The following is a 144,179-nucleotide window of genomic DNA, read 5'->3' on the forward strand; positions in this document are numbered from 1 at the left end:
TTTACATGAGGGCTAGATTTCTAGTCATTGATAGGCTGGTATATAATTTAGTCTGAAAACTCGTAAACTTCCTCAAGGCAGGGCCTCCGTGGCCTGGCACAACATCTTGAAATCAGTAAGTACCTGATAAAAGCTGGCTGAATAAAAAAAAAAAAAATGCGTAAACCACTCTTGTTTTCTTTCACACTCACAGAGAGGTGTGCAAGATCATTGGAGATAACTACATCTATACATCTATATGGTCACTATAATTTTAGATATAAACATAAATATAAATTCGTTCAACATTAAGAATTCAAAAAAAAAAAAACTAGCCCAGAAATATCGGCAACACGGCATTACCTTCTGGGCTCACACTTGTGGAGGAAAAAAAGACACACTAGAGCAGTTACCAACAGAAGTCATACTGGGAACTAGGATTGGATATTACGTGTTGGTATATAATGTATAGAGATAAAAGAACTGTGTTTGTATTCCTTTTTAGGGGTCTGTAATAAAATGTTTCATATATATGTTCCTGGGGCGCCTGGGTGGCTCCGTCGGTTAAGCATCCGACTTCGGCTCAGGTCATGATCTTGCGGTTCGTGAGTTCGAGCCCCGCGTCGGGCTCTGTGCTGATGGCTCGGAGCCTGGAGCCTGCTTCGGATTCTGTGTCTCCCCTTCTTTATATACCTTTCCCCCACTGGTGCTCTGTCTGTCTCTCTCTCTCAAAAATAAATAAACATTAAAAAAGTTTTTTTTTAACATATGTTCCTCATAATACTATTCGTTTGACACAGTGTGTGAAAAGAAAGGAATTGTGTTCAACCAGGCGTGAGAAACCATGCAAAGTACCCCTCCTGCTTGGAAACTTGTAATCTAAAGTGATATGGTAAGGGTTCCAGAAACCAGACTCTTTCAAAGGATCGCTCGACCTTCATTAACCTTGCTTCCCAACTATTATTATCCTTGGAACAGGCTTTTGCAGATAACAACTATTCGTAGCCCAAGGAAAGGGTCTCCCATGGAAAATATTTTAAGAAAACTACTGTTCTAGGGTATTACTTGGGAACAGAACCCAAACGATTTGCGTTCACTCTGCCCTTAGGGCAAGGTATTTGCAATGCTTTCTTTTTGGTCTGTAAGTGATCAAGTCACCCGTAAGGACGGTGGCAGGGTACGGGAGAGGGGTGGGCCTCACCTCTGTGACCGGTGGGTACCTGTCAGCCCAGAATACAGGCGACGGGAGGGTGGGGGCTGAAAACATCCCACCACACTCTCGCTGCTGGCAAACGTCGACGCGGAGTCCGAAAGCGCCTTTGTTAGGTCTCAGAGCCATTTCTTCTGCGATGTTCTTCCTTCCGCGATTGTATCTGCTTCCTACTTCAAATCTCTCTTCTAAAACTGCTCCAGCTCATGTGGACCCCACTTATTTTCATGATGATGATTTATAACTTTATTTGAAATCCTCCAACCGTACTCCTAAGTAATTGCATCATTCCATTTCCATAATGTTCTAGAACACACTCTCCTTTCCCACCCCACATCCTGTGAAACTATATTAAAACAATAAAATAATTATGGCTGAAATTCAATGGCATCCTACTGAACATTTAGTGCCAACTATCGCAGAATAACTAAGTGTATGATAAAACTTACAAGAATAAGTCTAAGTGCTTTAAATTTATTTGTCCTCATTTGGAATGGTGCCATGTAATTAGGATATAATCAAGTATGCAGTAAAAGTTTGCTGAATAAATGAATGCATAAGTCACTCTTCTTCTCATGGACACCCACGTAGAGGATCATCAGGGACAAATGTATCTATTTATCTATCTCGTTACATGTATATACAAATATATATATATATATATATATATATACACATATATATACACAAATATATCTATATATAAATATATAATCATGTCTCTCTACATAAGCTTATGAGCTGAATAATATATCATTACGAAATGCAATTGTGATAAAATTATTAACCAACATGAAAAACTGCAATGTTCTGGTGATAAATTCTGGAAATGCTTCCCTGATGAAAACCAGGCCCAGTAACGTAGTATAAAAGACAGTAAGCATAACGTAAGATTCGGAATAATGTAATGCTGGGCGTCTATATTTAGGATTCATCAATTCTTTAGCGAAGAAGGCTCAGCCTGAAACAGTATACAAAGGGCTTTATGCAGGAAAAGTCAAATGTCTAAGTAGGAAGGAGTGTGGCATGTTTGGGGGGAGGGCAGCCCAAGAGAGAGAAGGCCTGTCTTTACCACAAGCATGATGTTGGTTTCAAATCCACGGGAAAGAAGGCTCGGTCATGCTAGGAACCATTAAAGAAAAGATGAAAATGTCTCAGATTTCCATGAAAAGAAGATAAACCTTCAGACTCGTATTTGGATACTTGATCTGGTATCACCTCCAAGATGAGAAAGCTAAATGGAGACTGTATTTCTAAAGGGAATCTCTGTTGGTCAGGCCCCCTCCTTCCATCAGGGGAAGGTATTAATTAGGCAAACACATCGCTCCCTCTCAGACCAGCGGTTGGTTTAACAGCGACTCAGCCTGTTGGTTTAATGACTCAATAAAAAAAATGCAATATCCTCTTTTTATAACGTTTTTCACGTGTAAGCCTTCTTTACAACGAAGAGATCCAGGAGACTGAGATTTGGGTAAATGGGACAGACGTCACAGGGAATGACTCTTGATTTCGGCTCAGGCCATGATCTCATGGTTTACGGGCTCCAAGCTGTCAGCGTGGGATTCTCTCGCTCCCTCTCTCTCTGCCCCTCCCTCTCGCTCTCGCGCTCTCTCTCTCAACTAAATAAGTTAAAAAAACTTTTTAAAAAATTCTAGGTAGGCTTTTTGGTAATTTTTTTATATTTAAGTTTTAGTTAACGAGTGCACTATAGGTTTCAGGAGTAGAATTCACTGATTCATCACCCACATACAACACCCAGTGCTCATCACAAGTGCCCTCCTTAGTACCCATCACCCATCTAGCCCATCTCCCCCCCACCTCCCTCCATCACCCCCCAGTTTGTTCTCTATCATTAAGAGTCCCTTGTGGTTTGTTTCCCTCCACTTTCCCAGGTAGAGTTTTTAACTACTAGCATAACTCGACCTCTAACTCATCAACATGAAAATGGAAAGATCTAATGTAGAACAGGTGAAAATAGGAAAAACAGGGGGGATTATCCAGATATGCTTTCCATACCCCTCTCATTGGCAATACTGGTTTTTAGGCAGAGAGTATAAAAGAAATAACTATTAATCATTGTACTGTGATAGCAAAGTGAAAGCTGTGAGGTGATATTCCTCCAATAAATACGTCCCAGAAGGGCCAACGCTGATATTTGACGTTATTATTTTTCAAAGGTTGTCATAAATCAATCTTACCCGCAGAATCTACAGGGGATTAAATACACATTTTAGGATTAGATAGAAACAGGCTTCTTCTAAATGTTTTTCCCCCCGAATGTTCTAAGTCCTTGTGACTAAACTCTTGTTCTGTTTTACTTTCTTTTCAATTACTAGGATAAACATTAGCACCTTTTGCATTATTGACTTGCCCTCAAAACTAATGGCACTTTTCACTGTATGACCCAATGTCACTGATAGAATCAGACCATGCCTCTTCTGATTTCCCTCTAAAGAAAGAAATCTTGCTTTCCAGGTAGCATGTGGAACTCAAAGAAGATGGAACGGGGTTTGGTATGGCGTATCCCTAAAATTAAAATCAAGGTATACGTTTCAAAAATGTGAAGTCACTGAATGGACGAGGTGGAAGCCATCTTATTCCCAGGACCCCTGTCGTATCAGGACAAGAAACTGCAATTGGTTAGGTGTTTGCCTACCACGTCTCCCAACGGGATGCCGATTCGTTCACAAATACCCGGAACACCTTACCCTGCATGGTGCACACAACAGTGTTCCAAGGGGACAACGGCGACACATAAGCGAACACATATTGGAACAGAGAGTGAACCAAACTGGTGGTAAAAACATGACCTTCCTCCAGAAGGTCAAATAGTTTTATTTTGATTAAACACTACAATACAGTATATATCCATTAAAAAAAAAAAGAAAAGAAAACTCTATAGCGTATATAAATTATTCCTTCCATTCATCAATTCTTCTCTTTCCCGTTACAGCTTTGGTACTATGTGATTTCGGTATATGATCTTTCAATACTGTTAGCATCACAAACTCAACACAAAGTACAAAACTAATAATCCAAATGAGGGATATTATCATCTACACAGTGGTGTTCAGTGGTAGGAGAAAATCTTACCTTGATGAAATCATGTCACTAGCTAAGCTACAAAGGCGTACCTAGCAGACATGACAGAAATATGCACCATTGACCAGCTAATGTGTGTATCAGTCTGTGTGTGTGTGTGCGTGTGTGTGTGTGTGTTTACAGAATACCAGCAGCGATCGTTTGGGTGTTGAGTGAATACGTTAAGTCCTCAGCCAGCGTCCCAGCTTTGCTCATCTTGCCTCAGCGGCCACGAGCGATCTGGAGACACGTACCGCAGCCAGAGTGCTCAGAATTTGACCTGCCACCCGGTGTGGCTCACACTTGCACAGTTTGTCCTGCAGCTAGCCGACATCACGGGGACAGTGCTGGAGGGGCAGTGTGGACCGATCAGCCTCAGGTTGTTCTGAGGGGTCGGCGGTGTGACGTTACAGTAGACAGGCATTCCGGTGGCCTGGAGCGACCCTTGACCTGCCTGGTCAGGTAGCAAGATTGGCTGTTGGTATGACTGCTGGGGAAGTCCTTGAGAGCCCTGGGTCATTGGCACCTGGAGGAAGACACAAGAGAGAGCCCTTCGTGAAGACGTTGTGCCTGCGGGTCCGGTAAGCCACTGTGCTGTCACAAGACATACTCAAGCATCTGGGTGAGACCTAACTGGTCGCCTATCCCGAACGGACCTCTCGTCAGCTGTTTTACATCGGGCAAGTCACTTAGCGTCTCCGGTTCCCTGGACCATGGGCATCATGACACCTGCTCACAGGGCCCCTGAAAACCTTGCGGGGATGATGTACCGTGCGGGGACCCTCCAGGGACTACGGTTTGGATCTCCTGCTCTGGATTTCGCTCAGTGGGGAAAGCCGCATTCCCATTCTGGTTTTATGCAGACAAAGTGGCCTGGAATCATCTACAGCAACAGGGACCTACCTCACTCTCAGCCTGCAGCTTTAGAGAGCCATGGAGCTGGAGGGAGAAACTGATGCAACGTGAATAAGGATTGTCAGCTAGGAGGGCCGAGGACCGACTTTTTATTTTGCTTTGGCTTGCTTGTTTGTTTGTTCGTTTTAGGGCCAGACGTGGCTGGTGCGGCTAAATTTAATGATCGGAGCATTTCAATAACCCTTCAGAGTATTTCGGGACGTCAGTCCCAAAAGGGTGTGTGACATTTTTTAAATACCCGGGATGGGTTTAGTCAAGAAAATGCAGTTGGTAGGCCCTCTACGTGCCCTTTGAATAAATCTGAGCTGCCGTGTCTCCTTTAAATTAAAACTGTCGTGACATGAAATTTTGGTGGCTGTGTACTAAAAATGCATGGAAGCTTGTCATGAAGGCTTTTTCCCAACAGGCAAAATCTCAATGGACTATCCAAAGGTCTTCGTGAATATCACTTTAGACTACAGCATCTTCTTCCGCGAATAGAAGTTTATAGAGTTTAAATACCTTTTTAGCAGGACATTCAGAAGCCACAGTAGTAAGAGAAGCATGCGTGTCCCGTTTTCTGCTCTTCTGCTAATCTTAATTCAGAGTCAGCCATCGACAGGAGTTGGGCACAGCACCCCCCACCCTGCTGACCATCCATTACGGGGCGGACTCACGGCCTCTACTTTGGCAAGCACTACTTTATAAACCACGATTTTCCAAGCTGCTGATGTGCACCTGATAAGAAGACATTGTTGGGTAGGAGACCATCACGCCTTGCACCGGATTCCCCGGTTGGTTGCTCATCACGTTCTGACTCTGGGAAGGCTGCTGCACTCCTATGAGGCCTTGGAACCCCTGTTGACCAGACAGGACTGGCTGGTAACCTGCCAAGAAAAACCACCTTTTGAACAGGCTGTGCCAGCAAGAACACAAATGAGATTTCATGGGGGTAAAAGCACTTGTTCACAAAACCTTCAGACATCCCAATCTCCCCATCAGCGGGGTGTTGTCTAAATACTTATTTCCTAGGAATGCGTCTTGTTGCTCTAAGAGGAGACAAGAGTATGATGCCAAAAAAATTCACTGATATTTGCATCTTCGGGCAGAATGGTCCGGCGAACACGACGTGACAATGGTCAATTTTTTTTTACGGCACAAAGACAGGAACCTCTATTGGTATCGCTGGACCTCTGATATCTGTGGTTTGCTTTGTTTCAATGATATTTGGAGTATTCATAAATTATCAAGTGGTTTTTTTTTCCTAATTAAATTGACTCATTCTCTTACTATCTCACCTTTCAGCACAAACTCATTTCACCCAGTGATCATCAAACTGCCTGTTAAATTTTTATTTTCCATGCCCTAGTGAACAAAATGATTCACTACTCTAATTCAATGTCCACTGCCATAGACAAAAGGCAGCAACTAGAGAAAGATACGGCATGCTTTTTATTCTGTTTCAACGCCGGCTCCCCGGAGAATATTCTGGTAAAGCACTCCAATAAGTGACCGCGTACGTTAATAATACGGAATACAGCACTTAAAAAAAAAATGTCTCTGTTGTGTCCTTGTGAGCGGGTCAGTTGTTTGGGTTTCTTTTCTTTTCTTTTTGAAGTGTATCACAATTTAAACCTTGCCATCATTTAAATCCCCACCACAAGTGGTTTCAAATGCATTCCCTTTCTTTTTTCAAGCTTTTATTTATTTATTTTGAGAGAGCAAGAGCGGGGGAGAGGCAGAAGAGAGAGAGAGAGGGAGAGAGAGAGGATCCCAAGCAGGCTCCATACTCTCAGCGCAGAGCCCGACGTGGGGCTCGAAGTCACCAACCGTGAGATCGTGACCTGAGCCGAGAGCAAGAGTGGGCTGCTTAACCGACTGAGCCACCCAGGCGCCCCTAAATTGCATTCTCAAAGGAAGGGAACGGTTCTTGTATAATTCCTGGGAAGAAGGTTATGATTTAGGTCAAAATGATGTGGTGGTAGAAAAATAAAACAGATTCACTTCATGATGTAAAGTAAGGTCTTTCCAGAGCTCCTACTACAAACCATACTGACTACTCTAGAGAAAGTACATCCGCTGCCTTAACACAATTCTCTGAGAGAAAAGTCTTTAAGATCTTAGATTGTTTTAAAACGCAAACACTAAGCCATGTTTTACAACCAGATTTTAAGAATCGAAACAATCAATATGCATTGTTAATAAATAACCTGCATTTCGAGCGCCTGTGAGAGTTTTAACTTTATATGGAGGACAGGTAAAATTATATTATAGTCTTTGCAGGGGGCAACATCTTGCTCTCCTTTGGCCTACGGACAATTGCCTTTACTCATCACAGAGATATTGTGGAAACAATCAATGGCTTGCGAATAGTCCCTGAGTTGGGAGATCAGCTCCACTGGTCACACAAGGTGTCTTCAGTCTGGAACACCTGAGAACAACAAGTCTGGGGAAAAGCCAAGCTGGGAGGCCTGCCCTGTGCTGGCCGCTGAGGGGGCCAAGTGTGGACTTTCGAAAACCACCCTTCGATCTTCCTGTGTCCCATTGTTTTACCTTCACATTTGTCACCCTCCTTCAGCTTCAAAGTGGTTTGAACTTGCTATTTTAAGTTTTTGTCAGGACATCACATACTAAGAATGTAATTAAGAGTCACGACCAGCTTCCCTCCGACTACTTTGTGCCCACAGTCAAAGCCTTCCCTGGACGTGCTCTGCAGGCCTACGTAAGACTAAGAACATCGGCTCACGGGCTGCGTTCCTAGAAGGTTTAAAGGTTATACAAAAAAGGAAACCCCAGCAGACTCGGGAACAAGAAATCGGGACACAGGCCATGTGACGGCCCTCACTATCTCCCAGAACGCCTCGTCTGCAGAGGCACTTGGGAGAAATTTATTTTAACATTGCAGACATACCTTGTTTCTTGGGGCTTTGCTTTAACACGCTTCGCAGATATCGTATTTTCTACAGATCGAAGGTTTGCGGCAACCTTCAGTTGCGGCAACTCTGAAGGGGATGAAGGGGGATACGTCTTTTTTTTTTTTTTTAAGTTTATTTACTTTTTTTGAGAGAGAGCGAGAGAGCAGGGAAGGGGCGGAGAGAGAAGGAGAGAGAGAGAATCCCGTTTCCACAACAGCGTTCGCTCCCTTTCGTCTGTGTGCTACAGTTTGGGATTTCTCACAGCATTTCAAAGTTTTTCATTATTATGTTTGTCACGGTGGTCTGTGATCAGCGACCAGTGACTGCAACTCGCACAAACCTCAGATGATGGCCAGCCCACTTTAGCAGTACGTATGTTTTAATTAAGGTACGCACGTTGCGTTTTTAGACTTAAGGGTATGCTACACTTACTAGACTAGAGTACAATGTAAACATGAGTCTTACATGCACTGGGAAGGCAAAAAACTCCGTTTGACTCGCTTTATTACAATATTCACTTGGTTGCAGTGGTCTGGACCCGAACCCGTCACACCTCTGGGGAATGCCTCTCCTTGCAAACAGTCGTTGTCTATTATTTCCCTTGCCTAGATAGTCCACTCTAATGCGTATAACCCTTGGCCCTGCAACATTCTCTTGCTCTGTTACCATCTTATTATGACATTATTCCCGCCCTATCCAACTCGTGCTAGCAAGAATTGTTTTACATGTAGGAAAACAACCTGATACGAATGTAGAAAAATGATCACCCGCCGTATTCCTTCCCATTGAATTCCACAGCAAAGAGCAGACACTGTGAACACACATCATAGTCCATGTGATGGAAAATATAATAGAGCCTTATTTCTGGCTGAAGATTCAAAGCACAGGTTGAAAAGGTGAGGGATGTCTTTGAAAACTCTGACTTCTATCTGGGCATATGGTGAAAGCCCCGTTGGGTCTTTTTGGTTCTTTTTGCGGAACATACCTAGCTAAGATAGGAACAAAAGTGGGGAGGAATGGAATGGGGGGTGGGGAGGAGGGGTGCGGTGGCCTTGCTTCAAAAGATTCTTTATGTAGTTGTTTACTGAATCCTTCCATTCTCTCAGAGTCCTCTTCAAAACGTTCAAAAATAAACTGACGTAACCTATGAGAGATTCATTTATTACACCAGCTCTAAACCAAAATTGGGATGAAGGGGAATAAGTCTTTTTTCTTTTTAAGTTTATTTACTTTTTTTGAGAGAGAGCGAGAAAGCAGGGAAGGGGCGGACAGAGAAGGAGAGAGAGAGAATCCCAAGCAGGCTCCGCACTGTCAGCTTGGAGCCCGACATGGGACTCAAACTCACAAACCGTGAGCTCGTGACCTGAGCCGAAACCAAGAGTCAGATGCTTAACCGGCTGAGCCACCCAGGTGCCCCAGTTTTATAACAGAGCCGTTTAGACATACAGAAGCAGACTGTCTTGATAGGAAAAGGAAGTGCACTTCAAATAACATTCAAGGAGAGAAAAACCTGCCGGGGGCTGTGTGGCCCCATCCCCGTACAGGCCCAGACCTGGGGGGTGTGATGCATCTCTGCCCAGAGCACTGATGCAGTGCACGACGGTGACGCCCTCCCCCGGCGAGACTTGCGGATGTAAATACTCAGTCGTGCAGAGCAAGGAGCCACCAGCTCTGCACTGGGGTCCCGCGGTAAACACACTTAAGGCACATAAAGATTTATGGGGGAAGCGGCTAACGCTCTGCAGTTTCAAGATGAAAACTTAAGTGAGGTAAAGCCCAATTTATATTCATGAATCCCATCCATTTCTCAATAGGCTCCCCAGGCAACAGATCTGCATCTAGAATGGTTTAATTGCAGCTGCCCATTTCTTTCAATGACGTTACAGACGGTAGGTAGCAGGATGGTCCTTAAGACAGGAGGCTTTTTTGGAATGTGAATCCGAGCCCTGGTCCAGAAATAGACCGACAGAAATGTGAGACCACTGACCTAAGAACGAACTAAGCGTCTGCCCAGGACACAACCCACCCAAAGGCAGAGACGGCAGAGCTGGAGGCAACCTGCTTATCTCGTCTATTCAAATGAGAAATGTGTTCCAGTTTGTCAATTCTTGGCTGTGAAATGATCACTTTTTCATATTTATTGAGGATTAGCGAGCTATAATACATCTTACAAAACAGAAACAGCAACAGTGGCTGCCCTGTAGGCTTGCTATGGAAATCATAAAGACATTAGCTATTTTTATTTCTTTTTCAGCCAAGATTAATTCAATTTCCAAGTCCCATGTATCATTTGTTTTCTGAAGGTAAAAAGGTTAGGAATGGACAAGTGCCTCCTAGCAAATAAAAAAAAAAAAGCACTCTGCTGGGATTGAGGGCTTGTAAGATTTAAAATGTCTGGATCTGATCAGTCTGAAAATGTACTAGTGTTCTTAGTGAAATAAACAATTATTGAATACTCTTTGTAGGTGCAGGATGCTTCATTAATATTCTGCCAAGGCAACGTTTCTCTCGATGCACCACAATTAGGAAAAATCAGAATGTAAATTGATGAGGGGCTATGAATTGGCAAGATTGTGATGGACCTTATTTTAACTAGTATTTGAATACTCTGTTACAGATCCAACATTTTGAAACTGAAGGCAACGTCAAAGTAGCAAACTGTATTTTCAGGGTACCGTTGCCTCAGCTGTTGTTGGGTTACAGATGTGAAGACGGGCAAAGGAGTAGTTAAGAGGGCAAGTGTGTACAGAACAAAGAGAAGCTACCACCTCCCCTAACCCACTCAAGCACTGTCATTTACACGTTGTGTTTATTAAGTAAAATATTCTTGATGTGGCGGACTGTCTTCAGATATGAAAATAAGTAATTTTTAATACAATAATTACTTATCTTGGAATGATAAGATGTCAATATTTTTCTAAGTTCCTAGGGAACACATGAGCTCTCTCTGAATTCAAATCCTGCTCTTTGTAAATGGCTTTGAAATAGAATTACAGTAGGTCAGCTGCGGCAGGGCTGGTGAAGGATATGAAGAAAAATGCTGATTCAGAGCTGGCTTCTCCCTCTGCTGAATTTTTATAGTTTGTGCCTTGGGCCGTTTTCCAGTATCTTCCCAGTTCTGGTTCTTGGTTTCAATTCCTTTACACTTTCATCTTTTTCGAAGATTTTCCATTACAAATGAGCTAACTAGCTATGTATGTTGATCACTCAGTCTCATCCAAACAGTGAATTAAATGCTTTTACCTTGTGTCATGACAATCCTGGGAGGCGGTCACTGTTATTAAATTGCTTTTACAAAAGAGAAAACTGACTTACAGGGGTGTAGGGATTGTTCAAGGACACACAGCTATGAGGAGGGAAGGCTCAAATTTTAGTCGTGGTTTTCTGACATCAGCACCCTTGCTGATATTCCCTAAATTGGAGTACTATTTATTATACATTATTCTAGTTCTCATACCCTAACAATTCCTTTAGTGTGTCAGGTATTTAATGACCATTTATTGCATTAATTGTTTCTCAGTAATTAAAACAATTAAGAGGACAAGACTTATGATTCACAGTTTGGTGAAGATGATCTTGTTAGTATCAAAGAAAGGAAATCAAAGGCAAAGCATAACTTCCCGGTCCAAACAAACTCATACCACTCAGTAACAGTTTTAAAGTCTTGTTACTCAGATTAGGCGACACCAGACAGGCAGTTGGGTTGGAGTAGGATCGGGCTAAGTCAAACAGACTCTAGCCCCTTCACTTCACTAGTTTCTAATAAGCTGATACTGTAGTTTTCAATTACTAGGACCATTTTGAATGATGGCAGTCTTCACACTCTTTGAAGACTCTGGACTTCAAAGACTCTATATTTACTCTGGACTGTTTTGTCAAAATGATCTTAAAATATCAGACATAAAAGTAACTTACGTCTGTATTAAATGTAAGAATGATCGTTTGACTGTTCTAGGCAACTGGCTGCCTCTAGGAAAGTCGCTTGGCCTTTGGAAACAAAACTAGGATTAATAGTTTTAAAGGACAAAAACAGGCAAGAGAAAAGAGGTACACAGAGACCCTGCATCTGATCTAGGGTGGCAGATGAAGGCCCGGAAGAATCAAGATTCCCCAGGCCGCTTAGAGACGGCTGTACTTTCAGAGTTTATAGATTGCTATCATTACGCTTTCTAATTCTGCGAATACTGTGGCTTTCGCCCGAGTTTTACTTGTTACTAGGGTACTGTCTCTATGACGGGTGTCCTTTTCAGCCTCATCTATCTCTGTAGCATCTCGGTGCTCAAGGTAGCCTTGGATAGAGAGACTGGATATACAACATGATATCACGATATCTCTATGGTTTTCTGAAAGATTGGGGTAATGGATACCCCTTGTCTGTCACCCCACCCTCATGTAAGGTGAACAAAGGCCTCAATATCTTACTTCAGGCCTCCCAGAACCAGGGGGCCCTCAGAAACCAGGGAAGACACCCGACTCTGGCCTTTGCAGATGATGGCCTGTTCCAACACAAATCCCAGGTGTGACAAGGTAGGCCAACTGGGCTCAACCCTGACAAGGTGTTAATGTTTTGACGCACTGGCCTCTATGCCAAACTCCCAATAATCTATGTTACCTAAACCCTAAGTAGGACTTTTAAAACAGAGGAGCAGTATACTGGGGTGCCTGGGTGGTTGAGTCAGTTAAGCATCTGCCTCTTGATCTCACAGTTCATGAGATCGAGCCCTACATTGGGCTCCACGCGGACAGCCGTAGTCAGATACTGCTCTGTTCTTACAGATGAGGTACAATAGCACAAACTGGTCCTAACTTCAAAAGGAGGAGTGCACCAAATTGCTTTTTTGGTTTTTTTCCGGTTAAAGCCCATCGCGTTTACTTTCATCTCTGTGTAAACATCTGCCTCCACCTCATTTATGCGCCGTTTCCGCACCCTTCCTCGTCTTCTCCTCTCCATTCGTTACCCTGTGGCTGTAGTTTCATAGGGACACGACGCAGAATGACCTACAGGGACTCTGCGTGGGCACGGAGGTGATGCGGCCCACGTCCCCGCAAGGACCGGTCCGTCCTGATGACTTTGAGGAAGGCTGCACCAGGTTCTAAGTGGGACCGGGCTTCCTGAAGCTGTAGCTTTCCTTCACAAGTGTTCGTTTGCTCATTAGCTTTCATACTGCACAGAGTGTCCTTCTTAAAAGCCTCTTCCCTGTCCCCTGAGAACATCCACGCATGGGTCACTTTCTGATGGCAGTACACATCAGACAAACCAGCCTATTACTGCCAGCTCGGGGGTCTCTTTGCTGCAATTATACCATTCTGATCCATGTTATCGTAACTACAAAGCTGGTTTTCTCTCTCTCTCTCTCTCTCTCTCTCTCTCTCTCTTTTTAAATCAGGGCAAACATGAGAGACCTTGTTGAATGACTACAGGAACGCATCATGCATAGACTTTCAATGAACGCCTCCGAGAGAAGCTGCACTGAGTCCCGTTTTAAATGGAAGAGGCTGTCATATTATTGAAGCAATTCTCTGAGTTTTCCCGGCCCCGAGTGCCGTGCTGACAGCCGGAGAGCTTCGACGACCCAGAGGGAGACAACCCAAGCCGCATAAAAGACCCGCAAACGTTTTGCTTTCTTCACGAGGCTGCTGTAAGGCTTAGAAGATAATGGTGGCATCCCTGCATCCCTACACCCTGCCCGAGTTAACCGCGGGCATCATACAGCCAGGTTGGGTGACGGCCAACTGCTGCTGAGGCCCCGTGAGGACCCCTCTTCTCAGGCGAGGCTTGGGGCAAAGTCAAGGTCGGAAATGGCTCTAATCACGGTCCCCATAATATCACCCCCCCTGGTGGACATCTGCACTGATGATTTGCTGCTGATTGGCCGGCTCACACAGGATAATCGCGAGGTCAGATGTCACGGGGTTAACGTCACTGTGATCAAGTGACCGTCCCTGTCACAGGGCTCCAGGGTCCAAGTTGGCCCCGGCTGACCATTTTGAAAATAAGTGCTGTGGACGCAGATTCAATCTGTAGAAATCTATCCATCACTACAACTAGAAAAACCAGTTCACAGGCACCTAATGGTGAATCAAAAGCGCCCCCTTTATAGAATGAGGCATTCCAGGGGCGCTGGGTGGCTCAGTCGGTTGGGCGTCCGACTTCGGCTCAGGTCACGATCTCCCGGTTTGTGAGTTCGAGCCCCGAGTCAGGATCTGCGCTGACAGCTCGGAGCCCGGAGCCCGCTTCGGATTCTGTGTCTCCCCCTCTCTCTGCCCCTCCCCCACTCACACTCTGTCTCTTTCGGTCTCAAAAATAAATAAACATTAAAAAAAAAACCAAAAAAAGAGAAAGCATTCTACGTTATTTTTCCCAAGCGGCCAAAAAACAATGATCTTCTTTTCTTCCGCTCCAGACTGGCAAGGGTTCTTACACAAACCTTACTCCCGTGGTAGATTTAACAGTATTACTGTTCTAGTAGCACAGTCTTCTCGGAGGCAACAGCACTGATCTAGGGCAGGGTCAACGAGGACCTGAACTAAAGCAGGGGAGGCAGGAATCGAGAGAAGGGACATCTACTGAGAGAAATGTACGACGTGGCTTGTGAGAAACTGGCATCTCGTGGTTTCTGTGGTATCACACGCTCGACAGAAGGGGGCCGTACCACCATCGGGAAGACCAGTCACCCACGGGAAAACGGACTCTCTGAAAAACGAAAGCCCTGGTTTGTCGTGCTTGCCCATCTCCCTGGTGTCAACATTCCCACCAGGGCCCGTCTCACGAGACACATGTCTTAACAACGCGCTGGCAAGATTCTGATTTTTTTTTATCCTTCCTTTTCAAATCTTGTTTACTATTGTCTTCGACATTGGCATAAGAATGATTATGAGAGCCGTTCACAGGGCTCTCAGGCAGGTGGTGGAGCCCCGCCGTGAACAGAAACTTGCAGGACACCAGGATGGCCCTAGGGTGGAAGCAGGTCTCAGACTCCAGGATCAATGAGCGGGAGACGAACTCGTGGGGTGAGTGGGGGGGAAATGGGGAGCATGTGGGAGGCTCCCAGGAGATCATTTTGAACCGAGTATTAGAAGATGAGTAGGTGTTTGCTAATGGAGTGGGATGAAGGGGGAATAATCATGATAAAGGAAGTAAAACACATGGGGCACCTGGGTGGCTTAGTCGGTTGAGCATAGGACTTCGGTTTGGGTCATGATCTCACAGTTCCTGAGTCTGAGGCCCGCCTTGGGCTCTGGGCTGACAGCTGGGAGCCTGGAACCTGCTTCAGATTCCCTGTCTGCCTCTCTCTCTGCCCCTCCCCCCGTTTGCACCGTCTTTCTCTCTCAAAAATAAATAAAACGTACGGAGCAACATGGGAAAAGCCAAGAGATGCGGGACGTACGTTTAAGAACTGTACGTATTTCGAGGCAGTAGCGGGTTAGAAATGAGAAGAGGCAGCCCAGGGGAGAGAAAGGGAGCTGGGTGCAAATCCTAGGGCCTTGAACACCATTTATGAAAACCGGAACTGAAAGTTGAAAGACTGAGGATGCCGCGTAAGGTTTATAAGCTGAACAGCGAAATGACGGATGGCCATTTCATCGAGATTCTTCAGGAGTCGCTTGGGGGTCGCATACCTGGAGTTAGGGACTCGCCTCCTGGGAGGCCGTGGCCATCACCCAGGGCAGAGACAACGAAGACACGCACTAAGAAGGAATGGCAGGGATGGAGACATCGGACACATCAGAGAGATGCTTAGCACGTGAACCATCAGTCGCTGGCATCTAGGAGCTGCAGGGAGGAGCGGCAGAAAGGAAAAGCCCAAGAACCAACCTTAAGTTCTGTTTTGGTTAGGGGAGTTGACTGCAGTGCCCTCGCTGTGAATACAAGCGGGACAAGTAAGTGGAGATGGGCAGGAAACACGTGAGCAAAAGAGTTCTAGAGCTCAGGCCATCAGCCTGCCACAGGTACAGATTCAGAAGTCGTCGGGATGTTGTTGCATGTAGAGACGGCATATTCCCGAATGGGTGCAGACTGGGGAGACAAGCCACATGGGACCGGAAGGCACGACGGTATTCAAATACTGACCTGAAGAGGAGAATGAGGAGTGATGGGAAAATTAGAAGAACCAGAAGAGAATGGCGTGAAGGCAAAAAAGGGAGAGACGCGTTTCAAGGGAAACATGCCAATGACTCGCGCTGCCCAAGTGCGGAGAGAAGAAATGACCCCCGTGGTTCAAAAACATACCGGTGATCTTGACAAAAGCAAAGGCAGTGAGGAACGAAGCAGCCGAGGAGGAAGGAAAAGGAGGAAAGGGGATTCCTTTGAAAAGTCTGACAGGGCGGCCAAGGTGTGGGCAGGGGCCAGAGAGAGAGCCCGAGGGGCGCCTAGGGTTGACAGGCCTTTGTGGGTTTGTTTTGCCGCGGTGTTAACATGGGATGAGTGGAAGGGTTTTTATATTTTAGCAGATGAAGTGAAGAGAAAAAGATTTAAAAATCTGGAAAGAGAAAGAAAACGAATGCACTTGTCGTGAGACACAGTACATTGAACATCAAGGGATACGCACCATCAAGAAGTTTGGGACCTGAGCGACAGAGTCTGCATTTTTCTCTCCCGCCCAGCTGACAGCTTTCAGTGTCCCCTCCTCACTATTCGAGACCTCCTCTGACCCAGCAGTAAAATAGCTGGGGTCGCTTCTCTCTGCCAAATTGGTCGAACGCACAAGACGGCTCAGGGAGGTCACGAGGGAGCAGGGCAGAATGCCGGAACACAGTTTGAGAAGGCAACAGAAGATACGCAAGATGACTTCTGACAAGAAGCTGAAGGGAAGAGGCCCTTATTCATGTTGTGAACCCGATTAGTGTCTCACTCACAAGGAATTGCAATAATGAAGGAAGTCTCGATTAGAAGTGAACGAGAAGCTCGTGGTCCCGCCAACTGTCCATTCAATCGATCAACAGGATCCACCGATACAATGGCCCGCTCTGTATTATCTACCGAAGCAGACAATGAAGTGAAGTTCCCATAAAAACAAAAACAAAACGAGCCTCAGTAAGAGGTCTTCTGTTAACGTGTCCTACGGTGAAATTGTAGGACACATGGTATGTTCTGGCAACTCTTCTGTCACACGTCGGACACCTACTCTTTGAACAGATGTGCGAAAATGCCAAGCACTGATGTCTTCAAGATTTAATCGTTCTCATTTTTCCTTAAGGTCTGCGTAGCTATTATCAGTTAGCTGTGGACTTCAGGATGCCAAAATTTAAACCTTCAATTATCTCCATTCACTTGCAACCCAAGAATGAATGATTGATTCTAGATCATTGTAATGTGTAGAGCCTACCCACAGCTGATGTTTTCCAAGAACGCCGTGGAGAAGAACCTTTGTACCGGTCTCTTTATAGAGTTTGGGGAACATGACTTTCGACTCCCTAATAGTCTGTCTCCTCATCGATATTCAACAGATGACCCCAAAACAAAACCTCTGGTACCAGATGATGTCACAGCTCTAAGCGGCAATAAAGAGACACTTTCTGGTCATCGCCATAATTAACTGTGATAATCCTTGGCGACAGCAACAAGAAATACCTTTAATCTCACCACGTAGGGAACTGTTACATAAAAGTGTTGTTTCATCTGGATGGAGACAGTGATCAGAAATCTTCAGCCTTGTCTACACAAATACAAATGTGCTTATCTTTTCAGCCGGCTGGAATAGAAGGCTCTGGTCAACACGTAAATCTGATTTCACAATAATTAAGGTGAAAATGAAATTGTAGGACAAATGCTGGGTTCCGCAGACTCTTTCAATCACCCCTTTGGGGCAGGCTGTCTCCCCAGCACAGAGCCCTTTCATTTTTTAATGGCCTGCTCCAGGGTAGGAAGAGAAAGGATGCAGATCATTCACTTGTTAATTTTTCCCTTCAACCCAAGGCATCCAAGGGTGATATTCACATTTCACATGCTTCATTGCTTTATAAGCACCCAAGTGGAGCACAGACATTTTAAAATGGTCACAACCTTTCTTGCCGGAGGTTCCCTTCCAGGCCTCAGAGGAACCCCCTACATGGCGTAGCCAGCTGTCCAAACCTTAGGCGGAGGGAGCCCTCTTGGCCAAAGGTACCACTGCTCTTTATAAACCCACTGGATCTGAGAGAGATGGCAAAGGCCTCAGGTTGTACCCTTGGCAGGACATCAGGCTACTCCTTGAAGTACCTCTGAGAAAGTGCCATGCAAGGCCCATCCTTACCCAGCAAGGTTTGCACGCTGGCATCTCAGAGCTTTGTGTTCTCACGGTTTCACTCAGTCCTGCCTCAACGTCCTAAATCTGTTTCTGATTGCCTGCTTCCCCACCCCACTGGCGTGCTTTTCCCTGGGTCCACGGTTCTCAGTGTCACCCTGTCTCTGAATAATGCGAGGGGCCACTTAAAACACAAATCACTGCTCTTCAGAGGTATTGGTTCAGTAGGTTTGGGTTGGGGCCTGAGAATGTGCATTTCAGCAGGTTTGGGTTGGGGCCTGAGAATTTGCATTTCTGAGAAATCCTCAGGTGATGCGGATACTGCTGGTCTGGGGACCACACTTTGAGAACCACTCCTGGACCTTCGTTCTCAATAAATACTTTTGCCTTGAATTCCTATTGTTGAAGCCACTCGTGATTTGTCCCCCTAGAAAGCGGGTGACGGGATTTGGCAAATCACACTTCTGTGGGAGGCTCTCTCTCCTCTTTGATCTCATTTCCCTTAGCTGTAAAAGGGAGACAATCTTCGCAGTGGGTGTTAGGGTGGACTGACAGACCTCCTGTGGGACACCTCCCGGTATCTGGGCACCTGGCAATAACCAACGTGTGTGAGTCCCTTCTTCTGTTCTTTGCACTTTCCATCTTGTACGATATTTTATTACTTACTCAGGTCTCCCTGCTTCCCAGGGAGATTACGACCCTCGGGGAGAGAAGGTCTATCCCAGACATCTCTGCCTAGCCCAGGATTCTACGTGCCACACTTCTAGAACACTTATCGACAGCGTGGACAAAGCGACTGCCCTTATTATACTCACCCTACGAGAATCCTTGTGTTAACTATTATGTGACGTCACGTAACAGAAAAGAAGCCAAAAACAAAACTTTGAAAGAAAAGAATGCAGAGGTGATGTGCTCAGAACAGAGAGCCTGAAGGCCTGCCCGCGCGCGACGGGTAGCAGGAGGCAAAGGACTTGTCCCCGTCACAGCACAAGTTTTTAAAAAGCTGACTAGATGTCAACGACTCTCAACCCCTTTGCCTTTGGGGAAAAAAAAAAAAAAAAAGAAGAAGTTCCTTCTAACAGCAAATCAAGAGGGCACAGCACTGTTTTCTAAACTGGCCTCTTGCTGCTGAGCTGGGAGCAGAGACAGGCCCAGAAAAGGAAAGGGGGAGGAAATACAGGAAGGAGCTGACAAGGGGAAGGGGGGGGGGGCGGGGAGAGAAGGAAAAATGCATTTGAAGGGGATGATGCTTGTCATTCTCAAATCTGGTAGCATTTGGTGAGGCCTCTGGGACACCAGACCAAATGTCTCCAGCCTCCCATTTCTTGAGATGTAGCTGTGAGTTTGCTAACCAATGGTAATAATCTCATGGCACTGCCACAACTTTCCTTTGTCCTGATAGAAAAGCAACCTACTTGGACCTCACCTGCTTTCCCCGATACAGTTCAGGCCGATTTCCCTTGTTTTTCTAATTCTCTCCTTGGCTCCCACTCAGCCTGCGGGCGTTCCACTCAACTGCGGACCACGGCTCTGGAATCACCCGGGCCACCTAGCTCCAGGTGGTGAGGCTGAGGTTTACAGGGTGAAGAAGGCACTCACACAGCATCACACAAAGAATTTCTCAGCAACTGGGGGCTACCTCTCATTTTCCTGTTGGTCACTCCGCCAACAGGACGGACTGGATTGCTCAGAATGTTCTTGTTTCCTACACGTTCCCAACTGAGGAACTGAGCTGTGTCGTGCTGGTAATAACCCATTCGTGTTTCACAATGGAACAGGGATGGCATTGCCTTTCCATGCAGGTGAAAACTCTGTTGCTGTTATCATATTATCACTAAGAGTTTGGAGAAAACCTCTCGCGTACCTGACCTGGAGCTCACCTAGCTTGTCCGCCATAGCTACCAACAGATTTCTCTAAGATAACCCATAGGAGGGCCTTACGGAAAGAAAAGGAGAGGTTTGGAGATTCAGGGAACTCATGAGTTGCAAAAAAAAAAAACAGAATCAAACCATCTCTTTTGAAACTTATCAGCCCAACCATATTCCAAAGTTTAGATACAGATATCAGCAGTTACTAGCCAAGAGTTCATATCATGGATGCCTCTAGACCACCCTCGCGCTAATCCAAACCAGGAAAAGCAAGCATTTTGCTCACCACCTTAAAGCTAGGAGTGACCCTTATTAGCATACTGCTTACTGTACTCACTGAGCTAAGCGCTTATCAGTGGGTACAATTATTATTCTCATTTGACAAGAGGATGCGACGAAGCACAAGGAATTGAATAGACAGGTCAGGGCCACATAGCCCTCAAGTATGAGACTGGAGTCAACTCCTTTCTCCTCCGCCCCTTACCTCGGGGGCCTGGCAGGCAACAGAATTCCACTCAAATGATTCATCCGAAGGGATATTAATAAAGAGAGAAGTGCCAGATGAGTAGGCAATTTAAGGGACCAACTAGGGAAGGAGGCATCCAGAGCCTAATGACAGAGGGGGCACTGTTTTCACTCTTTGGCCTGAAGGTCTTAGGAGAGGAGCCGGGTTTAACAGAAGCCAGGAAGAGCTTGGCGGGGCCATCTGGAGGAGAACAGGCTGCATCCCGAGGCAGGCAGGGAGACGCCCATCTCTCAGCTCTCTGATCTCTTGCTGCTGATGCCTTCTACTACAAGAACCCACCGGAAAGCCCCAGGCCAGAGGCACCTGAGAGGGGCAGTCTTCAGAGCGAGAAGAGAAGGAAAGAACAGTATGAGATGGGGGGAGAGGTGAACAGAAAATAACCCCACACCCCTTCCCTCCGAACACGGCCAACCTGGTCAAATAAAGATTTTCAAGAGAGTGGATCATGATTTTAGCAGAGGTTTTACAGATCTCTCTCTTTTTTTCCCCCTTTCAAAAATGATCCTTTCTAACACCTGATAATATGTCAGACGAGGCACTTAGCATGACTGCTTGGGCAATTAAGTAAATGTTCACTCTCAAATTTGTGTGTCATTAGATATTAGGGCAGAATATTTGACTCTCTGCCCTACTGCCTGCCTTTCCATTTTGAGGAAATGGCAATGTTTGTAGGAAATTGATAATAACTTAGGAAGTAGTATCCAGTCACATTAGTGTTTAAATATCCTGTAGCGCAAAGGAAAAAAAGTTAAATTATGATTCAGCTCAAGCAGTACCACTCATTTTGTTGAAACCCACATTTTTCTTCACTGGCGGCAGAAACGGATGGCTGAGATCAAATGGGTAACAACGGGCAGAGAATATCTCAGGGGAAATGACAAAGGGGAAAAAAAGGATCCAGTTTATTTCTACAATGACCCTGACTGACCCTTGCATTTCCCACGTAAATTTGGTTTAGAAGGTGCCCTGTTATAAATTGGTCTCCAATTTAGTACACGTAGCCGTGTTTGTTTTCCAAATATTTAAAGCGGCTATCAGCAAGACGAAATAGTAGGAAAGGATACTTAAACGCGACTTTGAATAAGACTTCCGTCCAATCTAAGGAGTTTCTGCTTCCTAATGGACAAATCACAGACAGGGGGCCAAAGGTTACCTCTTTCCACCCACTGGTCCTGTGACCGGTGGGGAAGTTATCTAACATCGTTGAGGTTTGTTTTCCTTCCCTCTTAACTGGGAGCTGGTAACTCCCAACTTCCTAGGGCTTTTGTGAAAGTCAAGTAGATATCAGGTAAGGTGACTAACACGTTCTTCGGCACATGGCATTTATTACAGGGCGGCTGACGCCTGTTTCTACCAAACGATGCTACATAAATGAGAGTATTCTCACTTCCTCCAGAAGGTGTTTTAAACGAAGAACAAACTGGGTGTTGATAATACCAGGATGGACCCCCCCCTACCAAAACCAAAACAAACCAAAACAAACCAAAACCCTAAAAACTGCTGGAACTGGAGCTGCTCCTTCGACCCGACAATGTGGAGGCAGGTTTCGGCACACCAAATTTCCTTAGGAGCCAAGGCGCAGTCATTAAGCGCAGTTTACATACATGGACGTAACCATGGGTTACGTGGTTTGGATTCGTGCTCCTTTGCCCTTGGATTATGAGAAGTATAATCTCTAGGAGCAAAAAAAAACCCAAAAAACAAAAACAAAACACAAAACAAAACAGCAGAAGCAGTTCTGAATGGGAAAGCAGGCCAAGCATCCAGTACAGCGGGGGATGGAAAAGGCAAGCTGGCCGTAACCGGGGAGCAGATGTCCAGGCAGGAGTCATTTGGGAAGGCATTTGGCCCCAGACTCCAAGCACTGGGGGAACACCGATTTCTGGAGGTAACTTTCGGACAGCCGGGGGACTGACTATCTCCTTTCTTTCCAGGCTCTACTCCATGTTGGTTACCAAAGACTCAGCAGAATGGGAGGCCTCCTTTTGTTCCTGCCTCTGGTCTCCTAATCAAAGCTGAGCTTGCACCTCCCATAGGCTTTGTGTGCTCCCCCTGATCAGAGTACTCAGGAAAAGGAGCGATGCCCTTCATCTAAAGCTGTCTCAGAGCAAAAGGGTGCCGAGTGCACCCTGGGCTCAGGCAGGCGCCTTTCAATCTTTTTCTGGTCACATTAATAAGCCCATTTAATAATAGGGCCCCCTGTCATCGCATCAAAGATACGACACAAAGCAGCGGCCCCCTCCTCCGTTTCCCCAGGCCTGCTGCTCTTGTGAAAGGCCGTCTCCTAACTTGTTAAGACTACGGGCGTTGCTTCCCCACATCTAGAACCCCTGGGATGTTTGCAGAGACACAGAGAAGCTTCCACTTTACAAATATTTCTAACCTACCCGTTTGCACTATTTTCTGTGCTAGACGATTAAACAAGTGATTCTGAAGAATTATATTTTTAATTAACATATTATTGATTCTATTATTCTTTCAAATGCAATATTTAACGCTATTCATTCACCATTTTATTTTTTCCCATCGAACAAGTGACATGACATTATGTTTTCCATGTAACTGTGTAAGAACAAAAATCGTGATTTGCGGGCAAATATCTTTTGAAATATTGGGCCCGGGCAACCCAATGAATAATAAAGTGAGCATTTTAGTTAAACATGTATTACATGCTTTGAAACATGCTCTTTAACATGATTTTTATGAGTTTTGTGTTTTGCTTCTAATTGATAAGACAAAAAGATTCATGCCATTCACTGCAAGCACACACACACACACACACACACACACACACACACACAAACACACACCATGGTAGATTATAGATAGCCTCTATTCCTTCTAAACGAAAAGCCAAATTGGATATAAATGTCATCATTTTCCTCTTTTAACCTTTCGAATGCATTCATTTATTTACTCTTAATCGCTAGTTTTTATTTAATACGTATCTAGAGCACGAAATGAAGATTAAAATCCACCTCTGTCACTTCTAATGTTTCTGCACGTGTATGTATATCTATATACACACATGTGCACATTAATATACCTTTTATGAAGATGGTGATGATCTGATTGAAATGAAGTTAGAGAAGTTTTACTTTGTGTGCCGTTCATAAACTCCATCGTGGCATGTGTTGTCCTTTCTCTTCCTGTCCTCGATCAGTGGGTCGTTAGGCATATAAATTAAACAATGTATGGCTCAAAATTAAAACTCTTTGAAACAGGGGCACCTGGGTGGCTCAGTCAACTGAGCGTCTGACTGTTGATTTCGGCTCAAGGCATGATCCCAGGGCTGTGGGATCGAGCCCCATGTCAGGCTCTGAACTTGGTATGGAGCTCGCTGAACATGATCTTCCTTGCCCTCTGCTCCTCCCTCCCCCTTGGGCTCTCTTTCTCTCTTACTCTCTCTCTGTCTGTAAAATAATAAAAAAAAATACTTTTGAAACCGTTTGGCAGATAATTGGGTTCAAAACAAGGCATCGGTGACTGAGTGAGGGCATGCTCTCTCATCTAATCTACCCGCAGCCTCCCACTCAGAGCACATCTTCAGAGTTATTGTTCTCAGGGACGGGAAGGGGCCTGGAGTGGTTACATTACTTGATGTAATCAAATAATCATCTTTATTAATTTTTTTTAATGTTTATTTATTTTTGAGAGAGACAGAGACAGAATGCGAGTGGGGAAAGGGCAGAAAGGGAGGGAGACACAGAATCCAAAGCAGGCTCCAGGCTCTGAGCTGTCAGCACAGAGCCTGATGCAAACCTCGAACTCAGGAACTGAGATCATGACCTGAGCTGAAGTCGGATGCTTAACCGACTGAGTCACCCAGGCACCCCTCAATCATCTTTAAATTGGCATATTTACTGTTTTTAACAGCAAGGACTCCCAGAAACCCTTAAGTCCAGAGTCTGGGGACTGCTGTTTAATTTCCTCACTAATCTTTGAAAGAAGAACAACAACGATAGACGTCACTGACTGTTCATCGGTCAAGGACATTGACATTTAACAACCACAGAGGAGTATGGATCGCATCAGGACTGTAATGACAGTCTTGAATCCTTTTTCTAGTCACTTGTACCCAGGCACATGCAAAAGACATTTTGCATAAGACTGGCTTTAGGAACTCTAGAAACCCAATCACAAAGTCCGGAATTTAAAACTCTTGATCTAGCCAGATAGGTGAACAATTCACATTCTTGATCATTCGGATACAGCACAGTTGGAATGGAGATCACTTCTCAATACACTCCTCCGGCAAGATTCTAAGTATTAAAAAGCAGGGGGCGAGGGGCGGGCACTGGGTGGCTCAGTCGGTTAAGCTTCCTACTTCAGCACCAGTCATGGTCTCACAGCTCTCGTGACTTCAAGCCCCGCATCGGGCTCTGTGCTGCCAGCTCGGAGCCTGGAGCCTGCTTCGGATTCTGTGTCTCCCTCTCTCTCTGCCCCTCCCCCACTCTCTCTCTCTCAAAAATAAATAAGCATTAAAAAAAAAAAAAAGCAGGGGGAGAGAGGGAGGCAGGGCTTGAGGGATACACAGAAATACCTTTGCATTGATGAAGAGCCATTTAATGTCACTTAGACAAGCTCAGGTGTCTATGACCGACCCAACAGAGACTAGCAATGAAAATAACGTGCTCCTTTGAGAGGTCTTTGTGAATTGAATATGGAAGGGGATGTGTCCTGATATGGATATCCTGAAGTATAAAGTCTATATTTAAATGCCTCTCATTCGGTTATATTTCCAGCCATGGGTTTTTTTTTTTTTCAGTTGCTTGTCTTATGGGAAATCCTTCTTCATCTGGTACTAATCGGTAAGCACCTGTTAGGGGAACGTTCTCCATCCTACCACCGCCACATTCACAAAGAACACTCGACCCGTCGGGCTTTTGTACCCGGCCATCGACACGACACGTGTGTAACTGCAAAGCCAGGGCACAGACACCGTCTCACCAAAGTGATGAAAACGGGGTCGGCACAACCTCGCGGGAAGAGCGGCCGCCTAGCTGACACTGTGCCTCCAGAGTGCTGCCGGGGAACACGAAGCTACAAATGCCCGTATTTAAATAGACGTAGCCAAAGATGGGGCGCAGCACGATAATTAGTCCCGTTACTAACTCACTGAAAGACACGTAGAGCGGCTTCCTCGGAGAATACAATTTTAATTAAGCGAAGTTGGTACTTCGGCAGGTGAGGGCCCTTGGAAAGCTTCTCTGATGAAATCTCACGACCGTTAGGTCCTCGGTGGCCTGGCATTATTAACAAGATCACGATGAAGGACGGAGATGAGCAGTTTAAAAATAGATGATTACACTGGTTTTACCTAAGTGTGAGAGGGCTGCTATGTGATACCTAATACCCACGACCACGAATCTAATGACGTCTCAGTGGACGCACGCTTCTTATCCTGGAAAACATTTCTCTGGGAGGAAGCAAGGATGGTCACTGTTTTATTTTGTAGGTACAAACTGTCAAGTCAGGAGAGGCAGGGTATTATAGGAAAGCCCCAGCCTTGGGAAACGGGCTCCTTTGTGTCTCCTAGAGCAGTCCCTTCCCCTTGCCAAACCTCGATTTCCTTCCTCGGTAAATGAGGAAGGAGATACAATGGATGGTCTCCATCTCACAGGATGGGGGTCAGGATTAAATAGCAGAACACCTGTAAGCACGGTATCTGGCGTATCGACAGCTGCTTTTATTTAGAACTTAAAAAAAAAATAAAAGTGATTTGGAGTTAGAAATTCACTGGCCGCTAAGAGCAATGTCACCCCACCCCCCGCCAGGATTTGCCTCAAAGGCATCATGCTCTAAAAATGTGCCTTATCCTCTAGACGATACACTTCCATTCGTTTTTCAAGACACAGCTTTAAGTCTCAGGAATAATAAGGAATTCAATGCTTAGGCTGAAGATATGGCTAAGAAACCCGCTTCTTGAAGTACAAAATCCTTTTGATCTCACTTCAATAAAAAGTAAAAAAAAAAAAAAAAAAAAAATCTATGAGGAACGGCCTGCTGGAGGCAGAAATAATTGCAATCTAATAATGCCAGGCTCGGTTACAGAAGTGCCGTTCTAGAAGAACAGCTGATCCGGGTTCCGGCTCACGCCGTATACCGGGAGGCTGACATCGATACATCAACCCGGGCGAAGCCAGGCAGCTGTTCTCAGGCATCCTAAGCCCTTTAATTTATCTGCGGCTACGGAATCTGTGATCACCACGCAGATGATTGCCCAAAATAAAGTGGGATAAAAAGAGAGGAGGGTTGTATCTCGTAGAAGTAAATTCACTGGCCCAGAAAGAAAACAGGCTGGCTTTGAAAAGGCGTAATGGACTCGTGATGGAGAGCACAGGACTATGGGGACCACCCAGCAGGATGTGAGCTCACCTCCAAACACAGAAAACACGCCGAGTCTCCGACACGCGTCTGCGACCGACCGCCGACCAACCGCTTGGCCATCTGAACGTGAACTTTACAACTTTACTCAGTGCATTGGCTCCGAGCAAGTGGCTTTCTCTCCTTCGGCCTTAGTTTCCTCGCTGGGCAGTAGGACGGGAAAGCTGGGGTCCTGAGCTAACCCGGGTCTTTACGCAATCTTCTAAGAGTCTAAAAATTAAACGGGATTGTTCCATCCAAGACAATTCAGCAAGTGATTTTCTGACGTAAGCTGTTTGAGCTCTGGGAGAGGTCTCCCACTTAAATATCCTTTCTTTTGATCCCGCTGCCAAGAGGAGCTGATACCAATACCACTTCGACAGATGCCCCCCAAATGCCTCAAATCTTAAATCTGTCCAATTCATCAAAGGTTACGTTTCCGACTGGGCACAGAAACCAGCTGCAGCCAAAATTAGAACTAAAATGGCTTCAAAGAACAGCTACACTTGCTACTTTAAAAAGATGACAGTGAGCCTGGACCAAATCTGGTATTAAGTTTGTTTAAAGAAAGAGAGAGAGAGAGAGAGAGAGAGAGAGAGAGAGAGAGAGAGAGAGAGAGAGAGAAAGGATCCTGCCCGATGTGAATTGGATTTTTATTGTGTCTGTTAAGGTATGTTTGGGAAAAAACAAAACAAAGCAACCAAAAAAAAAATAAATAAATAAAAAATCCTCTTGACCTGAAGAAAGGATGGCCCCAAAGGCCTTTTACAATATTTTGTTAATGTGTATCACTCTCCAATGCTTTTAAGTCACTTTTGTTCTCCTTCTTGCGTGTAATCTCCTAAGAGACGGCTTTGAGTTATTTCTCTTTGTCTGGTATTTCCCGCCTCGCTTTCCCCACACCCTCCAGAGTTGCAAAGCCTGCACACAAAGCAGTTGCCCAATAAACGCGCTGAATCGATGTTGACAGACTACCAAAAGCATCACCAGCCGATGGTAGGTAACAGTTCGCCTAAACATCTCGTTTGTCAACAGTAGAACCCAGAGGCCAACAAGCAAAACAGGCAAAGGACAGCATCGTGCCCCTGGGTCCCGGTAGCCAACTTAAAGTCCAGCTGGGAGGAACCCGGACCTTCAACCGCTCCGACTTCTGGTCCCACCAGGCACGGGCCTAACTCGCAGGGAGGGCCAGTTTCCAGCACAAGTAAGAGAAAGGGAATTCTGTCCCCGGGGGAGCCTCAGGTCACACACAGATGAACGCTGAGGCTTTAGGCAAAGCGTGTAACTCACTGCACCTGTTTCTTAGGTGAAAAATGAGGAGACTGGATGATTCCTCCGGCTCCGACAATTCCCATCCTTAATGTTCCGCCCATATTGACGGGCATCCTTCTGTCCTACTTTGAAAACCCTGGGTCTTTCCTGACCATTCATTCATTCTAGCTGTCACGCCAAATAGCCATCTGACCAAAACAATCTATCACAGCAGTGATCTCCCACATCTCTCCCCCCGGTGGCCTAAGTCACCTAAATGACACACAATGTCTATCGGGGCCCGCGGGATCACGGCCTAGGAATCCAGTCAGCGAGCTGCGGTTTCCGATTGTAACAACTTGTGTTTCATTCTCCTACAGGGCTCCTACCATGCTCGGAAATGATGCTCAGCGATCGTGGCGTCCATACGAGCTGACGAAGTCACGGCCCACCGGGGCAGACTCATAATCAAATAGGTTGGCGCTTCTGGAGGCTGGGTGTAGCCCAGGCCGTTCTTCGAGAGCCTTCAAAGCCGTGGCATGGACCGTTTCACCACCAACAGTAAATGCCGTTTGTGGTAGGAAGAACCACACGCTCTTTCAGAACGTTCCGGCCCCAGATCATCGAGATACAAAGCTGCAAGTCCAGAAGCAGACATAGCCTGAGCTAGTTCACGGTTCCCAAGGCCAAGAACGCTGAGCCACATGACTACCCTTACTACCAAAGAACCCTTCAAGAAACTCATTGGAAAATCCAAGCTATTCTTTCCCAGGCCAAGCTGGTGACAAGAAAGGGGGAGAGTGAATCATTTTAGACATCCAAAACACTCAAGCGCCTTCTTTAAGAGAATTTAGAAGCCCGGACGGGGCTCTGCTGGAAACGGCAGCGTATAAAACAGGTTTGGTTTTAATCCCAGAGACGATGAAAAAGCGGCATATTTCAGGTGGGTATTTTGCCCACAAAGGCTGTGGTCGAGAAGCCTCCTGGCTGCCTTTGGATTTCCACTGATGCAACGGGCTCTTTTAACCGTGACAACACGGCAAGTTGTAGTGGGTCACCTGGACTGTGAAACCTCTTCTCAGTGAGCTACACACCCCGCCCTCCCACAGACTTGCACGCTTTTTATTTTTGTAGGTAGCGGTGAGCTCCTGTGAAGTTTCAAGCCAAACCACCACATGCCCTTCTAAGCAAGGTCTTTACTCCCACACTAAGTTTCCCGAGCAGATTGCCTTCTCTGTTTCTTGGTGAGGGAGCAGTGCTTCGGCTACCGGAATGTATATTCGTCTAGGCAGGTGGTAAAGAAGGTTTGCCCCAAATTGGCCATCAAAGGGGTTGCATACATAGATAAAGATTGCCCTAGGACAGTCTGCCGGACTACTGAGAATACAACTGTCATCTGGCAAATTATTACTCATTATAGCGAGGAAGGCCATCGAGCAGAGGAATGATGGGGGGGTCCCACCAACAAAGGATACAGGAAAATAGCTATCACAGGGAGTTTAACAGAAGCAAAGCAGGACCGTGTCCAGGAGCCAATATCCCGTCTGGACTGCATGGTGGACCCAGGGTCCTATCACCGTGGGAACCACAAAGTTCCAGCCATGGAACGTCGTACCCAGAAACTCCAGTCTGCAACCCTGCATGGAGGATGCGAATCAAGGCTCTTCTTTATGTTTCAGTGGCCGAAGTCTTTTAAGCAAGAGTGGGAAGTGTTATTGTCAGCTGGGATAACTTCAAACAACAGAGTTTAATAACCTATAATTTTAAGACTTTTTTTTTTTATTTTGGGAGAGAGAGAAAATGAGCAGGGGAGGGGCAGGGAGAGAGAGGGAGGGAGGGAGGGAACCCCACGCAGGTTCTGCACTTTCGGTGTAGAACCTGATGCAGGGCTCGATCCCGTGAACCGTGAGATCGTGACTTGAGCCAAAACCAAGAGGCAGACACTCCCGTACCTGAGCCACCCAGGATCCCCCTCTGTGTCTGATATTCCAGCCTTATGAACAGCTGCACAGACTTTTACTTTCTCAGTCTGAGCTCATTTTTACCTTTTTCAAGATATAAATACACAGTCATAGAGAAAGAGATAGAGAAATAGAAAGAGAGAAAGAGACAGAGAAAGACAGAGCATAATTTCTTCAAGGATTATCTATTTTCACTTCCCTTTACCTCCCACCCAGGCTTAACACAGGTGGACACCCCAGAGACACAATTCCTTTATCGGAAGCCTGTCTCGTTTCCACAACATTTCTAATTCTATAGCAAACCGTGCCTTCAGGATGAACTCAGGATCCTGAAACATCGCACGCCGGTATTTAAAGAACGCAGTGACAACATGACAGTAAATTGCAAGCACTTAATGATAAAACAATTGTAAGTAATAATACTGTCATATTGTGATCATTTGGAAAAGGACGCGGGTGGCTTTTCAGGGAAAAGACAAACGAGAGTGAATCATGCTCAATTAAGCACTTGAAAAACATGTAAAACCCAACATGTTACAACGGGCTTTTTAGTAGAAAGCAAATTTGTGAATGGATTCCACATAGAGGAGTTGCCAACTAAGCGGGCAAACAACCGTCCATGAAGGATTGCTGTCGTATTATTGGAGTCAGATGTGCTTCCATTGTGCAATGAGGTCCCTAGTGTCGTAATATCGTACAGCTCTTTTCTTTAAAATCACACTGCTGTTAAAATTAATGATATTACCATAAACTATCACTTGTTTTTCTTCTTCGAATGGGTATCTACACAACAGCGGCAGTCCCATAAATAACTGGTTTTCTAGAAGAGGAATTGCTCCTATGCGTTAGGCGATGTCCCAGATTTGGGGGGAAATGAGGAAATCTTCCAAAAAGAAAAAAAAAAGGGTGGTTCTCTTTTTACTCAAACTGTTTGTTGTGGAATTTGTAAACTGAGTCCATTTTGGGAAACAGGAACCCAGCTCCCTTCCACGGTGGCGAAGAGAGAAGGCAATGGGGTGAGGGCCTGGGAAAAAGAAATGAGAAGGAAGGAGGCAGAATTCTACCTGCTGAAAAGAGTCACGGATCCGAGTCCCAGCCTTTCTATCCTTTACCTCCATCCTACACCCACACACACGGACACACATCAGGCACACACACATATACACGCATACACACACATGCCACATACACGCATGCCCCAGCATGTACACAAACACTCATACACAACACAGACACACGCATGCACATACACAATATACGCCCGAACATACACAGAGGAATGCACGGGGGTCAAGCAGGGCATAAACCTGGAGCCTCGCTGGGTCTACCTGGATTGGACATGTGGGAGGCACAGAGGTGGCTGGTGGGGTCAGAAACCAGAAAAGCAGGGGTAACGAGGAGATGAAAATCCGGGGGTGCATGCTGATTAACCCAGGATGATGGCAGCTGTGGTGCTGGCTTGGACACCGATGTCCAAGGACTGTTTAAGGGGCAGGATGGGACCACCCCCCAGAGGCTGCGAAACCCTTGTTCGGACACCTGTGTCATCGGCACGAAGGCGGGGTTTATGAAGTTCTCAAGAGCAGCTGGCAGGTAGTTTGACAGAAAGACGAAGAGCGTTACACATCGTGAGAGAAGGGTGGAAAAATCTAAAATTCCATGACAGGACACATAAGTCCCTCCCGATAACGAAGACAGAAAGAATGAAGGCTTATTCAAATGCTGCGGTGCACGTGGGAAAGGCATTCGGCTTGGAAACAAATACATTCGTTTCTAATTATAAAACCTGGCTTCTTTATAGACACTGTTTTCTCTGCTTGGAATGAACCAGTGAGGTGATTACAAACAAAAGTATTTTCCGATCACATAAGACGTGATGGCCAATTAGTTTATAAATATTTAACAGTTTTTCAGTCCAGCCCATAAAAGAAGAACACACTTTATTGTCCATCGGGCTAAACGGAGTCCTGAAATACTATTAAAATTAGATTGTTTTCTTCAGCGGGAACTGAAGACCTACTATCATTATATAATATATCTTCCCTCTCAGGAGTCTTGCACCGAAAGGGTGCAAATCAGCTTTGAATTCAGGTTTGGTCGTTGTGAAATGAGGGCAAAACTGGAAGTCAGTCCCAGAGATCACAACGGGCACAAATGTAGTTCTGCAGCCTGATTACGTCTTTAGAGCTGTCAGTAGAGGTAGATATTTGCTAAACACCGGGTTTCCTCACCTCATGCACATCAGACGCAACGGGAACCATTTGTGCTTAGTCCCATTTCTTTGCGGACGGGTTTCACTGAGACACTGAAGCAGTAAAGAGCTAAATGAAGTTTAACCCCAATCACAAGCATTTAATGCCCACATTATTATAGTAATAATAGAGGAATAAATTGCTACTATATAACAAGCAAGGTAAAAATGGCCGTGTTTCTCGGCGAGCTTACGCGAATTCCTCGGAAGAGTTCCTTGCATCTTAAAAAACATATTATGAGCTTCCTAATTTCATTTCAGGAAATGGGTTATGATGCATTACAAGTTACACAAATAAAAGTCTTAGAGAGCATTGCATCTATAAAGCATGGGGATAACTTATTGTTCTGGCAAATGATGAAACTGCTTACAGTGGCAGCTGTGATTTATCGAAGCAATTCAAATACACTTGGAAAGTATATTAGCTTTGCCTCTGCCCACAAAGGGCGCATTTGAGCAGGGTAGGACACACCAGTGATAAATTATAGACCAGATCCAAGTGAAGGCAATTGGCACATCAGCTACCTAAAGGCTCCAACTTCCAGTAAGAATGTCTTTTCCACCATAACCCCCCACACAGGGGCATCTAGGGTAAGCAAGGAAACAGATGAGCACCTGAGTGTTTTATTTTGTGACTGTGTTTGTATTGTTTTTTTTTTTTTAAGAAGAAAGCTTCTCTTGTTTTCATCGGGGAAGAGATCTGGCCCCTCCATGCTGCATTCAACATTGCCTCAGCAGGGCACCATTACAATGATAACTGCTGGAGATTTACAAATTGGTTCCAGAACAAAACTTGGAAGGGCCGTGTGCCTATATTTTACCAAAGAATCCAAAATGCCCAGTTTCCTCTTGCAAGAATAAAAACATGACTCTACGTGACAAGCATTTAAAACCCAGAAAGTTCCATTTCCAACACGGAGGCAGTGTCCAAAGTCAAACAGTCCTACGTGGCAGAGATTTGAAGCCAGGTAATCTAATTTCTTAGTGCTTATTTCTAACCTTTCTATTCCATAGGAAAGATCATTTAGGTATAATAATTATTGAGGGCGATCTGCTTAAAAGGAACCATTTTTATCTTTTCCATCTTTCTCAGTTTTGATCTCAGTAGGAGGAAACTACTTACATTCAATTAATTTAATAAGTGTTGAAAGCACTCCACTCATTTACCTCTTTGTTTCCTGGGATGACTGAGCTTTGTTCCTCGGCAAGAAGGCATGCAAAACTGTACCCCAGCTATGCCCAACCGACAGAAAACATTGTTGATTGATTTTCTGTACACTCATGCTTCACTTATGCAATGAACTAAAGAACTCAGGGCAAAAGAGACTACATGGTTAATTACAGTATTCCTGTGCTAAACCCATGCTTTCATTCTTAGCTAAGAAGCTTAGCTATCACTCAGAATCAATTTCAGGCATGTTTCTAACAAGCTTTGTTATCACGCTCTCAATCCAAATCAGAGTAGAAGAAAAAAAGTTGGGGCCAACGCAATTCTGCTTAGAATTTGACATTTTGACAGATGTAAACCAGGAAAAACAAGTGTAGGCCTGGGATATTTAGGGCAAGAACAAACAATGTTATGTTCAGTGTATATACTCCGTTCAGTAAGGTAACAAAATGCACTTGTGCATTTCAGTTCAGTTACTTGAAAGGACAATTTTTTTTAATTCACCTAAGCCGAATTTTCCCTGTCTTGAGCAATAGTACCTACGTGAGACCACAGTGTATTTATTTCACATGATTTTAATTCTGATGTTGTGACTTTGTATTTAATCGACAGCACATAGAGAATTACTTCACATCCTGAGCAGTGAAGAGGTTTTGAAAATAATGAGTGCTGAACTCCTTCCCATAATTCATAAGTAGTTAAAAACCCTCTATAGACTCTGCATATCTATACGGGTATGTGTGTGTATATAGATAGAGAGATACATAGTGAATTTCTACCTTTTGTATACAAGCAATGTGTATATATATCAGTAAAAGTAGCAGACTTAAATTTACCTCTCCACAACTGTGGGGAATAGGCTTAGGAATTGCCTAAGCCTGCATTGATGGGCTAACAAGGCATAAAGAATTAGAAAGCTATAGGTTGTACACACCCAAGTTTGGGTAAACAAGATTAGGTAAATGGGGCAAAGCCCCCAGTATAGGACCAAGGCATAGGAATAGGAACTTTCAGGATGACAACATCCAAGATGAGGTGAACAAGATTAGGTATTCAGGGCAGAAGAGGCCCCCAACTTAGTACTAGAGCAGAAAGCTGTTTTCACAGGAAGAAAGGACCAAATTAGGTAAACAGGTAAGGAGAGCTATAGGCATCTGGAGAGAAGGTGCCCAGAGGGGAGTTAATCAGCAAAAGAAAGGTGCCTTGTTGACCCTGAGGTAGCTCGTTCTGATGGTCTTGACCCCTAGGCCAGTTTAGGTAAACAGAGGTGGCACCTCATGTCTGCTGTAAACAACCATCCGCCAGGCGCCAGGATTTCATTTTATATTGACCCAAACCCCTAACACTGTATATCTTCAAAACCCCCTTCCCCTCACACCCATGAGTTAATGTTCAATATCGCACTGTCTCTTTGTGGACGACCATCACACTTGTAAGCCTTCTGATCCTAATAAAAACAGGGCAAGGGCCCTTATTCGGGGCCCTCGTCTCCTCCCGCACATTAGCCTCTCTCGCATTTTCAATCCTGCATCCAGCTCTCTTGCTGGACAAGAGAGACCTTCAGACCCAGAGGCTATGACACATGACCATTTAGAAAAACAAAATGCATATACATGCAAACAGAAAACCAAAACTCGCACAAAACATTACCCAGGGTTCCCTCTTTGGCCTAGTAGTTCTGTATTCTTACTGTCCTCTTTTGTGACCAAACAAAACTGTAGTTGAGAAGGTCACCTGTAGTTAGGGACACAGGTGTGATGTTTAATGAGGCCAATTCCTAACTTCTACCCATCGTGTCCTAAACTGCTATGTCCCCACAGGGCTAATGGAGGAAAGCATGTAACAATCCAAATTTAATCTTGAAGACCAGGGGCACACATCAGCCCACGGAGAGAAAAAATAAAAAAGAATACACAGAGGGGGGAAAAACACTGAAACCTGATGCCACACCACTTTATGTCGGTCAAATTTTCTATTTCTAGTGCATGCTGTCAGGTTTTAAAACCAGAGCCACAGTATTAAAAGTAATCATTTCTAAAAACACTAGTATTTATCATCCCAAATGAGGCATATAATACAGCTGTAATTTTTTCTTGACAAATACATCTCTAAGAGATTTCACAAGAACTAAAACGATTATTTCCATCAGCCTTCTATCTTTTTGCCTCGCCAACAAAGGTTAAAACTTTCACCAGCGTCTTCTAGGAGACAAGAACAGACACTGACACTTAATTTCCTAACACAAATGAAAACCTTTTTAGGCCACTTTAAACATTTTAGCCTGCCTCAGTATTTGAACGCCACCTAAAAAACGTATTTGGACCACAAAATGCTCATTAGCAAAATCTTACTGTCGATAACAATTTTTGAATGTTTCTACAAATATTAGGTGATGGCAAATTTGGAAGGGATATCACTGAATACTTGATTGCTATACGAGAACTGTGGGATGCCCCTATCCCGGGCCTCTAAATCGTCACTACCATCAGCTGTGACTTCAAACTCAAGACTATTGTACTATATTTACTTCTGTAAAATTTATTAGATTTTACAGTGGTCCCTAAAAGGCGGCCAAAAAGAGAGCCACTGGGTTACCATTTTGGTGACTGTCCGAGGTCCATGTGGTTCCACAGGCTTAGGTTAATAGCTCTTTTCCTTACTTGGTGTAACTGCACAGAGGCAAGCAAGGTGGACCAGGAAGACACCACCAAACTCCTTGCCCTTCACAAGGTATGTCAATGACAGGGGGATGTTCCACACACATCAAGACCTCAAAAACGTTACCAAATGCATAAACCAAAGTTCTAGGTGGTCCTTCACGATGTGAACCCACAAGGTAGAGTTGACTCTCTTAAGAGTTGTCCTAAGGCTCCACAAGAATCCTGCCCTCTTCTACCAAGAGCCAGGTTAGAAGAGAAATAACCAAGAGGGGCAGAAATGAGAAAAGTGGGGGAACTATGAATCAGAAGCACTGGGAACTTAATGCACCCAAAGTAGGTCATTGGATTATATTAGAGAACTTCTGATAGGTTTCCTCAACCCCAGTTGTGAAATCATCTTCTTAAAAAGACACACAGAATCACTAATCTAAGACCTATGTGCGAGGTGCTTTCCTTTATCCGGTCTAACTGTTTCATGCTGTGTTTGTGTCCCCTACTGAGGTCCCCTGATTCAGCTCTCCAGCGGTTATTTCAGAAGTCTCAAGTATTTCAGAGAACCCAGTCGGCCTAAGCATTAGGATCAGGAACATTTAGTAAAAGAAATCACCGAGGTACAGTGCAGACGTGACCCCTCCCCACTAGGACTAAGTGATCTTGGGAATGATGGGGCTTTATAGCTTACTTGGCTTCAAAGGTCCCATCTGGTTTTAAACTCCTGGCCATCAATCCAATGTCAAATGAAGACTTAACGAAACCTCAACATATGCAAGTCTTTGAATCAGGATTCAGTCACACGCCTAGAAGCATCTTATCCAGAATTTGGTCTTATGATTTTAGGAAGTTGTGACATCTGCCATTTGTTCATTCGGGAGATCTTGCCTGTGCGGCTGCTACAGGAGGTTTATATTGACCCCGTTGGGGTCAACTGGTAAGAAGTGGTCAAGGAGGTTTTCCTTTCCCAGCCTTTTAGCCCCCACGAATCCAATATTCACCAGAAATAAGTAGACATTATAATGAGAAAAAAAGTGCATGAGGACCTACACGTCTCAGGCTGAGGGTCCAATATACTAATATCCTGAAGAGTATCGCATCTGTTGCCAACATTTTTGATTGTGCATAAAAAGCAAATACACAAGAATTGGGACACAATGTCAGCATTTCCCTAATAGCATCACAGACATCATTTGTACAGTAGTCAAAGTATGGTGTAGCTTGTCTACCACCACAAAGAAGAATATTCTCTGTGACAGAGTATCTCTGTAATTTTGGTGTAAAAATATATGAGGAAATATCAGCTAACTTTTAGAAAAACATTGTATGTGTAAGAAAAATAATATATATTCCGTATGGGTGTGTGAGTGTGTGTGTGTATGTGTGTGTGAGTGTGTGTGTGTGTGTGTGTGTGTGTGTGTGTGTGTGTGTAGTTATTATAAAGTTTTTGACTTTGGTGTTGAGGGCTCTTTGTTTAGAAAAAGGTCTTTGCTCTTTAAATGTGTTGTAAAATCACAACGGATTTGAGTGGATTTGTGATGAATGGTGCAAATGGTTCCAATGTGGGATGACACCAGGTCTGTGTCTCCAAATGTCACTGGACCCCTGGCTGGTCCTAAGAGAGGCTCCGTAAACACTTGCTGAATTAATGCCTGGTTACAAAATTGATGTTTGACTCTGACTTGGAAATTCAACTTGTAGAAACTCATGATATACCCTGAAGAAGACTTTTTTTTTGCTCACGCCATTCAACTCGCTGGTGGCTGGAGTGCTCATCTTTCCAGTATCTACCTCGGAAATCCATCTACCATGGAAATCCACGGTATCTTAGCTTCCACTTGCCACCATATTTAACAGGAAAGAATCGCATTGGTTCCACTCAGATGGTATTTCCCTTGGGGAAGAGGAAAGTGTTCCTCTTAAAAACAGAGTGGAAAACCAACTTTGCCGATAACCTCAATGGGACACCCTCCCTGGGCATCGAGGCACAGAGGACGAGACGGCAGTGCAGGAAGGCTATGGTCTAACGGCAAGTCCCTGTCTTCATGGAGAAGTTGCTGTATAACTTCACGTAACTATACGAAGAGGAAGCACTCATGAAAGCACACAGATGATATAAGTAGCTTTGCCTTATAAGCAGTCAAACTTGCTGGCCGGACGTCACTTTTTTCATGTATCTTGCCTGTATCTAACTGCTCTGCCACTGCCGTAATGGTCTCCGAACACATCCCTAGATCTAAAGAAGACAGACATTTGCCTCATCGCTTAGTATTCCCGGCGACATAGACTCGCTGGAAAATGTGGAAGGAGATTTGCACCCGGTTCGAACCTGCTGGTAGCCTGCCCTTGGGTTCTTTAGAACAGAGGGAAGGAAATAAAAATCAGAAGAAGGCTCCAAGGAGAGCTGTTTGGGCTGAGAAATGAAGTCATCCTTGACCACTTAAATACTAATGGCATATGAATTCCTTAAGAACGTATTTTGGAAAAGCTGATCTTGCTTGAGCATTAGAATCAGTTATACTTGTTTTTTTTTGTTTTTTTTTTTAAAGGGCTTTTAGAGAGACTAGAGAAAAGCAGCCTCCCCGTAAAAACGGAGGAAGCCCTGGGGAGAGATGGTGTGCAATCTTCAGTGATTCAGAAAAACCCAGTTATCTGCATTTTTATATAAGCTCCCCCTCCTCATCCTGATATGGGGGGAACGTCTCTTGGAAGGCAATGACTTGGGGATTCTGCAAGTACATTTTTCCCGTGGCCGATTTCTATCGCATCATCGCCTTTCCTGAAGAAAAGCCTAACATCTACCGTTCGGTGATGGGGTCTTTAACTCGGAAGTCTTTAAAGTTGCAATTTGCTTTTACGACGCCTCCAAATTCTCCCAGGTGCATACTCGAGTCCTAATAAATCAGCGACATTCATCTCCAGTCCCTTGAAGGCCGACAGACATTAAACTCCCGATTGATTGAGTTTTCTACTTCCTACCTCTCCTTCCACGCCTGTTGGCTCCCAAAATAAAGCCATCTGTGGTGATTTCACAGAGGTTCTGGCTTCCCTGGAGACTCTCACATTCCCCAAAGCCAACAGAGACTCCTGCTACAAATCTAGCAGAAAGAGCCAGATGGCAGTCGTCCTACAAGCGCTGGCTGTTACCACCAGGCAAATGTACAGATTCGCGGAGCGGTCTTTGCGACAATACTGCAGACCCTGAGGGCCACCAGTGTGAACTGGAACAGGAAGAGGGCTCCTGGGGTGCCGAGAGCTGGCATCACGGAGCCACATAATTTATAGTCAGTTACTGTCACCACAAACCGGCAACAAAGACAACAACAACAAAGGGAGAAAAAAAAAAAGTAAAACAAAGAAAGCTTTCGGTGTCTTTTAACTCTGGTTTTCACAGCCTCTTGCATAAACCCCAGCATGCCCTTTTTAGATTTTTAATCTCCACTTACAAACACACACGGATACAATGCGATGTTTAATGTATGCCATCCAGTTCCTGAAGGTCTAATGTCACTCCTGCCACGTTAGAGTGGCTTAAAATGAGAAGGAACACAGAGATGCCGTCTCTGTTCTGGTTAATTCTAGCTGGCGGTAAAAGAATCTGATGGGCTCGTGTTTGTTGACAACATTATAAGGATGCTTCGGCAAAGCACATGGGGTTTGCATCTTAACATCTCTCTTCAACTCCTCGGTTTAAAAAGAACGGGTAGGGGCACCTGGGTGGCTCAGTTGGTCTGCGGTAGGGTCCCCTCCCTAAGGGAGGAGGGGGGAAACCACCTCAAGGCAACCTGGCTATGCGCGCACGTGACAACATCCCTCATGACCTTGTAACATGAGAACACTTAATCAGACTGCACGTTTGTGTGTTACCATAGATGAGAGGCAAAGAGGCAGAAAATACAGAAAAAAATTATGCTACATGGTGCTTGGGGCTCAGTTCTTCGGGTACGAACCCAACTGAGCGGTGCCGGCACGAATAAAGTGGCTTCCTGGACAGAAAAGCCTGGTGTCGCGACTTTCTGTGCGAGAATCCTGCTACGGGCTCGGCATCCGACTTCGGCTCAGGTCGTGATCTCAACGACTCGTGAGATGGAGGCATCATGGCCTGCACTGACCACGGGGGAGCCTACTTGGGATTTTCTCTCTCTGCCCCTCCCCTGCTTGCACTTTTGCACTTTCTCTCTCTTTCAAATAAGTAAATTAAAAAAAAAAAAAAAGAAGGGGGCAGATTTCTGCAAGCCAAGGAAAGAGGGCTCAGAAGGGCTCAAATTGGCCTCGTAGCCCCCAGACGTGTGCGGAAGTAAAGTGGTTTACGCCTACCCCTACACTCCAAGCAGATCCTAGGTCTCTGAGCTTTGTTACTTGTGCGAAAGACTTGTTCCTGGACAGGAGGCTAAATCTGTTGCCAAACTCTTAAAATTCCTCGGTACAAGAAGCAAAAGCCTGCAGTACAGTAAATACCCTTCAATAACTGACAAGCCCAGCAGCCGAATCTCAGAAACCAACAACCGTACAGTATGCATATTCTCTTTCATTGCTCTGAGAAGACAAAAACTACAGAGAAGAGGGATAAAGGGCATTGGGAAGAGGTAAAGCTTCGGCTCCCGACGTGGTTTTACTGATATCCTGGGGCACAGTGAGCGCTCAGGGCTGAAAAACCCCATCAGTTCATCCCCAGACTTGCCCAATGACATCTCTGAAATTAGACTTCAGAGATCACCTATCTGTACGTTCACGGGTGTCTATGTGCCTTACTGTTTTTAATAGGGGGAGAAAGGCATTTGGGAGCTTATTTAGAAGTATGCTCAATAAGTATGCCGTAAGTTTTGCCAAACTAATGCATTAATTTTCACAGCGGTCGCCAAACATGCCATTAAGTTCTGCCAGACATTTAAAAATACCTTTGATGCAAATTTCAGGGGCTGAAAATATATGTAAAAGTGCTACCAGTCATTAAAATTCAGCTCATTAGGACAACCACACACGCGCGCGCGCGCGCACACACACACACACACACACACGCACACACACACGCACATGCACGGATTTCTTAAAACCCAGTTTCCCCTTTGTCCATGTTTACCTGTCTAAAAAAGATCAGCTAAAGTCATAATGAGAACATGCCCATTTCACAGCTGAACTGTCTTTATTAACGGGAAAACGGAGCAGGTGGTTGGTAGTATTACCTTCCGGTCACTGACTGATCAAGAGCAGGGACTCTTGTCTCGATTTTGTAGTTTCTGTGCCTGGCAAACCGCAGTGCTGAAGGGCACTAGGGAAGGAGGTGGGGAGTAAATGTTCCATGTTTCTTTCTTTCTTTCTTTCTTCTTTTTTTTTTTTTTGTGCCACATTCCTGTTGCCAAGGCAACCATCTCCTTTGTGGGGCCCGTTCACAGAGGCACTTGAGGTAGACTCCAATGCAAAGAGCCCGAGCCCCTTGAATTGTATCAGTTTTAACAACGGGAAATTAAAAAGACAAAGGGCTTGACAGCCGGTGGAAAAATACCCTGAAACTTCTGTGGAGTCGTCCCAGCTTGGGGAGAGCAGCGGCAAGCCAATAACCAGTTTATTATGAACTATCTGTTGGACTTGGAAGTTGAAGAAGCTAGAAAATGAGAGTTGTGAAAGCCTTAGTCTTTCCCCTCACCCGTTATATGCTTCTGCCCTTGCTCTGAAGGAGAAGCCAGGAACACAAGGACTAGAACTGCTGTGATTCTAGATGTCGTGGGGGGGGGGGAGGGGCTCACAGGGAGTGATCCCCAATGACTGAGGCAATGCCCTGAGCCGCCCTGGACCTACTGGGTTGGGAGCAGGGCGACGGCTATTATTGCTCTGAAAACTGTGTCACACACTATTCCAAATTGAATGTGCCAACGTTCCATTTGTTTCCTGCAAATATATATATATAAATATTGTACCCTGTACATTGATTCCTACATATCGTCCTTAGAGTCTGCAACGTTGTTAAATTCCCTAACGAGTTCTAGGAGTTGTTTTGTATACTGTTTAGAATGTTCTGGGTCAACATGCGTGTCCTCTGCCAACACGATTCTACATCTGAAAAAGGCAGTGTCACAGACACACTGGAAGAATTAGGTTCCGTGCAAATGAAAAAGGAGTTTCGGGTAAGTAAAAATGCCGTATTAATAAGGAAGTGGCATAATCTGGGATTGCAATGCACGTATACATCTACAACGTGTACATACATAAGCTCCAAGGCAGAGAAAGAAGAGGCAAAAGTAATTATAATTCATTATTGCGTGGGCATGGGGTTTTCGTGTCTTTTTAAAAAGAAATCCTTTACTGCAAGTACTGTGCCGTTTTGACAATTTACAGAAGTTACGTATGCAAAAGAAAACAGCAAGAATTCCTCATCAGAAGGATTTTCTCTTAACTCTTGCCACAATTTTCAGCAAGACAGGAGCTCTTCTCTCTGATTTATGTTTTGGATCCTTCTCTTTGACTCACGTCCGCAGTAGGAGCGGAGCCTTTCCTCCCAGATAGATCTAGTTAGTCTCAAGTGGAAAAATCTAGGTGTCCATCCAGATTCCCCCGGGAGCGCCCCAAGCCTTCTGATCTCCACGGTGTAATACCACCGGCACTCTGGCTAACCCCCTCTGGGCCTAGGTGAGTAATTAGAGGACCGTTTGTTTGTACGTTGCTATTGGGGGCGGGGGAAACGGCTGCTTGGGGCTGGCTCGGCAAATTCTATCATCGCATGTTCTCACGTTGCCTCCAATGAGCTCCGCTGCACCACCGCGTGTGCTGCGAAGTGTGTTTGGGGCGCTGTTCTGGCCCCTCTTTCTGCCATTACTTTCTTATTCCCAAAACAGTTATGACCCACATGGCTCATGAGAAGCGCAATGGTGCTGGACCCCCTACAAAAATAAAAACCAGACACAAGACTAAGGGCATCCGGGAGAGTGTTACAAATGCAATTATAATGCGTCTCTCCGTGCCTTCAGGGAAATGGTGAGGGGAATCCCGGAGAAGAGAAGACGTCAGCAGGCAGTGAGGGCTTGGTGGCAGTCCTTGAAGGGCATGGAAACCACCGCGGCGGCCAGGGGAGGGTCAGCAGGCAGCTGGGAGTAGTAGCACCTGGGAGAGGCCACGGAGGGAGGCCCGTGGCAGCTTTGGGGATTTGGCCAAGAGCTTATGTGTGGAAGCCACTGCACGTTGTGGACACGCTCTTCCAAATCAACAGATGTGCAGAAATGCCCGTGCCATGGAATCATGCTGTAACAACTGAATCAATTAGTGGCCCTACTTGTAAGCATGTGACCCCCACTGGCTCTAAAATGGGTGCGTGAGTCATCGTGGTTTTTTTTGAGAATTACACTACTGCTCCCAGGCTCAACAATCCTGCAGTCTTTCTGGGTTACAGGGATGGCTGCTCGGCTCTGAACTCTAACGTTCAGGAGCCACTCATGTGGACAGGAAGACCCCTGGCATTTCAGGGATGGGTGGGGTGAGAATTTGTTCATACGCTGATGGTCTGGGGAAGGGGCCAACCAGCAAGTGTGGGTGCAAGCAGATTGGCTGAGCTGAATATACACTTGTCTCCCTGAAAAAAAGCAGCCACGTCCGAAGACGGCAGAAAAGAAGAAAGCGTATTTCAGGACTGCTGCCTTCTGAGATTGTATCCTTCAAATTTCATGATTTGGACACTCCTCCCCATTCAAAGAAGGAACACCCAAAGGTCGAAGCAATAGTAAACCCCTTGGAAGTGACAAATGTAAACACAACTTTCCTGTGGGTACCACGGCGTCACCGAATTTGGGAAACAAAATAAAAATAACATTCTTAAAGATACTCTTCCCTTTTTTATCACTAGAAATTCTGAGTGAATTCACTAACTCTGAGGGTAACTTTATACTGGCTCTCAGGACAGCAAGGTGGAGAGGACAGTTTACAACTCTTCATGTTCTGGGGCGCCTGGGTGGCTCAGTCGGTCGAGTGTCCGACTTCGGCTCAGGTCATGATCTCACAGTTCGTGGGTTCGAACCCCGCGTCAGGCTCTGTGCTGACAGCTGAGAGCCTGGAGCCTGCTTCGGATTCTGTGTCTCCCCTCTCTCTCTGCTCCTCCCCTGCTCGCTCGCTCTCTCTCTCTCTCTCTCTCTCTCAAAGATTAAAAAAAAAAGAACTCTTCATGTTCTGTGTTCAGAAGGTGGCGAGGGGGGCCCTGGGTGGCTCAGTCGGTTAGGCGTCAGACTTCAGGTCTGATCTCATGGTTCACAAGTTTGAGCCCTGCGTCGGGCTCAGAGCCTGGAGCCTGCTTGGGATTTTGTGTCTCCCTCTCTCTCTCTGCCCCTCCCCGCTCACACTCTGTCTCTCTCTCTCTCACTCAAAAATAAACATTAAAAAGATTTTTTTTAAAAAAAGAAGGCGGGGAAAACCCAGTACATTCTTCTTCATCATTGGAATGTTGGATCATGAATGTCTCTGGAAGAATGAGGTGTCCTATCTCATAATGGAAAGGAGTGTGTGGGATGGAAAGAAGTAAATTGGATACATTAAAATGAGAAGAAATGCAGACAACCAGAGCATGATATGAAATCACCTCGAGTTTGGAGTGAAAAGCGTATTTATGATAAGGAGAAAGAGAAAGGAAAAAGAGAGGTCCAGAGAATTAGATAGAAAGTAAATAAAATGAGAAGGCAGACCTGGAGACGGTGAAGCAATGAAGATGTACCTTGAAGAATGGAAACAACCAAGTGCTTCCAAAGAAAGGAGGGGCTGAAAACCAGGGCGACTTTTAGCTCTAGGCATAGCTCAGGGCAGAAATTAACAAGAAACTGACAACAAATGAACCAGAAAGAAAAGGTAGAGGAAATTAGAAGGCTGGGCCAAGACTACATACCTCACAAAACATCCTAACTTCTCTTCATTTAGTTCAGCGAAATCATCAGTAAACCTGACCACTTGGAATTGCCTTTTCGGTCCTTTAAGGAGTTCAGGTTCTCTCTTAGGAACACGGCAGGGGAATGTTAGAGTTTTGCTTTTCTTGCCACTCTTCTTTCCTTGCCATCTCTAATCCAAATCTTTTCGCTAACAAACTACTGTTTCCACTTTTTGTTGCATAAATAAAAAATAAAATAAAATAAAAGGTACTGTTATGATCTGTTTTACTCCTTATCTTTATAGAAAAGCAGAAATCCCAATCATACCAGGAGTGCTTAACTACCTAATTCATAAATATGTAAACACCAGAAGCTACATAAAATGCAAAGTGCCAAAGTAACTATTAGAAACATGTTGTGAGGGAGCCTGGGTAGCTCCGTCTGTTAAGTATGAGACATTGGTTCAGGTCATGATCTCAGGGTTCATGAGTTGGAGCCCTGCATCTGGCTCCGGGTTGACAATGCAGAGCCTGCTTGGGATTCTCTCTCTCTCTGCCCCTCCCCCACCATCACATAAACTTAAAAAAAAGAAAGAAAGAAAGAAAGAAACACGTTGAATAAATCTCTTTTACTATAACCTCCTAGGGGACAGAGGGAACCTGGCCACCTGTATTGTCTTGGTAACCTGTTAAGATTTCAGACCTAAAAATAGCATAATTCCTATTATTGTTCCTAATAATGTTATCCTTTCCCATAACCCCAGCTTCTCATTCCCATTTCAGTAAATGGAATAATTAGGCCAATTAATGAAAGAAACGCATGAATATTTCCATAGAAACCTTTTCCAGACTCGTATTTTCAGAACAGCATGTTCCAAGAGGATTTATCCATGTGACTTCCACTGATGTTAACAGAAATCAGACGATTAAATCCTTGTGTAACTCTTTGATAACTGACCCCCTCTGCTTTTAGGAACATAATAACGCACACCCCCAAGGGTACAAATGGCTACCTCAGAGTGGTCAAGTGTGACAATTTCTGCATTGCTTCTCTGAGTGATTATTGGTTATACATTTTAAAAAATGTATCTAAAAAATAGATAATCTGACTCACGAGGTTTTAAACATTAACATGTATGTACATTTTACGTAGGATAGTTGAATAAATATTTTTAAAAACCATCAAGCTTGGGGAAGGCGATTTAAGACTAAAAAAGAGAACCTGAAGGCGCCTGGGGCTCAGTCAGTTAAATGCAGCTGACTCTGGATTTCGATCAGGTCCTGATCTCACAGTTCATGAGCTTGAGCCCGGGGTCCAGCTCTGTGCTGATCAGAGTTGATCTGCACTGACAGCTAGGAGCCTGCTTGGGATTCTCTCTCTGCTCCTCCCCCATTCTCTCTCTCTCTCTCTCTCTCTCAAAATAAATAAACTTAAAAAAAAGAAAAAGAAAATCCCACTACCTAGAGATTAATGTATTTTACTCGTCACACAAGTATTCTAAATTCTTTCAAGGTGAGGAGCACCCTAAGAACAAAGAAAGAGAAAGACTTTTTTACAGATAAAACTCCTATTGCATTGATGCTAAGAAGTCAAGCTAAAAATACAGGGTTCACTGTCAACTTTACACAAGTGCTCCGGTTAAAAAAAAATTTACAGACTCCATCAAGGTACATTTCTCGCCATCCCAAACGTGTTTCGGAACAACATTAAAGAGACAATAATCTTTTTTTCTTACTAGGAGGTGTTCACATGCACAATATTCTATCACAACACAAACAGGACTCCTACAAAGAAAAAGGAGGTTCATGTGTTACTGCTTATTGAACTTCTGCGCAGACCTATCAGGAAGGGAGCCGTGGCTGCGGCTGTTTTCCAGTACGCATGCGTCTTTCCACCAGATACTACCGTGCCCACTCCTTTGGTAAACACTCAAAAGGGAAGGAGGCAGAGTCCCCAACTAAGGATGCTACGAGTAGATTTTCAGGGCCTGGTTATTCCCTACCACCTGAACGCTTTCAGAATTAGTCGGTGGAAATGGGTTTTGATGAGAACGTGGTTACTTTACGTTGGTAGAAATTCCCAAGTCACTAAGCACATGAAAATCCAAACATATTTTACCCCTGAAAGTGGCCCAAAGAGTCTGTGACCTATTCCTTGGGCGAATGTCCAAACTTTGAAAAATGTATATGTATTTGTTTGTTGATGTGGGTCGGCGTGTTAGGCTTTCTATTGTTTTTAACATTTATTTATTTGTGTGACAGACTGAGAGAGAGAGAGAGAGAGAGAGAGAGATACAGAGCACGAGCGGGGGGAGGGGCAGAGAGAGAGACAGAGAGAAAGAGAGAGAATCCGAAGCAGGCTCCAGGCTCTGAGCTGTCAGCACAGAGCCCGACACAGGGCTCGAACTCACGGACCACGAGATCACGACCTGAGCCGAAGTCGGACGCTTAACCGACTGAGCCACCCAGGCACCCCTAGGCTGTCTTTCTATTTGATTTCATAACATTTAACTATAGCTTTGCTCTTACTCCTATTTGAAATGGATGATGGAGAAGGTTCCATTTAGCCTTTTTTTTTTTTTAATTTTTTTTTCAACTTTTTTATTTATTTTTGGGACAGAGAGAGACAGAGCATGAACAGGGGAGGGGCAGAGAGAGAGGGAGACACAGAATCGGAAACAGGCTCCAGGCTCCGAGCCATCAGCCCAGAGCCTGACGCGGGGCTCGAACTCACAGACCGCGAGATCGTGACCTGAGCCGAAGTCGGACGCTTAACCGACTGCGCCACCCAGGCGCCCCCCATTTAGCCTTTTAAATCTTCGCACATTCTCTGCCCCCTCTCTCTCTCTCTCACACGTACACACCCCTCCCCCCCCCACACACACCTAATCCTCTGTGTGCACGTTAACTTGAAAACAGGTACACAGGGAGCCTGGGTGGCTCAGTGGGTTGAGCATCCGACTCTTGATTTTGGGTCAGGTCATGATCTCACAGTCAGGAGATCGAGCCCCGTGTCGGACTCGGCACTGGGTCCGGAGCCCGTTTGAGATTCTCTCTCTCCCTCTCGCTCTCTCTACCCGCCTCCTCCACTCATGAGCATGCTCTGTCTCTCGAAAACAAATAAAACAGGTACACGTATTATTCATTATTTTAGCACTTAAGAGTTCCCGCTGGGTAGTGGAATCATGCTGTATGTACTTTCTATCTCAAAATTTGGATCTGTACACATTAGCACATTAATTCTAAACACTCACTGGCTATAATTCCTAAGAGTCACAGGATAGCTATGAAGTATTAGATTTTTGCCTAAAATAGAAATAACATCCCGCTGTAGAGTGAATTTGTGCAGGTTCTGTCCCTTTACAACAGCTTATGCACAGACCAGCCACGATTAAAAATTTGCTAGCTACGACATCGCTCCCCAGGTGACAGACCATTAGCCTCAGCATCCCCTGTGCGTGAGCGTGAAATGCAGAATCTCGAGACTCACCCCAGAACTACTGTGTCAGTGTGTGCATTTGATCAAGATCCCGGGTGGAATGCATGCTCATTAAATTTTAGGGAGCACCGGGTACAGTAACACCCACGCCATGTGAGAGAGTGAGAACAGCATTTCCAAGCTCTTCCCAGGAATCCAGAGAGGCACAGAAAAATCCAATGGACCGTTACAGAGTTAGTATTTCCGATGGGCTAACCTAACCCCCCCCAATTCTACACACAAAAGGTTTCCTGGTTATGTAGAATGGAGGTTTGAATCAATGCAATCTATATCCTAAAGGTCAGGGTGTCCCCAAAGATTCCTGGACTATGCTGTTATCCGATCATCAGTTAGCAAAATGAAACAAACAGGATCTACATGCCCTGACTTGGTTTTCTCCCCCCTCGATGTTCTTCTGTGTGCCTTTTATTTACATATATTTTGAATTCATTGCAGACACTCGTTATCTGCATCCATCATTCTTCTTTCTGATTCACTGGACAGCGGAAGCCTGTTTGCAAGGCTTGTGTCCGTTTCCTCTACTCCGAGAGGTGGGGAAGCTCCAACTTCTGTCTTACGAAGGGGGAGGGGAGGGGTGATAACACATCTCCTAAGTTTTCTGGAAGGTATCGTACTCTTGTCTGCATGTTCTCCTTGGAGCCTGCATGTGTGTGGTACTAAGTTCAAACCCAAGGGCAGAATCTCTCAAAGTCAGACTCCGCCAGACTGAGGAAGCCTGCTGGGTTTTTGCAACCAACACGTGTCACCGAATCTGGAAACACTGAGGGGGTAGAAGCCCCCTTTCTGGCTCTGATGAGAGAGCCTCCCCATGGGGCGGGAGGCTGACCCTCAGTCTCACGTAACCAAACGGAGCGTTTAAATTCTATTCCTACTCTGCATTCCTCATGACGGCTGTTGAGCACAGTGCAAGGGAAAGTCCAAGGGAGGCTGAGGTTAAACACAAGTGGCAGAGTGAGTGAAGAAGCTCGAACAATTCTAAAGACCCCCCCCCCCCTCACCCCGCCACCGTCTCCTGCAAGGACTCCAGTTCCGCTTTGCAAGGTGGGTTGGCTCGTCATTTACCCAACACAGATCCCTGGACAGGACCAGAGCAGAAGGAAATTAAACAGGCTTAAGGAAAAGCCCCACAAAAGCTGCCTGGGCCTTTGCCCCGCAGGATGCGTTATTGAAGATTTCCCTTCCCCGGCTTCCTCCTGAGCTATCATTTCAAAAGTGAAACATTTTCATGGAAAGCGCTCCACGAACCCGGTGTTTAGCACAAACGAAGCGTTCAGCCCGAGCGGGGGAGGGGCGCAGGAAAGGGGCCGAGAAAGCAGAGGCGACCCGACCCGTATCCCCTCAGTTTGCAGAATCCACACCAAAGGATCGGTTGCCCTTATAACCTAAACGGATTCAGGGCTCGCTCAAGCATTGCGTTTCCCCCCTTCCTGCTCTGCTCCGCGGCCGCTCTTTCTATCGTTCTACTTTCCCGACATTCAAGAATCCCGACTCTCCTGATCCCCCGGAAGGGCAGAACTGTTGGGCTGTCTGTTGTAGACAGGCATCTACATTACTGTTGTAGCTAAGCCGAAAGTAGTATCATCACGGGCATTAGGCAAAGTGCTGGAAGTCGGAGGAGAGAGGGATGCGGGCACCATGTCTAAGAACAGCCGACCCGGACCCACGGGTCCCAGGGCCTCCCTTTCCAGACTATTTCTAACTTTTCTTAAGGAAATGAAACATTTCTTTCTTATTTGGGGGGGGGGCGGGGAACCCAAATTTCAGAATCCGAAGCAAGCTCCAGGCTCCGAGCTGTCAGCACAGAGCCCGACGTGGGGCTCGAACTCACGACCCATGAGATCGTGACCTGAGCCGAAGTCGGACGCCCAACTGACTGAGCCGCCCAGGTGCCCCGTAAGCATGCTTTAAATAACTTTCAAAGTCTCCTCTGCATCCTCCGACCTCAGGGAAACCTTTGCCCTGAGATTCATGTCAGGACTGTAGGAACTTCTTAAGAGTTGGAGTCATGACTGTGGCCTCTCAGCAACCGAGAGAACTAGTAAGCCGAAAACCAGCAGAAATCTAGAAGATCGGAACAACGAAATAAACTAACAGGATGTCACTGCCACGTCTGGACACTGCACCAAACATCAGCAGAATGCCCAGCTTTTTCAAGAGTGTGTGGAGCATTTAGCAAGTTAGACCGTATCCTGGTCCGTAAACCCGACGTGAACAATCTAATAAGAATTGAAATCATACAGAGTATGTTTTTTGACCGTAATGGAATCAGTCTAGAACCAGTAACAGAAATACAACAGGACAACCTCCAGACACCTGGGTATTAAAACCCTTCTAAATAATCCACAGATCAAGGAGGAAATCTCAAAGAGAAGAAAAAACACATACAATGAATGAAAATGCAAATAAAGCACATAAAAGTACGTGGTACTCTGCTAAATCAGGGCTACGGAGGATACCCGTAGCACTAAATGCTTACATGAGAAAGGGAAAAAGTCTGAAATCAATAATCTCACTTCCTACCTCAAGAAACTACATAAAGTAGAGCAAAATAGAGCTAAAATGCACAGAAGGAAGAAAATAAAAAAAACAACAACCCAGCAATCAATGAAATCGAAACAATAAAACAATAGAGAAAATCAATACCACAAAGTGGTAGTTCTTTGAAAAGGTCAACAGAATTGATACATCCAGCCAGACTTATAAAAATAAGAAGAGAGAATTTGAAGATCACCAATATCAAGAAGCAAACAGGATATCCCAACATGTTCTGCGGCCAGTCGGAAGACAATAAGGAAATGCCACTGAGCACTTTTCACTCATAAATCCAACAAGTTATTAGAAATCAGACAGTTCCTCGATGACCACAAAAGACCAAAAGTCAGCAAAGATGAGACAGATCGTCTGAATACTCTGATAATCATAAAAATTTCATAATTAAAAGGCTCTAGGAATCACATTCACATAAAAATATATATATAATGCTTCTGAAAATCCCCAGTCCCAGCCAGTGTCACTGGAGGGTTCTATCGGACATTTAGGGAAGATTCAGCCCCATTTTTACAGAAATCCTTCCAAAAAAAAAAAAAAAAAAAAAACAGAAGAGGAGGGTTGCTCCCCAATTCATTTTATGAGGCCACTATTCTTCTGATACCCAAATCAGGATGCATTCATCCCCATACGCCCACTTATGAAAGAACAGAGGAATTTACAAGCCCATTTTTGTGGCTCGTAGAACGTGTTCAAGATTATGGAGAGCGGAGAATGAAATCAAATGTATTTCTTCTTAGTCAAACTCAACGAAAAGGGAATTTGGAGTTGGATACAAGATCCAAGATGAATTCCTTTTTTTTTTTTTCCCCCTCTCTCTCTTTCCAATGTGTGATCCACACATAAATCTCAGCCGTGCTCTGTCACTTGGTGTTAGTGACCAGCTCTGCAAAGGAATAGGAAAGCCCATGGTGGGTCAGGAGGCCAACATCCAGAGGTCCCCATGTGTGCTGATATCAGCCAGCCCGTGCACTTGGACAGTTAAATGTCTGCCTCTAACACGGCCCTGCTGGTTCAGTCCCAGGATGCTTGTTTCTTGTATCATCATCCATGACAGTAAATAAAGGCAAAACTAGTAAGCTATGTTTATGTGCTTTTGGGAGAGTGGTTAATGTGCAGCCTTAGAACCGGCCAAGCCTGGGCGCTCTCCTCGATCTGATCAGCCTTGGGAACCAAGTAGTGTATTTCTATACAGTGTATTTCTAACAGCTCGTACTTCCCTCGTAAATTTGTGGTGGGTATGAAAGAATGCCATGTTTGTAAATAACTGAGCACAGCAACGAGCCCATTAGAGGCCTAACTGATGGTAACTGTGATTACTACTAACGTTTTTCGTGGCCTTAAAAATGTGTTTGAATCAGAATAAAACCATGGCGACACAGGGATTAACTCAAAGCGATATGGTAACTGACTACGTAAACCTAAAGCATGAAGAAATGTAAGGCTTATGCCTCAGCATTTCATCTCAGTATTCCCCCCCTTACCCCCCCTGGGGGGGGGGGGATCTGTTCTCAGGTAGGACGGATGCCCTCACTTTCAAGTCTTTCAAAGCCGGAAGGATTTGAAAACCACAGTCTTTTTAGCTCTAACCAGATAACAGCCTTTCTACATGGTTTCGGGTCATCAACAAGAGCCTCATAAAGAAAATTATCTGCCTTCACTGTTGGGGGTACCTGATAATGTTAAGTTGATAGTATATTTTTTATTTTTCCACTAGGGACACTTCTTTTTTTAAAAAAAAAATTTTTTAACGTTTATTTTTTTTTGAGAGATACAGAGACAGAGTGTGAGCAGGAAGGGCAGAGAGAGAGGGAGACACAGAATCCGAAGCGGGCTCCAGGCTCTGAGCTGTCAGCACAGAGCCTGACGCGGGGTTTGAACTCACAAACCGCGAGATCACGACCTGAGCCGAAGTCGGACGCCTAACCCACTGAGCCACCCAGGCACCCCAGGAACGCTTCTATATTAAGGTTTTGGTTTCCCTTGTATATGTAGCTACCAAATCCAGATATCACTGTTTCAATCTACCATGGAATTTCTCCAAAATTTCTGACTTTGATGCCCTTTGTTTATAACACTTAACCAGCGTAGGCTCCTTCTTCTAGATGCTTAGCATCTCTATCAGACACTGGTAGGGAAAAGAGAACAAAATCACCAGGAGGAATTTATGTCCCCCTGTTGGGCCTCAGGGTAACTCAAATGTCCTACTTAATTGCAGAATATCCAATTTACTTTATAAAAATTCACTGTGTGTAGTTTTAAGGCCTAGGAACGATGTGGCGATTTGACTGACTTACAGAGATTTCAATTTGGCCAAGAATGTAGGACAAGGAAGAGACACTTCTCACTAGGATTAAATAAAGATGAAGAACACTGCCCCGAAGCAAATCGGGATTAAAATCTCATTTGGTTAGGGGCACCTGAGTGGCTCAGTCGCTTAAGCCTGTGACTTCAGCTCAGGTCATGATCCCACACTCCGTGAGTTCGAGCCCCGCGTCGGGCTCTGAGCTGGCAGCTCGGAGCCTGGGAGCCTGCTTCGGATTCTGTGTCTCCCCCTCTCTCTGCCCCTCCCCTGCTCATGCTCTGTCTCTGTCCCAAAAATAAATAAAAACATTTAAAAACTTTTTTTAAATCTCATTTGGTTATAACTGACATAAATTGGCTCTACGCTAATGCCCCACCATGGGATGCTGCCTTTACTGGGACGTAATCCAGTCAGTACCCTAAGAAGGTGGGAGAGGGTCAGATCCAGGAGGCAAGACTGCAGGAGGCCGGAGGGAGAGCTAGTCAGGGCATCCCTGCGGGATGGTGCCAGCCCAAACCTGGTCCCGAGGTCGATTTACAGAGAGAGGGGCCCTCTCTCCAAGCTCCTCCAGGAAATACAGCTTTGGCAGTTATCCAGAGAGGCTCTTTCCTCCGTGAGATATTCCATCCACACGGAGTTGCTTCCCCCAAGTAACCTCCAGGGCCCTCTGGGAAGTCTCTGTTGGTGTCACCCAGCTCAGCAAAAGGCCACGTAGCTGTAATCGCGTGCTGTCACGTGATTGGCCTAATGGCTTAGGCCATTGCAAGAGCTGGAATTTTGTTAGAAGAGGTGAGTCTCAGTGAGGTCAGGGGACACCATCCGTCCTCCCAGGCCCTCAGTAAATTCAACACCGTGGTGGAAACTGCATTGAGATTTTAGGCTGATATCGGGTGTGGTGGTCTCAAAAGCTAGGAGCGTAAACGTCTCAGTCCACGTGTGTATGTCGATGGTGTCGTTTCGGGAAGGATTTTGTTCCTGCAGCATCACTTCCCTTTTCTCATCTCCCCAGTCCCCACAGGCCACCTTAGCTCCACTCGCTTCTTTGCCGCCCAAAGCACTCACTCCTATTGGGAGCAGGATACCCCTTTGAAACGCACCCCTCTAATTACGGTGCCATGACCTCACCTTGGCGGGGGGTGGCATCCCCACGGTGATGTGGGGGCATGGGACAAGTCAATGTCACCAGGCTGCCACGGGATGTAGTTGGGGCCAGTCAGGTCTCTCTGAGATGGTGCGTGGGGGAGGGCGGAGGTTTCGCACCCCCAAACCCTCCCGCAGCGTTTTCAAAAAGACAAAAAATGTCACAGCGTTCTCGTTGGTGTTGACGCTCACCAATAAAGTTCGTGGGGGAGAGTCAGGGGAAGCCCAAGGCTTGTCTTAAATCTACTTGGGTTGATTCAATCTATTTTCGATGAACACATTCATTCATCCAACTCTCTCAGCCCCTCACCCAAACCTGGGGTTTTCCGGCTTGGTAGGTTCTAGCATATCTGTAACCACACTCCTGTGTAGGAGCTATATACTCTAATGCAAGACTCACACACCTTCTCAGAAAACTGTCAAATGATGGCAGTAAACTAAAATCTAGCCAATCGTTATCAATGGACGTCAATGTCTCTCCTACAGGGATTGGCAGCCAAAAGGAACACTTCACTGGGACCCATGCACCAGCAGCTAGGAGGTCACAGCTTAACTTTCTGACAAACATTAGCAGAAGGAAGGCAAGCAACACGTTACTACAGCATATATCTAAACTGATGGCATAGTTACCACCAAGTGATAGAGCTAGAACGTTTTCCCCCTTCAGAGGAAACATTACCAAATGCTTGAAAACAACAAAAAACAAAAAAAAACTAATCATTGTAAACGTTTTTGTGTTATTAGAAAAACGTAGGGCCGCCTGGGTGGCTCATTGGGTTAAGCGTCCGACTTGGGCTCGGGTCATGATCTCACGGTTCATGAGCTCGAGCCCCACATCAGGCTCTCTGCTGTCGGCACAGAACCTGCTTCGGATCCTCTGTTCCCCTCACTCCCTGCCCCTCCCCTGCTCGTGCTCTCTTGTGCACCGGCTCTCTCTTTCTCTCTCTCTCTCCTCCCCTCTCTTTCAAAAATAAATAAACATTAAAAAAAAAAAAAAAAAAAAGGAAAAACGTAAAGCCAGTTCAGAGGTCAATGTACATTTTTTCCCTTAAATGAATACAGTGTTGAAACGAGAAGAAGTCTGGCCGGCTGCCATACGTTTCCCTAACTCTTCTCCCACGGACATTAAATAGGCCACGAGACAAATCAGAGAACATATCGCTCGCTCCGATACAGAGGGACTGAATTCTTTCTCCAATCTGACAAGACGCTCGTCATGTCCGCGTTCATAGTCTCAGCGTGCCCGTTCTTGGCGTTAATCCTTGGCAAGGGCGTTGCTTTCCACCAGCTTATAAAAACCGTCCACGTCCCGCACATACCACACGCACGTATATGTACATATCACATGTGCACAGCCTTCTACTGAGCACAGACGTCGCACGGCGGGACAGCCGATCAGGAGCGGCAGCGGGAGCCCGCGCCCTGGCACGACCTACTTACGGCAGGCAGAGTCCCCCGGGGAAGGTGGTCTTTGGCGTGGCAATGAGCGGCGTCCCCTGCAGAGCGGCCAGCAGGAAGGACCCCAGCCCGTCCCCAGTACGAGCCACTCAGCCCTGCTGGGTTCCTGCTGCTGTCTGGGCACCGGCACGCCATCAGGAGTGTGACACAGTAGGGAAAGAGACCGGTTCACTGTGAGACCTGCTACTCACTCTCGTACAGTGTATCGGCCCCCCTTCCCACTGCACAGCGGCTGCCGAGCTCTGGGCGGGAGGCAGGTGGCCCTCGAGAAAGCGAGCCACGCACGGAGTCGCTTCCATCGGGTGACACGGGCTGCGAGGTCCGGGGCCGCCTTCTACAGACGGTACTTTGGAGGAAGGTAGAGAAACCAGCTAATGTCGTCCCCCTGGCCCTAGGAACAGTGGAAGGATTGTCTTCGAGTCGAAAAGGACCAAAAAAAAAAAAAAAAAAAAAAAAGAAAGCAAGGAAAGGCACGAACTAGGAAGCTAAGGACGTGGTTGGCACTCTTGCTTTGAAAGAAACCAAGAAGGTCCACAAAGAACTTGTGGAGACGGCGCTCAGCATGCGCGTCTGGGGCGCCGGCGTGACGTGGGCTTCACCTTCTCGTGCCCGTGACTTTCCCAGAGTTCCTCCGACGCCCCGTTATCTTCTCTGGGTGAGGGACACGAGGGATTGAAACTGCCGAGCGTGGACACTCGTCCGAAGAGGACGGCCGAGAGATTTACGTGCAGGCAGCGCTAGGTTAGGGGAGGAGGCGGGAAACGAGAGGCCACGTACCTGCTTGCTGTGCGGCCTGCGGTATCTGCTGACCCCTCTGAGCACCGTACTGAACGGAGGCCAGGGGCCGGTACTGCTGTGTGGCTGAGGTAGGGTACTGACCGGATGGGTAATAATAAACGGGCATCTGCGGAAGAAAGAGAAAAACCACCGGGGATGAGAACCGTACGTAGAGAAAACCCGCAGCGGACGAGAACCGTACGGGAAGTAACCCTTCTGGACGTAAAATCTACGGTCATCCTAGGACACGGCCTGATCACAGTCGATTGTACAGATGGCCACCAAACACTTCCCCCTGGGCTGTATGCGGGGTGCCCGCTACTCTTCTCGCGAAGATGGGACATCTAGTCCCCAAGCCCGAGTCTGGGCTGGCTGTGTGAGGCGCTTTGACCAACGCCGTGAGGCAGAAATGGCGACTCCTGATGCTTGAGAAGACTGGAAGCTTCTGCTCACACGGGAGGGGCATCCAGCCGCCAGGAAAGGAAGTCCAGGCTATTCTGCTGGAGAAAGAGGCCATGAGGAGAAGAGAGGTGCCCCGGCGGCCAGGCGGCATCAATGTTCTGAGCAAGTGAGCGAGGCCATCTTGGATGTTCCAGCCTCGGCCAAGCCGCCCCCATAGGTCGCAGAGCTGAGCCGTCCCTGCTGAGTCCTGCTCTAACTGCTGACCTAGCCCTGGGCAACACGGTGGATATTGTCTCAAAACACTGCATTTTGTGTTTTCAAACTGAAAAGAAGAGTGAACGAAACAGTCATCCACAACAACGGAAAGTTCATGGTAGTTCTAAATATTAAATAATCTAACTTGAGGGGTGCCTGGGTGGCTCAGTCAGTTAAGCTCCCGACTCCTGACTGCGGCTCAGGTCTTGATCTGCACGGACGGTGCACAGCCTGGCTTGGGATTCTCTTTCTCTCTCCCCCTCCCCTGCTCATGCTCACTCCCTCTCCCAAAATGAATGAATGAATGAACAAATAAATAAATAAAACTTCAAAAAATATTATATCTAACTTGGGTTATTTTTTCCAATGGAAACACAGGTGAGACATGAAAACTGCTCGTCTCCAGCCCGAAAGAAGCACTGGATGGCGTGGCAAAATACGGTCAAGTCTATCAAAGCAGAGTGATCGGCACGAAGCCAGCATCCACACGAATTTCTGTTCTATGTGAAAACAGGAACAATGTCCCTTCCTAATGACCAGGAATGGCTGAAAATGTTCTAATTATTTCCAATAAGCTTCCAATCAAATGTCTCTTGATTTGGAAAGGCTTCCTTGCTTGCCTCAGGTCATTTATATTAAGGCTGTTTTCTCACGCACCCTAAATATTTTTTTTTTCATCTCCAGGCTTCTGAACATTCTTCTATCAGCTTCTTTACAGTGTAAAGAGAGGCACGCCAGGACACGGCCTTCAAGTGTCACGTGCACAGAGTAAACTTACAAGCCACCTGTTTGAGAGCTGTGGTTTTTAACGGATATGTCATTTTCTGATGTGTTCAAGTCAAAGAGGAAACGCTTTTTTACTTCAATCTTGCTCCTGAAACACATATATCATGTTTCCTTGCCTTAGCATAAAGTAGGAACAAAAGATAACTCCGTTCACGTTGCACCGTGGTTCTACAATCTGGTGGCATTGTTAGGAATTCTCATTCGGACTGGCTCTATGGATATCCAAGGGTAAGAGACCGAACGAGTTTCCAGTGAACACGGGTCACTATGCGGCAACTAACTGATTGTACATTTTGTGTACAGTGATTGTTTTCTCCCTACTTCTCCCTTTCTTTGTGAGGCAATTTATAACAATAACATTCCAAATAATCCTAGAGTAATAACAGGTTTTAGTTATGCTCTGGTACATCATGGTGCTCTTAAAGATTACCACCATTGTATATCAGATGCCTCCTAATATTAAGAATAAGAACAGCTATTATGGAATTTATTCCATATTACGAGTCTTATATTTATTTATAGGTCCTTTAGGAAGAATAACAGTTTGTTCCTTTAGGAAACTCTGATTTGATTCAATTTGAGCTCATAAATATATTACCCAGTCCTTGGTCTCTTCTCTCACATTCAATATGAAACATGAAAATACCTTCAGGGATGAGGGACAGAGTTCAAACACTTGACAATTTCCTGCTGCACCCTAATGGTTTGGATGAAAGTGTAACCTCTTGAAGGAGAGCCTCAAGTTTTAGTGCTAAGCTGTTCTGTTTTCTCCTTCTCCTTCTCCTTCTTTCTCCTTCTCCTTCTTTCTCCTTCTCCTTCTCCTTCTCCTTCTGCTTCTCCTTCTCCTTCTCCTTTTTCTTCTTCTTCTTCTTCTCTGATACCCTGAAGGGCTGTGCTAGAGATCTGGTCACCTCCATCCAGTACCTCTCCCAGGCAGGGCACTGGCCAGCTCTTAGGAGTTTTAGCTCCCTATCATGTCACACCCACGGGACATGGGCACTTGGCTCATCCTAAGCCTCTCTCATGGAAGAAGGAAGCAGAGCGGGGCTAAGAGGAATCACCAGAGGATCCAGATGGAAGGTTGGAAGGGAGAAAAAGGTAAGGACAGCCCCCCAAAGGAGAAAATATATTTTCAGACAACTGTGTGAAATCACGGAGAACCAAAAATATCAGTGGATTAGGAGAGGAAAGAAAGAAATGAGAAAAAAAAAAAGCAGCCATATTTAAAAATCTCTTCCCCCCTCTCTCCCGTCCATTTCTATTCCCAAATCTTCTAAAGAAAGGATGAAAGGATGTTTCTGTTGCAGACACACCAGGGGTTCTGGGTTGTCTTTGCTCCTGCAGAGCACGAATGCTGAAATTCATTCATCAAGGAAGATGTTTTGTTTTTTTTTTCCCATCTTAAAAAAAAGTCTTCAATTAAACATTCTGCCAGCTCTTCTCCTTGATAGCAGAAATGGGTAAGGGCACTTAGATGCTACTTAGGATAAAAGAGCTACACTATTTTTCCCATTAATTAAATGTAAAGTATTTAATTTATTGCTAAAATAATTAATATAGGAATGAGGCCCTTCTTCCGGTAGCTTAAAATTATTTTTTCACAGCCCCTCAAGTCCTACTGGTGAAGAGATATTTCAGAGAAGGCGACTGAAGACGAACTATTAATTAATCATTCCAAATAAAATGAACAACTGAATGAAGACCGTTTCATGGTGAAGGGTTTCGCACGGCTCGAAAAGAAAATAATTTACTCAAGATGTTAAGGCACCGCAACAAATAACACGAAGGTGACAGCGTACTTTAAACAGCTCATCCAATGCAATATTTCTTAATTAGGATGGAATTTGCTTGGGATACGTGTGCCTTGAAAATGGACCAGAAAACACCTCTGTGCATTTTACATCTTGACAGTAATCACTTGCAATATTCTGCAAAGGGATCCCCGGGAGAGCACCAGAGATGTTTGCTGGTGAACAGTAACAGATAATCAGTCTTGGGGAAGACAGTAAAAATCAGTGATCTGTGGTGTCTTACATGCTCGAGTCAATTAAATATGATTAATGACTACCTGTGAGAGCACACAGGAGCTTGGCTCCCACCCCACCCCAGGGAAAGGAAAGGACAGTGGACCTCCGCTTCATCTTCCTCCTTTATATTCATAGAGGGGCTCCTGCCCGGAGCACCAGAGAATGCTTGAGGAAAGAACACATTTCCAGAGCAGCAGAAGGGGAGAGTCGAAAGTCCCCCAGGAGTAGGCTCTCTTTTGCCTGCCTTTTTTTCCCTTTCTGGGCAATCCGGTGAACAGGAAGGACGTTGCAGGGCAGGGAATGCTTTCCTGTGGCTCCTGTACCAGAAGCCTGGAAAATGGGACACGCCCCCAGTGCATCACGGGGGCAGTTGGGTCAGTTTCGTCAAACTCACTTTCTGAGCCCCAAGGCTTTGCCCAGCTGCCGAACAGGACAGACTGGCTTCTGCAGGTGGGGAATCTCAGTACGGACCAGAAAGAGCAAGACAGGTTGACCTGGGGAAAAACCTGGGGAAATTCTACACGGAAAGACAGAGATCAACATACCCAACGAATCAACTGTAGGTCGCAGGTGTGAGAGAAAACAAACACACACTTACCTGTGTAGGTGGAGGCTGTTGCACAAATCCCTGTGGTGAGGGAGGGGCCTGGAGGACCTGCTGGGAGATGGAAGGTCCAGAGCCCGAGAACCCCCCAGCAGGGAGCTGCTGGCCTGTGGAGGCAATGACGTAGCTTGGCTGTTGGGCTGGCTGTGGCATGAGGGACGCTGGGTAGACAGGACCAGATGGGGGCTCAGGAGTCTCTCCTGAGGATTGCCGGCTCAGGTTCATCTGGGTGAACTGCGTCGCCACATCGTCTCTCTGCGCGGAAGCAAAACAGGAAATTAGCAAGATCAGCTTAGTAAGGGGAGAGGCACACAGAGGCAGACACGGGCCACATGCTTGTCGCCGCGGGACGGGCAGGGCGTACAAATTGGAAACGCTACCAGAAAGGAATTCTCTGTCCAGAACAACAAGAGGACATAGCAAGGGGGAACAGATTTTAATCATCTGGTGGATCGGAGACGGTAAACAATTTGACCAAATCTCCCCTTTTCAATGGAAACAAATCATTATCTTTTCACTGAGGGCTCAGGCTCCTCAGGGTAGTGCTGAGACAGGGAGGGCTTGTCCTGAGGGGTCAGCTGGTCTCCCTGGGAGTCATCACAGCCTCTGCCTTCTGTAGAGAGGCAGAAGGACCTTGTAGTCACCATCACACATGGCTACCGCAGAGATGCAGCCACCCAGCACGGGTGGGATTTCCTTTGCATACTGGGGAGTATTGTTCACCTGCCTCGCTTGAAATTTAGGGGACATGCTCATTTCCTCTTGTCCAAAAGGACCTAGTCCACTGATGGGAAAGGAAGGGAGAATGGGGGATTGGGGAGCTAGGAGAACCCCCACATCAGGAGCACAGGGTGACGCTGGTGACCATGTCAACTGACTTTAAGCAGTTTCCCAAACCCTCACGCCAAGGTCATGGGTCTCTCTGTTGCTGACTTCCAACTCTAAGGGCATTTCATTCCTGCTCAGCTGGTAGGTAAAGTCTCGGCAGGATACCCGATCGCAGAAGCAGCAACCACGGGACCGATGACAGAAGGGAAACCGTTATTTTGGAGACGGGCTGCAGTGTTCTGGAATGAGACACTCACGTATGCCCCCTCACGGTCAGCCCGGGGCACCCACCCAGCGTCAGCCAGCCCCGCACAGGACAGGAGTAAAACCAGCCAACATGCGCTCCCGGGGACAAGGTCACAAGCATGTCATACAGTACCATGGGGAACTGCTGCGTTGGAGACACAGGCAGGAGATGCTGGGGAGGAAAAGAGACCGCTGGGTATTGCACTGACTGAGAGGAAGCCTGTAGCCCCTGCACCGACTGGAGGAAAGAGAAAGCTGATCAGGTAACAGGGAAGCACGGGGGGCAGCAATCCCACAGGAAGGCTACCTCACCGGAAGCCCACCACATCCCTATGGGTCCTCTTGGCTCGGCGCACCCCCGAGAGGGGAGCCAGCCACCAACGGAAGGTCAAAGCCATGCAGACCCCAGCCAGCCAGCCTCGCAGGAGGCATGTTTGCACAGAGTGAACACTCCTTTAAGAAGTTACTGCAATATGGCGGCGCCTGGGTGGCTCATTCTCGGTTAATGAAGTGTCTGACTTTGGCTCAGGTCATGATCTGACGTTTCATGAGTTCGAGCCGGGCGTCGGGCTCTGTGCTGACAGCTCGGAGCCTGGAGCCTGCTTCGGATTCTGTGTCTCCCTCTCTCTCTGCTCCTCCCCCACTCTCTCTCTCTCTCTCTCCCTCTCTCCCCCAAATATAAACGTTAAGAATATGAAAATAAAAGAAGTTACTGAAATATATTTCATGTCGCTGTGGTTAGCTGACTCTAATGGGTCTAACAATACTGCCCAAGGACTAAAAAGTAAGGGTTTTCAGAAAAATACAAACGAGGTTCACTCTGGAAACCTACTTGGGACGCTACAGTTTTCTGTGGACACTTCCACGTGGTGCCCTCCGAAAGGAGGACTCCTCCACATCTCTCAACGAACAGCCGGGCTACCCCCGAATGAACTGATTTCTGTTCTTGCCATTGATAAAGTGTTCAGTACGATCCCTTTGCGGCCATGAGCCCGCGGCCTGTGTTGGGAATGAATGAGCCAGGCGACACAAAGGCCTGGTTGAAGTTATGAGTTCAGCCTCCAGGACGGGCTCCTTGATGCAGAAAAAACAGCATCCAGACCTAAGAAAGAACTTGGCAGTGTGCTCGCTAAGCAGATCACTGGCTGGGGCGTTCACGTCTATCGAAACTGAAGGATCCAGATGAAATCTTGTCAACGGGCCGTCAAGGGCTCTAGGCTGGTTTTGTTTACCAGTGGCTGGAGGTGAGCCCAGTGGCAAATATCCCCTCTTCCCGAGGCACCGCTTGCTGCTCTGAGGACTGTGCACCTTTGTCCTGGAACACTCCCCCTCCCCGCCTTCCCGCCAGCTCCTACCTGAGTGACCAGTGGGCCCGCCAAGTGTGGCTGGGGTGGCTGCACCTGCTGCTGTGGCTGAGGAGAGGGCTGCTGCTGTGGCGGCTGCTGGGACTGCCCCATCATGGTGCCTCGCAGGGGCTGCTGGCTGCTGGGGGGGTTGTATATGGCAGGGGTTCCGTCGGGATTCACAAAGGGCTGGCCTGCAACGGAATCACCGTTTGGTTCAGATGAGCTCCTCAGACAGTCCTTTAGCAGGAAAAGCCGTGTGAGAAGAGACCCCAAAAGGAACGTAAGGTAAAGGGGCAGGGCAGTGGACATCCAGGACACCAGAACCTTCACGGGCGTGAAGACTTCCCTGTTGACGACCTATCCGGTTAAGCTAGCTAACTGAGTTAAGCCCGGAGCAATTTGAGAAGCAACAAATAAATCCACTGCCTTCAGGGAGATTTGCTAACGCTAAGCGCATCTGGGTGCAGACGCACACACTGAGAGGCACACGCTGAGAGACAAGGCTGCCTTCCGTTGACCCAGCTCCAGCTACACTGGGTCACACGTGTTTCGCTTCCCCTCACCCTGCCGCCAACTCAGAACCGTGATCAGTTCTACGGGTACGTACACACGAGGGCACACGCCAGCCACAGACTCACTTCTCTGAACAGAAGCAACACGGACAATGCAGGGGCTTAGGCTCGAAAGGTGACGCGTAACAAGAGCATCACAGCATCATCGCGTAACAGCGGAGCGAATGCACGTGATTTTGCCCTTGGAAATAACGGCGTGGCGCACTATGATTATTACAACTGTTTGAGGAGGGTTTTATGGTTGACAAAATAGGGGCGCGGGACCCTCAGCCGGACTCTGGCAGGAAGGAAAGTGTCATCTCCCCAGGTCGCAGAAGAGGCAACAGGGGCCCACTGGAAAGGTTACAGGGAAGGAGGACGGAAGAGGGGAGGCGGGGAAAAAGCAGCAGACAGAAGAGGAGGAAAAGGAAGGTGGACGAGAGAACCAATCAGGTGCCAGTGTGGCAGGCACAGGGACAGGCTCACACACGAGCTCAGCAACTCCAGTGAGCTCACGTGATCTCATTCCACTTTAGACGCAAACAAACTAGGGCTCAGATGGACCATGCAACTCATTCAGGAAGTGAGGGCCAGGAAACGGCCCCGGTCAGAATGACTCCAAAGTCTTCCCATTGCACCAAATAACTTGAGTGGATTATCCCCGTTTACTTGTCCAGGCTACAGTGAGATACGATGAAAAACGTCCAATAGTGCCTGAAAATTCCTTAATGCGTGAGAAGGCAGGAGGGGTGGGGGCTGTGTTTCAAGGTGGGATCACGCTCAGGACTGGCAGATAAAGACCGAGAAGAATCAGAACACCCGGCTTCGCATTTGAGATGTCAGAAGCAGTTTCACAAGCACAGCGTCTCAAGCCTCCCCCTACGTGGTTCTGGTAAGTGGGGCCCCCAAGAGCACTCTTGTCCAGTGCAGGCAGCTTGTGACAGCTGACGAAGGCAGCCTTTTTCATTAACAATATATATGAAAAACGACCAAAGGTCATCAGTGGTGTGAGGAAAGTTAGCAACAAAGTAGAACAGGTCAGAGGGTGAACATACAGAAGCTGAATTCTAGTGAAAAAAAAAACCCAAAACAAACAAACAAACAAAACAAACCCAGTGCGCGGTATTCAACAAGAACAGACTGTTATAAAATGGGAGCTAATTAGCTAATGTAAGGTAAGTAAAAGAAACCAGGCCCCGAAGGGTAGCAACTATGGAAATACACAACTGCATTTCGAATACATTCAAGGTCAGACAACACTTAACGGTAATGGGAGCGTGAATGGTGGGACCTCTAATGGGGGCAGGAGGGAGCCCGCCAGGAGACTAGACGTGTTCTGCGTCTCCTTCTTGGCAGTGTTCACACAGGTGTTCCTATACTCAAACACCTACCAAGGCCACACGCCTGGTGTGTGCATTTTATGAATTACAGCGAGAAAATATTCTGGAGTAGGGCTGGAAGGCAGAAGCTGGGGTCGTAGGTGGAGCCAAAGACTTGATTTCAGCCCGGCAGGGAACTGGAAGGGGAGATTAGTGGTCCCCATCACTAGCCCACAATTTCAGCCCAGATATACTGGTGTGTGTGTGTGTGTGTGTGTGTGTGCGTGTGTGTGTGTGAGAGAGAGAGAGAGAGAGAGAGAGAGAGAGAGAGAGAGAGAGAGAGAGACATGGCCTTTCCACGCTGCATATTCATGAACGTACCCGCCAGAAAAGTTCTGACAACAGTTTCATAACCATTCACCATGTGCTGTGATGGAAAAGCAAATGTGCCAGAATTAGAGTCACAGAACAATGACTCAATTTAGAGGTATTTAAAATATTAATGTTCTTCCTGGGTACCTGTTTTCCTATCACTGCCATTTAATTTTAGCTCCATTTCATTGTTTTAAGTCCTATTTTCTTTTTTTCAGAAATAACTTCCTTCTTGTCTTACAATCTGCAACCCATTTTTCCTCCCCGAAAGCAGCAATTGGGGGAAGAATGAAAAAAAATGTTCAATTTCCAAAAATCTATCAGCCTATTTAGTGTTCGAATTCTTAGCCCCCTCCCCTTTTTGGAATTGTAAAAAGATGAGAGGAAAATTTTAGAGACCTAGTGTTGAAAAAAATGTTCACAATAACTTCATCAGAAGTCATTTCAAACTCAGTCTCATTCTGGGGCACCTGGGTGGCTCAGTCGGTTAAGCATCTGACTTTTTATTTCAGCTCAGGTCGTGATCCCAGGATCACAGGATCAAGCCCTGTGTCGGTCTCCATGTTTCCACGCTGAGCCCGATTCTCTCTCTCTTTCCCTCTCTCTACCCCTACCCTCCCTCTCTAAAAAAGAGAAAAAACAAATAAGTCTCATTCTATGCACACACACACACACACACACACACACAGATGGAAAGTAAAAAGAAAACAATCTTTACTATGTTTTCTACAACTTCCAATTTACCCCAGTGAGAAGTAAGGTAGCATGAAAAACGGACCATAATGAGGGTGAAAAACATAACTGCAAATTATTCAGATGTCCTTTTTGATACATTTTAGATCCTCTGTGTGAAATAGTATTAATGTGCTATGAACCGGACAAAAGAAATGCCTCCAAATAATTGCATATGAAGAGTACTAAGAGATCCCTGGGGTAGAGAGAGGTAGCAGGCTCTTCTAGAAGAGAAGACAGCATAAAAGGCAGCTATTAGGCTCACTAAGGAGGGGTGGAAAGAAGTGAGGAAAGGAAACCGGCAAGATGTATGCCAGGAAGAGAACAAAAACAATTTCCCGAGAGAGCTAGGACAGGTGACTGTTGGTTTTCAAGTCAGGCAACAGTCGCCTCCCTAGATTCTGCCTTTCCTGCCAATTCAGATGCAATTACAGCTGAATACAGGCAATTAGTTTGAATGACAGCTGCTGAGGACCAAAGGGGCCAGAAAGACTAGTTGGCCCTAGGACTAGCCAGCTTAGAAGAGATTTTCATGTCAGAAACTGCTGAAGCATACCCGGCAGGCCCTGGCAGGTGCACTGGCACAGGTAAAGGGTGCAGGGGGCAGAGGTAAGCCGGGGTGCCGGGAGCTGGGCCAGGGCCGAGCGCTCATTGCCCTCAACTACAAAGGTTCTTGGTTCTTGGTTCTTGGTTTCGAGCGCCCCCGCCCAGCTGTGTGCCCCTTAGGTGGAAAAGTTCTCTACTCCCCACGTCATCATGAATAATGTGCAGGAGATGCTATCTTATTCGTATAAAATTATTGAGCACCTGCACGAGAACTCGGACCAGGTTATCCATTCCAGGGACGCCAGACAAAAACAAACACAAAAACTTGAGTCTCATACCTCCCCACAAAGAGCTTATAAATACGCTGGTAATGAGGAAAGGAACCCAAGGGCAATTCGCACTCGAAGCCAAGTAATCCAACGCTCTTAGTTTCTAACACAAGCACATTTCTGCCATGTACTTGGCAGGAGGGTTTTTATTCAAAGAGATGGAGAGGGCATAAAAAAAAAAAAAAGTTTCCTTTCCTAGTCCTTAGAAGGTGGCGGATCCAATTACAGAGATGCTGCTGGTTATGGACGGGCGAGGGTTAACTCAGATGTTGCAAAGATACATTTACAGACGGCAGACTAAAACGTCTCGGTGCATTTCAGAAGGAGGTGGAAGCAATTCGGATAAACAGGTGCCAGAAGTCCTGTGAGAAACACGAAGTATGGTGTTATGGGAGCCCATCAGGGGCACTGGAAAGCCATGAGCCCTAAAAGGCTGCTCACAGCGAAGTCCCAGCCAATGGCAGGCCCGCACCTCACATGCGTGTGCATTTGCACGAGATGAAAGCAAAGCAAAATGGCAAAACACCATCCGAGGGCATTAACGCGTGCTTGGGGGATGTTAATGCCCGTTGGCATCTCCGGGTAGCTCTGAACTGAAAGAAAGCGGCCGGACAAAGATGAGCTTTCCGCTCAACCTCTCCAAAAGGAGTGTGGGTGGCTTTGCTATTGGGCTGCCAAATACACGGTACTTGGGATGAGCCCGGTCAGCGGTGCTGACACGGGAAGATTCGTCCTGTTTCGTTTGTTAGGAGTGACTTGGCAGGCACCTGAGTGTCTCACCACTATTGCTCGTCTTACGCCTGCCGAAGACAGATGACTTTAAACAGGTCAACAAAAAGCGGAGTCAGACCTATCAGCACAGAGAGCGAAACCGGTGGCGGCCAGAGGGAGGGGGGAAGAGGAGATGGGCAAAACGGGTGAGGGGACGTGGGAGGTACAGGCTCCCGGCCTTGGAATGAAAGAATCATGGGGAAGAAAGGCGCCGCCTAGAGAATGCGGTCAACGATGCTGTAATGGTGCCGGATGAGGACGCATGGTGGCCAACGCTTGTGGCGAGCAGAGCATAACACATGGGGCAGCTGAATCACATCACCGCGTAAACTAATGCAGCGTTATGTGGCAACTAGCCTCAAACTTCCAAAAAAATTAAAGACGTACTTTGGGGCACCAGGGTGGCTCAGTCGGTTAAGCGCCCAACTCTTGATGTCGGCTCAGGTCGGGATCTCATGGTTCTTGGTTTCGAGCCCCCCCCCCCGCCCCCCGGCCCCGTCCAGCGGTGTGCTGACAGCATGGGGTTCTCTCTCCCTCGCTCACTGCCCCAATAAATACAAACATTTTTTAAAAATCTGCAAAATCCAGCTATCTTCGTTTTATCCAAGAGCCACATTCTCAAATTAAAAAAAAGACCTGTCCTACTATCCACATCAGTGCATCATGGGTATATCATGGGACATTATTTCGACACGACGCAATTATTGAGCATCTGTGCGTAAGCACACTGCCTACTTTGTTATCTACTCTAGTGATGTAAAAAAAAAAAAAAGTGGCCAAGGATGGCCCTTTCCCGTAAGGAACTTATAAATGTACTGGTGACGAGGCAATGAATCCAAGGACTATCCATGCAAGTAGCAAAGTAGTCACATGCTGTTGGTTGCTAGTACCAAAGAATTTCTACCATGTATTCGGCAGAAGGGTATTTAGGGAAGGGCGAGAGGTGTGGACTTCAGGGGTCCACAGCAATGACACGGAAAGAGGAGTTCCAGCCCCCAGGAGGCAAATTTCCGGTTTCAGTTGTAGGTCACATGAGACCGAATAGACGGGGGGGAGACAGACAGACAGACGTGCACCCATATACACACCGCACATAAAGATACACCTTACATCCCATCACCCAACCATGGTATACGAGATATTAACACATTTTCTTCCTGGTCTTGGGGATATTTTAATGTCTAGTACCTGTCGGGTCAGGGACGTGTTTATGGAGAAACTGTTTAACGGTGTTATTAGATCCTTTTCCTCACTTAAGATCCTTTTTCAAAGGAGATATTTTGGCGACAGCTCTAAATGACTGGATCCAAGGAATCAGAATTGGAAGCTGGCCCCAGAAAGCACTTTATTTCTTTTTCTAGAAGCAAGATTATACAGGATGATATACACAAAACACAGCTCGACCATTATATCATCACAAGTAATATTTCTTCATTACACCCTAAAAAATAATTCTGTTGAGCTTTTTTGCTTAAAACAAACAAGGCACAGCAATCCTGCTTAAAACAAATGACTCAAAACTAATGCTTCTGTGTGTTCTTGTCTGCAAGCCCTCCGTCTCAATTAAAAGTGAAGGGATTTAAGCCAACAGAGTCAGACCATACTTCGATCAGTGCCCAGAGAAATGAATATAATCCTGGTTTTCTTTTAATTTGCTTTTAGTGCTTACAATGATCCAAATAAACTAAAAGCAATCTAATATTCTCCTTAGAAGTATCTATTCCGAAAGCTTTCAAATGGTTTTCAATAAAATGATTATGCCTTCTTTTCCCTCAAGCTTATGGCATTTTCAAAACGTCTCAAACACCGTGCCTTGAGAATGTGCCATATGTTTTCATGAAAATGTGGCAATTATTCAAGTAACTATTTTACTATCGTTCTCATGTTTCTCTGCATTTCCTAATTACTAGGAGTGCTATCTATGTGAGAAGATTGAGTCAGATCCCTTTTATGAGGTTCTCATTCACTTTTGCATTTTCAAGTGTCGTGAATCAAGGACACACACTGGAATCATCTAAACCAAACCTCAGACATACTTTGAGACGATGCAATGTTTTTCCAGTTACCTATAAAGGCTTCTAAAGAAGTGACCAGCCAATGTGAAGCCTTCTAACCCAGGGTTTCCAACCACAGCACTACTGACATTTTGGGCTGGATCATTCTCTGCTAGATGGGGCCGCTCTATGCCCTGTAGGGTGCTTAGCGGCCCCCCTGGCCTCTACCTTCTTGGATGTCGGTAGCAGCCCCCTCCTCCGTTGGCCAAGATCATCAGAATGTCTGCGGATATTGCCAAATGGCCTTGGAGGCATGGCCATAATTGCCCCTGTTTGAGAAGTTTCCCACATGAGGGCAGATGCTTATTAGCCTATTTCCTCAATGATCTGGGTCCTTTGGAATCAGTGTGGAAATTAAGTGGTCAGTTAAGACCACTTCGAAAAGAAAGAACCACTCATCATTGGAAGAAGCGTACTCACGAAGTTAACAATTTTCCGAACCTCGCCAAAACCAGTCTAGTCCTAAAAATCCCTAAAATATGCAAGAATTTTCTCCCTCTGTCCTATGTGCTATTCCTTATTCCTCAGCAGGAAATGGGTGAAGTTCTAAGGCCAGAAAGCAACGTCTATAGGTAAGAATCTGCTACGTGTCCCAACCGATGTCTCAAGTTCGTGAAATATCTCGGATGCAAGAACACTTATGACAAAAAAACAGACTGGCCCGGGATTTAGTCCACAAAACACAGCATTTTAATTAGTCTTTCCCAGCTCATCCACTTCACGGTTTCTGATCTTAGCTCCCAGGAATACATGAAACACACCACAGTCAAGGCAAGAGGACAGAGAGACAAGTGGATATTTCTGGGAAGAATCTAGATTGATAACTACACAAAAATATTGGTATCGGTACAGAGACAGAGGTGACAGCTATAGATCCGTTCTTCCTAAATCAAGAAACTTGCTGACGAATTTATAAGCTCAAACACATGCACAGAACTCTGACCTTGAGCCCCGGCCGTCGCAGAGGGAAGGAACTAACCTGTATGCGGGTTGAGCAGGATGCTTCCGGGCGGGATGCCTGTCGCAGCCTCGAGTGGAAGGAGGATGTAGCTGGTGCTAGGGGCGGCCTGGCCCCCTCCTCCGTTCTCGGGATAGGGCACGCAGCCAGGAGAGCCGGTGGACACGCTTGGGGCCAGGGGCGCGCTCTGCAGAGGTGCGTGGGTGCGGGGCAGCGACCCGGAGGAGCCCGTGCTGCTGTTAGACTCAGAGCCTGCCACAGAGAAATGGATCAGGAAATCATCCAACACGGAGGGCTCAGGCTCCAAAGGCTTAGTTTACATAATCCATCCTTAAAGAATGTGAGGTGCCTGCCGCGGGACCGGAGCGCCGACAAATATGTCCCTCCAACATTTGGGGCTCACATTTTATTGAGATGTTTGCTACGTATTTTTCAGGTATGTCCACTTCTTGGGAATGGGCACTGTCTTTCAGCTGCCCACATGCCCCTAGGGTGGTATATTGGTAAATGGTACCCTAAAGCTGGGGACTCAGCGCCTGGAGACACCCATCACCCTGCGTAATTAAAGCCAGAAGCCCGTCCTACTGGAGTCAGGAGAAGAAAACGCCAGGTGGATATGAAAGAGACGGCGGTCTAAGAAGGAGTCAGTCCTAGAATGTGCTGATCCTGGGCCTGTCTCTAAGGTACTGGTTCTCCAACATGCCCCAAAAGCTGCATTTTGAAAGGGCGTGGCTAGGAATAATCTCTTCCCCTCAGATGTGAGTAGAGGAAACTAGATCATGCCAACGGAGGGTGCTTAAGATGCACATTTCACATGTTCACAGAAATCCCATTAATAGGAGGTTTGTGGACTCTGTAATTTGCACACTGTAGGTAACTGGATTCCAAGGTGGCATCGAACCCAACGACCTCCCTCTCCCTGCACCGTGGACAAAGAGACACCTGCTATACCCCACATCCATTAGGCACTACCTGCCCTTCACCACGACCAGAGCTGAGCAGTTCTGGCCACCCTTGACCATGGCTGTTCTGGGCATGGAATATTAACCGGAGCATCGGAGAGAAAAGGCACCAAGCAACATTTCTGGATCAGTGAATTCTAACAGATGATTTGGATGGTACCATAGGTGGCAAGAACGGAGTATGAGAAGATTTTCAAATTATGAGCCCACGACTGTCAGCTTATGTCGTTCATATGCACTCTTCTGTGTCATTAAAGGGGACATATTAAGGAAGCGCTAACATTGTTTTCAAGACGCTAAAATGTGCCCGTGAGTTCAACTGGAGACCTTTAAAAACAAGTGGTAGGGATACGGCATGTCATTGCAGAGAAGAGGGGCCATCGGAGAGAGCTTGGAGAAGGAGGACATAGTTGTGGAGAAGGACAGTGACGTTTATGGAGCACTAAGTATGCGCAAACACCTGGAAACCCCAGTGTGCAATACCGTGTCCCTCCGTCAGCTGGAGAAGAGCAACGCCTTCATCAGGAACAATGAGAAGGCGATGCAAAGATGATGTGAAGAATCGGATTCCACAGGTTAGAGGGATAGGAAGGAAAGCAACTTAGCTTAAACTCTCAACACTTGCAAAGATGGAGACCGCGATCCCTCCTTAGGGGGGTGGTTCAGCAGCCACGACGCAGCCAGGGTTCGTAACTGGCCTTGCTGCTGCCTTGCATCCAGCTTTTAAGAGCCCGTAACCATCCAAGCACAATCTACGTTCTACACGTAGAACAATCTAGAACAATCTACGTTCTACGCGTAGCCAGCATTCCCGAAGTTCTTGATCTGGAATGCACGCCAGTCATGGTGATAAAGGGCACAGGATGAGACGCGTTCAAAGGCTGGTTAAAAAAATGAAATTGATATTTGAGAACTTTACGACTTTGCGTGCTGAGAGTTGAAGTGTGTCCGGTCTCCTTTGCTCAGGGACTGACATGATAACCGTGCAAATATTTAACCAGTATATCTGCGTGACAAGCACTGTGCTAATCGCTCTGTGTGAGTTATCCAATCTCGTTTCACAGCGACCTCATTTTGAAGATGAGAATCAATCCTCAGAGATGTTAAGTCAATTTCCCAAGCATACTTCTTGCGTGGCAGACTCTGGGTTCAAACCCAGGCAATGAGGTCCCATGGACCACGCCCCACGCCCGGGGTCACTTGAGCGACATACAGGTGGGGCCAGGGCCCTGACCAGGCCTGTGCCAAGTACTAGGAGACGCTGCACAGAAAGCCAATGTTGCCCCCAGTGAGATGCTCAGAAGTTGAAGCTGGACCCCAAGGGGCAGCTGGCAGAAGGTATGGTGACAAAGCATCAGGGGGACGAATGGGGGACTCTGGTGAAGGCTCAAATGACAGACAGGAGGGGCACCTGGGTGACTCAGTTGGTGACGCATCCAACTCTTGGTTTCAGCTCCGGTCATGATCTCACAGCTCATGGGTTTGAGCCCCAAGTCAGCTCATTGGGATTCTCTCTCTCTCTCTCTCTCTCTCTCTCTCTCTCTCTCTGTGTGCCCCTACCCCACTTGTGTTCTCTCTCCCTCTCTCTCAAAATAAATAAATAAACTTTAAAAAGATAGAAAGGAAAAGAGCAAAGTGGTGGTGGGGTGGGGGGTGGGGACTGTATGATAGATGAGGAGGCAAAGCAAAATGGAAAACTGACCGGGCAGAAGGGAAGAATGAACAGACTCCCTTCGCTTAAGGGAGCACTTGTTCCCCAGGAAGCATCCTGAGTTTTAGTTCTAGTTATGCCACAGAGTAGCTGTGTTTTCTTTGTGCACTGACCACTTCTTTAGACCTCAGTATCCTCTTCTGTAAAATATAAGCCACTGGACGAAATGGTGAGTCGCTGTGATGATGATGGCCTTGAAGTTCCCCTTAGCTTGACCAAACTTCAGACTGGTTTCTTCTGGAGGACAGTCCCCCTACCTCTCATTTATTTGAGGGTGTCTGCCCCTTTCAGGTGTAACTCTTCCGCAAGCCTCTTACCAGTTTTACAAGCCAGGCACGTCTTTCAGGAGGATTTCGGGGCCATCCCTTTGAAATGTAATAATCAAGACAAGTGGTGCCCTTGTCTGCCAGCTTCTGTGGGAGGGTAGAAAGAAGACTGACTTTGATAAGCACCAATTAGCAAAGATGGCTTAGTCAAATTCACCAACCACCTTGTTTGGTCTTCCCTGGTGCTTATCTAGCGCCTTCCTCCAGCACTTAACCCCCCCTGCAGGGGTGCCTGGGTGGCTCAGTTGGTTAGGCATCCAACTCTTGATCTTAGCTCAGGTCTTGAACTCAAGAGTCGTGAGTTCAAGCCCCATGTTGGGCTCAGTGCTGGGCATGAAGCATACTTAAAAAAAAAAAAAAACAACTGGGGTGCCTGGGTGGCTCAGTCGGTTAAGCATCCTCCTCGATTTTGGCTCAGGTCATGATCTCACGGTCCGTGGGATCGAGCCCCACATCGGGCTCTGCAATAACAGCTCGAAGCCTGCTGGAGATTCTCTCCCTCTCTCTCTGCCCCTCCACCACGCATGCTCTCTCTCAAAATAAATAAATAAACTTAAAAAAAAAAAACTTCCCCTGCAATTCATTGGTGCATGGTTAATTTCAGTCTTTCTCCCCTGGCACAATAGTCTTGACCCCAATAGCAACAGTTATGAATAGAACATTCCTTGCCTGTTTATCTCGTCTGATGAAATTTCTCCTTTATATGGAGCCTGAGCCATAAGTCTTTTTCTCTGAATCAACAACTCAGGAAAATCTTTCCAGATTCAGGGGTCAGAATTCAGTAGAGTGACCCAAAGCTTCTGAGATGACAAGGAGAAAGAGAACATCCTGGATGCATTAGGGTCGTAATGAAAATAAACATACGGAAGAGGAAGTGATAGAAAGAGGAAGTGCCTCAAGTCGGCTCTAAAAACGCTCCAGAACCTTTGCCTCCAGAAAACCAAATGGCACACCATGTAAAATCACTAACACAAAATACGAGGGTCTCTTATGTCTCCAGAGCTGGTGTTCCCAAAGCCTGGTTTGAAAACAGGCAATCTGTGCTTTCACAAATCCTCCAGGAGATTCTGGGGCAGCTGAAGCCGAGAACCCCTGCTCCGGAAATGGAGAGAGGAAGACGGTAAGACCGTGTCTATCGCGTGGCCAGGGTGGAAAGAAAGAGACATCATCACTTCCCAGCCACGTCGCTGCGACCAAGAAGCAGCTGAGGTTAGGAAAGGAGCATCTTTCCAGTCCCCTCCACCAGGAGGAGGTGATGACAGGATGCCATCCTCTACCTCCCGAGCTGGGCGCTGGGCCTCCGGCAGGCGACCACCTCTAAGCTCAGTGGCGGGGATGCCTTAGGGGAAAGACAGCCCAGGCCTTCAGAGCAGGTGGCTTTCTGTGCGTTCAGACTTCAGCAATAAGCTCCTTCCAAACTGTAGGAAAACAGGTTCCCACCCGGAGAAGGTCTCATTATTATCTATTTAAAGCTCGAACCTATGTAATTAGAGCTGGAGAAGAGTAACTTAAATGTCATAACTCCAGGCTTGGTTTCTGAAAGGTCAAAAAAAAGTTTGCAATTCCACTGTGAGTAATGAGGCAAAAAAATGGAAAACTTGTGCTGTTCTGAGGATCCGTGACAGCAAAACTGACAGCTTTGCTTCATAAAACCATCTTGGGAAATTGTAAGTTTGTTTTGACATTCTATCTTGATCGCCTTTAATTTTTTTTTTCTTTTTTGCCTTCCGTTGCTGCACCTTGACAAGCTTTCAAAAGGAGACACTTAGATTAAAAGGAAAAAAAAAAAATGTCTGAAGCACTTACAATTTCTAATCATTCTTCAAAGAACATGGCATTTTAGCATTCTCGAAGTGTTTTAAATGTTTCCAAAGAGCTTTTCTCTGGAAGTGATTGGGGGGTTGGTGCATAGAGAATGACGATTAATTTAAAAATCTTAAGAGCCCTTTCGGTGTGCTGGAATTTTTAAGTGCACCATTTAAGGTCCTTGGTTTCTGCATTTTAAGGAGATTTAAAACGATTTAACCTTTCTTCGTGTGCAAGGGCTCAAGTGCACCACAGTGGGTTTTCTTGACTTCAGTTGCTGCAATAGTGGGAGATGAGAGCAATTAGAGTAAGAAAGCAAGAATTCACCGATTGGTGAGATGACAGAAGACAGAAGGCGGTGTGAGCCACCTGTATCCTTCCAAGGAGCAAGAGGTATGTACACAGATACGGTAGCGGCTGTCAACAAATGCTATTAATTTTCTGCCCGTAGCGGAGAACACGAGATAATTTCTTAGGACATTTTCAACATCATCATTAGGGGAAACCATTAGCAGGAGCCTGGATTTCGCAGAGAGCGCCCCCTAGCGTGAGTGTGAAAAGCCGTTAGGAAAGCGTTCACAATCAGGACAACCCACGCCTGACCTCCGGTTGGTGTTGGCCGTTCCCCGCCCCGCTCCCTGCCCTGCAACCCCAGGTCTGTGATCGCACCCCCAGTATGTCCTGACGCCCGGGACGTGTCGCTGAACCGCAGCTCTCCACCCCCACCCTAGCTCCGAACCCTCGGAGGCAACATCGAAGCCAAACCGAAACGCTGCATACTAAAACCACACATCAGTTCGTGGAGAGCTGGTAAAAATGGTTGCCTGTCAGCTTCCTGGGATTCTAAGAGGTATTTTGATGGAGAACATTTGGAAATCATGTGAAAACAACGGCGAGGGATCCTTGGGAGCCAGAGGAGCTGGGAATGACAGACCATGATGGGTAGTTTTTGGACCCCTATGAACCCCTGGCGATTAATGCTTGCATCACTTTAAAGTTGTTTCCAGGTAATGGTTCTCATCATTGCCCGCCTCCCAAAGTCTGTCCATGCAACTTGAACCACCTACCTCCAAAGATCACTGTGCACTTAGAAGAAAAAAAAAAAAAAAAAACAGGAGAAGAAAAAAAAAAAAAAAAAGAACTCCAAGCCTCTCTGAGTCTCAGTCTCCTTATTTGCAAAGCAGGAATGGAGGCATTAAGTGGCAATAATAAAAATAAACACGGACTGGTGTTTGTGGAGGGCATATAACTTGCCAGGTATTCTAATTGCTATGCGTACGTGAACTCTTTTTTTGAGTGAACAGCCTTTGCCATGAGCTTGCAATTATAATTAATTGCAATAATTAATAATTATAATATTATATAATTATTATAATAGGTACCACAATTATTCCCATGTCTTGGATGGAGAAACTGAGACCCAAATAGGTCAAATAACTTGCCCAACGATGACACTAACAACGTGCCAAAGCAGGGACCACAACTATCCATGTTATAATCACCTTGCAATGTGAGGTTTTAAGAAACGAATCATAGCATTAAATTTAAAAAAAATGGCTTCCTCGTGTTCATATACAGGTGCCTTGGGAACCATTTTTATAGAAATAATTGAATTTAAACGTACGGTGGTTTGCTGGGGGGGGGGTCGTTACGGTAAAATTCTGTAACAGCTTACATGTCACAGTGTGAAAGGTGAAATGACGTGGGGTCACTGACGTCAAGAGGTTTTAAAATGGACCCGGGGGGCCATTAAGGAGATGGGCGTCATACACCTTCTCACCTGTAGAACCATGCACTTTGGAGCTGGGTCCAACTGCAAACACCTGCAAACTGCTACAGTAAGAGAGAAACCGATTCTATTCAAGAGATCAGGGTTCTGCCTCCAACACCGATCAAAGATTCTTTGCAAACCATGTACACAACCTCTGAGAGAGGTTCAGCAAGTCATCTGGCCTTGGCACACAGCGGGCGAGAGACGCTACTGGCATTGCAACGGCACCTTCTGACTTCCCGGCCATGCCAGCAATCACTACCCATTAATTGCAATTAATTAACTGGAAGCCAGAGGGAATGATGGCCGTATGGGTTGGGGAGAATCTGGGAAACAGCACAGGACACAAACCCATTCAGTACTAACTACCTGCTTTGGACAACTTCCCGGGGCTCCTGGTACTGGATGTGCTGTCGCCCCTGGTCAGCACCGTGATGCCCCCAAAACTTGCCGTCTTGGCCATGGCGGGCTTGAGATTGCGGTTGGAGCCATCAGAGTCTGTGCTGCTCCAGGGCCTGTGGTGGTCCGACCACTTGAGCTCATTCTCGGAGCTGCTCTGTCGACTCCCGGCTGCTCTCCCCGAGCCGTCTCTGTTGCCCCTGGAGTACAGCCATCAGAAAGATGCACAGGGACAGCGTTACCTTCCATGAGCCACACAGGCACAGGGCGGCAACTTTCTTGGAAGAGCGGTCTACACGAGACCCTTCTTGCAACCCTTTCCATCAACCCCGTCGCCCCACAAACAGTGCCACAAATACCTCGTTGATGTGTAGACAGATCACATGTCACACACAATGTGGGTGTTCACAAACAGAAAAACCACACCTAGAACTGTCACACCATCCCTCTGCCGGTGAAGGAGAAACAATTAGGAAAAAAAAAAACAACACATGGTATAAAACATAGTTGTTAACTTCTCTTGGGGAGAGGAGAGGAGAGGAGGATAAACCCTCCTGACTCAAGTCAAAAATGAATCAACGTCTGGGACCAATTATGATCTTGAATGATTCTAAAAGCAACTCTCACTGAAGAGGAGTTTTGGGTGTCCCTTTAGCATGAAATAATTGGACCATGGGAAAACGCACCCAGAGCCGGGGAGGCCGTTCATTGTTTCCTAACTTTATGAAATGTCTATCTGAATTCATTAAGGCTTTGACAGACAGCACAGAAATCACAGCAGTGACTCCATTAACTGAGGGTGTGAATTTTGCCCAGTGAGTTTAACCTTCGTGGGCGGAGGAAAGAGTCTTTCCGTCCTTTTCACATGGAAAAACTTGCGACAATAACACCACCAGGGCAAACACTCCACTGACACGAAACTTTCCAGGGGATCGGTGAAAATAACAAAAGCTCCATCGGTGAAAGAACCCCTTGGTTCAAAATTCAAATTGAAAAAGAGTGAATGTATAGGAAGAGATCCAATACCCAGAAGTGAATTTTGACGACTCCACAAGATCTCTAAGACACAAAATCACCAGCGTTTCATAGAGAAAGTGGATGAAATTTGCATTTTCATTGGTTTCCAATCTGTTTAAAGGGTACCTTAGTATTTTCAAAGCTTTTCCTGCAGTTGGAAATAACACATGATTACAATACTCTAAGGTTCTCATGGACTATAAGTAAGTAAAGGGAACATAAATCACGGGCAATGGGTACAACCCCTAATCTCATTATCCCTGAGCAACGTGACATGCCCAAGTCTTGGTCCCGGTCTCACAGATGTCATCCCTAGCTCTGTCGTCTCCTCTTCTAAAGACAACAATAGACCGTGGAGAGGTTAGGAGTGAGCACGTCTCATTGAAACACTCACCAGCCAAACTGTACAGAAGGTACACAGAAAACTTCAGGGGTTGTTTCAACTTTACTCACTAAACTTTTCCTTTGTTTTAGAAGAACTGAAGAAGGTAAATGGATCCAAGAGATAATAAAAATGAAAAGGCTTGTCTGTGATTGCAACTTCGCATAAATGAGGGGAGGGCAGAAACCTCACACACAGAAAAGCACTCAGTGCCCTCCTGTCCTCCATCAATTTTACTTATATTCTCTCTGTTAGGACCTCAGGGATTGCTGGCTTCAGAAAGATGATCTCAAGAAAGACCAGACTCGGAGTAGAAGGTATCACACACACCCAATGGCCAGGTGGCTTGAGTTCTTCAAACTCCTTTGAAATTCAAGAAAGCCAGAGGAGGGAGGGTTGGGGTGGGGGTGGGGGGTGGAATAGCCTTTTCAAGGGTGTGGCGCTCCATTCCTGACTGTTTTCAAGTTCCCAAATCAACTTTATTCTTCTTGCATTGAATTCTGATTAATTTGACCCGACTTTGACAATGCTGGGCAAAATCATTATTTCATAACGGTCAACGCACCAGGGCTGTGACGATAATCTCACACGGAGCTAATTTAGAATATTTTGAGTAGGAAAAGATTTGGGGTGGTCCTTAGCCGCAGCATACAGGATGCATCCGAAGGAAGCTCTCCGTACGCAGGTGACGATCACTAACTCTGCTTCGGTGTCCCTCTCCCCACGCATGGTGCACCTCCGTTAGTGGAAATGCCGGGGTGGCTTAGCCTGTCCCTGCAGTGGAATGTCCACCACTATTCCTGGGTGGAAACGAGCGTGCAGGAGTCTGGAGGCTTCACTCTGGCAATGGGTAACAAATCGAGACTTGGGCCACACCCTTTGGCCAATAAGGCCACCCAAGATCGCCTTAACGTCGTCTACTCTACTCTCCACCAGCTCAAAGCAGCATCCCACGTCAGAATCTGTCAAAATTCCCAAAGAGGGAATTTAAGTTGCTGCTTTAGAATTAGTGTGAATGAGATTCATAGTAATACAACTAATTCTAATTTATGATCTCTACTGATACACTGAAACAGTATTTTTACAGGTCTATCCATTGATTATTCACCTTAGCACTGGCAAGGCGAGGGCCAGAATTGAATTCCACATCTATTCGGTATAGAATCATAGGCGTCATAGAAAAAAACATATCCACAAGTGTTTTCCTGTCCCTCCTAAGCCCAGTCTTGGTCCCTTCCTACTGGAAACCAGGAAGACAATGGTAATGAGATGTCTGGTCCTCAAGAGCGGTCGTCCCTCATGTACGTAACAAGAATCTGATCCCAGGGGGGTCGTAAAGCACGTACTCTAAGTACTGTTTTTGTGCTGATTAATACAACTAATGACATTTATTTTCCTTCATATCTGAACGTGGTATTTTTCTGACCAAGTTAAGTATGATGTATACTTGGAGTTGCGTTATTATCGTGTGGATGCCCCTGTGCTCAGTCATCATCCTGGGTCTCTGTGCTTGGTGACTTGGTGGGTGATGGCACTCCTACTTGCGATGGCTGATCTGAGTACATGATAGTTCAGGCTGGGGACCAGATTTGGGGCTATGTAAAACCAATTTGCCTATCGGGGGCAAGAACTCACATTTCATTTATATGGACCTGAAGAAACCAGATCATGGTGTAAGTACAGGAGCACTGGTAAATTCTCATTCTTCTCTGGGTTTTTAAAAAGAACAATGCAATGTGTTGTTGTTGTTGTTGTTGTTGTTGTTTTTAATCTACAAGTGTGAAAGTAAAGGGTCTAGCAATACCAGAGTACGGCATTTGCCTATGTAGTTCAACCTGGAAAAGTGAAGGAAATTTTGAAAAAATCTTTTTATTTCTGCCAAAGTATAAAGGGAACAAATCAGTCTAACTTTTCTAACGATAAGGTTCGAAATTCACATTGACTGCAAAAAGATATTTTCTGAGCACACAACCCATTTACTGTTCTTGGTCTTTTTTTCCCCTTCTAAGTGGGCAAGAGGTTTCATTTGTTTGTGAACAAATAAGTTTTCTCTTTCCTACAATAGAGATGAATCTTAATACTCATAAAAGCAGTAACATATAAAATATATATATATATTTTACATCTTGAGTACATTGATAGAACTGTGTATCCTTTGCCCTAAAATGAATGCTAGACATATATTTAATAGGGTAGTGACAATATGGGTACGGTCCCTCTGCTTTCATGTAACTGCTAGCCTATATAGAACTTAAAATATATAATATTTGTATGTAATGAACACATATATACCAGTCCCCTTATCTCACACAGACCTTGATTTAAGTAACTCATTCTAAATGGAAGCAATCCTGTGCCTTCTTGTGCTGGAAAAAAGTAACGTTAGAAATATTTATGACTATAAAAAATTCCACTACTCAAATGGACTTAGCATTGGTTTGTTTTCCCATATCAGGTACGTATAAATCATTGCAAGCTATCGGAGAAATTTTCACTTGGTGTAATTCACCACAGTTGACTCAGGAATGTTAAATCAGTGTGCTGCCAGAGTGACCTCTTGAGAGGGAAAAAGGAAAACAAACAAACAAAAAAACTTCCACCAAAAACAGCAAATCAGAAGGAGAACCCTAAAGGATTATATACAAAGCAATATTTTCCTGGTCCCATATGCCACATTATCGAATACGGCTTCAGCACTAGCTTTGTAACAAGCTTTCACAAAGATATAACCAAACATGTTTATTTCATGAACAGATATTTTACACTAATACATTTATATTTAACATTGATTCTGCCACAGAAGCTGAAAACACAGTTTAAAAAAAGTAAGCCATACCAACCGAAAGAGCTGTCTTTTCTTATAGGTCTCATTGCATATGTTACTGTCTTCCAAGAGCCTACTGGAAATGAAAAACATGGTTTTTATGATATAAAACCTACTGACACTAAATTTCCTATGCTAAATGGGTGTGTCCTATATTGTAACATACCTGCTTTCAGATCAACCCCATATACTATGTTTTATGTGCATGTTGTTGAATTTTTGCAACAATAAATTAATGACAGCATGATTTTTCCCTATCCTGGCATTAAGGCGCTGATACTAGATAAGAAGGAAAGGAAGAAGAAAGAGAAGGAATGGAAGAGGTGAGGAAGATAATAGAAATCGGTATGGATACATCAGACATGTAATTAAACACATTAAAAGTTGTGATTTTTTTTCCCTTGGATAATATTAAAGTTATCTTTTTTTCTTGGGCATAGTGAAATACTGACATTCCAAAGACAGGTATCCAAGAAATGTATTTACTTTTGTAGGGAATCCACTCAATTAGATTTTTGCTTTTTGGAAATATCAAGAATTGTTCATATGCAATGCATGTATGGGACCAATTACTATACTGACTAATATGATTCAATTTGGATTTAAGGGACACGTGAGTGCATTAGCACTCTTTTTATACAAAATCCAAGGAGATATAAAATTCGGGCATAAGGCATGGAGAATGATTGGCTGGATGATTGGGGAAGAAGGTTTCCCACTAAACTGAATTATAAACACTCCATCCTTTTGGTCAGAATATAGAATTGTAGAATGCTTCAGAATCATCCCTAAGATGTTAGCACCCATAGTTTCTTAATTTAACTATAAATAGAGACCATTTACTTAAGTATATATGAATTTTGATGTTGTTTTTGAATGCCTTCTATAGACGTGTTTTCCACTTTCATCCATTCTTCTAGAAGAGGCTGTTCAATTGAGGGGGTTAGTTACTTGAAGCTTTCTAACTGCTAACATTAAAGATAGCTTTTTTCCCCCCAATCATCGCTAATGCCCGGTTTAAATTTTCTCTAAGTACTAGACTTTAATCAAACAGCCTCCATTTTAATCAGTTTTACGGGGGCGCCCATTAAGCTGACACCTGAAATAAAATTAAGCACCACTCTTTGAAGGGATACCATATTTCCATCCCAACTTGCCCATTCTGATGTCCCTCAAACGTGATTAATACAGCTAAGGTGGAATTCTTTAATTCCCCTTGAAAAGCTGCAGTGGAATGAATGGAACATTTAAATATCTATGCCAGTTGAGAACAATTTCTTAAAAAGTGTATGTGAAATATGCAAAACTTCAACTCATCCTCTCAAGACCTTGGAGAAGTTGTATAACCCACCCATCTCACAACAACTAGCCCCGTCCTGACTCCCAAGTTAGCAACTCTAGATCGGGTTAGCTAGATTTCCAAGTTAGAGTGAGAAACTTAAAACAATATATTATCCCAGTTATTGTTTGCATAGCTATATAGAATTACGGGGCGCAGGAAGTGGCTAATAATACCCAACACACAAATACTATTAACAGCCTAGTGCATAAGCCAATGAAACTGCAAGTTCATTCATGCTTTGTAATGCCTGGTGAAGGTAGCAGGATTCCACCTCGGGAAGAACCAGAAGTTGAGGCTTTAAATAAAGAAAATGTGCAAACTTACGTTTGGAAAGAACAGAGAAGTAGTTCCCCAAAATAAATGGTTTTTAGGCATGCTAAATAACACATATGCGTGTGCATATAAGTGCGTACACAGAGATATATGTATTTACTTATACATATATTCAAGCTCACACTTATATATGGGATATATACCTATGAATACACAGGACACACACGACAGACTTTTTTTCCTCTAATGACACGAAAAAGCAAATTTCAATTTCATTTACCTGGTTTCCACAAAAAGGCTTTCCTGGGAGCAAACTGACTGGAAAAAAAAGAAAAGAAAAGAAAAGAAGGCATTGTATCAGACGTTCTGGATGTGCCGAAGGATCCCAATTCCTTGCCTGATTTTAAAGCTACTTTTCCCCTCCAAGAGGAAAAGAATGAAGAAACATAGGTACTATGTTTTGAAAAAGTGGAAGCAGAAAAGGGAAAAATTGGTTAGAGTTAGAAGCGTAAACCATTCTCATTCAGCACACAAGTACTTTCCCATCGGGGCGTCTCCAGGTTACAAATACATTTAGCCCGCTCGACATCAGGGTCAGAAGTAGAGGGATGTGAATGAGCTGCTGGTTTATTCCGGGGCTGCGGAGATGCGGCCCCCGACCAGAGCCAAAAGACTGGTTCAAATCAAGGCAGAAAGCGTGCGCTTAGCACCATCAACCTGAGATCGGACAGTCAGGGAACCACAAACCTGCAATTGTTACCTGGGAATGACAGACTCTGGTGAAATAAAACAGATTGGCTGCAAGACACTGAAGATTGAAGACATGCCCTCAATCCATTTTAGGAGGGGGGGAGGGGACGCAGAGACAATTGAGAACAAAATGAAGTTAATTCGGAAAAACGATGCCAAGCTCCGTCTAATGTTCTGTTTTGTTTTTCACCCAGGAAAAAAAAAACAACAACGTGACTTTCTTCTTAGCTTCTGTCCCCCTAGCTATCACTGCTCTTCTCTCTTGTGTTTAATACACTCGCAGGGAAGAGAAAATTCTATTATCATTATGTGCTGGGGAAAGGCAGATCTGATTCAATTTGAACAAGCAGAAAGAGAGAAGTCGAAGCAATATAGTGCAATGATCCTCTAACATAGTGACCGTGTTTAGGAATTCACCTAAAACCATTTTCAAAGTACTGAGTTGCTAAACATAAATGTACACCCCACATTCTATGTGCAGATTTTCTCAATGATGAATAAATGGCCTGCTCAAGGGATCACTCGAGACCTAACAGGTCCGATTCAAGAGAAAATAAAACTAAGGTAAATAAGGACCTCTCAATATTGAATTCTTAAATTCAATGATCAGCTAATGTAACCACTACTCAGAGAGGCAAGCAGGATATTGGTTTCTCTGTACATTTTGGTGGAGAAGTCATTTCCTTCCACTAAATCAAAGGGCTAGCTTTGGACCTAATGTGCTTTCCTCAGTGGTCTGAGTGTCTCAGCGAGGGCATCTCTAGAACCATTTCTCTTTTCACCTTCGTGCGTTTAACAGACATCCTGAAAGTCAAGTGCAAAGCATCTTATTTAACAAAAAGAAAAAAAAATCCGATTAAAAAAAAAAGCTTTACAGAAAATCTTTTTAATTCGATGTTTATGTGCATAAACAAAAACGAGGACAATCTATGTACCACTGGCATCATTCCTGCGAAGATCTCTTTATAGTAAGCAAAATATTCCATCGTCTTTGCCTCCTTTAGTTTGGTTTTACTCCTGGTTTGAGTCAAGTCATGGAACTAATTGTCTCAGGTACACATTCCGAGCCCCATACTCTCCTACTACTCAGCTCACGTGGTTGGAAAGAGGTCAATTACGTTTATGCGGTTCATGCCGGGTATTGGAATTACTGACACTCTATTTCTTTGAAGGAGTTGATCAAAGACATACTGACCTCTTCAGACTCATTAATCTAGTCGTATTCGGGGGGAAAGTTAAGCTTCCCTAACTCTTTGAATTAAAAAAATAATAATAAGGCACCTGCAAGTCAAAGATAACTTTCCCAAAAACGTATCTCAAGAGTATTTTCCAATGTTTGTGCAAAGGTCCTAAAAATCTATCACATGATCCTTCTGCCACATTTGCAGAAATAGGACAGATACGGTTATGGGCTGTGATTCAGTAGCTGATGAAAATAAACTTTTTGAAAAAGTCATGCGAATAACTTGCAAATTTAAATAGCAGAGAAAGATAAAATTGTCATAGTAATTAAGTGCAGCTTTTAAAGCTGTCACTTATATGCATTCTCAGATATAAAGGGCTCTTTTTTAATTTTTAAGGAGAAAACGATTTTGCCTAATGGGTTACAGAATTCTCTCCCACACCCCACACGCCTTCTCGTCGGTTGTCACAGAAGAGGGATCCCCGTACGTGCTAGGAAGACCGTGGATGAGCTCCTCCAAGAATTCCTCCTTATATATAAATATCCTTCAGAAAGCATCCTCCAGGCAAAACACGTCTTTCCCAAATACATTGCTTTATCAGCGTAACCTTGCCAAAGCCAGCAACATTGCACTGAAGTGATCATAAAATAAGCTGAAATTCTTGCCAAAGGAAACAACAGTTATATTTCAAATATCTCTGACTACAAAAACTCACTTATGTTTTATTTGAGAACTAAATTGCAGTGTGCCTTGACTTACAACAACTTCATTGTCAAATAACAAATGTGTCCTATCTCAAGCCACCCGGATTCTCAAACTATATTTGAAATTAGTTTTCTAGAAAATCCCCAAATAACCTGTATAGTTTGATTGTGGACCTACATAAAAAAAAGCGCGCGCACGCACACACACACACACACACACACACACACCCCTTAGACACCAAGATATACTTGTAAACTATTCAAGAACACTACTCGTTTTCCCAAATAAATTTTAATTTTGCTGAAGTGTAAGTACCGGGGAGTACTTCTCTGTAACTCTATTATCACTTCAAGCAGGAAAAAAATACCTGTACATAAATATGTCCGTATTTGAACCTGTTTGAATAACTCCACCGCTTAAACAATAATAGGTTGGCAAGGGGAGTTGCTTTCATGACCTCAGTTCTTAAATTATGAAGACACTAAATTAAAGGCCAGCTAAGAAAAAGACTGTATGTTTGCAACTTAGATTCCTTATGCTGGATTCTTTGCATTGGTTTTACAACTGACTTACTATATTTGATTTATTACCTTGTGTACCTCAACAATCTAGAGAGCAGAAACGGTCACTTGGGAATCCGGAGTTACATAAATTAAGTCTCTCTAAAATGTTTTTATGTATGTGGTAAGGAAGATTTATTACTGCATGTATTCAAGAAAGTCCGTATTGCTGGTTACGTCTTTGCGTTTGCGTTAATAAAAGATACGGTGACATCTTGTTAACTCAGGGTGGCCCCCGATGATCCCTGCCTCTGGGCATTCACGTTCTGGAGTACCTCCCACATGGCACCGCGTTTGGTCTGTGTGTCCAACCGAATACAGCAGAAGGCAAGGTGTCAGTTCTAAGATTAGGTTATAAGAGACTCTTGCTGCCACCTTGGGCTCTTTTTCTCTTGGATCACTTGCTCTGGGGAAGTTAGTTACCATGTCTTCAAGACGCTCAGTAGCCTACGGAGAAGCCCACACGGTGGGAACCGTAGATCCAGCCAGGAGCTGAGGCCTGCCAATAACCATGGGGGTCCGTCAGAAGACCACAGCCCCAGCTGACAGCTTGACTGTAACCTCACAAAAGACCGTGAGCCAGAACTGGCCGGCCAAGCTACTCTCAGTTTCCTGACCCACAGAACTTGTGAGGTAAAAGGCATTCTGTTTGTTCTAAGCTGTCAAATTTGGGGATAGTTTGCTGAGTAGCGATTAATAGCGAAAACACAGGGAACACCAGCCTTCGGGCTGCATTGTTTCTCCAGAGCTGCAGGCCTAGGAAGACAGGCATCAGGCATCGTTTCTCCCTCTGGGAGGGCGGCTTTGAGCCTTTTAAGGGTCATGAAAACTTATAAACAATCCAGATCTTTTCCTTACAAAAATGTACCCACACTCACAGACATAATGTTTGGCAGATGATGTCAGGAACTGGCTTTAATCTCTGAAGCCTGCCTATGAGTATCCTCCGGGTACAGGATACCAATGAAAAATAAACCCACCCCAGAGATCAGGTGGAAAAGTAGTGCCAGAACCGGGCAGGGGGCCCACCTGAATTAGGAAGTGCTGGTCACCGGAGAGCCTATCAGAGGAGCTCACACCTCTACTCCTGCAGAGGGAAGGAGCCACCGCATTTCAAAGAAGGCTGCCGAATGGCTGGCGTCATGAATTGGAAAGGCTCTGGCAATACCTTGGCATTTAGGCCTTCCCACACTTCAATCTGCTTTTGCTTTTTAAAAATATGCTAATTCAGCAGTTAGTCACAGAGGCTCGGAACAGCAGCTTTGCCTCCAGTCTGTAACCCGAGACCCGGGTTCCTTGCTGGGGCTGTAGCGAAATGCAACGTGTACAAGGAGTCACGGCCCCCCCTCCCGCCTGTGATGACCTCTCTGGGGACGCGGCCACGTGCACACGAAAGGGCAGCAGCCCGAGAATCACCCTCCTCACAGGCAGGCATCAGGGATGGTTCCCTGGCCACCCAGCCCCGGAGTGTTTGGCAATGTGGCATGGCAGTACTTTGAAAGAATACCACGATGTTTGTAGATTATCTGGGTGATTAGGATTTGCTTTGCAACACAACTCATTCATAAATTTTATGCCTTGCTAGAATGAGAGTCAGAGGGAAGTGTGTGCGCGCGCGCGCGCGTGTGTGTGTGTGTGTGTGTGTGTGTGGCAGGCCGGGGGAGAGAAGGACGGGCAGAGAGGAAGAAAGAAAGAGAAGAAAGGACAAACTAGCCTTCAGGCAGCTCTCTCTCTGTGAAGCTCATTGGCCAGGCACAGGCTCGCTGCCTTCCAGTCCACCGGGGGCATCCCCCAGCTAGCCTGGCTACACCACCTCCAAGCCCCTCATTACTCTATCCTTGGATCCAGGAAACACGATGAAAAGCCTACCATGGGTCAGGCTGCGCTTTGCGCCATCAATAACTCTGACTGTCCGAAAAGCCCAAGGAGCCCACACGTACGCGGAATATTCTAGACCTGCACGTGGACAACGTCCTTCTACAGCCACCTCCACCCCCCTCTCTCCCACTCTGCCAACTCCGGAGCTCTGAGCCAAATCATCCGATCACTAAAATTCTATTTCCCTGCACCCGTGACAGGCAGCGGGGATCTAGAAGAGAGAGAGGCAGCCCGTGTAGACAGGGAAGAAAGGCATCGTCGGTGGGTCGGAATTGCCTCTGCGGTTTTCTGTTGAAGGCGCCAGCGTGCTCTGGAGGGCCAGGGACACTGGCTGGGGCCCGAAAACTCCCAGGTCAGAAGGCCTCTCCATGCTACGCAGTGGAGCCTAGGTCTCTACGCTGGCTTGGCAATGGCCTCCAGAGCAAAGCCCGACGGGAGGCGGGAGGCCCAGCTAAGGCAGCAGGAACCACGAGGAACTACACAAAGCAGCTCACACCTTTACTTCTGCTGAGGGAAGAGCCGCGACATCTCCGGAGGCTGCCAAGTGACTGCCTCGAACGCAAAGGCTAATGGCACCTGCTTGCCCTTTTCGCCTTCTTGAATTTAAATCCGGCTTTGTAAAAATCACTTTTTCACTTTCATTTAACTTCACTGCATTTTATTTTGGCCACGGCGGGGGGGGGGGGGGGGGGCAGGGGTCAAAGGAAGAAAAATCCCAACCACGTTTGCTTTGCTGGGATTTGAACAGAGGAAATCACTCTATGGTTATTCCCTTGAAGAACCGCTCACAGACCTGATTTGATCTGAAACTGAGGGGGAAGGGGAGTATTCTCATTTAACTCGGATACAAGACAATGCCTGTACCTGCGAAGAAGGCAGAAAATTCTGTGTTTACGTATGCGATTAACAGAATCTTCTTTCTTTTTTTATATATGTCTTCCCTCTGCACGACATTCGTATTAAAAAAGACAACACTGGGCCGTCTGCGGGCTAACACAGATGTGAAGGCATTTCTTCAAATCTGGCAACTTCCGGGGGGGCCTGGGTGGCTTTGTCAGTTGAGCATCCGACTTCAGCTCAGGTCATGATCTCACACTTCGTGGGTTCCAGCCCTCCAGGGCTGGGGCCTGCCTCAGATTCTGTGTCTCCCTCTCTGTCTGCCCCTACCCTGCTCATGCTTTGTCTTGTCTGTCTCTCTCAAGAAGAAAAAAAATGAACATTTAAAAAAATTAACAAGAAAACAATCTGGCAACTTTGCTCTGTCCTCAGGATCCATTCCACCGACCCGAATCACATCTGTGCCCCCCCTTCCGTCACAGCCTTCCGGAACACAGGCAACCCTGGGCCACTGTTCCATCACTTCCCTGAACTAAGGTCTTCCTCCAGAAACACCTCTGATACGCTGCAGTTCGATCTGTCCCTGGCTCCAGCTTCCTGAGTCCTGCCAGCTCGCTGTCCCCAGACACTAAAGAGGCAATTAAAACAGCTACTCACATCGTGTGCAAATATTCTCTCCCTCACTCTCTGATACTCCTCTTCTCTCTCTTCAATTGATTTACTTCGTCTGTCATCTCTAAATGGATGCACTCTGTTTTGCTGAACGGAAAAAAAGAAATCAGTACGGTTATCCAAGTTGAGCCGGTGCAAATCTGCAGTTAAGCAACCGTCAGCTGAGAATAATAAATGTTCGCTTAAACAAATGGAGCATGAAGAGTGTCCTTCCCTCGGGTCCCGAAGGAGGCTGGGCCGGTGTGCGGGGTGTGTGCCTAACGCGTGGAGGCAGGTGTCTGCGGCTCCTGCTTGCCTCCCCGCCTGACGCACGGAGGCCAGCGGTTTCCAGCATGAAAGCACCTGGACGTGTGTCCGGTGTGCAGCCAGTTCAGCTGGGACGCGGGCCACAGGGATGGACTCTGTCTCCTCTGCTGACTAACCTGTGCGTTTGGGACTCTTCAGGCGAAAGCGGAGTGTTGAGCACGCGGCTAGTTCAAGGTGGCTAAGGGAAGAAGTGGCTGCGAACAGTTGGGTGCTGGGAACAGTACTGGGAACGGTTGGGAACGGAACAAGGGAAGAAAGAAGGTAACGGGCAGAAAGGAAACTGTGGGCAGAGTGTCTCCGTGTTCTAACCGGTGTTCTTCCTTCCCTCGGTGACTGATCCTACACCCTGCGTTTGGCACAGAAAGTAGACCCTGAATTTGAAGGGTCTGAATTTGTTGAGGAGGGTCAACACCAAGGAATCTAAAGGCACCATCCAAAGAACCCAGCATGAGGACTGTTCTTTTTCAGCCCTGGACCTGTGTCCCTGCCTGCGTCTCAACTCCCCTCCCCTCCTATTGTCCCGTTCCTCACAGAAGGCTCTGCGCTAACCACCTTCATCCGTTCATTCAACAAACACCCACTCAGTACACGACACAGGCACATGTCTCGGAGTCGATGGGAGCTGCTTACAGCTCCATGGTGGTGGCGGTGGGGGTGCGAAGAACCGAGATACGAGTGAAGAACAGGGATTTTTTTTTTTTTAAGTGCGTCAGAGATGCACGCACTGGCTTAGTGACTCACAGAGTCATTAAAATGATAACTTGGGGGAGATGCAAGATTGTCTTACCTTCAAGAATTCTAAAGCAAAGTCTATTTTCAAAAAAAATCTATTTGGATTGTCAGAGACACAATGGGTGATTGAAATGGCAGCAGGTAACTCTCTCCTGTCCGTATTATTGTTTTAACTTTATTTTCTTTTGTCATTCACTTAGTTAGCTATCTTCCTGATCACCCTGGATCCCAACTCCCCCACCCCCAATAACCCCCATCTGGAGAAGAGATTTAGCAAAGTCTCTCTACCCTCGCTGAAGTACCGTGAATCCTTACTCTAGGACAAGGTAATGTTTTGTCACAAGCAAAATACACAAAAGGAGAATGTTCTGCTACGGTTCATGCAAAACAAGCAGACAGTTTACATGGGCAGTAAAACGTGGGAAGGAGAAGGGGTGGAGAGGAGACTAAAACACGAACTCGATTCCCTTCCGTGAAGACTTATTTTAGGAGAGTTGCAAAATCCACCTGTCCTCACCATAACAAGGTTTGTTCTTTACGGCTACACCAGTTGGTCATCGGTCCGTATTGAGAATGCAGCACAACTGAAGGACAAAGCTGTGGGAGCGGAATTACTGCCATAGTTACACAGGCATCTGGAAATGCGATGACAAAGCTTTTCCCGACACCTCGGGCCAGTGGCGTCCCGACCCCGCACCCCCCTCACCAACACATGCTGCAAAAGCTGTGCCAAGCACCCCCCATGCAGCCCGACACACAGAGCCATTGCTGAAGCAATCGGGACAGATTTTCTCGGCTACCCGCTGAATGCCAAAAGGGGGAGCGAGGGAGGCAAGGAGGTTAGAGAGAGGACAGTCACCTCGGAGGTGGGGGGAGGGGGGGGCCGGGGGAGGGGGCCGGGGACCACAGAAGGACAAGAACATAAGTCAGCCCACCTTCAAAAACAACAACGTCAGCCACTCTCAAACTTGAGAACCAACCTGATTGTCTTCTTTATCAATACTAGAGTTATCTCGCTTCAAGATAAACCGCTTCTGGGATTCTTCACCTTTTTCATCTTTTAAATGTTCACAAAACCTTTGCTCTGGTCTGCCAGCAAAGTAAAACATATCAATAAAAAAGTTCTCGCCCCTGTTTCAAGTCATTTTCTCAGTGTCGCTTTTTCCCCCACAGTGGCATTCAACTTAAAAAAGAAGCTACAGGTGGTTTGGGTACCAGGATTGCTGGCATTACACAGGTGGGTAATAACGGGGTCACCTCACGGGGGTGTCGTCAGGATACCGTTTGTGGCTTCGAATTCGAAGTCTTGTTGGCTGCGTGTTCCTCACCACGGCTGAAGTGAAGAAAACACTTTTCAGGCCTGAACATGCATAGCGTGTAGGTGTGTGTTCTTTCCTTATTTTGACCTCCGTCATTCCTGAATGCAGTCAAGTTCCCAGCCGTATTGCCAAACAAATACGTATGTTGAGAACTTGGGCAGACCACGGTAATCTGCCAACGTCTGCGACAGGAGGACAGGTCTCGTCACACCGTCCCTTTCAAGAGCCATCAGGATCCATAGTGAGCGTGGCTCACCTATAAATTACTTCCATCTTTCCCCATGACAAATGCTCTGGAATCTGGCTCCAGTAGACTCTGACATCCTTGACCCTGTCTTGTAAATCAGTGCAGTAATTGGGGAAACTGGACGTATTTAGTTTCAACAGCTTAATGGCTGATTAGCAGGGGGAAAATGCTCCAAGCAGTTACACGCTATTGATTAGTCAATTGATTTCTTTTTTGTAGGTCCTCTTAATCATTTTGTATTATTACTGGAAAGGGCCCCATGTCCTTGTTAATTTCCCACACTCGTCACTGCATGCCACAGAACTCAATGAATGGCTTGGGCATGGGTTCATCCCCAGAGGAAGTGCTAAAGTGTTTGTCCCACGTTTAGAAGGAGTTGTAATTGATGACTCTCATTAAAGCCCCTCTGTCATGGCTGATGGATTACTTCTGAAGCCCAGTGGGTCTCCTCTATCTCTACGGGGTTCATTACGCATTCAGTTATTGGAAAGCGCCTTCACAGTGGCTGTTGTTTAATATGGCTGACCAGTAATTAAGGGAATCTCAGAGTGTCCCTCCTCGCTCCAAAAGAAGCAAATGGCACGTTGAAAACAAAGGGATCTTTTTCAGTGTATGGCTCAAGGCCGGATGGGATGCATCTTTTTCTTAAATACATGTACGTGAATCATACTGGTATCGGTGAGCAGACACTACCAGAAAGTCGGAATGATACCAGTTACAGCTTCCGGAACTGTGTGTCATTTTTGCAAAGTGTCAGCATCGTCTTTCTCAATCCTTACAGGACAACTCTGAGGTAGGAAGAACAAATGTTTTACGCTTCTTTCATAGATAAAGAAACCATCCCTCAGTGATCCTTTTGACTCCAGGTTTATAGATTTTCCCAGCAAGCCACAGGCCTCAAACAGCCTCTTCACATCCTTGCAGAGATGGGATGGGATTCGGTCTCTCTGCTTATATGGCACACAGTGGGCCAGAGGCCCTCAAACCCCACAAAGAAGAACTAAAAAGCCTGCATCACCTCACCCAAAAGATCAATGTAAATGTTTTCCACCGAAATTAAAATGTAAAATGTAGCAGAACAAGCCATCTGGGAGTGCAAATATGACATTTTAAAATCGGAACGCCAAGAGAACAAAGTAAACTTGCACTTTACAGTGAAAAGGCCACTGGCAGTGGAGAAATTCAACATGGTTCGGTGTCGGATGGTCACCGCACGCTTCTTATTCTGCTGGACAGTCTTACAAGGTTAGCGTGAGTACTCGCAGGCCACTGTCCACGATTACGGTTCTCTGGGAATTTTTTTTTTTAACATTTAAAAAAAAATTTTTTTTAACGTTTATTTATTTTTGAGACAGAGACAGAGCATGAACGGGGGAGGGTCAGAGAGAGAGGGAGACACAGAATTGAAACAGGCTCCAGGCCCTGAGCAGTCAGCACAGAGCCCGACGCGGGGCTCGAACTCACGGGCCGCAAGATCGTGACCTGAGCCGAAGTCGGATGCTTAACCGACTGAGCCACCCAGGCGCCCCTCTCCGGGAATTTTTTTAAAGCATCCTAAAACTGTCAGCTGACACTTAGATGTTACGGTGTTTTTATTCTGTAGCAAGCAAAACTGGATATCAACTTAAATACAGATGCTGACTATATCCATGCTAAGAAAAATCTCTTCTGATATTCCTGAACTCTGCTGCCTGGTGAATTCCAGTAGATGAAATGCTTTGCTTGCTGCTAAGTTTACAGATCCATTTCTTGTATTGGGTGCTAATAGCCTATAACTGTTCATTTAGATAAAAAGTGGTCTGGGAAGGTGAACTTTTCGAGTCACGAGCATAAGGTGAATTTGCTTCAGATGAAGTTCTTTAAGAGGAAAACCATTTTGAGATTTCAGCATACTAACCAGGGTGAGAATGTGCGTTCCATGTGGGTTGAGACCTTGTTTTTTCAATACTTAATTCTTAGTGTCTCACACGGTGCCTGGAATATGGGAAGCATTTGGCTGAATAAATAAACTAATCAATGTGTGAATGAATGAAAATTTAATAGTGCTATATAGGAATCGCTGTATTTCAGGGACAGATCAAAGAGTCGCTGAATCAGATATGCAGTCATAAATTTTTAAATTATAAAACAGAACAAGAGAGAGTTTGGTTAGTAGGAGCATAAATTCAAATTTAGAACATGAAGAAGATCTTTAAAAATCAAATTCATGCTTTGGTTCAAGTTGACAAAAAAGAATCATGTTACTTAAAAAAATAGGTTTTAAATTTTGAGGTTCTTTTGGGAAGAGAGGTGGGAATGAGAATCTTAGCGTCTCTAGCTTTGAAGCTTTTGGTTTACAGTGTCATTATAGTTACAAGAGCTATTCAAGCATTCGTTTTTGAAATTTCATTTGCATTTTTTCATGGTGCTGGTTGATTTGTTTCTCATAGCAGCACATGTTTAGGAAAAAATATATCCATCCCATAAGAAAAGAATAGTCAAAGGACCTGGCTTTAATCAATAATGCAAATGTGATTTAGAGCAAGAATATTTCTCATTCTAACAGATACGTTATGCAAAGTGCAGTCTCCATAATAGCTTTCCAAAAAATATCTTATTTTTTTTCAAACTTGAGAACCTACTAGTTAGTCCCAATTATTCATTCTTTCATGATTCTCTAAAAATATGTTGAGTGATTATAAAGTAACCATTTGAAGTTTGTGCAAAAAGAAAAAAAAAAAACACTTAGTAAGATTGTCCCAGGTTGATTTTATCGAGAATTATCTATTACTCTAGCGCAAAAGGGCAATTTGCAGTTTAAACTCATGCAGACTAAAGCATACATCTGAAGTACCACATGTGATTAAACTACAAATTACCGGTAATGCACCATTATATTAGAGCTTTTAAAAACCCTTTTTACCACTAATTTAACATCATAGCCATGTTATTTCTTAACCATAAAATGAGTGGAACTGAAGTAAGATATGAAGGCCCTTTGTGTAAAATGGGAACGGATAACTTTCAGTGTATCAATATGAGAATGGAACTCTAAGACAAACTCCGCAAAGCTGCAAAGGTCATGGTATTGATTAAATTCACGATAACTAGAGTTTACTGCGTGTCTCACAGCCATGCATAATAACACACGCCTCATTGTTCTTTCCTGATGGACTTTAGTCCTTGAGGTGTTATTTCTGGTGTTCTCCGTATCATCATCAAAAAGCAAAGAAAAGGAATTTAGCGTTTCTTCTTGATGAAAAGATCGTTTCTTCTTAAGGTACAGTTTGCAGTCGATACCAACCACGAATCTCATTGCTCGTACGTGAGGAACAGTACTGGCGTTTCCAGCCAGGGTCCTGGCATCCCCAATAGAAACCCTGAAAACTTAGAATTAAGTCCTCATTGTTTCTTATTAGACACAGCTCATCAACTGAGAGGCAGTGCGGCTGAGTGAAACTCCCAGTAAGACATTCAAACTCTGTCTTCTTGTCAATCGATTACGATTTTAGGCTCCCCCCACCTCTTGAAACTTAAAATAGATGAGCACTCATTATTATTTTCAAAAATCTTTTTGATCTGGAAATATTTTACCACCTGGTACTTGAGATGAAATTTATTACTTTTCTTGCAAAGAGTTAAGCTTAATCCCTCTCCCCCCACTCTATACACACACAGATGAAGAATTCAATTCTACTAAACATGGACGGGGCTCAAACGGAAGCCTTTGAATTTCATATCGAATAACTGAAAGACAGTCATCAATATGCATAAGTATCTTAACAAAGAAAGGTTTCTGTGCACAACAGGATAAAATATTTTGATGGTGTAAGACACCTATCAAAAATATTTTAGTAGTCGAACAGATTAGAGGAGTTTAAGAAGCACTTTCCCTCAATACTTTCAAATCTCCAATTAAAACATTTATAGCTGATGTCTTTTATTTCAAAAATAAAGTGCTACGTCCTTCAACTAGTTCGCAATTTGCTACATCCCTCTTCAACTCTTTCACAATTTCCACCGCCATTTGGTCATCTTATACCATTCTGTTCTCTCTCTTTTTTTTTTTTTAACGTTTTATTTATTTTTGAGACAGAGAGACAGAGCATGAATGGGGGAAGGGCAGAGAGAGAGGAAGACGCAGAATCCCAAGCAGGCTCCAGGCTCTGAGCCGTCAGCCCAGAGCCTGACGCGGGGCTCGAACTCACGGACCGCGAGATCATGACCTGAGCTGAAGTCGGCCGCTTAACTGACTGAGCCACCCAGGCGCCCCTATTCTCTCTTAAATGAGAGCACACCTTGCAAACCCCGTAAATGCAGTGCTAAGCATCCGGCTTCCGACATCTTTCAAGCATCTTGCCAACTCATGTTCTCAATTTTCTATGTGTTTGACAAATTCATTTTATTCTTCTCTGTCTCGGCTGTACTGTATCCATAAACAGAGGCGTGGAAGCTAACGTGGGAAACGCCTTGACTCTCCTTCAACCTAAGGCTATTCGTGAGCAACAACAAAATTAAGCAGAATACTCAAAGTCAGCAAAGGTCTCTGAGGCCTCTCCTCTTATTGGTGCCAACACCCTGGAAAACAAGTTATGTGCATTAAGACCCCTGACGGTATCTATCCACCTTGACAGAGCGATTGCATTTCTAAGAATGAGTCCAAAGAAATAGTAACAAATGAATACACAATTTCACTGTTCAAGACAGCAAAACAGTGGAAATCCATGGTGGTCTGATTAAGTAGCTTAATGTATCTCCACATGTGACACGTAGCTTTATAAGATGATATCCGAGGCTATTGACTAACGTAGAAAAGCGACGTATAGAAGGATATACTACACTCACATATATGTTGAAACCATACTATTTAAATAAGAATAACGATAGCAGCAGTTTTCTCCGGATGGCAGGGTAATGGGCAACTTTTACTGCTCATCTTTCATACATTTGTGATTATTATAATAAATAGCATCTCATCAACAAAATAATAAAAGCTATTGGTTTAGAAAGATAGGAAACCAAATCAGCAACCTACAAGTGGTTTGTATATAACCACTGGATTGTGAACAATTAAAATATTCTTATCTTTTGAATACTTTCTTTCACGCCCTGTATTATTTTATAATCTAAAATGGATACTCCGTTGTGGCATTTTGTCAAAAATCCCTCCTTTTTTAATGCTATGTCCTTGTTGATCTATATACACAGAGACTTGCATTTAATAATCATACTCTAATTATAATAAGTAAGTGACAGTGTTCAATCTGAAGACCTTTTTTCCCCCTCTCTAAATGGAGAACCCAAATAATAACGGTAGAGGAAAAAAAAGATAAGAAGGATGAGTAAAAAAAGGAGAAATTATGAAATTGGAAAAAGAGAAAGAAATCATATGCCTGAAGACCTAGAATGCTGTCTTCTCTGGCTGTGAATTCAGCCATTTCTGAACAGTACTGTATTGGCAACAGTACCCCAGAGGCATACACATCAGACGGATATATTCAGCTAAAAAAACATGCATATTTCTGCAAGTTTACCTGTACATTGAGAATTTCCACAAATGAAAATTTTCTTTAAAAAGGGGCTAGGTTATCAGTGAACCTTTCATAGGTAGAGTGCGCCTTCCAAACACCCAATGACCAAAGCTCCACTCCCCCCAAAACACAATGCATGTGAATAATCCAATAACTTGATATAAAACGGACGTGAACTAGCATACAAAATTTAACGGAGCAATAGTTTCAATAATTACACTAAATTTTAAATAATTCCCACGTAAATGCTGATAAGCGGGGCTAACAAAGGTCTGGCGTTTTCAAAACACACATTGTTGTGTCTTTTCATCCCTACAGCTTACTAAGAGTGGGCTTTTTGCAAATTACAGTAAAACCTTGGTTTGCGAGCGTAGTTCTGGAAACAGGCTTGTAATCCAAAGCACTCGTATACCAAAGCGAATTTCAAGAACCGTTGGCCCAGTTGTGATCATGTGATGTTGAGCAATCACGTGCCACTCTTGCTGCACGACATCGCTCGTTTCTCAAGTTAAAATTTATTAGAAATGTGTGCTCGTCTTGCGGAACATTCAGAGAACAAGTTACTCGCAATCCGAGGTTTTACTGTACTTAACACGCCTAAGACAGAAGCCTGGTTTGCTTCGCTGGAAGAACGGAAAGTAACAATTCTTATCTTAAAGTGTTTGGGAGGGTCAAGCCCAATGCCAGGCACGGGTAAATCACTCCATAATCTATTATTACCATCGTTCGTACCTTTCTGGGGAGTCAAAACCTAAAGGCCTGCCAATGAATATTGAGGCAACATTTACATTAGTGTTCATTTTAATGAGGGTAAATCCAATCTGCACTATAATATTCAAATAATGGTTTGATTCATGAGTTCCAAATGAAGCAGTAACAATGGTCTGAAAGTAATGTTTTCTTTGCAAACTGCTGAATGTGATTATTGCTTCTTGGCATGAAAGGCTTTTTGCTTACAATGCTGTGTATAAAAACATTCCATTTAAGCTTATATGCAAATATAGTATTTTACTTGCTGAGAAGGTCCAGAGTGATCAGTGTGCTTTAACTGGTATGGAATGACTAAATATGCATTGTATGTGTAAAGAAATGCCGTTTTTTTGATTTTTTGGTTTTTGGTTTTTTCACTTTCCTGGTTTAAAGGGCAGGAGGGTGGGAAGTGAGCGCTGTGCTCTCCCGGAAATGCTGTGGGATCTAGACAGGCTGGGAGTTTGAAAGGAGTCCAGCTGCGGGGTAAAATGTATTAGGTATGCAACCACTTCTCCGGGCGGATTCCGATCTATTGCTTGAAAATTGGTACCGATAATTACAATCTAGCCTGTTAAGTATGCGCTTCAACGGAAACCAAACACCTTTGGCCAGTAAACTACAACCTGTCTTCCTACCATATGACCCATTCTATCTGTCCCAAAGCCAGGACGACATGCTAATGACCTCTCCGCTATCAGAAAGGTTAAGATCCACAAGTCACAAGAACTACACCAAGAAGACCAGCTGGTCATTATACATTTCATCTTCAGGTACGACCCCAAACTTTTCCCAAGGCACCGGTGCTCAAGTGCTGACAACCTTAATGACGGATCTTGATGCAAGGAAGGGAGAGAGCTCTGGAAGCAGGTCTAATTCTGCCGCCTACAGCAAAACCCTAGGTGGGAGCAACCAGGCCCCAGTAATAGTGCTCCCTCCAAACCGATCGCACATTTGAGATCACACTGTAGGTACTACGTGTGTGTATAGTGAACCCTTCTCCAACAGCCCCAACCTGCATGACACAGATCACACACACACACACACACACACAGAGTCCTGATCAAAATTACCTTGTTTCTTCAAACAAACAATAAACAGAAGATGGACATATTCTATAGCCTACACTTCTTTTGTTCAAAGCAGGCCACCGAATACCCGAGAACTACTTTTCGCTCGGCACAGTCTAAGAACACGGAGCTGGGTTTTGTCTTACTTCTGCGCGTGCCAGGACAATTTTTAATCCGGGGTGTTCTGCGGTCCTGGAGTTTTGTTGGCATCACGGTTTTAACATCCACCTTAGTGTTACCATGGTTTCCTCGAGTTCTCTGTTCAACTTTAAACATAATTAAATGCGAATTAGGATTTTGTAAGGAAACCAAGCGATAAGGTTTGGTTTTCTTCTTGCTCTTTGTCATTTCAGAGTATTGATTCTGTGCACGTTAGTTCTTGTTTCCCTGACCTTAGGTGGAGGGTCATGGCTGTAGAGGCAGGCATCTTGGGTCTTCTGTGTATTGACTAAGTACGATCAAGACCCAAATCTCAGTTTTTGCTCCTGTAAAATGGTCTAGCTCTATCTACCTCGAATGTGGTAAGCTAAATAAACAAGCACTTAATTATCTAAAAAAAAAAAAAAAAATCACTCCATGGAAAAGCTCTTTAAAAAAACAGTTATATTAAAGATTCTAATATTATAGAAGGAGCGTGCGTGTTTCATTTCTAAAATTAAGTGGTAAATTATCCATGCAACACTCAAAGGGCCTTCCATCATTTCTGGTGGGGGAAAAGAACACAACAAACTTCTTTTCTCGCCTCAAGATCTATTTCTGAGACTCACCTATCTCATCTACAGGATACGTTCTCTGAGGTATTTGAGAATAATAACATGAGAAAATACAAATATTTGAGAGCAGTGATAGGGAGTTTGACCGATGTTAACAAATAAGTCTTACTTTGAGCCTGAGTATTGATTAAAGGACTAGGGTGTCAGTTCAGTAAATAAAGCATCATGGCTTTCCTAAGAGCAATGTGATTCTGAGTTAGGCTTCTGATCTTTGGCTTTTAGTCAGACGATTTCTATTCCTATAGAAAGTGCAGAGTAAATTTACCATGTTTAGAAGTAACAGGATACCAACCAACCACTCAGAGATTTCCAAGAGGCACTTAAAGAAACTGATGCCTGATCTTCTACAGAGGATTATTCGGCAAGCAGTGGCATCGGGACGTTGCTCCGTTTACTGACGGGTGCCATTCGTGTGCCAGCCAAAAGGAAAACGAATAGAACACACGTGGGAGGAAAGCTTGGGGTTTTAGTGAGTCTGTTTGTTTTGGCATAAACATCCTGGATCACCTGCAGGGAGTGAAATGCCCAAGGGCCAAAACCCAGTAATTCCCACCTGAAACCATAGCCTCTTAAGACAACTGAACAGAACAGGTGTCCCTTACGGCTCTGGCACTCCCTCTCTGTGTCTGCCACTGGGCATGTGGAAGGTCCCACAGTCCCGCCTCTCAGGTCAGGACTTATCCATCACTTCAGGGCTTCTTGACAAAGTCAACCGGGCTCAACCGTTGTCACCAAAGAGAAGCTTTATTTAGACAGAGAGTAAGTTTATGAGTCTTCTGATTTACCAAATAGCTAACTCAGGTCATTATCCTCTCTGGAACAAACAAACAGGCCAACTAGGGTCATCACTACCCGGGTCCACACTTCTCAGGAATCCAGGCATTGTATTATCTTAAGACGTCACCCCAAAGCTCTGCCTCTGGGTCTCTATTCTTGTTTCATGGTTTCTGGGGCTGAGAACCACTCTCCTCCAATGGAGATGTCATTTCTGTCTTTGATCTGCACTCTGGAAATAGGGGATTTCAGGCAATGACAGTGGGTGGGTGCCAAAGTCAAAGGAAAAAAAAATATTCGAGAGATGACAACCTTTTAACGTGACAATTATCTGGGACTGGTTCAGCAGTTACTCTGACATATGCAAAGACGTTCAGGTACACTTGAGACTCTCTGCCTATGCCTGATCTTGGCCCCTTGGAAAACACTAAGGCAAGAAGATGGTTTCAAGTCTCCAAATGATACAAGCTGAGCACACACCCTTTCTCTACGATGGAGAAAGACAGATGGCGGTGAAAAAAAAAAAATCATCTAACAAAAGAACCACGGGCTGCTTTGGGCTAACCACCTGGAAAAGTAAGCAAAAGACAAAGTGGAGACAAGAAAGGCAGATACAGAGAAGGTGGAAGCTTCTCATACAAAAATAGACTCAGGTACGCGTAGCATTCAAATAGTTTCCACAAAATCGTTGCTCGTAGTTTTAGTCTCCATCCCAAGTGCGTATCTTTAGAACGCAACACCCTAGAGAGTAAATATGCGTTGTAAACATCACTTTTCATACCAGAATAACACCGACCCTGCCCGAATTTCCAACGGGCTCATTTGGTGCCACCACCAAATCTGGGAGTTGACCAAGAATCCCAACGGAAGAAAATATGAAAGGGCCACAGAGTATAATGTATTTCAGGCAACCCACAGGGGAAAGAGGAATAAACCAAAGGTGGCAGAACATAACAGGGTGAATCTCAGCTCAAAAACGTCATTATTCCAACAAAAAGGCAGTAATTCTCGTGAGAGGCATCCCCAGCTCTTCAGACCCCATCTGCGGACGGATAGGTGTGCTGGGAGGCTCCAGGTTACATATCACCTGCTCTTACCCTGGCCAAGTCAGAGAACCAACAAGGTTGCTGTGCTGTGAGAGTCAGGTGACTTCCCTTTGTTAATTCTCGAAAGCACCCAAGTTTGCTCAGAGGAAGGCACCTCCCCGGAATGTCTCCCACGTGAGCATGGCTGTCACTTCCTACTCTCTCTGGACTACTCTAATTTCCAACCCTAACCCCATGCTCCTGTGGCTACGGCATGAAACCATGGATTTGAACAATCGGGTTGCCTACAGCAGTTTTGTAATGCAATAGACAGCTTTATCTCCTACGCTGATGTCGTTGATGAATGTAGCTTTTTCCGTTCTTAGGGGGGGAAAAGAAAGATGGAAACGGAATAAAACAAGGTTGAAATTGAATCACTATCACCCCCTGCCAAACATTGCATCTTGTTAGTAGTGATAACCACAGAAAAGGTAGCAAGAAGTATCAAACTGTGGGGAATGATTTTATTTGCTGATTACCACTGAGTTCATTTTCGAAGATCTCTCCCCATCCCCCCCCCCCCACCCCTGGGCCCATTCCTTGTATCTTATCAGACAACAAGAGACTTAGATGGCATTTCCAACCAATCCAAGGAATCTTCTTGGGGATTCTGCTCAAGACGTTCTGGGTGGTTTTGCTCTAAGAGAGTTAGGTTATTTAAGAACATTGTTCTTGGCATGTAACAAACCGACTTGGATCCCAGCCATGCTAATCATTGCTTCTCTGTTGGTCCAAAATTGAACCCGAGTTTGTGCCTCATTTTCTGCTTCTGTAAAATAAGGCTCTAATTACCTAGGTTGTAAATACGATTTCAAGATTAAATGAAACAATATACAGGAAATGAGAGGTAAAGTACCCCATGCAATGAATAAGAAGTAGACAATCCTACTCTATCACTTCAGTAACTGAAAAGTTAGTCCTCAGAGAAATGTTTTCCATCATGAAGGACAGGTATATTTCCTCTCAGGACATTAGAGAAAATACCAGAGGCGAGGAAGTACATACGCACATGTACATACAATCCTCACAGGGTCTTATCCCGACTTAAATGCTTTGAGCCTCACGTGAAAGTATTCTCTGTCTGTGCAAACCTTAATACTCTCAAGTCACACCGTACAATGACCCGAACTGCTTACACTCTAGAAGCGCGAGCATTCTGGGAGATGAATCCCAGCCATCATGTGGCTGAGCGACATCCACGTCAGAGGATCAGTGTCGGTGAGATAGAAACATCAAAACTTGCATGGAACGTGCTTTCTCACTGTCAGCCCTACAGTCCATTTTTGTCCCCTCCGTCCACATTTCTCTGCATTTTTCCCAAGCTACGGTGCCATTTAAGATATGCACCTTCACGGACTTGCACTGAACTGGCACAGAACCGTGTACTCCGAAAAGGCATCCCTCAAACACAAAACCCACAAGGAGCCACCTGAGGAATTTCCACCTTGGCCTCCTTCCCGCCGGTACTTGGAAACGTCTCCATCCAACAATACGCCTATTAAAATACGTTTCTATGACTGTGGTCCCCATGACCATAGCATACCAATTGCCCTGACGGCACAACTCTTGAAATTTTCAGAGAACCCAAGAAAACCAAGACGCCTATGACTTACACGGCAAGTTCTGATTAGAACATCCCATTTCAGACTTCAACTCCAAGAGAACATGGGAACAAACTTTTAAAATCAAACATACAGCTTTCTACGGAACAACATTTCTGCTTTGTTAAAGATGCCGACGGCGCTTCAGGTCCTGAGGATGGGACTTGCTCCTCTTTGAAAGATGACATTTAATTCACCCACTTCTCTTGTCCGAAAAGGCCCCGCCCATATCCCCAGACAAGAGCCCCTCAAATAGAGGATGGTCAGGAGGGTGGCTGGACTAGAACAGCAGGACTTGACAGCTCCACACCGGACACTGGTAAGGTCAATTCTTCTGGAAATACCTTAAGAGTCCATGATCCACGGTCATTTGTCTTTTTGTTTAGGCATGGTGTGAGTCACAGAGAGGGGCTAGGGGGTGTGCATAAGAACAGGCATTCCGCTGTGGCAACCACACTTGAAACGTGCTCCTTTCACTCTTCCTGAAGGCATCAACACGTGGGGTCTATTTAAAATTGGCCAGTTTTGAAAACATACACACGCACATGCACACATGCGCACACACACGTATGAAAACCAGTGTTCTCCAGGAAGTGAAGAAGTCTGAGAGCGTGATAATATGATACTTACTAGCCAGAAAATAGAAGTCTGAAAGGACAAATGACATACTCTAGTGATACTTGGAAACTTGTAAGAATCCCAAGGGTTCAGACCGGAGCTGCCCAATGGGCCTTCCCGAAATCACGGAAATACTCTCTATAGGTTCTGTCTCATACGTGCACTTGAAATGGGGCTAGCTTGGCCGAGGACCTGAACTTTGAAGCTTAAATCTTATCTAAATTTGATTCATTTCAATCAAAACGTAAATAGCTCTATGTCGCTCCTGGCTACCACACTGGACATACAGCAAGTTCAGAGCCATCACTCAACATTCACCAAGAGTCTTTACACAGTGCCAATTTTCTCAAAAACCACTCTACCTAGAAACAGGTCCCAAACACGTGCGCTAATGTTCATGACCATGCGATTGCAAAGATCAATGCGAATTATAAATAAATGCACTCGCTCTACTGGTTGAACCTGTGTCGGACGCTATACTTGACCTATGGGCATTTCCATGTCTGCTATGGTCTACGGAGAGAGAGGAGGAAAAAGAAAAAGAAAACCATCCACCGCTGGCCTATTTTGCGATCAATGCGTCTCTGCACTTACAGCACCCGAGAGTCGTAAGAAACGCTAGAATGGAGACTGAAAACAGCAACAGCGAGGAATTCTCCATGGGGAGGGGACCCATGAAGAATGAAAGGGCAGTGGCCTTTCATTTCTATGACGGTTGAAGATCGGAGGTCCACGCGCCAGCAATCAGATAAAGCGGAAAGCGGGTAAGTTTCAAAATGTATTTTGCCAGTATGGAGCGCAACCGCAGGGCCCAATAACTCCGAAGCTTCGAGGGCTCTTAAACATCATTTGCTTGAAACTGGCGTGCAAATAAAAAAGCAGCCGAAGCCCAGAGAGGTGCGGTGCTCGGTGTCCCTGAGACAACAGCCCAGGTCCATCCCAGAGCTCTCAATTTGTGTTTTCTCCACCATGGCCCGCACTCTCGTTCTGCTGAACACGGACCGACCGAGCGCCGCGAACAGAAAGGGCCTCATCTGCAGCCATACTTGCCCAGCCTCTCTGGTGAGCAGAAAACACAGTGTTTGAACCACACTGCTCTACCCAACACAGAGGCTCCCTCCACTAACATGGCACTCCTAAAAACCACGCCATGGACACAACTCACCAAGCGCACTGTGGAAAATAAATGATAATACACAGACGCCTTCGGAGAATGTGTCGCAGAGGGACGGTTTTTCAGTTTAACGTGGATTTTGCTAGAGAAGTGGCTTTGACACAGACATCACTTTAAGACAGCCAGATCCACATTTCCAAAGCCAACGGCTACTCATGCTGTGCTTTGCGTGACTCAACGGGCCCATGGAAAGACAGGAAGACAGAGGCAAACCATCACGTTAAGGAGCAAAAACAAAGAAACATCTTCCTTTCAGATCTGGAGCTTAGCTATGGAGCTCAAAATTCACCTTCTTCAGGTGAAAAACAAACAAAAAAAGGAGGCGGCAGATTGTAACGGATTTGTTTCAAGTCCCACAGCCGGTAAGTAAAAGAATTGAGTCCTGGGGGTGGGATTTCTGTCTCTGGGTTCAGGGCTTTTGGTCTCGCTAAAAACTACAGCAAGACAGAGGTCTACAAACCAGAAAGAGGAAGAAAAGAACAGCTATCCTGGATGCGTCACTGTGGTTTTAAAAGGTCTGTTATTTTCAATTTGAGTTATATTTTGACATAAAATGTTCCATGCTCTTTTGATGTAATCACATGGAGTATGTTTTTTAAATGGTTTTATTCATTTATTTATGTATGTATGCGTGTATGTACGTATGTATTTATTTTGCGGGGAAGAGGCAGAGAGAGGGGGAGGGAGAGAGAATCGCAAGCAGGCTCTGCACTATCAGCACAGAACCTGACGTGGGACTCGATCTCACGCTTTGTGAGCCCATAACCTGAACCGACATCGAGAGTCAGGTGCTCGCTTAACCGCCTGAGCCACCCATGCGCCCCCTCACGTGGAGTACCGAGAGAAGAGAGAAAATTATGTTTCAGGAGCTCTACAAAAGTTCTGGGGATAAATCCACTTTATTGCCCGAACTGTATAAACTTTCCTGGTCCTCAAATAATCTTCTGCAGATAAATGCCACACGGTGCTGATAAGTGCAAGAGATAAATAACGCTGCACAGTTGAAATGTCACGTACATCGTATAACACGCTCTTATAAACGAAGCCGTACGAGCAAAAAGGAAACGCTAAATAAATACAGTGATGGGCTTACATTCTTGTGTTGCTGGTCTTGTTGATGATAACAGATTTCCCTGTTTGATCCACATTGTGATCCAACCCAAAGTAAGCGGCCACGCGATGGACAAGCATCCTCTGGTAGGATGACATCTGAGGGAACTTTTTATAATGATTACTGGAAAGGAATACAGGACAGAGTGGGATCAGCACTGGCGCTTCCGGCCTGTAGTACATTTCACAGGTACACACACAAAACCAGTCCTTTCCCGTCCAAACCGCTAAGCTTAGTTCATCGTCGGCAACATTTCGGGTGCTCGTTTCTGGACACTTTTCCGCTGATGATGTACCTATCGGTTAAGCTACAAGAAGTGTCTTTGTTTCATAGCTGCACGTTTCTCTCAGCAAAGAGAACCTAACGTCCGTTGGAAAGTATTCTCTTCTAGTCCGTGATCCCTGATCGGCACAGCCAGGCCCAGGACAAATGATATGACATACTATGTGACAGCAGATGCCTATCTGGAGATGCGTCATTACACGGTTTACACAGAAAACAGCGCAATTATGCCCAGGCATCACTGACTGCAGCCAGCTGGAGCCCATTAAAAAACTATAATAAAAATGAAAAGGGTTGCCTCTTGTCACAGCTACTCTATGCTAATCAGCGGCCCCGTTTATAGCCATTTTGTCAGGAACTTAACAAGCAGAAACACACATGGTCCAAGCAACAATCCCCATCAATATACAGCTTCTAATCCTAACAGCATCCCCACTCACCAAGTCGGCAAACATATTAAGTAATGTTTTATCTATCCCTCAGTCTTTCCAGAACGCATCATTAAACCCAAAGCCCAAACCAAGACCCCGTCGTAGAAATTAACCCGCCTTGCAATGGAACATACTTGTTGTCACCAATGAAATCAATAATCTCCTGCTCCATTTTCAAGAGTATCATCCTGTCCCTGCAAAATAAATGTTAAAAATGAGAAGGTCGGACGGACTGGCCATTCCCAAAGACCAAACAAGTTCATTTGCGTGTATGACAGAGATGGCTTGAAGGTACATGACTCCACATCTTTAACGCTTCTCTGGAACGTGCTGCCCACATACGTATGATTTCATTCCACTGGAGATGATTTCTCCTTGTAACGTTGAAGCTTCTGTGGTTTTTATGTTACTGGAGACATATGAGGAATTAAGCCCATAAAACAGATCAGACACATTGTAGATTTTAAATTCATAGGAAACGGGACCAGAGCAAAGCCCAAGTAGAGAGTTCTATAACTGCAGTGGAACATAATTTGGCTTATTTGACATTGACTCTTGTTCTCTGTCCTTTCCCCCTTAATCCGTATCTCTTTGTGACCAGGAAAGCAGAACCCGTAAACTATAACGTATTCACTGGAGAGCTACCCAGGACTCAAGAGTTATCTATAAGCATCGTATGGAAAGCAATTTGACGATAAATTTCATATATTTAAAAAAAAGAGTATCTATAAGGAGTAAACATGCAAACTATTCGCAGAAAAGAAAATATAAAAGAACGCTTAAGACTTTAGAAAAGGTGCCTGCATTTTACAACTCCGTAAAGTGTTTGCCCTAACCACTTTCCGATAGTCCACTCGACTCTTCTAAAAATAAGAGGCTTATTTAATAATTTACCTGGAATTATTCTTTAATGTGTTAATCAGAAACTCATGCAAGTCTATGCCAGTAGAATCCGTGTATTCTTGGCTGCAATCTGAAACAAACAGCAGGATGGAGTTGTCAGGAATGCGGATGGGGAAAAGGGGGTAGCAATGTTTCCCTCTTGCTTGGGTACATTTTAGGTGAAGCCACTGGCGTGAACGGGACGTGTTTCGAAACTAGCAAACCGGCAGGGTAACACCAGAATGAGTCAGATTCGCGACAGAGGAACCCAGCAGATCCCGAGTATGGAAAGATCCAGCTGTCACAGGATGGGGGGGCGTGGGCACGGTCAGGTAGGAGGTGGGTGGGGTGAAATGTCACGTGTTCCTTCCCTGCTGTACATCAGCGAGGCCCCTCCACGTGACAGACCCACAGAGAGAACTCTGAAGAGTTTGGGATTCCAGGAAATCCCTTTTCTCTTAACCCCGAGAAGGCAAAAAATACAAGTTCTGTGGCAAGGCTGTCTAAATATCAATCAGTGCAAAACACAGGAGGGCACTAAATAATCTCCAAGTCTTTCAACTCTTCTGATGCTGGCTAAAGCTCAATTTCTAAAGCCATTTAGGAACCTGTAGTTCTTCACTCTTGTTACACCTCGGGTTTTAGATCTTCAGTAACAGAGGCCATCGGTAGAAGCAGATACATGGTTACAGAGCATAAAAGCCGCAGATGCCCTATTCTGCCTCAGTTACTTAAAAAAGAAAAAAAGAAAAGGCAAGAAAAAGTCTACCGCAAAGCTATGTACTCATGGTATTCTTCATTGCAACCTAACTTAGTTTTGTTTTACTTTGCGTTTGTTTTTTTTTGTTGTTGTGGTACTTTTGTAACAATCAGACAAGTCTGGAAGACGGGTTCGGGGATTTAGAAGGCAAAGCGCTGTTTGTTCTTGGAAAAACTTTATTGAAGGAGAAGCGTGTATTTTTTAGGTGAGACATTATGTGGCAGTATATGGGTGGCCAGAGGCCAAACCCATTTGTGCCAAATACAACGTTACTCACGTATGCCATCGACACTGATGGGTACGTCTGTGCTTTGGGGACACTATCACTCATTGGCTGTGAATTGCTAATCCACTGTCTGTCTTTTAAGATAAATAGGGAAGTGCAGCTCTAAAACTAGGTATCATTACTGCTCCTCAGCCCAACTGGACCAATAATCCTGAATTAAGAGATTCATGCTCACTCCTGTGCACCAAGTTACCACTGAAAATAGAAGACCCAAATGAAAATCCCAAGAAATAAAGGACCCTAAAAATAACCTTTCTGGCTCCACAAATGACACTGTGAACAGAAAGAAAATAGAGTTCACACCTTTTACACACACACACACACACACACACGTACACACACAGAAAAGTATAGGCAGAGTTTGGTGCAGGTAGATGTGTGTGTAAACCTAGGATGTGCTCGGTGACTGCTGATCTGTCCAAATTCGGTAAGTTAAGGAAACATGTTCACATTCACCTTTTGATAACATTCTGATCTTGGGCTTTTCAGAGGTTTTATCTTTGTTTTTATCCTTTTCTTTTTCTCTTTCTGAGTCATCTTTCCTAGATTTATCATCCTCTTGCAGGCTGGGAAAACTGGAAAGCTGTAAATGAATTGATTCCTGTTGAGGAAAAAATATAATAATTTAGGGCCAGATTTAAGAATCTCTGTCTGGTTTCCATTTTGCAAAGAGGTTATTAAATACAGGAAAATGAAAGCCAGGAGCAGGTTTTTTTTTTTTCTTTTTCTTAAATGGTAAAAAATTAAACCTGTCAGAAAAATAATTGCCCTTTAAGGTGAATTAAACTTCAGAAGTCAATGGGAGTTCATGAGAAACATCTCGTACTAGAACTTGGCCTCATGAATATTCACATTAAGCAAGTCACTTTCTCCTAGATCATACCTCTTATTTTCCCTACAGATTTATTTTTGAACACTTAGGAACCATTTCCTTATCAGTAAGCTTGCATCACAGCCACTGTCATGTCTCAAAAAAAAAAAAAAAAAAAAAAAGAAGGAGCCTTCCGAGTTCTTTTCTATAATCCCTTATAAGGAGAAATCTGCACAAAGACAGACAGACAGATATTACGAATCATAATTACAGATGGAAAAGACATAAAGGCCTTAATAGCCGATTTACACTGAAAAGTCTGTCTTAGAACCACAAAACAAGGATATCTACTACTGAGAAAAACCAAGCTGTCTAAATGCAGGAATCCTGGGCACGGATTCTTATCACACACTGGGTACAAACTCCATTGATAAGTCACCATAATACATGGCTACAATAAGCATTGCCTTTTAGAAAAGGTAGGAGGTACAACTATCTTGTCCATCAACTTAGTATTTTAATTTTTGCATCAGTCAATCCTTTCCAAAATGGAAAATTCTCTTGAACCAGTGCTTTGGTATACAACTGACTGTTTACAGTATTGGAGCTGGATTCACTTTTATATTTATTTCGTTTGCACTGGAAACAGCTCATTTTGTTTTAACTCAGGCAGCAGCCATTTGGCTGATAGTATGTTCACCGTTTTGAAGAAGAATGAGCCAAATTAGATCGCTCAGTTTTACGACAAGCCCAAGCGATGATTAAAACTATGACAAATCAACCCACATTAAGCCCACTTTTGCTTATGTAAGAGATCATTTGATGGGAAAGGTTTTTCTCCTACCGTGACATTCAAATTTATGACGTTAAAAAAATATATCCCCAATGACTAACAGTGTTCCTCACTAAAAACTAAACTGATGCTCCTATTCACGTGACCAGATCGAGGCCTGCACACCCTCAAATTATGGCCGACCTAGGATTCTTAGGGTTCTTGGTAAACCTGGCTGATCTAAGAAGCATACGTAACACAAGGCCTCCCACACCAAGTTCGTTTTTTAGGAGGGGTTACCTTGTGAACTCCTGGCTGGAAGAAAAAGACACCGTGGTTGGAAAGACATAGGATAGATGAAATCAAACACGTTCTCGTGACAGATATTTATCGTAGCCAGATTTCCTGACATCCACGTGTTTCCCTTGGGGTGCACTTACACAACATACGTAAAACCGAGTGTGACTTGATTATAGGTTCTTTGTCATGTGGTTTGGGACAGAAATGTCTTAGTCTGCAAAGGTTCAGGCAGATTTTAAGGTTTTGATTTGCTTCTACTGGCTAAGGGAACAGCTGGAACGTTTCTGCTTCAAGGGAATACAGTCGGGGGCGGGGAAGGATCCGTTCAATAGTTGATCGGGAGGGGAAACTGAGGGCACCAGGCCATGGGAGTGGTCTCCTTGCTTCTCCAAAACCGATTGCATCCCCCGCCTCTGTCAGTTTGCAGCTACGATCAGAGAGGGTTGGAAGCATACACACAAGAGCAGAGGCTAAAAAGCATCCTCCACCAAAAAAAAAAAAAAAAGAAAAATGTGCAAACTCACGTCACGTGTGGACAAACACTATTCTCGGGAAAATACCTCGCTTTTCTAGGCATCAGCATACATTATGGTGTTGAAAGAACACACAAAAGTGGTATAGAGTTGGTAAAAAACAATCTGTTATTTTTTAATATTTTTATTGATATGCTCAATAATAAAATACAGGTATTAATTGATACATCGGTACAGGATAAGTTTATATCCAACAACAGTAAAAGAATGATTCAAGTCACAGTAATACACTGGTAGGTAAATCGTAGAACATTTGGAAAGCAAAGCTCCTTTAACTGAAGGACAGACTGAACCGTCAGCTATGGGTCTGAGATCAAGTAATACAGGTAGCAAGAGTTTTCCCCCAAAATGAAGGCAGTTTTCCAAGTACTGTGAATATACAAATATTAGGGAAGCAATACAATCCATATAAATGTATACTTCTGCCGGGGTTCTCTGGGATTCAGTTCCCACGTTTTGTAAGTGCCGGTGGTACCTAATGAAGGCATCGCACATAAGCTCAAAGGTCTGCTTCTTTACTCCCTAAAAAGTAACGTGCCCACTCACTCACACGCGTGGTCTGGGTATTTCCTATTGGCCGTCTGCTCCCGCCTCCCCTCAGCCAGCCCCAAGAGGGGTGCGCAAGCTCTAAACCTCTCCTACAAAGCTAGTCTTGGCCACTGAGCTTGAAACCAGCGGGAACAGAGCACCCTTTGCCTCTTAATTCTCTGCACCAATCGTATGGAGAAACCAGACTCAGGTCCAGGACGGGCACTACAGTACAGATGATCTCTTTAAAAATTTCCTCCTGGTACCTCGTCAAATGGGACGAAGAGCAGATTAAGCCTATAAAGGCTGTCCTCCTCTGTCGGGTGTTAGGAGTGGGGGACAACCGGGGGCATGACTTCTCCCAGAGTCTGTCGTTTTGCAGAGTTAACATATGTCGTGTGTGGTACATTACAAGCCGTCGATCAACATTTAATAATACAAGCCGGGATATTCGCATTATTTCCCCTTTTCAATCTCCATGAAAAAATAGAAGCACGTGTAAAATGCTGAAGGAAAGCCACACACTTCTCAGAGCCCAGGTAAAATAAAGCTTGTGTATGAAACATAGTGATGGCTAGAGAAAGACAGCCTGTCTATGCCTTACGACATGAGTGGCATATTAAGAAAACGAAGCTAGGGGGAAAAAAATACTCTTAGGACAAAATCTATAAGGTATTTATTTTTGGTCCTTTTAAAGAAAGTGCTCTCAATGCTCTCTGCATCCACGAGGAGAATTTAGAGTATTTCAATTAAAGTAAAAAGAGGAAAGCCAACAAGAGCAAACAAAAACAATGATATCTTAATCAATTTTCTCTCCCCTGGGCTCAGATAAATCCTTTTACTTTTGTCTGGACTTCTCTCAGCCTCTGAAAAAGCAAGGAACATTTCGGTAGCTAGACTATTTTTTATAAAAGCTGATACGATGCCTAAAAGGCAAACAAAAATAAATACGATATGAAGTTCCCGTTTTGTCACGGGAGGGTTTTGTCAGAATGTGAATTTTCCGACCCCAATAGTCTCGCTGTAAGGAGCAAACCTAAGTGGAAGGACCCACAGCGATAGATAAGAATATTAAATTCCTATAAATTTAATAATATGAAATTCACCACCAGCTCGGATTCACTTCTGGCCATTTGTTCCAGGATTCAGAAATCTCTACCAAAGTCCTTAAAAATAGGTCTCCAAAGCTCAATGCACCTTATGCACTATTTCTAAAGTTTTGTAAGAGCCAAGAGTTGTGTTTCTTATAGGCAAGTGCATTTGGGAAGTGAGAGGTAAGAAGGTCCCGGAAGGAAGGAGAGTGAACACTAAGGACTGTATTTGGTTCGGTCTTATCAAGAGAGAGCCTTTGAGGAAACTCAGCACTACCGTGCTTACTTTTTAAGTGTTTTATCTAAATTCTTTTGACATTCCTTCCCATTTGCAGTTTTCAGAGAGTCTGGAAAAAAACAAACGTAACACTCTGTGACACACTGTTCGGCTAGTTTAGCATAGCTCGTCAACGGGGGACGAAGCCAGCAAACTCTTTCTTCCTTTGATTATCTTTCTTTTCTCCCCCAAACCAGTGCGGAGTGCCAGCTTTCCACTCATGCACACGCACACCAAGAGAGATCCCATTCGTGCAGCTAATGGAAATGACAGGGGGTATGTACCTGGTCCTGAAGACTTTCTCCCCCTGGTCGGGCCGAGGATTCTTCACAGACAGCAAGGCTGCGAGTCAGTTTACCTTTTCCCGCTCCTGACTGGGGAGGGGAGAGAAGAGGCAAGGACAGGAAAATAAAGACAACAAGCAGAAGACGTCCTCCGGCTGTCAAATCGTCTCCCCCCCCCTTCACAGGACACCCCCAAGTCAGACTTCGGACACCGAGCTTCGAACTGGGGGCTCAGTGCCGTCTGTGTGCCTTGGCTCCCAGACTGAGCCCCCTGGGTTGGTGGGGACGCAGGAGGAGGAAGACGTGACTGCGTGCATGTAAGGAAGGAACGCTTTTAGCAAACTGTGCCCATCACATCAGAAACATACAACGAATGCCTTGCTGCCATCTCGTGATCATCTAAGGAGGAAGAGATGACGGGACTAACACTGAGTTTGGGAGGGACCTGGATGGAAACGATGCTTCAGAAGACGAGGAACGGGCTCGAAACACCGGCACCTGTTTACTTCGAGGGAGAAACCCACCGGGGCGACTAAAACGTCTGCCCCAGGTGTCGCGCAAAAGGACAGCCAAACAAGCCGGGGCTCACCGTGTAAGGCACTCTCAAATCTGCAATTGTGAAAAACAGGATCAGATACACACATTTGCGGCCACGTGAACACTAAGTGCTCTAATTGCAAAGCCTACGGAGCCAGGGAGAAAAGACAAGTGTCAACAGGACCCCCTTCCAAGCGGGCAGGACCAGGAGAGCCAAGATCCACACGCGACCGTTTGAACTGTTGGCAAATCTTTTCACCCGGGTGTAAACTAAGCAACTGACATCCATGATATCACGTCAATGTGGAATCTCCAGAATCCTACCTTGGATTTTCTTCTTTCTTGGTTCTGAGCTGCCAGTCGCCTCTGTGTGTTGGAAACAAAGTAAAACAAACAAACAAGCAGTAAACCAACAACCAGAGAGAGAGAGAGAGAGAGAGAGAGAGAGGTCACTAGAGTCCAGAAATCAATAGGCACAATAAGGTCTTATAACCACTGAGAAGGACTCCCCTCCCCCTCTCCCCACAACTTTTGACCTTTTTAACTTTTAGCTCCTTCTCCTTAGAGCAGCTATGCAAGGGGGGAAAGCTGACCTTGAAGGCTTTTGGCCATTATGTGGTTCTCTGCCTTTGTTCACTGGTACATAAAAAGAATGAACACTATTGTAGTTCGGTTCAAAGAAAATCAATACAGGATATTTGCAAATACAGTTGGTTTTCCCTCTACCAAATCTCCTTCTCTCATGAATCATGGTGTATTTAATCGTATCACCTTTTCGGTACTGTCAGTCACTCCCAACAGCCCCAATAGCCCCCTCCGTCCCTGGCCTGCCCTTTTCTAGGGCTTTCTCTCTGTCTCTGTTCCTCTTGCCCTCTCTCTCTCTCCCTGGCTGTGAATTCTAGGGCTTAGGTTGGTGGGCTAATATGAACTGAATCTTAGCCTGCCCTCAAAGGTCCACAGATTTGATTTTTCTTAGTCTCATGATAATGAGCTGAGTCTTCAGCTTTCCATGGAAGAGCAAATCCATTTTTAAGTCTCAGCCAGCCTCAAGCTGCCTCAGGGAGAAACCCTTCTCAAGCTCCATGAGGTGGTCTGGAAATCACTCTGGAGATGGCCGTGTGCAAATTCAGTCCTCAAAGAGGATCTCTGGCCCTTGCTTTCATTTCAAAGGGCATTTCGGAGCACGTTTTGCTCGGGAAGAAAAAGTAATTAATAATTAGGAAAGGAGAGGATTAGCTTTATGGATTTCCTATTCATTTAGTAGTCAAACTCTCCAGTGGAGAAAAAGAAAAGAAAGAAGAAGAAAAAAAAAAAAAAGGGGAAAACCTCCCAAGCGCTCCGAAAATAAAGGAAAGGAACTGCACCCAGTGGTTCGAGAGACTAGGTTTCCAGGCTCACCTGCAATTCGAGTTTCTCCTCTTCATCTAGACTCTCGGATTTCACAATGCCATTCTCTGGGGTGGCCGACTCCTGCTCAGTCCCGCCTTCCTCCACGATGGCCGGATTCAGGTCTCCTGGCTCGGACATCCTCCCGGACGCAAATTAAAATCACAAGGTTTGATGCCCTACGAGGTGAAGAAGTCAGAACGTAAAGTCAGCGCACTGTAGAGCCTTGACTGTTATTCCCGTGGCATTTCATGTCTCCTTTTGTATTCGAATTCAAATGAGCGACTCGGGCGGCTCTGTCACTGTGACACAAGGGGAGAACGACGAAGCCAGATCAAATCCAGTACCCAAGGCAAACGCGAGAGGCAGATTCGGGCGCCCTCTCCACACCCCCTCCGCACCCATACACACACACGCTTGCGAATACACACCTTGCCATCAAAAGGGATCGACAAATCTTAGGTGGAGACGCGGAACTCCCACACATCTACCAGTCCCTATGCCCCACGACAAAGCAGGGGACAAAGAGAAACAGAGTCTCCGTCCAACTCTTGGAAGAAACGACCCTCCGCCGCTGAGTCACGAGGTGCTCTGGGTGTTGGGCAGCAGGCCCCAGACGATTCGAAAAGTATTTGCGAGTTTTCAACCGGAGGCACACTTTCCCAGGCACGGGGAATACAGGACGCCGTGCGAGGGGCAAAAAGCAACCGAAGAGGTAAGGATTCCGTTCGTACACGGCATCTAAATTTGGCAATAACACTTTCAGGGCCAACGCCGTCCGGCTTCAAACTGACAGCTCCATTATTGAAGGCAAAAGTGCTCTCCCAGGCTCCCGCCAGCCGCTGGGGCTGCCCCGACCCTGTAGAAGGAAGTCTCTGGAAGGCGGCTCTAATGAAGCTATGGCCACTGAGCCCTGCTCCTCGGGGCTCACACTAGACCACTACATGGACATTGGAAATGGCTTTCCAAAGGGAGAGCCTGTTACTATCTTTTGTCCCCCGACCCCCATACCACCCCTGACCCTTCCCCTTCCTGATGGGCCGTCAACCGAGGTGCATGAATGACTGAGCATTTACTCCCCCCTCGGTTTTTCTTTTTTTTTGTAAGATGTGAGAAAAAAATGCAGAGGAGAGGGAGGAAAGAAATACGGAAGGAGTGAAGGAAGGAAAAAGAAAACGAGAAAGAAAGACACCGGGACCCAGAAAGTCCATCCGTCCACAAAAGTTCTTCCACAAAATTCCCCCAAAGGGAGGGCTGTCCTCCTACCGCTCATTACCACGGTGATTATTATCAGACACAACGGTGGTGACGTTTCCCTGGGAGTGTTTAATGACCATTTACTAAATTCAGGCACTTGACTTCCAACTGCATAGAGGAAGCATGAGAAAAATCTCGACCACAGCAACTTCTGTGGCAAATCTGCTAAGATCCAGCGTGACAGAACAGATGGCACCTAATGATATCTTTCAAAACAATGCAGGCTTCCTCAGCAAAGGATTATGGGAATGCCAGAGGAAGACTTGCCCAAAGGCTGGTACTCGAGTCTGTGAGTTACTGGTGAGCAATGCTTTCAAGTCGGAGGAGGCTTTAGGATCTTCCATCCAGTGTATTCAGACGGACGCCTCACACTTTAGTGACACTGGCTGGGCTACGTGTGTGGCTAACGAAGGTTGTTTCTAGAGGGCAAACACCGTGTTTCTCAACCTATTGGGTAGGGGGAGGCAATGGGACTTCCGTGGCCCTGACTCTTTCTTCAAAGCCTTTCAACAAGAAAGGAGATTGTGACCAACTTTAAAATGGAAGGAACAGGGGCGCCTGGGTGGCTCAGTCGGTTGAGCGTCCGACTTCGACTCCGGTCACGATCTCGCGGTCCGTGAGTTCGAGCCCCGCGTCGGGCTCTGGGCTGATGGCTCGGAGCCTGGAGCCTGCTTCAGATTCTGTGTCTCCCTCTCTCTCTGCCCCTCCCCCGTTCATGCTCTGTCTCTCTCTGTCTCAAAAATAAAATAAACGTTAAAAAAAAAAAATTAAAAAAAAAATGGAAGGAACAGATCGAGCTCTACTAACTTTATAGACTCTAAGCCAGTTGAGTCCCGGTCATAGATGCCGTCTGTAGTGGTTACACTCACGGACCTCTTCTTGGCACACGTTTAGACAGTAACAAAATACAGACGAGCTGACAGCCAGACAACGAGGCCTTTACCTTTCGCGCAGAGCTCCTGACGTAGGTCTTGGCGACTTACTGGCGGCTTCTGTCGCTCTACCCCGGGAAAATCCACACCAGTGATCAGAGACAACTGGAGTCCCATGTCCCCATTAACAGTTCAGAATGCCCATCTCCCTGCGATTCCCTTACACGGCGTGACCCATCGTCAACCTGAAAGAAAGACGAGAAGTCAATAATCATAATGGCAACGGTCACGGCGGGGCGAACGACCAAAACAATCGGACCCGATTTCTAACGCTAATGACCAGCTTCCAGCAAATCACGTTCACAGCTCGATCAGCCCCACCTGTCTCGGGCTGCCTGCTTCTTCTCTAACGAAGGCTACAGCCCGACTGTTCAAGTCAGAGCGGCACCCACGCAGGGAGCTAAAATTAACGATTGCATTATGCGCCGAAGATTACTCACTTCAATTTTAACCTTTTTTAGTGAAATCTCGCACTTTATATTAAAAAAAAACAAAAAAAAACCCAACAACCAGTTCGTGTGTCTGCCTCAATGAGCATCCAGATCACCCCGTGAGCTAAAAGTCTTGCCTCCTTTTTTAAAAAACCAAAGGCTCTTTGCTTCAATCGTAGATGAGTATCGTATAGTCTAGTGCCGTTTCCGTGCCTCCTTTTTAATGAAGCGTACTTGAAGATTTTGATTTAGCGAGCATTGGCTGTAACAGTTAAAAAAAAAAAAAAAAGAAAGAAAGAAAGAAAGAGAAAAGAAAAAAGAAAACTTTCACCGTGGCAGGGCTGAGAGCACTCGTGCCCTCTCCACTTCCAGTCTGGCATGAAGAATTCCTAATATTCTCCTTGGGCAGTTGAGCACAGTCTCTCCCCGTTCCCCTCCCTCCCCGCCAGGATTGCCACCACCAGCTGGGCTCTCAGGATTGCCACCACCAGCCGGGCTCTCGGTTTGACAGCAAAAGAAACGCTGTCAGATTTGCAAACTTGGAGCCTGTTGGAAACAACCCCTCGCTCTCGTGTGCATTTTCTCTTTCTCACAACCGCTACGGGGGGGCAGCAAAGGCAGCTCGAACGCAAACCCAGAGACGGATCCCTGCTGACGTTTGCCAAAACCAAGCATGGGTAGCTCTCCCTTCCGCGGCAACCCTGGGGCACGCCTGCAAACTCCCAACTGCACGGACACCTCTCCCCATCATACGCCCATCTTTGCAAACACCCGACTGCAGCTCAGTTGTTGCATCCCGAGTTGAGAAACGCTCTCTGCCTTCCCCGGGCCGCCCCCCCCCCCCCCAAGTTTAAATGAGCACAGCTGGCTCCTCACCAGATTTTACCGTGGCTCTAAGGACAACATATTGGATTACAACACCATTTGTTGTGCAAGGGGGGAACAACTGTTGAAAGCGGGATCACTAACGGAGTCAGTGATTTCTAGCCTCATTCCTGTCTTATTACAACGGCCAAGTTGGCTTTCCGATGCTTCTTTTGTTGCTAAACACCATGCAGCTATGAGAGAGAAGCAAACGTGCATTTAGGGCAAAAATGGATCGCTCATCAACAGTCATTTCAAGTTTTCAGTTTCGACCAGTTTCACCACGGCCACTTGGCTAACACCCGATATTAAATAGAAGTCAACACGTCTTACAATTAGGATCTATTTAAGTAACCAGCCCATTATCTAATATGTCTCAGAATAGGCACCAGTGATGGATGGCATTACCACATGTTCTGTGGCTTCTGTTTTCCTTTTCCCAGAGAAAATGAAGTTATCAACGATCACCGCGATCTTTTGGTCTTCCTTCTCTGATCCTCATATTTGCAAAGTGGCATTTAATCCAGCAGGTGAATGGCAACGTAGTTTTCAAATCTAAGCCTCAGATGCATTATTCCAGCCCCAGCAGGTGGATACAAGATATATTTCTTTCCACGAAAACAGAGGAAGAACAAACTGGTATTCACGTAACCAACCCAAAGCGGGAACAGCCTGGATGTGTGTGTGTGTGTGTGTGTGTGTGTGTGTGTGTGTGTGTGGCGTAATTACCAGGACACGTTTTGAAATAGCACCGAGCTCCAAAGTCAGCGAGGTATTATTCTTGCACGCCTGAATCATAAAGTTATCATCTACCGAGATAAAAGAGAATATGGGCAGATGGGGATGAGCAGAGGAACATACGGATCACAAATATTTTTGTAACTGATTAAAATTGTTCTCTTTGCTAAGAAAGCAGTGCCAGGAAATCAACCCTACTCCGGCTTTCTGTTCGCCAAGCTACCCGACTCTTCCATGGTTATTTAATCATAATCTGTTCAAATTTCCCCCATTCTCACAAGAGAGCAAAACTATTTTTACCAAGTTCTCTTTTATCCAACATTTGAGTAATGGATATTCTGGCCAAGTTTCAATTGTGATAGTGGGCTTGGGGGGTGGGGAGAAAAAGGAGACTCTGTACAAATGCACAAAATAAACGTTACTATAGTTCTTTCAGTGGAAATAACATTTTAAACATAATTTAGGGGATAGTACGTCGCAAAGGCACTCAATCGCTTGTAAGACAAGCTATAGGAAATTGATCAACAAGGCTGTCAGATGTTTACGATGCGGAAAATGAGTAAAATCATTACCGTTTCACATTATATTTAGGTTTTCTTCTCAAGCTTACTTCCGAGTTGAAAATAATAGCAACTGTGGGATCGTGGGGATGAGAAAGACAGGGAGAGGGGAGCAAGACATAACCACTGGGCTGTCATGTGGTGAGAGATCCGGATTAGATTCAACTTCCAGGAGTGATTTAGTTCTCAGGGGATATCTAAAATAGGAAATTAACGTGGAATTCTACTAGCAAGTCAGGAAGGTCCCTTTATTAGTTACTTTCCTCATCATCCTTTTACTAATAATTAACACAGGATGGCTCATCTTATTTCAAGTCAATAGAGGCACTAGATGATGAAATAACACAATCAACACTGATTTACTGGAACAATTGAAATATTTCTGCCCTAATGCATCATCCCTTCTTTTTTATTTTAAGCTGGTCCAACCTCTGCAAACAGATGCCACTTGCAAATTGGGGTGACATTAGTGATGTGTCAATTGGCTGTGTAAGGTGTTCAAAAGCTGTGACACCTTATGAACGAACGACCTATCCTGTTCTCAAAACGGTTATTCTGTCAATGCTTAAAAATATTTTGAGCATGTAAAATTAAGTTTAAAGAGTAAAAAAAAAATGTAATTGGAATGTGATCCTTCCAGAAATGAGATCAACCATGGCATGAACAGAGTGTACAGACTAACATCTTCAGCAAGTTTGAACTTTTTCCCCAGGTGACAAAAAACATCGATAACAAATTTTCACATCAGTTTAATTTCCCAAAGAAAATTTTCTTGGTCAATACACGAAACAGTCAACCAGGAGCTCTACCCTTTAACTAAGCTCTTTGATCGACCTAATGCATAGGCATTCCGTAATATTCTTGAGCCACCCGTGCAAATGCCAAAATAGCCAGACAACTGTCTGGGAGAGGAAGAACCGGGGGGGATGTTTAAGAAAAGGAATTTTCGTACTTGGGTTTTAGGTGTAGAAAAATTCTACATGAACGCTCTCATTTGGGTTTTAAGAGTTAGGCAGCTTATGAACATGTAGAGCTCTTATGTAGGATATCACTTTTTCTTCTTTACCCAGACACAAACACAACCTAGATCAACATCGAGCAGAACCCCAGTAATGGAAATAATTGGTGTCACAGCTTTGGACATAAGAAGAGCTCCATGATAATCACAAGTGCCTTTAAAACAAGAGAGATGTGATCTCAGTAAAAACATCCAATGGAGAAAAACCAATGTTTCAATTCTCCATTCTTCTAACAAGTCTTTATGGAACGTCTACTATGTGTAAGGATATTCTACACTATGACATGATATTCAAGTCAACGAATACAGTCTCAAAAAAAGCCACTTTTTTTCTAAAAATGCAAAATAAAGGTTAAATACTTCTAATGGATCCACATGAGAAATTTCAAAGACGGGTGGAGGACTTTTATTGTCACCATCCACTTTGTGATTATTCATGAACTGGCAAATAAAGATGGCTTCTGCTTTTGTAACTCTAAAATGTTTCCTCCGTGTATCGCAAGGTCAGGAAACATAAACTTGGGGAAGCAGTCTGATGCACTTGACCCCAGAGTAAGTATTTGGATCTTCCCCTAGAGTGAACTACTTGATAAAAGTAATTAACATGAAATGTAGGTGGGACTGGTAGAAGATCTTACATTTGGCTTCTAAAAAAACAGGTTACATCACTTGGAATATTTAGCTGAGACAAGAGAAGACTTAGAAAGGACATCATAGCTATTTTCAAACGCTCACAGAATATTCAGAGAAAGAGAAATTAGCCTTGCTTGGTGTTGCTCCAAACTTTAGAACCAAGGAAAAAAGAATAAAAAAGAAGCTACCATTTTAAACATAGAACTACCATATGACCTAGCACTTCAGATATATACTCCCAGTATGTGTGTGTATATATATATACATACATATATTACATATATACATTATATTATATATATTATGTATATTACATATATATATATTATATATATACACACACATCCAAAAGGATTGAAAGCAGGGACTCGAACAGATACTTGCACACCTGTGTTCATGACAGCATTATTCATAACGGCCGAAAGGTGAAAACAACCCAAGTGTCCATCCACAGATGAATGGATAAACAGAAAGCAATTGTGTGCCTTAGAGAGGAACGGAATCCAGATACCTGCTACAACGTGGATGGACCATGAAGACATTAGAAGCCAGACACAGATCAAATATTGGATAATTCCACTTATATGAAGTACCTCGCATAGGCAAACCTATAGAAATAGAGAACAGATGTTTCCAGGGGCTGGAGACAAGGAGGAACGGAGTTGTTATTTAATGGGTACAGAGGTTTTGTTGGGGACAAGGAGAAAGTGGTGGGTATAGATGTGGTGATGGTTACACAACACTGTGTATGTATTTAATGCCACTGAATTGTACATCTAGGAAAGGCTAACGTGACGAATATTATGTTATGTATATTTTATCACAGTAAAAAAGAACCTAAAAAACCTTTTTCTCCCTGAATACGATATAAATCACAAGTAAACAAATCAATATACAAAGAGATCAAAGGCAGAAAATGATAGTCCCAAGAAGAGGAACTGTCATCCTACTTTACAAATTTCCTCCGATGTATCAGTTACACATACACGTGAGGGCAAGCTCTGTGGATATAACTGGCCTAGGTTGGCCCTTGACTCACGTACATACCCCATAAACGGACCATCATCACCCTCACCATCATCTTCTTAGTCTTGACTCTGGCAAGATAAGCTTTGCCATTGTATTTATTTTATCCACTGTGGACACTGTAAGAATAAAGAGGTTAGGACGCGTTGTTCAGAGAACCTTCCACCGCACCTCTATCAGAATCAAGATGTCTGTGGCCGAGGTGTTCTCTCCGCACAAAGTAACAGACACCATTTCTAACTGAAAAAGACAACTCTGGGCACATTCTCACAGCAATGCAAACACGGGGCTGTCAACACTCCGGATGTGAGAAAGCAGCTGGTCAGGACTAGCCTGTCGCGTCACAGACTCGGAACTTTGCATGTTTTCTATTGCCGATAAGGAGAATCTTCTGACCGAAATCAATGCCACGGAGAGCAGGACTAATGGCCCCTGCTGCCATCACTGAAGATGACCCAAGACTCCAAGAGAGTATGGAGGACGCTATGGCCGTAACTGTGTGGTCACGGAGACTGGGTCTAGTCTTGGAAATTTTAAATAGTCTCCACCTTGATCATCCACACCGGCTAATGACCACCTTTATTTCCTATCTCATGCTAAGAGTCCAAGCATGATTTAGCCATATACGAGGTAGTATATCATCTGCCTCCAGCCAGGTGCAAACTTAAGTACCCAGAGAACCCCAGCACCGCCAAGAACCTTGACGCCAGCCAGGCCAGGCGACGTCGTGTCAAGTGACCTGGGCTAGAGACACAACCATCGAGTGGCACAGTGGGGTCAGGACTTCATCATTTTAATTGTGGATCAGAGCTCTTTTTAATACCCTGTGTTCCCCCAGTGACAGCTGTACTAGAAACCTCCACCAGCCTCACCTACTCCATACAATTCGTTTCCTGGACACCGCAAGAGAGGCCAACGCATGGATTTTCACTAGACCGCCGTATTCCTTCCTCTCACGCGAGCCAGAAAACACCACACGAGAACTGCACAGACAAGAGCCTCTGACGTCGCTATGGGTGTCTCCCCTGATTCTATCCCTAACATCACGCGGACATATGTGCGTTTCTAGACATTATTCTCAGCCTTTCTCTTTTAAAATCCTAAAAGCTCATAAACCATAATAACAGAATGACCAAAAGTTGGCTGCTGGCTACCCGCCCGATTTCTTCCTTCTGCGTAGACACTTCACAGTACCCATCTTTCCAGAAGCCACGCAGGAAATCACATGCCTGCAGGACTCCCAGACAAAGTGTGCCCAGGGTTTGTAGGAAGGCGCTATAAATTTTTAATGTGGCCCAATTAATTAGAATCTATACTGGTGCCAGAGCACATGTAACCTTTGCAAATGAGTGCCTTCCCTGATCTTCAGGCAAAAAAATCAATCAATCAATCAATCAATCGGGCTCTCAGACTTGGGGAGCTACTTTGTCATTCCAAGTGTAACGACAACAAATTTTCCGCAAACTTAAATAACCCTGCTGGGATCTTGTGGATAATGTTACCATATAACATTGCCAAAACAAAACACAAGAAAATGTTCCTGCATAATTAGATCTTCCAGGAATCCCACTGAGTTAGACACTCATCCTAAATATTTCTCTCCCTATCACTGTAGCGTGATCTCCTACAAAGGCAACGTAGTTTCAGGGATCGGGTGGCGTGGGGGGGGGGGGTCACCAACTGAAATGGTAACTTTTGCCTGGGTGTTATTAATCTCACAGGTGTTCCAACTTCCATACCCTAAATTCAGTTCAGTTCAAGGGAGTATTCCAAAATGCCCCCTCTCCTGGAGCTCTGGATGCCAAGAAAATAATCCATACTCTATTTTCAGGTATTTGTATTGCAGACACCTTGTAATGGAGCGAGAATTTATCACAAAATACATCCTTTCAACTCTGGCTTAAACGATTCAAAATGATAAAAAATCATCATAAAGAGAAAAGGCATGTCAAAAAAAGGGCGGGGAGAAATATGAATTTTATTCTGCATATCTGACATGAACTCATCACCTTCCTTTCTACACGAAGTGAAAGATGCGTCTGTCACTTCAAACACAATGCAACTTAACAAATATGACGCAGTGACAGGCGGCGGGGTAGGAGCTAAATGTTTGAGTTATTAAAACCTTTCTTGCGGAGGAGAAGAAAGGGAGAGGCACGTAGATAAAATGAATAAAAGCAAAGATAAGTTGAGACGTTGTTATTCCATCCGGTGTGTGAAATGACTGTAAAACTCATCATTGTTTCCACCCCCCCCCCCGCCATGGAAAGGAGGAAAAATTAACTTTTCATCCCGCTGATATCTTTGTTTTCCACTATGCCAACGCGACGTTTTGGGGGCCGTAGATCATGAATATTTCACGCCCGGACGTTGCCTTTGCAGAATTGCCATTGCCCGCGATCGTTACCAAACCTAATCGAAAGAATGAACATAGGGGTTTAAACTTCCCGCCCAGGACCTCAGCTCTGTCTCCCCACGCTCCCCAGCTGACAGCAGAAGACTGGAAAGGTTGTCCAAGGGAGAAGAGGAATTAAAGGGTGTTTCCCACAACAAAACTGCCAAAATGTCTTAAGGGTCTCAAGGGTCTCTGACTGCAGGGTTGGAATGTCCTCCCCGCAAAAGGGAAGGAGGGAGAAGACGCAGAGACGGATGTATGCTGCCATCCCAAGTACAGAGTGGGGAATTTCAGGAGACACGGGCACAAAGGGGATTCATTTCTGGTCACGTAGGCTGGCTCTGGGCTACAACTGTGCCTTGGCACTCTGACAGCAAACTCTCTCTACAGGATTCACCAGCCACGCCAACAAAGGCTTTGCCTGAGTATTGACTCTGACATGGGTAATTCTGGACTGTTTTCCATAGATGCTGACATGGTATCCTCACGTCAACCCTGCACCATTCATGGCCAGCCTGTGGCGGAAAAGACAGCAAGCTGCCTACTTGTCCTCTCTCTCAAGTGCTAAGTCCGCTGGCTGCTGACTCCATCGCTGCAACCCCCAGGTCTCAGGGATGCAAAGGAGCCATTCTGGAACAAGCCTCGATATCTGAATCGGGCAGTAAAGATCACTTCCCCTTACTGAAGTCGCACAGTGGTGGAGATTTCTGCCTGTGCGAGTCTACACCTCTGTATTATCTCCAGTGCTGAGGACAAGGCCTGGCACACAGTGGGGCTTGCCGACTCAGTGACTCGGTGACTCAGAGACTCAGGGCAGTGTAATCGGCGAGGGCCGGATGACTTTTCTGGGGTTCTGCTTTCTTCGCCTAAAAGCCAAGGCATCTAATCACTCAGAGCCCTACGAATCGGTGCGGAAAGGGGTTAAAGGAGACCCCCCCCCATGCCCCCCCCAAGGCCACTATAAAGGTAAAGGAGCAAAACGTGACACATTTCTGAATGTATGCATTTCAAGAAGGTTCTGGTCTGGCTGCACTCGGACAGAGACGGAGTGGGCCCTTATTTATTGACCTTCCGGATAGGCTGTTAGGGAAAGGAAAGAGATGATGCTGGTCCTCAAGGAGCTACCCGTGTAACGAGAGAATTCAACGGTGAAAGAGATTTAAGGGCACAGCTCCCCAGAGAGCTAAAGCACGTGACACAAAGGATACCCGGCCCCGAAAGCCTCACACTGAGGGTTTTCTCAAAGCCTTCTGTTCCCAGAGGCAACGTTGACAGCAATCTTAAGGGAACGAGTAGACACAACGAACAGAACGTGCCAGACCGGTCAGGCTGTGGGTAGTTTCCGAGTTTTCCTGAGAAAAGTGATGGCATCCATCAAACACACGATTTCCCGTCATTCAGCCGGCCTTGCTCCCATTTCCAGGCTAAAGGACATAGAGAGGTAGGACCTCTCCTTTGTCCTGAAGCCACTCGCCTCTCTGATTCCACGCAGTGTCCCGAGGGCTCTCACTCCGCGGAGCGCTCACCGAAGTGTCACCGAGACTCTGGGGATGACGTGATGCACGCTTCGGGCGCCAAGAAGAAGATGACCTATCCCCATCGCATGTGCCAACTCTGTGCCTTCTTGAATGCCAGAGCCTCTTATTTTCCCTGCTGGGTGTTTTCTTTCCGTGCCCCGCCCAACGCGGCGTTACCCAAAGTGACGTGGCAACAGCCCTGCAGACCCGGTCGGGAGCCCTAAGAGGCCACCGTGCTGAGATCAACATCTCTGCTCGGGAGGAACGTAAGCGTTCGATGAATAATTCCCGCCATCCTCGGACTCCCCGTTGGAAGGGGCACCTGAAAGGCACGATACATGAAGGCCTTTGACGTCCGCGTGTCTTTGGTTCCAGTGGGGAGCGACGTTGCGTTGGGAGTTTTTCCTCTGAGGGGAGATTCGATCTCTAGGAAGCCTGTTCTCAAGGTAGAGGTAGGAGGGTAATAGCGAAACCACCCCAGGATGCGTGTGCGTTGGGGGATCCCAAGGGCTGAAGAAAAGATGGTGGAAGGGCTGAAGCAGGTGCCTCCTTTCCCAGAAGACAGGAAAGCAGCCAGCGGGTGAAAAGAGCTATCTGTCTAGAGAGAGAGGACTCCCAGAGGCTCAGGGAGAACAAATGCATACTCAGTGAGAGCCAATAGGCAAAATAATGTCTCCGAGCATTTACTTCTAAGCCGCCGAGAGCTTGGCTCCATTCGGATCCTGCTCTAAATAGAAGCATCCCGAAGAAATGTTGCAGATGACCAACGGGGGCCACTGGGGGTATAATTCCCTGGGCCAGTGTATCTCTCTCGGCAGAAACACCAAGCCCACCACTTGGCTTGAAGGAGAAATGGGTATTTTCCCGGGAGGAAACCCTTATCGGTGTGTGTGGTTTTGCCGCGCCCGGGGCTCAGCCAGAAGACATACGAACTGGTGTGCATGTGTCGGGGGACAGCACCCCAGCTCTGGGGTCATCTGCGGCGATGCTGATTGGACCCCAGATGCTGTTCTTGGAAAGTAACGTAAAGGGAGCACGCGGTTGGTCATTTAAAAGAGGGGGCTGCAGTTTCAAGTCGGCTCATCGGCCACGGGCCCTTGACTGCAATCTTCCTCCAAAGGCTGGCCCTGGCCGAACGTGATGACGCCTCCCCCTTCTCCCTGTCCCAACCTCCTGTAAAGTTTCTATTACTTCTTTACTTTTAAGAGAGAGAGACAGAGGGTGATCTGGGGAGGGGCAGAGAGAATCCCAAGCAGGCTCCATCCACACTGTTAGTGCAGAGCCCAAAACGAGGCTCGAACTCATGGCTGGTGAGATCATGACCTAGGCCGGAGTCGGGCGCTTAACCAACTGAGCCACCCAGATGCCCTGCCCAAGTTTTCGTTACTCTTTTAATAGAATGTTTTCGCTTGAAGGGGCAGTTAAAGGTTAAGGAGTTAGTTGCACTCAAGACTGCAAGCATTTGTAGGTGAATGCCTTCTGGTTTGATGGGCTCTGACCCCTCGATCCTGAGAAACCCACGTCAAGGAAGATGGGTGTGGTTGCTGTTTTAAATTATCTGTATTTTTAATCCAGTACAGGTTGATCATCTTATAAGAAATGCGGGCTGGCATGGGCTCTGTGAGGTATTGCAGCCTACTAGGGTTGGCCATTGATGAAGAAAGAGAAAAAGCAGGTTCTCAAACCACTCTACGCAAAAGACCTGGAAGAAATGGTTGAATTTAAGAGCTACCTGGATGGTCTCAATGTAAGTGATGATAGATGTCGGCGTGTGGTCCTGGGCTAAAAGTTTTTTTTTTTTTTTTTTTTTAACGTTTATTTATTTTTGAGTGAGAAAGAGACAGAGTGCAAGTGGGAGAGGGGCAGAGAGAGAGGGAGACGCAGAATCTGAAGCAGGCTCCAGGCTCTGAGGGGTCAGCACAGAGCCGGATGCGGGGCTCGAACCCACGAACCGCGAGATCCAGACCTGAGCCAAGGTCGGACGCTTAACAGACCGAACCGCCTAGGTGCCCTGTTCCTGTGACTCTTGAAGGAAAAGGGTCAAGTTCTGTGCAGGAATATTCAAGGATTCTTGACAGCGAGGGTGAAGATTTGGGGTCATTTTATTCATGGATTCTATGGTGCCTAAGCCATGGGCCTGGAGGAGGTTATCTGCTTGGTACATGTATGATGTCATTAAAACTACATAGTCCTTAAAGCGTACTTGCTTTCTGGGCACTTTGGTAGAAGAGAACTGCTGGGGACCCGGGGCCAACGGACATTTCTAGAAAGACGTGAGGCTGTCCACCCACTCTGAGGTCTCTGATAGGCAACCTTGCGCTTAAAAATCAAATGGGATGCAGCATCCCTACAACAAAGTAGGACAGCCTGATCCCTGGAATGAGGCTGGAAATTGGTACTGCGCTGAAGAATGAAAACACACGCGAATGCCGTTAAAAGTTGGCAAGAATGTACATCCAGGCTTCAGGTTGGAAAATGCCAGGCTGAGATTGTCTGGGAAAGAATCAAATCTGTGATTTGACATGTCACAGAAATAAAATATCTACCCATCTTCTATAATAGGCAATACTCTGCTTTTGAGCTGTCTGCTTATTTGTGCTACCTTCAAGATTTTAAACATAAATAAAAAGAGAGTCAGTCATGGTATTCATAATACACAGCAAGAATCTGTTTTGCTGGATACGGTCTCCTTAATAAAAACTCCAAGGCCTCCACATGGAGAAAAACTATAGAGTGGGGGAAAAATATCATGACCTTTGTTTACTCATAATGGTACATCGGGAAGGAAGAGGGGGGAGGAGGGATGGGCAGAAGGGAGGAAGGCAGGCGGGCTGGTCCAACTGTCAGAAACATGCAAACTTAATATGTGAAAATGCAACATGGACTATTTGGGGCAATTCGTGATGAAGCCTGCAAAACTTTTTAGTTTTAATGAATAGACTTAAAACTAGAAAGACAAAAAGAGTCAATCGCCCATTATGACTCGTATTTAGGCGGAGGCAACATTGTTCATTAGATAAATAATGTGCTAGGCATAGCATTTCCCTAGATTTGCTGAAGTGTGGTATATATATAGGAAAACGTGCCCTACACTTCAAACGATTACACATTTCCACTGGGGGGAAAAAAAAGATACAAGGAAAGAACGCAATGGGTTCCTGTTACCTTTCAAAAATAATCTACATGATGACAAGAAAAGTAATTTGAATATAGAAGTACCCGTGAATTCTCAGCATATTAACATGAATCACTGGCCTCGCAAGGTTTAAATACTAAGTAAGGATAAAGGTCTATCTATCTATATGTCTAGAAAGAAGAGGAAGGAGGAGGAGGAAGGAGAGGAGGAGGAGGGGGAGGAACCGGAAGAGGGAGAAGAGGGGGAGGAGGGGAGAGGGGAAGGCAGAGGGACGGAGGGAGAGAGACAGAGACAGAGTGCATGTGTGTCTGCGCATATACAATCTGCACGATCCCAGGTCTTTGAAGCAATTCTCTGTGGTTCGAAACAATTCTTATCACCTGGCAGGTTCCATTTCAATCCTGGAAATACTGGCTCTTTGTTGGAAACTCGGTGGCCTGACTGTTCCTGTGAGGCTTGTGCATGCCCACAGATGCCAATTTCAGGTCGGGCCGCAAGTGTCCTAAATCTCAGAGACCCCAGCACGAGCGAGGGGGTAGTAACTCAGGAGCAGAACAGACTGGCTGTTCCCTCAGCTGGCCAAACACCGGGTTCCCCAAGATGCCAAAGTTAGGGCGGCTCTGCAAACCTCGAACAAGTGCTGCTTCTCTAGATACTCCCTGCGTGCCGGGTAGCATTCATCCGTGAGTTCAGAAAGCCAAATTTGAGAAGATCTGTGTTCTTAAAAAAAAATGCTCTGGGGGCACCCGGGTGGCTCTGTCGGTTAAGCATCCGATTCCTGATTTTGGCTCAGGTCACGATCCCAGAGTTGTGAGACAGAGCCCCACGTTGGGCTCTATGCTAAGCACGGAGCGTGCTTAAAATTCCCTCTCTTTCTCCCTCTGCCCCTCTCCCACTGTGTTCTTTCTCTCTCTCTCTCTCTCAAAAAAAAAAAGTGCTCTGGTTATAAGCAACACCGACCTCATCACCTGGCTTTCTCTGGGCACACTCTGGCTGAGTGGCCTGGACTTTGTTGCTGATTTTGTGCCCTGGCCTTGTTATTAAAAACCAGTTGGAAAAGGCAGGCAGCCTTCTCGTTAAAGGGATTATGATGTAGCATTTCCACATACTTTAGTTTTTCCAAAGTTCTATAAAAAAATCAGGAGGAAATTTATTCTGTTTTTTTTCTTTTCTCCTTAAAGCATGACGACTACATTGTTTGGGCAGGTCTCTTGGTGGAGTTTGAAAGAGAACTGCAGCCTTTTCTTGAAATAAACACTGGACTAAAAGTTTCTTTTCTGAATGACAATAATAAGTTACTCGTATTCACCATGGTCTGTTTAAAGTGTAGCCTCTAACCTTTTTTTTTTTTTTTTTTTTTTTTTTTTTATTTGTTTTTGGGACAGAGAGAGACAGAGCATGAACGGGGGAGGGGCAGAGAGAGAGGGAGACACAGAATCGGAAACAGGCTCCAGGCTCCGAGCCGTCAGCCCAGAGCCCGACGCGGGGCTCGAACTCACGGACCGCGAGATCGTGACCTGGCTGAAGTCGGACGCTTAACCGACTGCGCCACCCAGGCGGCCCATCCTCTAACCTTTTAATACAACCTCTCTCCACACACACACATACACACACACACACAGAATATATATATATATACATATATATATATATGTATATATATATTTCTTATGTATAATATATATAGCTTTCCCCAAAAAGGTTTGTGGCTCCCATTTTTTATTTCCTTATTTTAGTAGAAATATGCTCCCACAAAAATGAATTCTTTTGTACTGGGGACTACTCCTCTCCCCCAAATGGATAAAAACAAAGTCAGAGATGATACAGGGATGTTCCAGTCACCATTCCTGGTATACAACAGCTAGAAACCCAGCATATAAAGATCTGCCTTTTTAAAGCCAGTGTCTATTCAAGGACCTATGTGGTGTCAAGATATCGGCTCCATTGCCAGCTTCCAGAGTGCATAATTTCGGAATGCTGCTGTATCAGTACCAAAGTTTCACTGCAAGTTAAGATATTGTGTCCTATAATTTCCCATTTCCGATTAGATCGTATTTCCCTTTTATTAACTGTAAAGAATCTTACATTGCTTCTTTCCTTTCTTTTCTTTTAATGCAGCGTCTCTCCAAACTGCAGTTAAAAGTAAGCCAAGCTACAGATGGAGCCCAGCTTTCAACGAACGTTGCAAAAAAAGGCTTGCTTCTTCAGGAAGAATCTGTCGCTTACTTACGTGTCTCTCACGTAAGTTCTTTAAAAACAGGGACTCTCCCACTTTTTCTCATACTGGAACACCTGGCATTCAGCAACGGTTCGACGAAGCGCTCATTTAATAAATTAATACATACACATAACAAGTCATGAGATTACGGTACCTTGTCATAATGCAAAACTGTGATGTCTCACTTCCAAGTTAGCCGTTATTTCCTCATTATCCTTATCGCTGCCATAAATCACATTAAAAAAAAAAAAACTACTTTCACTGTGATACAATTTAGGATTTTACATAAAAATAAAGTTACATGCTAATATAAACAGAGCCAATTCCAATACACCTACTGGATTCTCACTCTGCGCCTGACATTATTTTGATTAAAAAAACACAGTATATATGGATCAAATTTTTTTAAGGTCATTTATTTATTTTTGAGAGAGAGACAGAGAGGGAGAGAGAGAGCGAGCTTGTGCACAGAAACGGGGAAGGGCAGAGAGAGTGGGAAACACAGAATCCGAAGCAGGCTCCAGGCTCCGAGCCGGCAGTGCAGAGCCCGACGCGGGGCTCGAACTCACGAACCATGAGATCATGACCTGAGCCGATGGTGGACGCTGAAGGACTGAGCCACCCAGGCGCCCCTATGGGTTAAGTCTGAAATGTCTCACTGTGGAGTAGAGGAAATGGAGCCACAGAGACGTTAACTACCACAGCCAAGATTTTACTCTAGGAAGGAAAGAGTGGGGCCAGAGGTCAAATTTGGACAGACAGGTCCCCAGAATCACCTGGACCTACTACACTTCGAAATGAGCGAGGATCACAGACACCCCATAGCAGACAACAATAAATAATAGAAGGCACCGGAAAGTGATGCCAGGGGTGATTCATGGAATGCATGCTTCCTCCAGTCTTTCTAAATGTTCTCACGTGACCCTCTTGTACTCTTAGAATTCAAAAAAGTAACCAGAGAGATTGAGAAGAAACCAGGAGACAATGAGTAAGTCCAAACTGGCTACGGGCAGCAGGTTTGTGGTTGCCCTGTCATCACCCATTCCGTCAGAAAACAGGAAAGTAAAGACAAGGCAAAGGATTGCTAATAAAAATCAAAGAGTATGGAATGACTGTATCTGCACCAATGTGCAGTCAAAGGAACTAAGTCTATACAAAATGTGTCAGATAAATGTCGAAAATAAAACTGAAGGAAAACACACTACAGACAAACCAAATACTGTAGAGCATTGTTAAAATCTATTTTTAAAATGCCCAAAGAATCTCAAGATTGGTTATATAAACATTTAAAAAATTTTTTAATGTTTATTTTTGAGACAGAGATGGAGCGTAAGCAGGGGAGGGGCAGAGAGAGAGGGAGACACAGAATCTGAACCAGGCTCCAGGCTCCGAGCTGTCAGCACAGAGCCCGATGAGGGGCTCGAACTCATGATCCATGAGATCACGACCTGAGCCCAAGTTGGATGCCAAACCGACTGAGCCACTCAGGCACCCCACTAATTTTCTTTTTTTTAAGTTTGTGTATTTATTTTGAGAAAGAGCACACGAGCCAGGGAGGGACAGAGGGAGAGGGAGACACAGAATCTGAAACAGGCTCCAGGCTCTGAGCTGTCAGCACAGAGCCCGACGTGAGATCATGACCTGAGTCGAAGTTGGAGGTTTAACCGACTGAGCCACCCAGGTGCCCCAGTTATATAAACATTTAAATGATCACAAAACATGTTTTGTGCTTGGAATAAATATCAAAATCAATACAACTCAATTGCATTAAAAAATCAAGTCAATAACAATTACAAGCCAGACTGGCCTCAAATTTCTTAAAAATTCAAGGACATTTTTACATGGAGCCACTCAATTGAATATTGTGTTCTAAACTGACTTTCCTCTATAGAGGAATCAACCAAGAAGCATCAGGGAAAATTAACAGTTTGCGGAGAGACCCTGTAACTTAAAAAAAAAAATGTGATTCCCTTCTACTTTGTCAATCTGGATTCAGAGAAAGGTACATGGATGACATCTGTAATCATATGGAACATTCTGCACATACTGAGCAGTGTCCACATAGGTTTGTCACCTTTTTTTAATGTTTACTTTTGAGAGAGAGAGAGAGAGACAGAGTGTGAGCAGGGGAGGGGCAGAGAGAGGGAGACACAGAATCCGAAGCAGGCTCCAGGCGCTGAGCCATCAGCACAGAGCCCGACGCGGGGCTCGAGCCCCCAAACCGTGAGATCATGACCTGAGCCGAAGTCGGACACTTAACTGACTGAGCCAGGTGCCCCCGGTTTATCACTTCTAAACAGCTCCTGCCTGCAGCCACTGCTCTTTGAGGGACAAGGCTGGAGCTAAGGGCTAGGAATCTGGAGAAAGACCCGTGGAACCCTCACACCGTGAGCAACGATCTGGGTACTTTTGACATCACAACACACGCCGTCATCTTTTTCCTTTCAAAACCACAAAGAACAGAATCAGTTGAATACCTTTTCATTTAATCTACAGCCAAGGCGTACAGAAATGACTAGAATCCAGCCCCACTCTCTAGGGGAACCCAGGCTTGCTTACAAAAGTGGGGAGTGTTCGTTAAGTGGCTTCTTCGTCAACACGAGTGCCTTAAATGGGATGGTTTCACGAAGTACCGTGATGTTCCCAGAGAATTTGTTTTCTTGCTTCTCAAATATAGGAAATAGCTAATCTTGAATGTTTGATATGACCTCCTAGAGAATTTGTTTTCTTGTGTCTCAAATATAGGAAATAGCTAATCTTGAATGTTTGATATGACCTCCTAACGTCCGCGTGGATATGTTTACATTACATAAAACAACTCTTGTCAGCCATTTTAAAAAGACCTAAGAACTACCGCTCTGGAGAAATCGATACATAGATGTGTGTGAATCTCCAAGTCAACATTTTGATTCTGTAGCTTTTTCAGAGTGTCCCGTGTAGATAGCATTGTGCCTAGAACTTTCAGTTGCTTTCACTTCTTTGCTTCTCCAAAACACCAGCTCTCATCATCTGATCTGAGAGATTTTTTACTTTCAATTAACATAATAAACAACCAACCAACCAAAAAGCTTAGCCCAAGGGCAACGATGAGGTCCAAAAGCACAGGTCTATGTTCGTAAAGTCCACACAAGAGCTAGAGCTCGGTTCTGCCTCTTAGCGCAGTATCTTTCCAAGCTGCCTCTGTGCATATGTACAGAGTCATAAATATACACCCAAACATTCTTATATTAAGCCCACGCATTCTGACTTAGGATGGTACCCTCAGCTTTCTCCTTTGAAAGAAAGACAATTCCTTCAAGATCGGCAAATCCACTGGTCTCAAAAGAGGGGAAGTCTTGCTTGTTTCACGGACCTAAACTTTTTCGTTATCACTTGAATGTCAGAGAATTGTCCCCTAACTAGGCCACTCACACACGCACACACACACACACACACACACACACACAGCAGGTGGGTTAAGCCACTCAGAATGTGCAAGTGACACTTCTCGCAGGCCCCTCCCCGAATGCCAGATCAGGCCACACTGCAGCCTGGGGCTGGTTCCAGCTCAGAGAACAGAGTAGCAGCTGCTGGGAGCTGGCAGCGACTCAAGTCTCAGCTGTATTCTTGGCCCCCTGCCTCCTCCAGGCACTTACGAGGGGCGCGTGACCAAGGAAACAGCTGAGCCCCCCCCCCCCTCCAAGAGGAAATGCAACCGCCGTAGCCCCCACCGCCACCTGCTCTGGGGCCAAACAACCACCACGGTCCTGTTGGCTCTTGCGGGGGGAACATGGACTGCTGAATCACTCCTGAGCACGCCTGAGCTGCTCTGCCCGGGACAGGCGAGCAAAGGCATAGTCCGACAGGCCTGGGCAGCATCACCCGGGGACCCAACCTGGCAAGGGAATCCGCTACGGTTTGGATGTTCAAATCCCAGGGACCCAGTCAGATCCCAAATGCTGCTTTGGATGTATTCTCTGTAGAATTTTCCTAAGACACCTCCTCTGCTGAACAGAAATTTTGATCTGGGGTTTGCAGTGGCTTGCAACACGGCTGAGGGCACAGGGGGTGGGCAAGTCCCTTCCGAGGTCACCAATGTCCAGGAGTCCTCTCAGCACAACAGAAGTATGAATACGAAGCAAATGCATGAAATGTCTTGCCCCTTCCCTGGCCTGCGACTCACGGCGTGGCCTTCCTGGGGGGGGGGGGGGGGGGGGGGGGCGGGGCCTGGAACACAAGACGCGGAACTGGGACTCGGACAGCTTCAACTGCACTCACGTCAGTACTATTAAGAGACATCTGTGACCTCAAACATTGTGAAATCTCACCCTCCTCTGAGGACACGCCTGTCCGGATCTCAGATTAACACGAGAGGCACTGCTGTACCTACGCTATTGAAAATTCTTCTGGAGAAGGGCAGAATGTTGACACTGTGCCGTGCCCACACGGGGGTCTCTTCTTCAACGGTCTCTGTTTCCTGCGTGCTTTGACATCTTCCTTGATAAAAAGCTGGGAGTGTAGCAGTTCCTTTGGGCTTAAGTCATCTTTGGATACGAATCCCCTGCGCCCAAAGTGGGCTTCAGTCCAGATAAGAGAGACCCCGATTGCTGGGGGACTGATTCTTGTTTCCAGGGAGAAGGGGAGAGGTTTGAAGACCTATTACGGGCTATGGGTTCTTTGAAAACCTGACCCACATCTAGTTAAGGTTTTTCTCCCCAGGAGTGACGCTAGACAATTTTTATGCGATCCTGGTGGATTCTTTGAGACCGACTAGGTCCAGGGCATCCCGGTGTTCAGTTTTTACCTTTCTGGTCAACCTCGGGGGTCGACCCGGATCCCTCTCCAAGGAAGGACGGGTTGCTTCTCGGAAGATTATTTCTGCTGCAGAGAGCTGAATGGCCCAACGCCACACTGATCGAGGTGGCGATGGAAAGCCTGGCTCCCTCAACCCCAGCAAGACAACCCCAAGGCCATTCTAGCCGCAGAACAGCCCAAGGAGCTGGTCAGATCTGTTCTCATCCTTCGTCTGAGCTATGGCTTTCCTCTGCCCGCTCTTGCCCCCTCCCTCTTCCTCCATGGCATTGGGGACAAGAACTCTCCTCAGTAAACATCCTGCACACCAAACTCCGTCTCAGGGTCAGCTTCCCGGAAGCCTACCTGGGACACCTCAGGACATCCCTTTGGAAGGTGGAAATCACACCGTGGCAGGAATGAAACCCAGGTTCCGAATCACTCGCTGGCTCCAAACCCTTGTTCGTTTCCCTAACCCTGGACACATCATCGCTCAAGTTACCACCCTATATGTAGTTCCAAAAACACCGGCAGGTAACAGGATGTGATGCCCAGTACACATTAAAGATATCATGATGACATAGGAGGTGATGCCTATGTTAAGCAGTTTCTACAAATTATTTCAGTGACTTCCTCACAAGCACTAATAACTAGCTGTCGCTGTTTCCACTCTACAGATGGGATAACTGAGACGCACAGCAGGGCCAAGGAACTTGCCCAGGATTATACGAATTAAGAGACACTGACCAAGCTTCACTTGATCCTCAGGAGATATTTATTATGGTTGTCTGTCTACAGCACCCTTGCAGCTAAGAGGCAGGACAGATGCAGGTCAAAGAGAATTGAATGTGCTGATGTCTGAAATTTTATAGCCAGCTGTTAAGAAATCTGTAAGTATTCTGATCTCTCTGTGCCATTCCATGCCCTTCCCGTATTCTAAGACAGAAGCAGCCTAAACAATTACAACGGTGGCTAACATTTGCATTGTGTTCCTATATATTGAGCAGCGTTCTACGCCCTTCGCCAGGCAGGACTCACAGAGTCCCTTTGTCTTAGGTCTTTCCTTCCCTAAGTCTTTCCTTATGTCCCATCATAGAGAAATTTCTGGATAGGCCTCGGGAGGTGAATTTTCAATAGCGTGAACCCTTACTCTCATGAGCACAGCTCGACAGCTGATTTTCGTACTGTGACAATGAGTCAATAAGAGAATATGAAATTGCATTAGGTATGTGGTGTTTTACAAGGCTGAGAAGAATTGTGTTTAAATTGGCCAAAGTAACACATTCAGTGACCTGGAGGGCTTGGCCTTGGATGGCGCGGACGATCCACGTGTGTGTGTGATCGTGTGTGTAGCCAGGCCTGTCCAGGGAGCGCAGTCAATAACAATTATTTATTCAGCACCTACTAGGTGCATGGCATCCTGCCAAGGACTTGTGAGAGATACGGTGATGTTTTCGGTCCGGCACCTGTCTTGGGGAAATGTATACAGTGCTAGAAATGACTTCCTCAGCTCAGCTTTTCAAAGACTCATCTTCTCTTTTTCTCGTAAGTATGCCGAACGATCAACTCCAAACGAATCCTTGTGGAGTCTCTCACTAATTTTCAAGGGGAAAAAGTTAGATTAGAGTAAGTCACGCTTCGGAGAAAACTCCTTTTCTCCCAACAAGGTGAAGAGAGCCGTGTTCTTACCCGTAAGAAAGGACCCATTTCTCCAAACGCCCTCGGTCAAGAATTAATAATTGCCCTCTTGGGCTGACAACCGGCCATCAAGAAGTGAACTTCAGGAATGTTGTTCCTCATGATCTTAATCTGTCGTTCCCCACACTGAACTGGTGGGAGCAGCCTCCCTCTCTCCCTCCCAGGCATGGCTCTCTTTTTCCAGACCTTTCTGCAGGGATGGGACGGCAGAAATCAGGAAGGAGAGCTCAGGAAGGAGAGCGCAAGCTACAGCCAGCGGCAAGGGTGGCTTCAGGGGCCTGGGGGGAGCAGGGTTGAAGCAGGGTTGCGCCCCGAGGGCAAGAATGCAGGAGGAGGGGGCTGCAGAGTTTTCACCGTTCATATCTCTAAGGATCGAACCAGAATAAGAAGCTGAAGTCAAAAACCAGCAGAGACGCGGGACAGCAGTGGTCCTCTAGAGGCCGGACCTGCCCTTTACATTTTGCACACTGCTCGGCGTGTGAACAGACCCGCCTCTCGGCCCCGCTGGAGGAACTGAAAAGAACCCTTTAAATGTAAACACTCAGAAGCGTGTTCCGTAACTGGGAAACCAGACCTTAGGATTATTTACTAAACCACGTTTTTGCACTGAACCAGGTCAAAAAGAAAGGAGTCAGGGTCCCTAACCCGAGAGCCCCTGGGGAGGAGGCCGGGGAGGCTCCTCGGGGCTCGAGCCCCGACGTGGCCCTTGGCAGGGTGTCTCATGCTCTCCCGGTGCCAGCAGGTGGTGCAATGCACACCTGCGACTCTTGTTCACAAAACAGCTCTCGGAAGTGCCAGGATTACGTGAATGACGCGTCCAGGAGCCAGTGTCCCCGTGTGTCTCTTGGCTGAGCCGCTGTGACCCGTGTGGCGGTTTTGGTATAAACAGGAAGCCCCTCCACCTCCGCTCCGCGAAGGTTTCCTCGTTTAACAACAGGTGAGGGATTACTGCTTTATGCGACAAGATGAGACTTGTGCCCTTACCCAGTGCCCGTCTGTCGCCTCACTGCCACGGTTTAGCCTTCCTGTGTGTGTACACGGAGCTCCACGGTTTAGCCTTCCTGTGTGTGTACACGGAGCTCCAGCAGGGCAAAGAGGATCAGTTCAGCGCCCACCGCACGGGGTCCCAAAGTCATCAGAGAGTCAGGCTGTATGCTCCCCCAGGACAGGGACTATGCCTTGCTTCTCTCACGGTCTCTAGGAACCACCAAGGTATACGGAACGCGGCAGGAAATTAGCAAACGTCTGTCAAAAGATACATGGCTTCTGGGAACGCTGGATGGTGTATTAATAGCATCCTCTTATAAAACATTGAAGGCACGCACCTTGAAAAAAAAGACTGACCTGGTATGCACTGGCTGTATGAAGAACGCGAGTGAGACCAGTAGGTGTTTTCTAGAAATACACTGGCCACCTTATTCAAGAAGTCCCTCTTCTGGGCAAACTGTCCAGAGTTTAACAATGACTCACGCTCCTGATTTCCAAAATACTTCATCTGACTCACCAATAAGTCCTTACTGAGTGACTAGAGCGTCTTCAAGGGTACTAACTGACTGGTATTTTCTCGGTAGATGGATACATTAACATCCCACATGGCCGAGATTCAAAAAGACACAGCAATGCCATATGCATTCCCTTCTACGGATTCCGGGACAGAAGACAGAATCATAAGTGAATTTAAAGGGAGATCAATGTGTTTCGAACTTGAGCTGCTGACCTGTGAGTAAATCAGCAAGTCAAGTCATTGGTTTAACTTTAGTTTTTACAGTGAAATCTAGAGAACACGAATGGAGTGGAATGAAATGAGCCAGACTGGAGTACGTAAGAACTGGGGTACATCCTTACCCTCAGTAAGGCCATGACTCATTCTGTAAACTTTTGTAATTTTGTTTCACATATGTGTATGGGGTGGGGGGCGGGGAGACAAGTCTGTGCACATCTACCTATGTCTGAGCGCTGGGGAGTTCATGAAAAAGTGTTTTTTAAGTTTATTTATTTTCGAAAGAGAGAAAAGGCAAGAGTGGAGGGAGAAGCCGAGAGAGAGAGAGAGAATGGGATTGAGAATCTCAAGCAGGCTCCACCCTGTCAGCGCAGAGCCCCATGCGGGGCTCGAACCCACAAACCCTGAGATCGTGACCTGAGCAGAAGTCGGATGCTTAACCCACTGAGCCACCCGGGCACCCCTGACAGTATTTTAAAAGTCAGTCTGCGTCACAAAAAAAGTTGCTGCGATAGATCCCATAACGTTTCCACAACGGAAGACTAATTGGAAATAGACATGTCACCCATGGCGTCTTGATTACCAAAGGCAGCGGAGAGAAAATAAAGGCTGTGATGGGGGCTCCTGCTGTGAAATCCAAACATTATTTGTGAGATGCAAAGACCTTATCATTTAAATATGAGGATTGATGCCTCTGATGAAGATAGAGCATCTTCGTTAAAACAAACAAATGATTATCTTGGACAACAGTGTAAACAAGTCCCTAATTCATGAAGCTGCTAATTGCTCTCCCCAGCTGCAGAAGATTGGCCTGTACTCTATGCTTCACCACGCACAGTGCACAGAACACTTGCACACTCGCTCTCGAAATGCAGCCTCGCACAAGCCCAGACATACATACACCCCAGAGCCTGGGGGCCGAAGAGGGTCAGTTCAGACCAGACCGGTCTGGAAGGACAGCTCCTTAAGGGCGTCGCGGGTTTCACTTTCCAGACCTAGATTTTCCGTAGGAAATGAAACTCGTAGGTAACTTACTTCATTTCCTCACCAGACTTCGGGATACGCCAGGAGGAGAAGAGCTTTGGCAGAAGCATGTCTTGTAGCCAAAGGAAGCTGGTAGTTTTCTATCACTTTTTCAAAGCAACTCGCAAGATTGGTATCCGGATCCTGGTAATCGCACGTTCCCATAGTTACTCATACTTAATTCACTGAAACGCAGATGCATTAATTCGTGCTATAAAAAACAACAGCTACCCTGTTTTCCTATATCGTATTGTGCGCCAAATGCTACAAGGAACATGTGACACATAGCGTTTTTAATCCTTGCTGCCGCTAATCTCATTTGCACATATTTAAGGACGGAAGGAAGGGAGGGAAGGAGGTGAAGGGGTGGAGGGACGAAGGGAGGTAGAGGGAGGGCAGGTGGGAGGAGAGAAACATAAGTTTCAGAAGAGATGAGTCCCTGCCCAGGGTCAAACGACACCCATATTATTCAAATGCAGGTCTCAAATACCCGTGCCCTGTCCACTGCCTCCCACCATGTTGTTCAATCCCTGCATTTGGTGAATGCTACGCCCACATATATAATCACGACTATTTATTTAAGAAAGACGCCAGATGACGGAGTAACCTTGTTGGATACCTAACAACAAAGTATCATTTCTACCATACCTAGCCAGAAACGTGCAGTTATTTTCTTATCAGCCAAGTTGACTTGGCTATCCCACTGACATACCCACCCCCCCCCAAAAAAAAAGAAAAGAAAAGAAAAAAAAAAAACACTTGGTACTTGATTCTCTCACTGCTCTTAAAAGTGGGAAGTAAAGAGCTGCAGAAGACTCTGGCCTGTGCCCGAATGTTACCCTGTCTGGGGAAGGGCTGGTTCCAGGGCTCATGAGATCGCATCTTGACCGCCATGCTAGGATTCAGGTTTGGAGATTTCTTTGGGGAATGGGCCAGACCCTAAGGTGGTGCAGCCTCAACGCACAGCTATCTTTTGGGTCTGGAGCTGGGTCCAGCCACACGGGATCCCGCGGCATCCCGTGTCACTGGCTTCAAACTCGAGTCTGCACCTCCTTCCCAGTTAGGGCAGGAAGGCCAGTTCTGTACAAGAGTTGATGGCTAACCTGGGGGATGGGGGGGTCATGCATCAACTGGAATGCACCATTAACAAAAATATTAGCCGGCCCTCAAAGGAGAAAACACAGCAAAAAGAAAATACCACATAAACTATAGCGTTGTATAGTCGTGAACTTCTCGGACTCTGAATCCGGACCTCCAGGGCGGAAGCCTGCTTTCTCTACGCGTCCGAGCAAGTCTCTAAGCGTCTCCATGCCTCAGTTTCCTCACTGAAAGAGGAAATAGGCAGAGCCCCTACCTCACAGACGACTGTGAGGAGTAAACAAGTGAAAATATGTAAAGCACTCAGAAAAGTACCTCGCACATAGTTAGCGTGATGTATGTATCAGCAATTAGCTATCTCTTACCGAGACATGCACATGGGTCCATTCAACAGAGATTTGTGGATGTTACCTGATGAGAGCTCTGGCTAGAATTCAACTGCCAACACTTCTGGAGCCCCAGACCTTCTAGACACTTCTAACCACC

The 144,179-nt window shown here is 45.5% G+C and overlaps 1 protein-coding gene across 15 annotated transcripts; it reads right to left on the bottom strand.

Annotated features, from left to right (window-relative positions):
- Window positions 1-3,987: 3,987 nt before the first annotated feature.
- Window positions 3,988-118,951, bottom strand: ARPP21 (cAMP regulated phosphoprotein 21). 15 transcript variants are annotated; one of them, XM_060638184.2, is made up of 20 exons: window positions 118,860-118,951; window positions 116,672-116,838; window positions 115,598-115,639; window positions 114,737-114,826; window positions 110,597-110,741; window positions 109,107-109,185; window positions 108,347-108,406; window positions 107,482-107,622; window positions 92,451-92,559; window positions 90,418-90,519; window positions 84,127-84,164; window positions 82,248-82,304; window positions 77,979-78,208; window positions 71,055-71,285; window positions 63,411-63,592; window positions 62,189-62,293; window positions 60,976-61,236; window positions 56,908-57,034; window positions 5,903-6,051; window positions 3,988-4,796 (listed from the first exon to the last, which is right to left on the bottom strand). In XM_060638184.2, the coding sequence occupies exons 2-20, from the start codon at window positions 116,798-116,800 to the stop codon at window positions 4,539-4,541; spliced, it is 2,535 nt and encodes an 844-aa protein (XP_060494167.1). In that variant the 5' UTR covers window positions 116,801-116,838; window positions 118,860-118,951; the 3' UTR covers window positions 3,988-4,538. The 15 variants fall into 15 exon arrangements, with proteins under 15 accessions (XP_060494167.1, XP_060494166.1, XP_060494165.1 ...); XM_060638183.2 differs by having other exon boundaries at window positions 77,976-78,208; XM_060638182.2 differs by having other exon boundaries at window positions 82,248-82,307.
- Window positions 118,952-144,179: the final 25,228 nt, after the last annotated feature.

This window comes from Panthera onca, chromosome C2, assembly GCF_046562875.1.
Source record: "Panthera onca isolate mPanOnc1 chromosome C2, mPanOnc1 haplotype 2, whole genome shotgun sequence".
NCBI classification, from domain to species: Eukaryota; Metazoa; Chordata; class Mammalia; order Carnivora; family Felidae; genus Panthera; species Panthera onca.

Excerpts from the sequence above, each read along its gene's own strand:
- ARPP21 (XM_078432525.1), bottom strand. The coding sequence starts at position 116,800 with ATGTCCGAGCCAGGAGACCTGAATCCGGCCATCGTGGAGGAAGGCGGG. Across the intron at positions 82,308-84,126 it reads AGCCTTTTTGTGGAAACCAG|TAGGCTCTTGGAAGACAGTA; the intron begins GTAAATGAAATT and ends TTTCATTTCCAG. Across the intron at positions 6,052-56,907 it reads GCAGGCCGCACAGCAAGCAG|GTTACCAGCCAGTCCTGTCT; the intron begins GTACGTGGCCTC and ends TTTTCTTGGCAG.